At 39.5% G+C, this 102,744-nt stretch overlaps 1 protein-coding gene and 1 pseudogene across 1 annotated transcript; one reads left to right on the plus strand and one right to left on the minus strand.

Moving 5' to 3' along the window:
• Nucleotides 1-351: 351 nt before the first annotated feature.
• Nucleotides 352-92,998, minus strand: ZYG11B (zyg-11 family member B, cell cycle regulator). The gene is made up of 14 exons (XM_032303641.1): nucleotides 92,763-92,998; nucleotides 67,709-67,874; nucleotides 54,850-55,604; nucleotides 44,252-44,392; nucleotides 41,513-41,689; nucleotides 40,115-40,179; nucleotides 36,151-36,250; nucleotides 35,840-35,890; nucleotides 33,238-33,399; nucleotides 33,084-33,131; nucleotides 26,732-26,929; nucleotides 26,554-26,606; nucleotides 25,103-25,200; nucleotides 352-564 (listed from the first exon to the last, which is right to left on the minus strand). Exons 1-14 carry the CDS (start codon nucleotides 92,763-92,765, stop codon nucleotides 542-544), a joined length of 2,040 nt encoding a protein of 679 aa, XP_032159532.1. The 5' UTR covers nucleotides 92,766-92,998; the 3' UTR covers nucleotides 352-541.
• LOC116568123 lies at nucleotides 64,287-65,666 on the plus strand (annotated as a pseudogene).
• Nucleotides 92,999-102,744: the final 9,746 nt, after the last annotated feature.

Here is a 102,744-nt window from a genome sequence, read left to right on the forward strand (position 1 = left end):
GTTAACAGCTCATCCGAAGCTGCAAATTGACTGGAAGAGACTTTAAGATCAGAAAAGTCTGGCCTAAGGGTTCGTGCAAACTTGATCATAAAACCGTAGAATTTCAAGCACAGGTAACTTCAAACACAGAAAGATGTGGAAAATTTCCTAAAAGGCAATGATGAAGGAAGAGACCCTTCATGCCTCAGAAGTTAAAAATCACAAGACAAATTAGAGACTGTTCACATGGGCAGTACTGTACACCATCAAACCCAAACTGATCTTATGACTCTTGTCATAGAAACCCCTAAAACAGCACAGAGGATAAGATATTCCAAATGAACCTATCATGAAAAGGATTCCTGTGATTCAGTTATCCAACTACCTATGGCTATCAATTTAGTCTAGCCTGGGGCTGCTTTTTACAGGGAGGTGGTCTGCATGGCGCACAATGTGTTTTTTCTAAGCTGTCCAGAATGGCCACAGCGATCTGTTTGAACATGGGGATCAGTCTGTTCATGTTCTTTGATGTTGTATAAATGCTGCAATCCTCCTTCCTCAATCAGCATGCTGCAATACCTTGAGCTGAAAAAGAAAGAGCTTTTCTTACAACACTTAAAAATTATCCCACACACAAAAAGTTCTTTTTTCACTTAAATCTTAACTGTTTTGTTATAGACCACTAACATATGCTACAGCTTGATAAATACCTCTGTAGTGATGTTATGTCTACACTGCAAGTCCCCACACAATGATTCTCTCATATATATATATATAATATAGATATATCTATATAGAATGGTCTCATATATAGATTATATATATTTCTTAAAAAATCTTATAAAATCTTTATTTTTTTTAAAGATTTTATTTATTTATTGGACAGACAGAGATCACAAGTAAGCAAAGAGGCATGCAGAGAGAAAGGGAGGGAAGCAGGCTCCCTGACGAGCAGAGAGCCCAATGCAGGGCTTGATCCCAGGACCCTGAGCCGAAGGCAGAGGCTTTTTTTTTTTTTTTAAAGAATTTTTTATTTATTTGACAGAGAGAGATCACAAGTAGGCAGAGAGGCAGGCAGAGAGAGAGGAAGGGAAGCAGGCCCCTGCTGAGCAGAGAGCCCGATATGGGACTCGATCCCAGGACCCTGAGATCATGACCCGAGCTGAAGGCAGCGGCTTAACCCACTGAGCCACCCAGGCGCCCCCGAAGGCAGAGGCTTTAACCCACTGAGTCACCCAGGCACCCCAGATCGTATAAAATCTTAAAAACATTTTTTATCAAATAATAAAATCTTTTTTTTTTAAGATTTTATTTATTTGACAGACAAAGATCACAAGTAGGCAGAGAAGCAGGCAGAGAGAGAGGAGGAAGCAGGCTCCCTGCTGAGCAGCGAGCCAGATGAGGGGCTTGATCCCAGGACCCTGGGATCATGACCTGAACAGAAGGCAAAGGCTTTAACCCACTGAGCCACCCAGGCGCCCCTCAAATAATAAAATCTTAAAAAACATTTTTTAGGGGTGCCTGGGTAGCTCAATCATTGGGCATCTGCTTTTCGCTCAGGTCATGACTTCCAAGGTCCTGGGACCAAGTGTTAGATCAGGTTCCCTGCTAGGCCAGGAGCCTGGTTCTCCCTCTCTTGCTCCCCCTGCTTGTGTTCCCTCTCTCTGTCAAATAAATAAAATCTTTAAAAAAAAGTTTTTTTAGTTTTAGTCATATTTATTAAAGTATAATTTATACACACAAAAATATACCCAAATTTAATTTATAATTTGATGGGTTTTGGCAAATGTATACACTTGTGTAACCACCATCATAATTAGAATATGAAGTATTATTTATTATTTATTTATTTTATTTTAAAGATTTTATTTATTTATTTGACAGACAGAGATCACAAGTAGACAGAGAGGCAGGCAGAGAGAGAGGAGGAAGCAGGCTCCCTGCTGAGCAGAGAGCCCGATGCAGGGCTCGATCCCAGGACCCTGGGATCATGACCTGAGCCGAAGGCAGAGGCTTTAACCCACTGAGCCACCCAGGCGCCCCAAGAATATGAAGTATTTTTTAAAAAGTCTCCTTGTGCACCACTGTAGTCATTCTCCTCTGTATCCTAACCCAGGCAAACACTCTTCTAATTTCTTTTTTTTTTTTTTTAAGATTTTATTTATATGACAGAGAGAGATATAGGGAGAGAGGGAATATAATCAGGGGAGTGAGAGAAGGAGAAGCAGGCTGCCTTTGACCAGGGAGCCCGATGCAGAGCTCGATCCCAGAATCCTGGGACCATGGCCTGAGCCGAAGGCAGACACTTAATGACTGAGCCACCCGGCTGCCCCACTTTTCTAATTTCATGATATAGACTACCCCTGGCTGCTCTAGAACTTCATGTAAATAAAATCATACAGTAGGTATTCTTTTGAGTCTGTCTACTTTTGCTGAACATGATGTTTCTGAGAGGGCATCCATATTGTTACACACATATGTATGTAGCAGTTTTAGGGTTTTTTAAAAAGTATTTAGGGTTTTTTAAAAAGTATTTCTAAGGGCACCTGGGTGGCTCAGTAGGTTAAGCCTCTGCCTCCGGCTCGGGTCATGATCTCAGGGTCCTGTGATGGAGCCCTGTGTTGGGCCCTCTGCTTAACCCTCTCTCTCTCTGCCTCCTTTCTGCTGTGATCTCTGTCTGTTAAATAAATAAATGAAATCTTTAAGAAAAAAAAATAGTATTTTTAAAAATTTCAGTATTAAGTACAAGTATTTTAAGTTAGCATTCCATTGCATTGAATATACTACGTATTTTTAACGTTATTGTGCTAATGGGCATCTGTTGGATTCTTTTCTCCCAGTGTTTTGTTACAATGACTAAAAATACTATAATCATTCCTGCAAAAGTTTTGAGGAAATACTTAGAAAGCCGGACAAATGCTAAACGTATGCTTAACTTTGTAAGAAATCACCAAACTGTTTCCAGAACTGGTTGTATAATTTTTCAGTCCCATCAGTAATGAATGAGAAAGCTGTTTCACATCCTTGCCAACACCTGTCATCATCCAAATTTTTGTTTATAGGCAGCCTTCTTAGTAGGTGTGAAGTAGTGTCTCATTGTGGTTTTAATTTCTTTCTTTTTTTTTTTTTTAAGATTTTATTCATTTATTTGACAGACAGGGATCACAAGTAGGCAGAGACACAGGCAGAGAGGAGGAAGCAGGCCCCCTGCTGAGCAGAGAGCCCGATGTGGGGCTCGATCCCAGGATCCTGAGACCATGACCTGAGCCGAAGGCAGAGGATTAACCCACTGAGCCACCCAGGCGCCCCAATAATAATCTTTTTTTTTTTTTTTTTTTAAGATTTTATTTATTTGTCAGAGAGAGAGGAGCAAGACTGAGCACAGGCAGACAGAGAGGCAGGCAGAGGCAGAGGGTGAAGCAGGCTCCCTGCCAAGCAAGGAGCCTGATGTGGGACTCGATCCCAGGACGCTGGGATCATGACCTGAGCTGAAGGCAGCTGCTTAGCCAACTGAGCCACCAGGCGTCCCTGTGGTTTTAATTTCTATTTCTCCATGACTAATGATGTTGAGCTTCTTTTCATTTGCTTTTTGGCCATTCGTATGCAGTCTTTGTAGAAAGACTATTTGGATCCTTTGCCTACTTTAAACTGGGTTTTTTATTGAGCTGTAAGAGCTCTTTATATGTTCTGAAAACATGCCCCTCATCAGATATATAATTTGCAAATCTATCCAACCATTCTGTAACTTGTCTTTTCACTTTCTTGGTGGTATCCTTTGAAGCACATAAGTTTTTTTTTTTTTTTTTTTGGACAGAGAGAGATCACAAGTAGGCAGAGAGGCAGGCAGAGAGAGAGAGAGGAGGAAGCAGGTTCCCTGCTGAGCAGAGAGCCCGATGTGGGACTCGATCCCAGGACCCTGAGATCATGACCTGAGCCGAAGGCAGCGGCTTAACCCACTGAGCCACCCAGGCGCCCTGAAGCACATAAGTTTTAAATGTTTTATTAAACCCAATTAAATTAGTCACTTATGCTTTTGGTTGTCCTAGGAAGCTATTGCTTTAATCTAAGGTTATGGTGATTTACGTCTATGTTCCCTCCTAAAAATTTTATATGCTTATATATATGTAGATGTGGTTCTTACATTTAGGTCTAGGCCTCATTTGGAGTTAATTTTATTTTGAGTTATTTTTATATATGGTATGTGGTAAGCAATCAAGTTGCGCTCACATGTGCCTATTCAGTTTTCCCAGCACCATTTGTTGAAAAAACAATTCCTTCCCCATTGAATTGTCTTGGCATCCTTGTGAAAATCAATTGACCATAAATACATGGATTTATTTCTGGACTTCCAATTCTACTGCACTGATATGTTTATCCTAATGCTGTTCAATACCTTTTATGGGTTATTTGCTTCATTAATCTTCTTGGTAAAGGGTCTATTCAACTCTTTTGCCCATTTTCTTTTTACTTGTTTTGTTTTTCTTATTATTAAGTTTTGAGAGTTCTTTTTTTTATTTTTTTAAGATTTTATTTATTTATTTGACAGACAGAGATCACAAGCAGGCAGAGAGGCAGAGAGAGAGGGAGGAGGAAGGAGGCTCCCTGCTGAGCAGAGAGCCAGCCGCGGGCCCAATCCCAGGACCCTGGGACCACGACCCGAGCTGAAGGCAAAGGCTTTAACCCACTGAGCCACCTGGGCGCCCCTGTTTTTTAAAGATTTTATTTATTTGAGAGAGAAAGAGAGAGCACACAAGTGGGGGTAGTGGCAGGCAGAGGGAGAAGGAGAAGCAAGCTTCCCGCAGAGCAAAGAGCCCAATGTGGGGCTCAATCCAGGACCCTGAGCCCAAGTCAGATCCTGACCCCAGGAGCATGACCTGAGCCGAAGTCAGATGCCTTAACTGACTGAGCCACCAGGCACCCCTAAGTTTTGAGAGTTATTTTTCTTTCTTTTTTTTCTTTAAGGATTTTTTTTTTTAAAGATTTTATTTATTTATTTGACAGGCAGAGATCACAAGTAGGCAGAGAGGCAGGCACAGAGAGAGAGAGAGGGAAGCAGGCTCCCTGCTGAGCAGAGAGCCGGATGTGGGACTCGATCCCAGGACCCTGAGATCATGACCTGAGCCGAAGGCAGCAGCACCCAGGCACCCTAAGGATTTTTTTTTTTTTTTTTTTGAAAGAGAGAGAGAGAGCACAAGTAGGCAAAGAGGCAGGCAGGGAGAGAGGGGGAAGCAAGCTCCCTGCTGAGCAGAGAGCCCGATGCGGGGCTCCATCCCAGGACCCTGAGATCATGACCTGAGCCGAGGGCAGAGGCTTAACCCACTGAGCCACCCAGGCATCCTTAAGGATTTTTATTTATTTATTTCTTTGACAGAGAGAGACAGAGAGAGGTCAAGCAGGGGGAGTGGAAGAGGAAGAAGCAAGCTCCCCATCTGCTTCTGGATCCCAGGGCCCTGGGATCATAGCCTGAGCTGAAGGCAGATGCTTCACTGACTGGGCTACTCAGGCTCCCTGAAAGTTCTTGGTTTCTTTTTGAGATTTTACTTATTTATTTTGTTTTATTTTATTTTTTTAAAAAGATTTTATTATTTATTTATTTATATATTTGACACAGAGAGAGAGAGAGAGAGATATCACAAGTAGGCAGAGAGGCAGGCAGAGAGAGAGAAAGGGAAGCAGGCTCCCTGCTGAGCAGAGAGCCCAATGTGGGGCTCGATCCCAGGACCCTGGGATCATGACCTGAGCCGAAGGCAAAGGCTTTAACCCACTGAGTCACCCCAGCGCCCTTTACTTATTTATTTTAAAGATTTTATTTATGTATTTATGTGTCAGAGAGAGAGATCGAGAGAGTGAGCACACACAAACAGGAGTGGCAGGCAGAGGCGGAGAGAGAAGCAGGCTCCCTGAAGAGCAAGGAGCCAGGTGCGGGACTTGATCCCAGGACCCCAGGAACATGGCCTGAGCCAAAGGCAATGGCTTAACTGACTGAGTCACCCAGGTGTCCTGAGATTTTATTTATTTGAGAGAGCGTGAGACAGTACAAGTGGGGTGAAGGGCAGAGGGAGAAACAAACTCCCTGCTGAGCAGGAAGCCCGATGTGGGCTCCATCCTGGGACTCCAGGATCATAACTGAGCCAAAGGCAGACACTTAACCAATTGAGCCACCCAGGATCCCCGAGAGTTCTTTGTAAAAATTTTGAGGGGTGTCTGGGTGGCTCAGTGGGTTAAAGCCTCTGCCTTCAGCTCCGGTCATGATCCCAGAGTTCTGGGATCGAGCCCCACATCGGGCTCTCTGCTCAGCAGGAAGCCTGCTTCCTCCTCTCTCCCTGCCTGCCTCTCTGCCTACTTGTGATCTCTGTCAAATAAATAAACAAAATCTTTAAAAAAATAAAAATAAAAAATAAAAATTTGAATACAAGCACTTTATCAGACATGTGATTTGTAAATATTTTGATCCAGTATGTGTACTGGCTTTTTATTTTCTCTAACAGTATCTTTCAAAGAACAGAAGCCCTTAAGTTTGATCAATGTGCAATTTAGCAATTTTTTCCTTTTGTAGATCATGCTTTTGTGCATTGTTAAGAAATATGTGGGGCACTTGGTTGGCTCAGCTAGGAGAGCATGCAGCTCTTGAAATCGGAGTTGTAAAGTTCGAGTCCATGTTGGATGTAGAGATTAACTCTCTTTCTCTCAAATAAATGAAGTCTTTAAATAAGATCTTTAAAAAAATTTGCCTAACACAAGATCACGATGATTTTCTCCTGTTTTCTTCTAGAACTATTAATTGATTTTTGGTTTATATGTAGGCCTCTGATCAATTACAAACTAATTTTGGGGGGTGCTCGGCTGGTTCAATTGGAAGAGCATATAACTCTTGATCATGGGGTCATGAGTTCAAGTCCCATGTTGGGTGTAGAGATCACAATCAACCAATCAATAAGTAAATAAGGGTTAATTTTTATATGTTGTCCAAGGCAAGAAAAAGGTCACTTTTTTTAAGTAGACTTTTTTCTTTTTTTCCAGTTAATTTTTTTAGTAATCTGCATACCCAATGTGGAGCTTGGACTCACGACTCCAAGATCAAGAGTTGGTCTTTGGACTGAGCCACCAGGCACCTTGCACTTTTTTTTTGCATATAGAGATCCAAATGTTGTGGCACCATTTGTTCAAAGATTACCATTTCTTTATTGCATTTGTTTTGAACTTATGTCAAAAATTAATCAGCCATGGGGCGCATGGGTGGTTCAGTGGGTTAAAGCCTCTGCCTTTGGCTCAGGTCATGGTGCCAAGGTCCTGGGATCAAGCCTCGCATCCGGCTCTCTGCTCAGTGGGGAGCCTTCTTCCCCCTCTCTCTGCCTGCCTCTCTGCGTACTTGTGATCTCTGTCAAATAAATAAACAAAATCTTAAAAAAAAAATTAGTCAACCATATATGTACAGGTCTATTTTTGTATTTTTCTATCCTGCTCTATTGAACCACATTTGTCTATTTCTATGCCTGGATTTGTAACTGAAGTCTAAAGTGACAGTAGTCTTGAGGAACTGGCCCTTAACCTAGGGGATCTCCAGGTAAATAATGTCAGAATTGAATTCAATTTGTAGAACACTCAATCAGTGTCTGCTAAGAACTGGTGTGTGGAAAAACAGATTAGAATTGGTGTTGAAAGTGGAATTTGTTATAATGGCCCCTGCTCATAAAAACATGTAATTTTGGGGCACCTGGGTGGCTCAGTGGGTTAAGCCTCTGCCTTTGGCTCAGGTCAAGGATCTCAGGGTCCTGGGATCGAGCCCCGCATGGGGCTCTCTGCTCAGTGGGGAGCCTTCTCTCACCCCCCGGTCTGCCTCTCTATCTACTTGTGATCTCTCTCTCTCCCTGTCAAATAAATAAAAATCTTTGAGAAAACAAAAAAGCGTGTGTAGTTTGGGAAGAGAAAAGATGAAAGATGGGATGAAAACCCTCTGATTCCCAGGTGGCCAGGTATTCACCACGGTATGGAGTAGTAGCTGTGTGTTGTAATCGGTTACTAAAGGTAACAGTTGCAAAGGGAATTTAGAAATGGATCTAAACCTGACCAGCACTTGCTTGTGGCAGTGGTTAAGCCAAATTATCAAGATAAAGATTGACAAAAGGGCCAGGGTTCCTTGGCATGACCCACCAGTGGGGACGCAAGTCTTTTAGATAATAAAGCCGGGTAAATTGTTACAAAACCTACAGGTGAAGCCCTATAATTAGATTGAGAGAAAATAAAATGTAAGGGTTGACGGAATTATGAAAGTTGGAATGTTTTAAACAGGTTTTATGTAAAGAAGTTGTGTTTCCTTTACCTGAATGTTTTATGGGAATGAGTCTGGCTGGGGCACACTTCACCTACCTAGGTATAAAATCAAAATTTGTGGATGAAGTCCTAATGGAGGTTACGGTTAAGAACAGAGGCATTAAAAAAGGGGGGGGGTAAACATTGATGGAATTAAACTAAAAGTCTGTAGGAGAACTGGTATGATTAAATAGGCTTTATGTAAAGTTGTTGCATTTCTTTTACCTGATTGTATTATAAGGATGGACAGTTTATTTGTATAGGGAATGTTTCTCCTACCTAACGCTGTAAGACAGAAAGCACCCAAATCTACCCTCAGGCAATGTTAATTAGACATGTTACATAGGTACCAGAAGATTAAGAAATTTCTCTGTGCCCTACATGAAGGACAGACTGGGGGTTCTGGCAAAAGCCTGTAAGTGCCTCCCAGAGATGACTATTGGGACCCTGGACTAGAGAACTTCCATTTGAGGGGCAATTACTACTGTGCTATTTGATATTATCTGAAACTACCCTTATGACTGAAAAACAAAAAATGATCTTAAGACCTGAAATATGCCTGGTGTTCTGGGCAATGTCAGAGAAATACTCTAATGGGGATGGCAGTGCTGGGAGAGTTCTACAGTAATATGGAAATGGTTTATATAGGATCATGCTACTTGGGGGAGGCAGGTGAGGATATGATCATGAGCAGGGAGCCTCTTTTTCCCCAGGACCAACTTTGAAAGTGCACAAAGAGTTGCCAGATTCTTTTATTTTTTTTTAACTGATTTTTTTTTTTTTAAGATTTTATTTATTTGACAGAGATCACAAGTAGGCAGAGAGGCAGGTAGAGAGAGAGAAAGGGAAGCAGGCTCCCTGCTGAGCAGAGAGCCCGATGTGGGGCTCGATCCCAGGACCCTGGGCAGAAGGCAGAGGCTTTAACCCACTGAGCCACCCAGGCGCCCGAGAGCTGCTAGATTCTATCATCATTTGGATAGTGCCCTATAGACAGCTTTCTACTAATCAACAAGAGCTACCCAGCTTGTGGACAGTAGTTTCAAGGTGAACAGACAATATCCTGCTTGAAAGGCCAGCACTGACTGAAAAAAGGTAAAAACAAATCAGCTCTGTGGGCTGAACTGCATGGTGCTTTCCCAACAGTGATTAAAAAACTGAAAAAAGTGGGGGGTGCTTGGGTGGCTCAGTCAGTTAAGTGGCTGCCTTTCAACTCAGGTCATGGTCCAGGATCTTGGAATCGAGCCCCGCATCAGGCTCCCTGCTCAGCAGAGAGCCTGCTTCTCCCTCTCCTTGCTGCTCTGCCTACTTGTGCTATTTCTCTGTCAAACAACTAAATAAAATATTTTTAAAAGAAATAAATAAAAAATTGAAAAATAATAAAAAGCCTGTTTGGGTTTAACTGACTCAAGGGCAGTGGCCAATAGCCCTGGCCATATGGTTGGGCACAGGACCATTAAAGGGATGCTCATATTGGGACATGGCTATATGGAAATCACTGTGGGAATCTAAGAAGTATATTAAAATAGGACATTTCCATGCCCATCAGAAGAACTCTCTTCCAGGTTCAGAAGATAATTGAGATAGACAAGCAGATATTCCTGTGAACTTGTTCGGGGTGGCCATGTGGGTCCATGAAGTAAGTGGGTATGGTGGTACGACAGCAATGCAGTTATGGGCTGAATCTAGAAATATTCCCCTTGGCAATCTTGAGGTACACATGCCAGTGAGAATGAAAGATCAAAAGAAACCCCCCTGGCGAGAAGTGCATTTTTATCCTGTTAACCAGCTAGTTTCACTTCTGTACGACGCTTGCTTTTTCGTGAGCGCGGGCTAACCGGCCAGTTCTGCCTTCTGTAAGATTGCTTTGTCTGCTTTCGCACGGAACCTTTGTCTGCTTTCTCGCGCGGACCCCTGCTTTCGCCGGCGGGTCCCCTGACCCAATCCACTGACGCCAAGTATACCTGTTCAAACTGTCAACCAATCAGCTCAGCCCGACCCGAAACTTGTTCGTATCTGTCTATAAAAATCCTGCACCCACCCAGCTCCGGACCTCTTGGCGTTATCAGCAACGAGCCGCGCAGAGGTCCAGGTTCGAACCTGCAATAAACGACCCTTGCTGCTTGGCTTTGACTCACGTCTCTGGTGGTCTTTTAAGGTGGGAGTAATACTCAGTTGGTATTTCAAGAACTGTTCTATCTGCCAGCAAAATAGAGACTGCAGTTGGCTACGTGGTAAAGTGGGGAGAAGGCCCTGATCATAGCTGGCAAGTCAGAACAATGCTCATAGCCCTGGGGAGGCAGGGAGCTATAAATGGATCTTGACAGAAACTGACGTTGACCCTGGACTGGGCTTTGCTCAGTCAGTGATAGACGTTAACACTTAGAATGCTATAAAGGAACCAAAACATAAGATATTTCTCCAATATGGACAGCCAACTGCCATTTCTTCAGATCAAGGAACATACTTTACAGTGTATAATGCTGATGGAGTTAAGACACACTGCCCCAAAATACATGCTCTTGGCATATTGACTACCTTAAGCTAAAATAGTTTGAGGGGGCGCCTGGGTGGCTCAGTGGGTTAAAGCCTCTGCCTTCAGCTCAGGTCATGATCCCAGGGTCCTGGGATCGAGCCCTGCATCAGGCTCTCTGCTCAGTGGGGAGCCTGTTTCCCCTTCTCTCTCTCTCTGCCTGCCTCTCTGCCTACTTGTGATCTCTGTCGAATAAATAAATAAAATCTTAAAAATAAATAAATAAATAAAATAGTTTGAGAAAACAGCAGAAGCAGGAAGGTCAGTCTGACTTCCCCCCATCATCCTTCTTCCTTGAAACAGATCAAAAAACTCCCATGTGAGAAGTACCCTCCCTAGGTGCCTGGGTGGTGCATTTGGTTGAGTGTCGACTTCTTGGTTTCAGCTCAAGTTGTGATCTCAGGGTCGTGGGATTGAGCCCCAAGCTGTGCACTGCATGGAGTTTGCTTGTGATTCTTTCTCCCTCTCCCTCTGCCCCCTGCTTGTGCTCTCTAACTTTCTTTAAAATAAATAAATAAATAAATCTTAAAACAAGAAAAAGAAAAAGTATCCTTTCTGTACTAGGAAGAAGGAAGATATTCTTATCTTCAGAGACTATGAATCTGGGAGCTGGGGAATCTGTATAAACCTTATTTAACTAACCCTTCTTCTTCTAGTCACTCTTCACCATTCACTACCACTAGCCCAAACATCTATGTCCTGTCAATTTTTCAAAAATGTCTTTCTTTATCTAAAAGGTATAAAATCTTCCTGTTCTGGTCACTTAAGGGCTTCATTCTTTTTTGAAGATTCCCACATATAATTAAAGTTTTAATGAAGTTGGGGTGCCTGGGTAGCTCAGTCAGTTAAGCATCTGCCATTGGCTGGAGGTCGTGACCCGAGGGTCGTGAGATCAAGCCCTGTGTGGGACTCCCTCCTCAGTGGGGAGTCTGCTTCTCCCTCTGCCCCTTCCCCTCATGTGCTCTCTGTCTCTTTCTCTCAAATAAATAAATAAAATCTAAAATAAGAATAATAATAAAGTTTTAATAAAATGTGTATGCTAGGGGCACCTGGGTGGCTCAGTGGGTTAAGCCTCTGCCTTCGGCTCAGGTCATGGTCTCAGGGTCCTGCGGTTGAGCGGGGAGCCTGCTTCCCCCTCTCTCTCTGCCTACTTGTGATCTCAATCTCTCTGTTAAATAAATAAATAAAATATTAAAAAAAAAAAAGTATATGCTAGGGGCACCTGGGTGGCTCAGTCAGTTGAGCACCCCACTCTTTTTTTTTTTTTTTAAAGATTTTATTTATTTATTTGACAGACAGAGATCACAAGCAGGTAGAGAGGCAGGCAGAGAGAGAGAGAGGAGGAAGCAGGCTCCCTGCTGAGCAGAGAGCCCGATGCGGGACTCGATCCCAGGACCCTGAGATCATGACCCGAGCCGAAGGCAGAGGCTTAACCCTCTGAGCCACCCAGGCACCCCAAGCACCCCACTCTTGATTTCAGCTCAGGTCATGGTCTCAGGGTCCTGGGATCTAGCCCCACCTGGGTGCCGCAATCAGTGGGGAGTCTGCTTAAGCTTCTTTCTCTTCCTCTGCCCCTCCTCCTGCTGACACACTCTCTAAAATAAGTAATCTTAAAACATTTTTTAAATGTGTATGGTTTTCTTTGTAAATCTGTTTTTGTCAGTTTAATTTTCAGACCCATGTGCTCCCTTGAGGTAGCCACCTGGGTCCACAGAATGCGTGGATCTGGGGTACTGCAGCATTGCAGAGACAGGCTGAATCTAGAGAGATTCTTTTTGTAACTCTGAGGCACAAATTGCCAGAGAGTTGAGTAAACTTTTTCCTCCCTTCCAAGGTCCAGCAATTGGCAGAGAGAGAGATCTTCCTCAGGGTAACAGTTTCCATTTCAAAGGATTAGATTGGGCAATTCATATACTGGTTATTTTAAAAAGTAGGGTAGAGGTGAGATACAGGCCTGAGGAGCTGGATTTCATGCCCTTTTTTTTTTTTTTGAAGAGTTTATGTATTTGACAGACAGAGATCATAAGTAGGCAGAGAGGCAGGCAGAGAGAGAGAGGGGGAAGCAGACTCCCTGCTTAGCAGAGAGCCCAATGCGGGGCTCGATCCCAGGACCCCAAGACCATGACCTGAGCCAAAAACAGAGGCTCTAAACCGCTGAGCCACCGAGGCACCCCGGATTTCATGTCTTTGTGAGAGTATGTTCATGTCCAAAATGAGTGGGGCTAAAGGAGTGTCCCCAGGAGATATTCTTCTGTTTTTCTCATAGAGCTAGAGAAGAGGCAGTAGGAAAGGATGCTGTGATGACTATGTAATTCTTGCCAAGGGAGGATACTGTTAAAATGACTATATACATTTCTCCTTCTCCTTCTTCCCATTTCCCATACTACTTAAACTTTAAAAAAATTCCCAACCTGACACAGTGGTCACAGGACCAGGGCTGCAATTCCAAATGGTGAAAGCAGGAATGATTTTTTTTTTTTTTTAAAGATTTTATTTATTTGAGGGGTGCCTGGGCGGCTCAGTGGGTTAAAGCCTCTGCCTTCGGCTCAGGTCATGATCCCAGGGTCCTGGGATCGAGCCCCGCATCGGGCTCTCTGCTCCGTTGGGAGCCTGCTTCCTCCTCTCTCTGTCTGCCTGCCTCTCCGCCTACTTGTGATCTCTGTCTGTTAAATAAATAAAATCTTAAAAAAAAAAATTAAAAAGATTTTATTTATTTGAGAGAGAGAGAGTGAGAGAGCAGGAGAGGGGAGGTCAGAGGTAGAAGGAGACTCCCCATGGAGTTGGGAGCTGGATATGGGACTCTATCCCAAGACTCTGGGATCATGACCTGAGCTGAATAAGGCAGTCGCTTAACCAACTGAGCCACCCAGGCACCCAGCAGGGATAATTCTTAAGCAAGAAACTGTAACTATGTTGTAAAATGTTTTTGTCAGAATTCCCCAGGGCATAATGCGGATGGGCTGTGCCTTCATTCCACCTGATAGAACTGGGATTAACAGTGAATGCAGTTATACTGCCTGGAGGTAAAACAGCCCACAAGTTCTGTGACTTACCTACCCTTACCTCTCTGAATGAGAGCTGACTGAGTGGGAGTCTTACTGCCTGCAAGCTAGACCAACACAGAAGTCAGAACTTACATCCCTTCTGAAGATGGAAAAGTTTGGGTATAAATGAAAAGAAAGAGAAATAGTAGCTAAGGACTGAAATGAACAAATGGGTCATGTCATGAGAGAAATCCAATACAACACTACACTTTGAAAGAAGCTCAGAGCCAACAGATAACTCTTGGCTAAATTTTACCAGCTTCCTGATAACAAATATATGCCTTCACCTTAAGATTACTTCTGCCTTTGGAGTATCTAATATCTAATGGAAGCATGCAAAGCTCAGTGGCCTTGCCCTGGCAGAAATTTTCATATGATGTATTAATGACTGAATGGGACTCTCATAATGTACTACTATCTGTTAACTGTTACGATCCTTTTGTTGTAAAGAATCTGTAAAGAATCAGACTGGGGTGGCCTGTGGTAGAATAAGAAATATATTCGGTCTTTGTCTCAGGTTCATGGCAGAGCTCCTCAAACCGTTGGAATTTCCCAACAGGAGTATCTTGTCATTACTGGGAGTCCCTTTTGAGTACATGCTAATAAGGTGACAGAGTCGAGTCCCTAGCCAGCTTCAGAATGGAGCTGGTCACCAGAAAGACCAAATGATTAGAAGGTTGGACCTTTCAGCCCCACTCTTGGATCCTAGTAAAGGTAAGTGGGGAGGGCACAGGTTAAGTTCTATAAAAACTTTTTAAAGATTTTATTTATTTATGTGACACAGAGAGAGATCACAAGTAGCCCGAGAGGCAGGCAGAGAGAGAGGGGTAAGGAGGCTCCCTGCTGAGCAGAGAGCCTGATGTGGGGCTTGATCCCAGGACCCTAAGATCATGACCTGAGCCGAAGGCAAGGCAGAGGCTTAACCCACTGAGTCACCCAGGCACCCCCTATAAAAACTCTTGAACAAGAAGATATGATGGGGCGCCTGGGTGGCTCAGTGGGTTAAGCCGCTGCCTTCAGCTCAGGTCATAATCTCAGGGTCCTGGGATCGAGTCCCACATCGGGCTCTCTGCTCGGCAGGGAGCCTGCTTCCTCCTCTCTCTGCCTGCCTCTCTGCCTACTTGTGATCTCTCTCTGTCAAATAAATAAATAAAATCTTTAAAAAAAAAAAGAAGATATGATGAACTTTCATGTTGGTGAATACATCCACACGCCTGGAGGATGGTACACCCCAGTTCTCTAGGGACAGAAGCTCCTGTACTCAGGACACATTTGGAACCCACCCTATGTACCTCTTAATCTGGCTATCCATCTATATCCTTTATGATAAACTGTTAAGTAACTGTTTCTCTGCATTGTGAACTGCTCTAGCAAATTAATCAAACAGAGGAGGGGGTTGTGCAAACCTCCAATTTTTATAACCAGTCAGAAGCACATGTAAAAACCTACACTTGGTCCTGGCGTCTGAAGTGGGGACAGCAGCCCTGTGGCACTGTGAGATATGATGCCATCTCCAGGTAAATATTGTCAGAAATGAATTAAATTTGTAAGTCACCTTTTCAGACTTGCTGATAATTAGAGAACTGCTTGGTAAGATGTGGAAAACACACATCTTAGAGCCACAAAACACTGTCTTGGTTACTGTAGTTTACAGTATACCTTGAAGTCAGGCAGTGTAAGTCCTCCAATTTTGTTCATTTTCCTAAGTTTTTGTTCTGTTTTGTTTTGAGAGAGCAAGTAAGTGAGCAGGGGAAGGGTGGGGAGAAAGAGAATCTTTTTTTTTTTTTTAAACAGATAAAGGAGGCTAAATTTTATTTCCAGTTTGCAAGAAAAAGAAGTTGCATACATAAGCTGCAGTACAAAGGATTTGGCTTCAACATAATGAAGGTCTCTTCCTCTCTCTTTTTCTTTCTTTTTTGACATACAGGAATAATACTGGTTTAACAAAGATGAGAAAACATTTTCATGAGAGAGAGAATCTTTTTTTTTTAAAGATTGTATTTATTTATTTGACAGAGAGAGAGTAGTCAGAGAGGCAGGAGGAGAGAGATGGGGAAGCAGGCTCCCTGCTGAGCAGAGAGCCGGATATGGGCTCCATCCCAGGACCTGAGCCGAAGGCAGAGGCTTTAACCCACTGAGCCACCCAGGCAACCCTCTTTCTTTCTTTCTTTTTAAATAAAGATTTTATTTTTTTATTTGACAGAGAGAGAGATCACAAGTAGGCAAAGAGGCGGGGGGTAGGGGGGGAGCAGGCTCCCTGCTGAGCAAAGAGCCTGATGTCGGGCTCGATCCCAGGACCCTGAGATCATGGCTTGAGCTGAAGGCAGAGGCTTAACCCATTGAGCTTCCCAGGTGCCCCACTTCTGGGTCTATTTCAATCGTCTATTTTTTTTCCTCATTATGGGTAATTTTTTTTCCTACTTCTCCCCTCATCTAGTTGTAAAGGCCTATTTAGCCAGGGCGGCCCCACCCTGGTTGAACAGCAATTTTGTTGTTTATGCAGTAAAGCTTAAATTGACCCTGCCCGCCCAGGGGAACTTACTTAAAAGCAAGTCCGGGAAACCAGTCCCAGGTAACAAAGCCCAAATACAAGGGTGGGTCAGGTCAGGTGGAGATAATGGCCCAAATGCCCGGGATGAGTCGGGTCAGGTGGAGACATCCAATCAGTAAAGCGCACACACTGTATCCCTAGCTACCAAGGAGTGTGGGCGCTGCCTTTTGGGTGCCAATTCTGACTAAGGTGATAGGCTAGTTCAAATAGCTACTATGGGGTGAACTGTAATTCAATTGGCCACCCGTGTGTGATCTAGCATGACTGTGCAGCTTTCTCTGTGTGTTACAATCTCATTCGCCACCTGTGTGTGGCCAGGCCCAACCACATGGCCTTTGCTCTATAAAAGTTGGTCTGTGAGGCAGGGAGGGGTCACCCTCTGTAAGGGGCAGCCCCGACGGGTCTGTTTGACTGTCGGTTTGATTCTTTTTTTTTTAAAGATTTTATTTATTTATTTGACAGAGATCACAAGTAGGCAGAGAGGCAGGCAGAGAGAGTGAGAGGGAAGCAGGCTGCCTGCTGAGCAGAGAGCCCGATGCGGGACTCAATCCCAGGACCCTGAGATCATGACCTGAGCCAAAGGCAGCGGCTTAACCCACTGAGCCACCCAGGCGCCCCGGTCAGTTTGATTCTTTTTTTTTTTTTTAAATATTTATTTATTTATTTGACAGACAGAGATCACAAGTAGGCAGAGAGGCGGACAGAGAGAGAGGAGGAAGCAGGCTCCCTGCTGAGCAGAGAGCCCGATGCGGGGCTCGATCCGAGAACCCTGAGACCATGACCTGAGGCGAAGGCAGAGGCTTAACCCACTGAGCCACCCAGGCGCCCCGTCAGTTTGATTCTTGATGCTTGGCGTGAAATAAAGCTTTGCTTGACCTTCACTTTGTATCAGTCTCGCTCCTTTGACCATGGACCCATTACTGGGGGACCTAACACTAGCAACTTTTAAAAAAAGATTCTTTATTTGAGAGAGAGAGACAGAGAAAGTATGTGTGCACATGAGCAGGGGAAGGGCAGAGGAAGAGGGAGAGAAAATCTCAGATCTATGTCCCGCTGAGCATGGAGCCTAACATGGGACTTGACACCCAGGCGCCCCCTCACCTAGCTCTTTTTATCAGATACCAAATATGTTGTTGAGTGTCTACAGATTTTGTTGTCTTTTAAAAAAGAGTACTTAGCTTTTCTCTAGCAGAAAGTTAGTTCCCCACAACTAAATGATCAACTAAATTTCGACAAAGCAGGAAAGAATACCCAAGGGAAAAAAGACAGTCTCTTCAACAAATGGTGTTGATGAGGGAACAGAAACAAGCTGAGGACAAAGCAGAACTGACACCCCACTACCCTCCACCCCTATGGGATACATGTGACATTCCTCATGCACTCAGGGCTGCCCTAAAGCTAAGGAAAGGAAAAACAAATAGTTAACTAATAGAGATCACTTCCCGCAAGACCTAAGTCTCCCTCAGTTTACAAATGTCTTAGCAATTTACAAGAACAAAGCATTTCTATCAATGGTCTAACTTCCAGAAGGAAATTCAATATAATTAAATGTCCTTATAATCTGCAGCCCATTGAGAGATACTTGAAGCAGACAAAGTGTAATGTTCCTCAAGGAAGCTCCCAACTATTTTACTGTTAATGACTTACTAGAGGGGTAAACTACCTTAACCTGACAAAGGCAAGTCCTCCAGTATCCTGTGAGTCTTCTTTAACATATGAAAGTTCTTTCTTGAAACCTCTTTTCCTTACCTCCCCCAACCCCATAGTATATAATCAGCCACCCCTCAGAACCCTGGGGCAGCAGCTCTTTCTGCCCACAGGTCCAGTCCCATGCTTTAATAAACCACCATTCTGCACCAAAGACGGCTCTAGCTTCTTTCTTGGTCAATGGCTCTGGACCTCATGGCACCAAACCTCACCTATATTCTAAAACCACATCAATGTTGGGAAAACTGGACTATTCCTTATACCATACAGAAAAATAAATTCAAAATGGATGAAAGACCTAACTGTGAAGCAGGAAACTATCAGAATCCTAGAGAAGAATACAAGCAACAACCTCTTTGACCTTGGCTGTAGCAACTTCTTACTAGATGTCACTGGAGGCAAGGGAAACAAAGGCAAAAATGAACTGGTGGGACTTAATCAAGGTAAAAGTTTCTGCAAAGTGAAGGAAAAAATCAAGAAAACTGAAAGGCAGCCTATGGACTGGGAAAAGATACTTACAAATGGCATATCTGATAAAGAGTTAGTATCCAGGGGTGCCTGGGTGACTAAGTCATTTAGAGTCTACCTCTGGCTTGGGTCATGATCCCAGGGTCCTGGGATGGAGCCCTGCTCCGGACTCCCTGCTCTGGGAGAAGCCTGCTTCTCCCTCTCCTACTCACCCTGCTTGTGTTCCCTCTCTCGTGGTGTCTCTGTCTGTCAAGTAAATCAATAAAAATTTTTAAAAAGATTTTTATTGATTTATTTGACAGAGAGAGACAATGAGAGAGGGAACACAAGCGGAGGAAATGGGAGAGGGAGAAGCAGGCTTCCCGCTAAGCAGGGAGCCCGATGGAGGGCTCCATCCCAGGACCCTGGGATCATGACCCGAGCCAAAGGCAGGCGCTTAATGACTGAGCCACCCAGGTGCCCCAATAAGTAAAATCTTAAAAAAAAAAAAAAAGAAAAAAGAAAAAAGAAAAAAGAGTTAATATCCAAAATCTATAAAGAACTTATCAAACTCAATACCCAAAAAACAAATAATCCAGTTAAGAAATAGGCAGAAGACATGAATAGGCATTAGGGAAATACAAATCAAAACCACGATGAGGTACCACCTCACATCTATCAGAATGGCTAAAATTAAACACACAGGAATTAAGAGATGTTGGCGAAAATATGGAGAAAGAGGAGCCCTCTTATGCTTTTGATGGGAACGTAAATTGGTGCAGCTACTCTTGAAACAGTATTGAGGTTCCTCAGAAAGTTAAAAATAGAACTACCCTATGACCAGCAATTGCACTATACTAGCTATTTACCCAAAGGATACAAAAATACATTTTAAATGGGTTTACATATATCCGGTCACGTTTGTAGCAGCATTATTAACAGTAGCCAAACTATGGAAAGAGCCCAGGTGTCCACTGACTAATGAATGGATAAAGAAGATGTGATATATACATACAATGGACTATCACTCAGCCATCAAAAGAATGAAATCTTGCCATTTGCAATGATGGGGATGGAGCTAGAATGTGTTACGCTAGGCAAACTAAGTCAGAGAAATACAAGTACTACCGGATTTCACTCATAAGTGGAATTTAGGAAACAAAACAGATGAATGCATGAAAGGGGGAAAAAAAAGGAAGAGAGAAAAGCACCCCATAAGAGATTCTTAAGGATAGAGAACAGGGGCGCCTGGATGGCTCAGTGGGTTAAGCCGCTGCCTTTGGCTCAGGTCATGATCTCAGGGTCCTGGGATCGAGCCCCACATCGGGCTCTCTGCTCAGCAGGGAGCCTGCTTCCCTCTCTCTCTCTCTGCCTGCCTCTCCATCTACTTGTGATTTCTCTCTGTCAAATAAATACATAAAATCTTAAAAAAAAAAAAAAAGATAGAGAACATACTGAGGGTTGATGGAGGGAGGTTAAGTGGGGGTTGGTTGGGTTAAATGGGTAATGGGTATTAAGGAGGGTACTTGTGATGAGCATTGTTTGGGTTTATACGTGAGTGATGAATCACTAAATTCTACTCCTAAAACCAGTATTACACTATATGTTAACTAACAAGAATTTAAATAAAAAATTGGGGAAAAATAAGTTAATTTATTTTCAGAGCAACTAACTTAACCATTTCAAGACTTGTTTTTAAGCTTTGTTAGGATTGCCCTAGAGAAGTCTTTATTTCAGGGCTCATTTAATCTTTTCTAGCACCTGTACTGAATGCCCCAGGTATTAAGTTCTTTCTACTGTTTGGAACTCTAGTATTTCCAAACCCTGTGTGAGGTCCAAGTGTTATTCGGTTAATAGATCCTTGGTATTCTTTCTCAAGCCCAAAGGAGTCTCACCCTAGGCATTTACCACTCACTAATTAGCAAAAGACTCAAGATATCCTTAGAAAGATTTCTGAAGTCCCTTCTAGATTTAGCAGTCACCTATGCATTATTCTGCCTCATAAATCCCATAAATTTTGTCTCATATCTCAATCTCTTTTTTTTAAAGATTTCACTATTTGACAGAGAGAGAGAGAAAGCACAAGTGGGGTGGGGGGCAGCAGAGGGAGAGGGAAGAGTAGGCTCCCCCTGAGTAAAGAACCTGATGTAAGGCTCCATCCCAGGACTCTAGGATCATGACCTAAACTGAAGGCAGCCACTTAACCAACTGAGGCCCCCGGGTATCCCTCCAATACCTCAATCTTACCAAACTCTTGATTTTTGTCTCCTCAGTTCAATAAAATTGCTGTGCTGTACTTGGTTCTCTTTCAGGGATGGGGATCTTTGCTGCCTTCTCCCTAATGTCTATAAAGATTTGTTTCAAATCTTCCCCACCCTGCATTTTCTATTATTAATGGCTAGAAGGCTAGTCTGGTATAAGTTATTATGTCATGGCCCCCAGAGTATGTTTCTGCTTATATAATTTTCTATCATGTCTTCTTCACTTACAATAACATGCAAATATACTTTTCTTTTTTTTTGGTATTTCAACATTATTTAATGTTTGTCTATTGCTGGACCTCTAGGTTAGAGTTATTTGCTATTATAAATAATGGTGTGATTAATATCTCTCGCTCAAACAAGTGTTTGTAATTTTAAAATTAAAAAGTAGGGGCACCTGGGTGGCTCAGTGGGGTAAGATAAGCCTCTGCCTTTGGCTCAGGTCACAGTCTCGGGGTCCTGGGATCGAGCCCCGCGTTGGGCTGTCTGCTCAGGGGGGAGCCTGCTTCCCCCTCTCTCTGCCTGCCTCTCTGCCTACTTGTGATTTCTCTGTCAAATAAATAAATAAAATCTTAAAGAAATTAAAAGGTACTTAAACATTCATCAATAGGAAAGTGACTATATAAATTACTGCTAAGTTCATTTATTATTAAGTATAGAGGCATATGTTAAGGGTTGAGCTATGACCCCCCAAAAGATAGGTTAAAGTCCTAATCCTCAGTACTTCAGAATGTGATCTTATTTGGGAACAAAGTTGTTCGTAATGTAGTTAAGATGAACTTACTAGGGTGGACCTTAATCCAGTATGACTGGTATTCTCTGATGAAAAGGAGAGATGTGGACACAGAAATGGATACACACAGAAAACAGTGTGAAGACACATAAGGAGAAGATGATCATCTGACAGGAGTGATGCATCTATAAGCCAATGACTGCCACGGATTGGCAGCACATACCTGTAGCAAGAAGCAAGGCCAGTTCTCCCCTAGAACTGTCAAAGAAAAGACAGCCCCAATGACACCTTGATTTTAGACTTCTAGTCTCCAGAATTGAAAGAAAAACATTCCTGTTTTTTTTTTAAAAAAGATTTTATTTATTTTATTTGAGAGAGAGCAAGAAAGAGCACACACAAGAAGAGGGAGTGGGAGAAGGAGAAGCGGACTCCCTGTTGAGCAGGGAGCCTGATGTGGGGCTCGATCCCAAGACCCTGCCTGGGATCAGGACCTGAGCTGAGGGCAGACAGTTAACCAACTGAACCACCCAGGCGCCCCAAACCTTCCTGTTGTTTTAAGACACCCACATATGGAACTTTGTTATTAGTACTAGGAAACTAACATGTCATACGATAAAGGTTATGCGATTATTAAAAATCATGTTGTTAAACTTTCTAAAATATGGGAAAATGCTCATTATAATATGTGAAATAGGTACCATTATTATTCCCATTTAACAAACATGGAAACTGAGATCCTAGGCTTAATAAACTGCTCAAGCTGGCATACACAGTAAGTGCTATAACATAATTTGAAATCCAGGTAGATTCCTGTGTGCCCTTAACTACCAAGCCATACTACCTCTTAATTATTAAAAGCTGTAAGCAGCATTAGAACTTTTAATGCAAACTGAGAAGCAAATTCCATTTAAATAAAGTAAGCCTGGGAAGCAAGAATGCAGAAATCTGAATTACCCAAGTTGGAGATAAAATACTTCAACATTCCCCAATTATAGTGCATTTTATTTATTGTCTTTTTTTTTTTTTAAAGTAATCTTTATACCCATTATGGGGCTCTCAATCCCCAGATCAAGAGTCTCATGCTCTACTGATTGAGCCAGCCGGGTGTCCCTCCAGTCCATTTTATTTCATTTTTTATTTTATTCTAGATTTTATTTTTAAGTAATCTCTATACCCAGTGTGGGGCTTGACCTTACAACCCCAAGATTAAGAGTTGCGTGTTCTACTGACTAAGACAGCCAGGCATCCCCCCTACAGTGGATTTTACAATAAAATTTTCAGGGTGGTTACTCCACAGAATAAACCTAAATGAACACCTACACCTAAAAGTAATCATTAAAAAAGAAAAAAACACATATGAATATATACTATTCCTTGTTATGTTTTGTTTTCTCTCACAAAACTGTAAAAAGCCCATTCCTTGAGTAATGAAGAAAGAAACCTAGAGATTAGAAGCTAGATATAACATGGGGGTAGGCTGTTAAGAAACTAGGGAGTTCTCAGAACCTGTAGGGATAATAAAAGGAGGAAATTTTTAGATCAGAGTTAGATTGTTCGTTTGTTTGTTTTTTAAATTTTTTAAATTTTTTTTAAAAGATTTTTATTTATTTGTTTATTTGACAGACAGAGATAACAAGCAGGCAGAGAGGCAGGCAGAGGGAGAGGGGGAGGCAAGCTCCCTGCTGAGCAGAGAGCCAGATGCGAGGCTCGATCCCAGGACCCTGGGATCATGAACTGAGCTGAAGGCAGAGGCTTTAACCACCTGAGCCACCCAGGCGAGAGGCAGATTATGTTTATGAATAAACTGGGAATTTGGTAGGAAAGGTCAGAAAAGCTTCCAGGTAGAAGTTTAGTTGGATACAAAGCAGTTTTGTCTGTCACATCCCATTCCCTAAACCCTCCTCCTCTGTATATCCAACATAAGACACCTTTTTGCAGTATGCACTGAATTTTCATCAAAGAATAAGAAAGTATCTAATAAAATATTATTGCTATTTCCTACAAGACGCTCATGTTTCTTATATGAGGCCATTTATAATATCACCCCTATTGAGATCCTATAAAAGAAATTTAATTCGTAGTTAATTGCTCAGAAAAGCTTTAGATTCCCATGAGGATATGGAATAGTTTTTCCTCCTTACACAGAAAGAGAATCATGTAGCTGATTTGCAGCCCAGTCACAAAAAGAACCTGAATCACCATGGATGGTCTACATATTTACATTCTATTATTTTCCCTATAGTTTTTAATTTCTTTTCAAAATTATTTTTCCTTGATCCTGATTTTTATTTATTTTTTTATTTTTTTTTATTAAAGATTTTATTTATTTATTTGACAGAGAGAGATCACAAGTAGGCAGAGAGGCAGGCAGAGAGAGAGAGGAGAAAGCAGGCTCCCTGCTGAGCAGAGAGCCCGATGCGGGACTCGATCCCAAAACCCTGAGATCATGACCTGAGCCGAAGGCAGCGGCTTAACCCACTGAGCCACCCAGGCGCCCTTGATCCTGATTTTTAATTTCAAATATTTTATACCCAAAGTATTTCTACTATTAAAGTGTTTCTTATGTAATGTTTCAATTCATTTATGGAATGAGTTTTTATTAATAAATAAATAATGAAGAGTTATTATCACAACCCTCAAAAAAGTGTAATACAGAATCTGATCTAAATTCTTGCTTCTCCAGAGACCATGGGTGGTGAGAGCAATATCTTATTAAACAATGGCATTTTGTGAGGATAAGGAGTGGAAACTGGAATGAACCATAAACACTGCTTACCTTAAAGCTTTTGCTTTTGCATATGGAGTCACTGTAGACGCCTAATCTTCATACTCCATGAGGTCAGAACAGTGCCTCATCTACCACTGTCATTTAGTATCTAGTATTACTAAGCTAATTCTGAAAGAATATATTTAGTTTATAACCTAAGATATTCTCTCTCTCTCATTTATTTATTTATTTATTTATTTATTTGGCAGACAGAGAACTCAAGTAGGCAGAGAGGCAGAGAGGAAAAGGGGGAAGCAGGCTCCCTGCTGAATAGAGAGCCTGATGTAGAGCTCGATCCTAGGACCCTGGGATCATGACCTGAGCTGAAGGCAGACACTTAACTGACTGAGCCATCCAGGCACCCCTCTCTTTTTTAAAAATGATTTTATTTATTTATTTGAGAGAGAAAGAGTATAAGCAGGGGGAGGGGCAAAGAGAGGGAGAAGCAGACTCCCTGCTAAGCAGGGAGCCCAGTGCGGGACTCGGCCCTGAGGGAAAGGCAGACACTTAACAGACTGAGCCACCCAACGTCCCTCTCTCTCTCTCTCTCTCTGTTTAAAGACAACGTGGGGCTTGAACTCACGATCCTGAGATCAAGAGTCATATGCTTTACCAACTGAGCCAGCCAGGTACCTCTAAAGATTCTCTTATACTGTATCTTTTAAAATCTGTGTTCTTAAAAAAATTCAACTCAATTTACCATGTAGAAATGGTATTCCTGTCTAAAGAGAATTTCACTGAAAAAAGAAAAACAGAGGTTTTTTTGTACATACGATTCTTGCTGCAGACATGTTGCATGGCCCAAACTGCCCACAGCTGGACTCCTGGTGTTGTAAAACAGCCAAGTAATGGGAAAAATGGATTAAAGGACCTAAAATTTCAAAAGAAAAAAGTTATATACTATACTTAGTATCATTTTCTCCCCCCCATACTTAGTGTCATTTTCTAAAGCAATAATTCCTGAGCTTCCATTCTAGAAATTTCATCTACTATTTTCAAACTAATATAAGTGAACTATAATATATTTTTTCTTTGTGTTAGCCATTTGAGAAAGGATCGTATTTGGATAAAAGTTTTGGTATAAAAGATGGAAGGTGATCAGAATAAGGTACTAACGGAGAGAAATATTTTTTTCAAAAGTACTCTTTTGGTCTTGAAAATAAACATTTGGAGAATAGCAGACTTTGATTTGGAAACTTAGAAAAGGAGGAGTCAGTTGATAACTAACTTGTAGAATATCATGAGGGTCTAGAATTAGCCTTTCTGTTTCTCAAGGTCTTCTGCCCCAACACAAGCAGAACATTAAGTTGGGGGAATCAAAAATGTTGCCAGTATCAGCATTTATGAAGTAGAGAATAAAAGTAAGATGCAATAGTATTACTTATGTAGCAATATGAAGTATATCTGGTAATCAGTAACTTAACTATCAAGATACCTAATTGTCATAAACAGTTAGGCATCCAGTATGCAATTTAAGAAATTATTAGTTTCACAAACTAACCTGGTGCTACTTCTTTTAATGTGTCATCTTGTCTTGGACCTCTCTGCATTAATACATTATTTCTTCTTCCTAAAATCTTCTGCCCATACTTAGTTTTCTCTCAAAACTCAGCTCATACTCTACTTCCTCTGGAAGCATTTTACCACTTCCCAGTGCATTTAAGTACTCTCATCTTTAATTTCATAGAACCCTATCCATATAACTAGCTTAAGAGTGAACTATATTTGATTCACATTTTGTTTTTCCTCAGTAGACTCTAAGGTTCTTTTTTTTCCTTTCTTTTTCTATGATTTATTTATTTTTGAGACAGAGAGAGCACTAATAGGAGGAGCAGGGGGAGAGGGAGAGAGAATCTCAAGCAGACTCCATGCTGGCTCTGCGCAGCTCAGACTCACAACCCTGAGCTGAACCCAACCCAACCAACTGTGCCACTCGGGCACCCCAGCTGTAAGGTTCTTGTATGTGGGCAGAATGTCTTACTCATCTTTGAATTTCAGAAAAAGTCCTTGGCACTTGTCTTCAATAAATGTGGAATGAAGGAAGGACTACTGAATGACATGTAGCAGAAAAAAGTAAAAACACTTTTATCTTTTAAAAAACCAGTAAAAAGATAGATGCCTGAGGGAAAATACATTATACACCTAGTAGGAATGATCTCTAAGCAAGCAAAATGACTAGGTTACTAGCTTTTACTAGCTTAATACTAATTATCTTGCTAATTACCTGTATGCCACCATCTCACACTCTGGAGTTGGCCATTTCAAAATAGCTGAATGCTGCAAGACACACAAGAAAGAGCACAATATTTATTTAGCGCTGCATTACTGTAATATGAGCCTCTGAAAGTTTAACTATAATGAATGTTGTTTGTATGCTTCTAAAAAATACCAAACGACCCTACCAGATCATCCAGAAGAGAATTCCTCTGGCTACGGCTCAATGTCCAAGCTTGTTCACCTCTAGATATTAAATGGGCAATGATTCCAGCTGCGAAGTAACTGACTTCAACTTCAACACTATGTAAGAGGCTACTGATGTGGTCTATAAAATCCTTCCACATTAATTCAGAATGCAATTCTTGTACTTCGGCTATATTATTCTGGAAAAAAAGAGGATATAAAAATTAAAGTATTATGAACAATAAATGGCTAACTGGCCCTTTGCATTCCAAGAAGGAACTCACTGGGCTTAATAACAGTCTTCACCTTTTGTACGTATGCCAATACATGTTTAAATCATTACACTCTCTGTCCCTTTTTTAAAAAAAGGTTTTATTTATTTATTTGACACAGAGAGAAAGACAGTGAGAGAGGCAATACAAGCAGGGGGAATGGGAAAGGGAGAAGCAGGTTTTCCCACTGAGCAGGGAGCCTGATTTGGGGCTCAATTCTAGGACCCTGGGATCAAGACCTGAGCTGAAGGCAGACACTTTAACAACTGAGCCATCCAGCTTGCCCCTCTGTTTCTTCTTAGGCTTCCATAGGCAGTACAAAAGAAGACCTCTGTTCACATGGGAAACAACTGATGGGTTTCCAGTTTGTTTGTTTTTTTTAAAATGAGTTCTTGATTCTTTTTTTTTTTTAAAGATTTTATTTATTTATTTGATAGAGAAATCACAAGCAGGCAGAGCAGTAGGCAGAGAGGGGGAAGCAGGCTCCCTGCTGAGCAGAGAGCCCGATGCGGGGTTCGATCTCAGGACCCTGGGATCATGACATAAGCTGAAAGCAGAGGCTTAACGCACTGAGCCACCCAGGTGCCTCAGGTTTCCAGTTTAGACTAGTTGATCTTCCAAAAGATCTAAGATCCAACTTACTACTCTGAAGATTAATCCTAATTCTTAAAACTTCATTTGACATTTGATCTATATGAAATAGTAATTTTCTTCCTAATATGTTGATTCCATTTCTTAGGAACCAAGACTTAAACTTTTGATTGTCAGTTAAGAGACTATTCACTCCCTAGCTTAAGTCATTCTATAATAAATGAAAGCGAAAGGCATCATGTCCATATACCTTGTAAGGATTAACAAGTTTTCTTCTTCAATAAGAAAAAGAGTGAGGATAGAAGAGACAAGCTTAACTTTAGAATGTGTACAATCTACTTTTCACCAGCATGAATAATTAATCATCACCCCTCTCTAATCTCACACATTCAAATAAGAAAAGACATTTCAGGTGGCTCAGTTGGTAAGTGTTTGCTTTCAGGTCAAGTCATGATCCTGGGGTCCTGGGATTAGGCCCTGAGTCAGTCAGGGACCCTGCTTCTTCCTCTCCCTCTGCCCCTCACCATTGCTCATGCTTTCTCTGTCTCAATGAATAAATAAAATTTTTTAAAAAGTAAAGGCATTTTACTTTTTTTTTTTTTGGCATTTTACTTTTGTTTTTCATATTCTTCCCTATTTACATTTTTTACATAGCATTTTTTTTAAAGATTTTATTTATTTGATAGAGAGAGATCACAAGTAGGCAGAGAGGCAGGCAGAGAGAGAGAGGAGGAAGCAGGCTCCCCGCTGAGCAGAGAGCCCGATGCGGGACTCGATCCCAGGACCCTGAGATCATGACCTGAGCCGAAGGCAGCGGCTTAACCCACTGAGCCACCCAGGCGCCCTTACATAGCATTTCTATAGTGACAAAAGTAAGAAAAGAAAGAAAAAAAAGAAGGAAACAAAGACCCTCTGAGGACATACTTTGAACTTAAAGCCCCAGAGAAGATGATACATCACAGTGCTAAACTACAATGGACAATGAAAACAATCCATAATAAGAATAACAACAGTAGATAGCTCTGAACCTCATACTGTGAGACAGTAACTGATAAAAAAAGTAAAACAAACAAACAAATGCCCCCCCCCCCCAACAAAGACACCACTACTAAAACAAAAAACAAAGGAAAGAGCAAAACAGAACATCAAAAGAACGATGTCCATTCTTTGGGACACCTGTCTGCCTCAACAGTAGAGCATGCAACTCTTGATGTTGGGGTTGTAAGTTCAAATTCCATGTTGGGGGTAGAGATTACTTAAAACAAAAATAAAGTTCTTAAAAAAAAAAAAAAGAATTATGGCCATTCTTTCCTGCCATAAAGAAGTTATTAGAAAACCAGACAAACTATATGAGAGAACTGTTTTTTGATAGTGGACAACAGGTATACAAGAATGTCTATACCTGAGAGAAAGTATTCAAATGGGGCAGTTTCCAGGATTGCTGTGCAGGTATGGGGAGCCTAAAGAGAATCCAGCAGTTTTTGCTGAATTGAGGAGACAGAGATCGGTGATCAAGATGGCCAAGGAAGCAAAAATGTGCAGAACAGAGTACTAGAAAAGATAAAGCTCCAGAGAGGAAGAGAGAAAGATACCTGCAGAAGAATCCCCTGAAATGCTTGGCTGAGTATGATGCAAAGTGAAGCTCCATGAGGCTAGGAAAAGAACTACCAGAAAGCAATACATGAACACATCCCCATATCACAGAGGGTTAGGACAAGTACACGTTCCCACCAGGCAGAGTGAAGACATCACATAATAGAGTATTGCACAGGAGTGGAGCTAAATTATGTATCAGTCCTTGGATAAAGTCTAATCTGAAGCCACTATAACAAAGCAAATAAATAATCTTTGAAAGGAACAACTTGATCTGTGAGTAGCTCAACTATAAAAACAAAATCTAAAACTCTTTAAAGAAAAACAATAATATCCAGCAAAAATCAATGTAAATTCCACAATGACTGGCATCTAGCCAAAAATTACCTGGCATACAAAGACTCATGAAAATATGATCTAAAACCAAGAGAAAAAAATCTGTTACTAAAATGGACTCAGAAATGACAGGGATAATAGAACTAGCATACAAAGACTTAAAATAGCTACTATGAATATTATAAATATGACTCAGGATGAAACGAAAACATAAACCTGAAGAGAGAAAATGAAGCTATACAAAGATTTAAATGTAACTTCTAGAAATAAAAAGTATTTATATATACATATACACACACACATATATATCTCTGAAATGAACAATATACCAGGTGAAATTAGCAGCAGATGAGATGTTGGAGGGAAAAAACCCCTTGTGAACTAAAAAACAGAGCCAGAGGAAACATCCAAGCAAAAGCAGATAAAGAAAAAACAACAACAAATTTTGGGAGAAAAGCCAATAGATTACTTTGTGACCTATGAGATAATAGTAAGCAATCTCACATACTTATAATTGGAATCCCAGAAAGAGAGAGGAGAGAAGGTACCAAAAAAAAAAAAAAAAAGTGTGTGTGTGTATATATGGGGGTGTGTGTGTGTATTTAAAGATACAAAGTAAAGATATAAAGGCCAAAATTTTTCCAAATTTAATGAAAATTATAAACCCAAAAATCGAACAGAAAAAATATCCATTTTAACTTAATAATCAGCAGAAATTTAAATTTTTTTAAGAAATGTAACTTTTGAAAGTAAAAGCAAGATTCTTTTTCATACAAACAAAACCTGAGTGAAAATTCACTGCTACCATACCTACACTAAAAGATATGTAAAGAGTAGTATAAATAAAAGACACATTTCTCATTTTTAATTCTATTTGATGGAAGATTGATGAGGACAAATACTTCTGGACAAAATGAAGTAAAAGGTGTCAGAGTTACTCTCCTACCTGAAATAACTGAAACTGTTTAAGGGCAGGAAATGATAAAAAAAAATTTTTTTAAAGGTTTTATTTATTTATTTGACAGACCGAGAGAGATCACAAGTAGTCAGAGAAGCATGCAGAGAGAGAGGGGGAAGCAGGCTCCCTGCTGAGCAGAGAGCCCCATGCGGGGTTCGATTCCAGGACGCTGAGATCATGACTTGAGCCGAAGGCAGAGGCTTAACCTACTGAGATACCCAGGCACCCAAAGAAAGTCATTTTATAATGAGAAGGGGTCAAATGGAAGGCATAACAATTTTAACAGCTTATGAACCTAATAACAGAGCTCCAAAATACATGAAGCAAAAATTGATATAACTGTGAGAAGAAATAGATAAATCAACAATTATAGTTGAAGATTTCAAAACTGCTATCAGTAATTGCTGGAACAAGCAGTCAGAAAATCAGTAAGAATACTTGAACAATAACAACCAATTAGACTGACTGACATTTATAGGACATTATACCAAGAACAGCAAAATACACATTCTTCTCAAGTGCACATGAAACATTTACCAAAACAGAACATATTGTGGGCCATACACAGGTCTCAATAAATTCCAAAGGACTTAAATCAAGGTATGTTCTCTCCCCACAAAAAAATTGCTAGAAAAGCATTTTATAAGCATTTATTTATTTATTTATTTATTTATTTGTTAGAGAGAGAGATACAGAGCACAAGCACAGGCAGATAGAGTGGCAGGCTAGAGGCAGAGGGAGAAGCAGGCTCCCTGCCGAGCAAGGAGCCCGATGTGGGACTCGATCCCAGAACGCTGGGATCATGACCTGAGCCGAAGGCAGCCGCTTAACCAACTGAGCCACCCAGGCGTCCCAACTTTCTTTTTTTTTCTTTTTTTTTTTTTTTTTTTTAAAGATTTTATTTATTTATTTATTTGACAGAGAGAAATCACAAGTAGATGGAGAGGCAGGCAGAGAGAGAGAGAGGGAAGCAGGCTCCCTGCTGAGCAGAGAGCCCGATGCGGGACTTGATCCCAGGAACCCGAGATCATGACCTGAGCCGAAGGCAGTGGCCCAACCCACTGAGCCACCCAGGTGCCCACGTCCCAACTTTCTAAGTATTTAAAATAAGTTCTACTTTTCTTCTTATGGTGATGTGAACCAACTTCTGTATCTAATAATCCTATGAACCCTGAATAGAACAATCAAAAACTATGATCTGCTTAATACTTCCCTATTTCTGGATTTTTGGGTCCTTTTACATTTTCTACTTCATAAAAAACTAAAACAATAGTGAACAGATAGGTCTTCTTTAAATGTCACCTTTCCCAATAATCCATATCTCATTGTTTATTATCTCATACTCATGCATCTGTAAAACAAACACTAATCTATAACTTTTTTAACTCACTCATCTATGCCTCCTATTATCTAATTTCTTAAGAGCAGAGGTCTGCTCTAAAATAGCTTTCACCATATAGGCACTTCTCCTGTTGCAGTGATTAAACATAATAAACATTTGCTCCTTCAACATTGCCTCAAAATCCTAGGGGGCTCACTTTAATCTATATCTAATAAATTTAGTAAATGTCTAATTTGTTAAGCAGTCTTTTAAGTACTGATTATTAATTACCAAACATAGCATGTAAGGACACTTACAGGTTAGTGACATTTCAAAAAAGATTTATTTATTTATTTATTTATTTAGATGGCGTGTGAGTGGGATAAGGGCCAGAAGGAGAGGGAGAGAGAGAATCCCAAGCAGACTCCTTGCCAAGTGTAGAGCCAGAAACGGAGCTTGATCCCAAAACCCCGAGATCATAACCTGAGCCAAAATCAAGAATCTGATGCCTAACCACCTGAGGTACTCAGGTGCCCCAGTTAGTGATATTTTTTCATGAGACTTTTTTTCTGATTATAAAAGTAAAATTGCTCACAGTGAAGCGCTATACTAGACCAAACCATATATAATAAAGTATGTAACTTGTATTTTTCCTTTTAATGTGGTGAAAATCCTTTTATTTTTAAAGATTTTATTTATTTATTTGACAGAGAAAGACAGAGTGAGAAAGGGAACACAAGCAGGGAGAGTGGAGAGGGAGAAGCTCTTCCTGCTCAGCAGGAAGCCTTATGCAGGGCTCAACCTGAGCCCAAGGCAGATGTGTAACAACTGAACCACCCAGGTACCCCTAATGTGGTGAAAATCTAGTATGTATATGTTGTTTATAGCCTGCTTTTCTCATTTTATTATATTGTATATATTTTCTAATGTCATTAGGTGTTTACAAATAGAGAAAAATTCTCCCCCCCCGCTTTTTTTGAGATTTATTTATTTGAGAGAGAGAGTGTGCCAGGGCAGGATGGTAGAGAACACAAGGGGCAAAGGGAGAGGGAGAAAAGAAACCTAAGCAGACTCTGTGCTGAGCATGGAAATCCACCTGAGGTTCAATCTTGCAACCCTGAGATCATAACCTGAGTGGAAACCAAGAAATCAAGAGTCAGTCACTTAACCAGCCGTGCCACCCACACACCCTGAGAAGCATTTTTCAATGTACTACCTCAGAAGGAAAATAACTGATTACAGCTTGGAATTTAGCAGGAAATGTTTATATGTTTTTATCTTACCAAAAGTCCTAGGACTTTCTGTTGAATGGATGACTCAGTTGGGAAAGACTGTAAAAAGAAAGAGAAACCTGTAACTACCTAAATAACCAAATATAATAAATGAATACTTAAAATCAATCAATGTCAAAACTATAGGCTAAATTCCCATTCTAACCTCTAGAACCCGCATGAAGAGTTCTAACCCTTGGTTTTCAATAAAATGTCTGCAAGTGGTTGGAGATTCATCTGTGAGGTTCCAAAGTGCACTCAAAGTAAACTTCAAAGTAGTGTCCACTGAATTTTGATTGGTTTTTTGCTTCACTATTTGCAGAAGTTGCTGAAAGAAATAGAATGAATTTCTCATCACAAACTGTTATTGTAATTAGTCGTGGTAATCACAAGTCATGAAGATTGGTCTCATGGCTTAAAACATTTCCTATAAAAGTTTTTAAAAGTACAACAAACATCTTCTTTGGTCAGGCTTTTTCCTTCAACAAAAAAAAGTATAGGATCTTCAAAAATACTTTATTATTCTGATGATACCTATAATCTAGTATCCTGTAAATAAAATAAAAAGCAAACCATTTAGAGCTGACGAAAACTATCTTACCCAATTAGTCACAACATATATTCATTTAGATCCTGGACAAAAAAAGTAGAGGTGGAGAAAGGGAAAGGAATTTACATTTATTAAGTATCAGCAAATTATATCCTATATTATAGTACTGTTACGTTCATTTTTCAGGAGAGGAAATGTAGACTGAGAAATATGAAGTAATTTGATCATAGTCAACTTAGTAAGAGAAAATAAGAATTGGAAGACCTAATTCTATCGAATTCCAAGTCTTCCTTAAGGAAAAAAAAAGAACAAACAAATTATATACAATAGTAAGAGAATCAAAGTCTATATTGGAATTGAATAAGATAATAGCTTTGAAATTCCATTTGTAAATTATTTCTGTCATTGCCATAACCCAAGAAATTTAAGTCTGAACGATAAATGTTTTGAAACCTAGATAAGGCATCCATAATTCCATTTTTTGATTATACTTTTGGGGGTAAAAGGGAGCTCTGCTCAAACAGATACAAGAAAACATCAATGAACACTATTACGTAAAGTTACACGCAGTTCAGGAAAAAATTTTTTTAGAAATAAAAACACCTCAGGGGAATTAATAATCATTAAGTGGCTAAGAACGTGGCACTAGAATCTGCATCTGTGTAACCTTGTTTGGCAATTTATTCCTTTGTTTCCTCATCTGTAAACTGTGGGTGATGATCAAGAGATTAAATAAAGGCTAGTGATAATCACTACTACCACTACTACTGCTACTAATTCCTGCTAAACTAAGTTTAATTTTCCCCTAAAGCATATAAGTTAATTACTTCCTTAAAATCTTTGCATATATCTCCAACCAAAACTACTGAAACACATGTATAACAATGAAAAGCCATATTTAAAACTAAAGTGTCATCCCTGAAAATAGTAAAAAATAAATAAAATCAGCATCCCTTCTTATCTAACATGTATTTATTTTGTGCAAAGCACTTAGCATATATTACTTCAAATAAATTTTTTTTTTTTCAAAGTAAGCTCCATGCCCAATGTGGGGCTTGAACTCACAACCTGAGATCAAGCGTTGCATGCTCTACCAAATGAGCCAGCCAGGTGCCTCCCCTTCAATTAATCTTATTTTCCTTTTCATTTAATCTTCATAGTAACTGTACAAAGTAGTTCATAACCTCTAAGTAAATTTTTGTGACGGCCCAAGCTAGTTAAGTGCCGGAACTGGGAATAAACCCAGATGTGTCAGTTCCAGAATTCCTACTCTATTATACCATCACAGCTTTCTCCTTTCTTTATATTACTCTTTTCATTCCTATTGCTATTATTATATGTATTAGACTGTATTACAACCACATCTACATAGCTATTTTCTCTAGTACTTCTTATGGACAGAAATTATAGATATAATTCAATGTGAATCCCTAACATCTAGCAAGGAGCTAGCTACATATATTTATCAAAGGAATGACTTTCTCATTACATACATAATATGTAAATCACAGAAAAAGGGAGTCTTTTGGGGTACCTGGCTGGCTCAGTCGGTGGAAAGTGCGACTTTTGATCTCAGGGTTGTGGGTTGTGGGTTCGAGCCCCGTGCTGGGTGTAGAGATTACTTAAAAATAAAATCTTAAAAAGAAAAAAAAAGGAGAGTCTTTCATTTGACTTTTCCATCTACCATTATTGTTTAAACACCTCAAGCCAGGATTGTAGCAAGAAAAGGAAAGAGTAGACTTTTCCTCCAGTCCTCCCTAGGACACTGTTTATATTTACTCTCTTTAAAGATTTTTAACTTTTCGCTGTTCATTGTATCATCTCCTTAACTGAGAAATCAAAATTATTTGTCTGTTATTTAAATTATCTTTTCCCCCAAAGCATCTAGCACAATTTCATGCCTACAACGGTCTCTACATTTTCTTTATAAATAACAAAATAACAGAATTTTAGGTCTAGATACGATCTTAAGGATTATTTAGGCTCCAATGATTCACAAAATTTGTCTAAGTTCACAAACTGAGTTTACAGTTAGATCCTAGGTCATCTGACTCCTAGTTCAGGGCTCTTTCCATTTCTGTTGAGGAATAAAGCTGCTTCTATAAAAATAAATGAATATATCCAGTTAGAAGTAACAAAAATAATGTTTTGAAATACACAACACTGCCTGAAAATGAAGACTATCTAGTGGTCTGCACAGAGGAGATACTAGACTTACCCTGACAATGAAGAGCTCAGCACCAAGCTGCGCAGTTTGTTCTGTTGAAAGCTGCAAACAAGCAGAAGACAAGGTAATTAAGTCCCAAAACTCACCAGTGTGAGTTTAATATCACTCACGGCAACAGGCTCCAAAGGTCAGACTAAAATCTCTGATCAACATGGAATTCTGCAATACTGAATGTAGCCTGAAAAAAGAGGCTGGCAAAGAGGCTTACTAACTTTTCTGGCACATAGGTTTTGGAGAAAATAGTAACTGCAACGGGAGACAGCTTCCTACAGAAAATTGTTCAATTATGGGAGTTCAGATACCTTGGCAGCCAGGATGGAAATGATAGCAACAGCCATTCTTTGCATGTTTTGATCCTCATGGTTGCACAGCCACTGCATGACAAGCTTGGCTGCTTCAAACCTGAAAACACACAAAGGGTTTTCCATGAATGAATCTTGGAGATGGAGGCAGTTTCAGAGTTCTAGCTGGGAAATGATGCTACAATTTAGGTAGGTGAGAAAGAATGGGAAAATTCCTCTTAACTGATAACGGAATAATTATACTTGAGTGTTTTGGAAACGGTGCCTAGCTGTTAATTTTTTTTTTTTTTTAATTTTTTTCTAGCTGTTAATTCTAACAACACTTTGTAAAGAAACAAGAGTTTGGGAAATATGACCAAAACCATCTGATATTTATCTTCTAGAATTATAACATATATCTATCCTATAGTAATTTCTACACTGTACTATTTTCTGGGTCCTTACAGCATCTAGCACAACAGAAATATTCATTTATTCATTCATAAGCATTTACTGAGCCCCTGGTTTGTGCCAGATACTGTTCCTGGTGCTGGAGACAGAGTAGTAAACAAAATAGAAAAATATTTCTACTCTCATAGAGCTTACACTGTAGTATGGAAGATAGATGATAAATAGGTAAGTAAAATATGTGACATGTGCTATAGAGGAAAAAAAATTAAGCAGGTAAAGAGAGGATATGAAATGTTGAATTTAGGTAAGGCTATCAGGAAAGGCCTCACTGAAAACTTTTGAGGAAGTAAGAAAGCTGGCTGTGTGGTTGTCTAGGGGAAAAGCATCCTAGGCAGAGGGAAGAAGACACAACGACCTTGCATTGGGAATATGTCTGGAGGTTTTGAGAGATACCACGGAAGCCAGTGAGAGCTAGAGCAGTGAGAACAAGAGTAGTACTGAGACAAGAGGTCAGAGGTAACAGGAGTGCCATATCATAAGGTCTTTGAAAGAATTAGCTTTTACTCCAGAGTGAGACAGGAAGCCACAGAAAGATTCTGAGGAGAGATATGACATGAACTGACTTATGTTTTTAATAGGATTATTCTATTAGCTGAGTTTAAAATAAACTTCAACAGGCAAATAAAGAAGCAAAGAGAACAGTTCAGAGGCTACCATAATAATTTTGGAGAGAAATCGCTTTTAGTCTAGTCCAAGAGATAGAAATGAAAGTGATGAGAAATGGCTGAATTCATGATATATTTGGAAAATAGCTGGATTTGTCAAAGGACTTGAATGTGGGGTGTGACATAAGGAGAGAAATCAGGATGACACCAAGGAATATACCTATAATTTCACCTTTCAAGACCTGGCTCAAATGTCACTTGTGCTGAGAAGTTTTCCTTGATACGTTTATCACTGCTTTATCACTGCTCCTTAGCATCTGTTTGTAATTCTATCAGAGTTGTAACAAACAACCATTTGTTTATAACTCTGTCAGAGTGATTATCTGCAGCTTCACATGAATCCTCCATTGGCCCATGATTAGTTCCTTGAGGTAAAGGACTGTAAACTATTCAGCCCTTTATACCAAGAACCCAATACAGAGCTTCACACATGGATGTTTAATACATGTTGTCTGAATTATATAGATAAAATTACTCCTCTGCGAATTCCTTCAAATTTACTATTACCTCCTTTCTATTCCCAAGGCCATCTTGGATTCTTTTACAGTAGATTTCTAATGGGCCATTATGCCTCCATTGTTTTCCCTTCAATTTGTGCCTACATATTGGTAATACATAAATCTGTCAGAGAACTTAGGTATGATGTAATTCCTGTACTCAACAATATTTCTGGACTCTAACAATGGGCCCGAACTTTCAAATCTTTTTTCCTGCCTACCCAAAGCTTATTGTAAAATGGACTGCTCATTAGTCCCCAAACATGCCCAGAATTATGATTAAGATAGCCTTATAGTTAAGAGCACAGATTCTGATGCTTCTTGTATTTTGGAGTTTAAATTCTAGTTCTACCTAATGTTACTGATAATAATAAAATATGTTATTTTATCACATGAAGCAATGCAGGAAAGTTGTTAAGAAAATCACACATTCTGGAGTCAGCCCGGTTTCAAATATTACTTCTACCACTTACTAACTTTGGGAACCTGGGGCAATTTCCTTAATCTTTCTGAACTTCAATTTTCTCATCTGTAAAATAATAAGATCTATTCAATAGGATTGTTGTGAGGATTAAATAATATTACACATAAAACTTAAGACTTAGTACAGAACTTAGCACACACCAAGCTTTTGATAAAGGTTATTTTTTCTAATATTATTACTAACTTCCTCTGTACCTGTATTTGTGCAGTTCCCATGACATAAAACAATCAATCCAACCTTCTCTCATCTTCAAAGCAATATAGCATGGATGTAAAAAGTAGAGGTTCTGGAGTCATTCTGGATTTAAATCTAAATTCTGCTACTTGCTATCTTATCACCTTGAGAAAATTACTAAACCTCTCTGTGTCTCTGTTTCTTCATCTATAAAATGAAAATTATAAGAATAACAATTTCACAGGACTTTTTTATGGGCTGAATAAGCATATGTAAAACACTCAGCACAGTGCTTGGCAACAGGAAGTGATTTATACAGGTTAGTCATTATCTTTTTATCTCAAATGCCATCAATTATCTTTAATATCTCAAATGCCATCACTAACATGAAATCTTTAATGATCACCAATCAGATGAAATCTTTCCCTCCTCGTTGGGGGGCCCAATGCATTCTGTCATCTTCTTCTATGAAAAATTCTGTCTTCTGTCATACTCATTTTTCATTCATTCATCCATCAAACATCCACTTAAGCACTAGAGACAAAGAGATTAACCAATCACAGTCTCTGACCACAAAGAAGCTCAAATCTAGCAGTGTATTGGCTAGATCAGAGGTAAGTAAACGATAGCCTACATATAGTGATTTTATAGCCGTGGGTCCAGCTGGTTATTTTCGGAAGTTTTATTGGAACATAGTAAAACCATTTGTTTATGTATCATCTTCAACTGCTTTAGGAAGTACAATGGCAGAGTTAAGTAGCTGCAACAGAGACCCTATGGCTAATGAGCCCAAAATATTATTGGCTAGCCCTTTAAAAGAGGTTTCTCAACCCCAGGGTTAGTTGACAATTTTCTTTAGGAAAGTGATTATGTTTTTAAGAAAAAAAAAAGGAAAGTGACTATGTCTTTCCTACATATGACTTCATGTAATCAGTACAGATGCTCAGTATTTATAAAATAAAAATTAGTAACCTACATGAGATATATGTAGTTCTAGGTTTGTCCAAACGATTTGAAATAGTAAATGGAACATCTCATTCCTCAGCTGTGCCAGTACTTTACACAAATAAATCACAGTAAAATTGCTGCTTGAGAAATATACTTCTCATTAAATCATAAGTATATTTTCTTTTTCAATATCATCTTTAAAAATTATATTTAAAATAGATGACAAAAAATCCTTTTTAGCTCTCAAATCACATCTTAGAAAACAAGGGAAAACACTTTTTAAGTTACTTGAATCCAGCTATATAACCTCCCTTAACCTCTATTTAAAAAGTTTCTTCTTTAATTCAGTATCAAATAATAATAAGAGGTATGATACAGAGAAAAGATCATGACCTAAAACTAGAAGACTTGAGTCTTTCTAGCCTTGCAGTTACTAGACACAAAATCATGGGCAAGACACTGAGTCCATATGCCTCAGTTTCTTCAGCCTACAATATTGTATGAATATTCTAAAAACCATAATATAAATTTTTAAGCAAAGGACTATGAAAACAGAGGCCAATCTGCTAACAGGAATGTCAAAGTACCAAATCAGAGAAAGTAGAGTTAGCATTCTATAGGATAATGCAGAATCCCATTCACTTATTAACTATACACGAAGGATATGCCAACTGGCAAGAAATGGCCCAAGACAGAGTTCTAAAATTCCGTTTTGGCCCATTTTAAGTTCTAGGGCTAACACTTGCCTGTTGAATGGAACATCTTGAAGGATCCGGTCACTGCAAAGTGAAAGGAGGCAATTCTTCTGTAACTAAAGAACCAAAGGGAGAAAGAAATTCCTGAATAAAATATTGCTTTGTTATTTTTTAACTAGGTGTAGCCTCTATAAAAAAAGGAAGATCACTGATGAAACACCAATGATTTCTTACAACTTTTGTTCTGCCTCCCTGCTTTTGAAAGACTGACTTCCAAAGAACCCATGTGAGTTTACTTGTGCATATTCTTTGTCTTTTCCATGAGACAAGGTAGGATAATAAATAGAATTAATATCAGCTAATCCCCCTTCCTTCTGGTGGACTTTGGGTGGATTCTGCTTTGTCCTCTAACTACCTGGCTTCCAGAAGCCATAAAAACCAAAGCCTAGGGGTGCCTGGGTGGCCTAGTTGGTTAAGTGGCCAGCTCTTGATTTCAGCTCAGGTCAAAATCTCAGGGTCCAGGGACTGAGCCCCACAATGGGCTTGTCAGTGGGGAGTCTGCTTGAGGATTCTCTCCTTCTCCCTCTGTTCCTCCCCATGCTTGCACGCATGTGTGCTCATTCTCTAAAATAAATAAATAAATCTGGAAAAAAACAAAAACCAAAAAACCAAAGCTTAAAGCTTATCCAATTTGGTAACTGCCCTCAATGAGGCTTTACTGATCCAATCACCTATCTGGATTGCCATTTTTTAAAAGATTTTATTTATTTGAAAGAGAGAGAGAAAGCATAAGCAGGGGGAGGGACAGAGGGAGAAGAGGCTCCCGGCTGAGCAGGGAGCCCGATGCAGGGCTGATCCCTGGACTCCAGGATCATGACCTGAGCTGAAAGCAGATAGATGCTCAACTGACTGAGCCATCCCGGCACCCCTGGATTGACATTTTTACTTGATTTTTGGCTTATGAGTATTTTTTACTAAGTTGCCAACTAGCTGCTACATTTTAAGAATGAAAAATATAATTTTTATATTTTCAGTTTTCATCCTGACAATAGGAGAGGTTATATACATACCATATGGCTCGAAGTAGAAAACCCATGTCTTACTCATTTCTGTATGTGAGTACTTGATAGTGCCTGGCCCAGAATAGATGTGTTATGGGATATTTGCTGAAATTATCCAAAGTCAAGATTGAGGTGGAAGATGAGTTTTTTATGGTTTGCACTATTTCCCTCAATATTTGGATTTAAATACTTTCAGGCAGGGAATGTACTCTTTAGTTTTCTACTTCTCTGCTTTCCTATACTCAGTCATACCATAAATTTATTACTTTGCAGGCTGCAAAGGCATTTGAATTTCCAGATCTGGTCTACTAAATTGAACTCTATGGAGGTAGGAGATGGGTGGGAAACACTAAAAGGACTATTTGAATAGGAATTCCCACACGCTTACCTGCTGGTGATTGGGAAAATGTTCCATGGCTTTGAGCAGCAAATGAGTCACATCAGCCAGGAGTCGAACAGGCATTCCTGCAGCAAGATCCTGCTTAGTTAAGTTAAACACACAGGCGCTTGCTGCAAGTTGTACTGGCAAATTCATAGGGTGGTTTCTCATCCCAGTAACCACAAGCTAGAAAAAAAATTAGTTCTCTTTATTCATGCTATTAATATAAGCCCTCTTAATATAGCAACATTACTTTGTTGATCTCTAACAATTTCTAAGCAGGCTTAAATTATCTTTTTTATCCTCATGTGCAAAGAGCCTAGGGCATAGCAATCACTTATCAACACATAGTTCTCACCTACCTGGTCCAGGAAGGTATCAAGTTGTTCATGTCCAGGAATTTTTCCGTAGGGCTAATGATGTTTTCTATTCACGTAACTCATCCAGACCTAGTACAGTGCCTCTTATATTCTAAGCACTAAATAAATTCTTACTGAGTTTAGAGTAAACCAGAGGCAAACTTTTCACTTTCAAATTCCGACATTCAGTTTCTTACGAACACGGCTAAAGTCATAGTACGATAAAATCCATTTGCTTCCCTCTGGCCTACGTAACTATTTCTCATCTTTTCCTCTCTCCTCAATCCCCAACAAATCCTCCCAATCCTCACTATCAGCTAAAGAACCTTGCTTCCAATTATATGGAGAAAAAGGAAACATTCAGAAAAGAATTTCAGATTCTCACTACCACGTGTATCCCCCTTGCCAGTACATAAACATGCACATTCTGTGTTCCTATTACCATAAATGATCTTTTTGGGTTCTTCTCTGAAGGTAATCCCTCCACTTACATGTTACATCTTTTGCTTTTTGTCTACTCAAGGACATTGCTTCAGCTGTTCTTCTATTTCCTATATCAAGTTTTTATTCTGTACTGGATCATTCATATCAGCATATAAAAAGCTGGTTTTTTTCTCCCATCTTAAAAAAGAAAAAAAAGAAAAAAAGTTCCTGGGGCGCCCAAGTGGCTCAGTGGGTTAAAGCCTCTGCTCTCAGCTCAGGTCATGATCCCGGAATCCTGGGATCGAGCCCCACATCGGGCTCTCTGCTTGGCAGGAAGCCTGCTTCCCCCTCTCTCCTCTGCCTGCCTCTCCACCTACTTGTGATCTCTGTCCGTCAAAAATAAATAAATAAATAAATAAAAATTAAAAAAATAGTTCCTCAGCCAACTACCATCTTTTTCCTTTGCTTTCCTTTAGAACTGAATCCCTTAAAAGAATTTTCTATATTCATTTCTCTCTGTACCATTCTCTGAATGAATGAATGAGTAAATATTTCAGATCAGGACTAGAGGTTCTTTGCTGCTCAGGTTCACAGTAACCAAAACCAAAACGGGTAATTCATATATCAAGTGCCAATATCCTCTGGTATATGGAGGGGTGGCTGTGTTGGGGGTAACATCTCAGGGACTGAAATGTTATTGGTTCCTATCCAAGCGCACCCTATTCTGAAAATTTAAGATAATGGGGTGGTTAGGTCATTTCTCTCTGCTACTAACTTACTGTTACTTAACCTCATAGATCTGTAGTTACACAATCTGTAAGACTGTTGTACCCACTAAATGAGGCATCAAATATAATACAGTCCTACACTCACTGATTTCAAATGTGTATTAGGATTATCTTGGGGAATTATTAAAATGCAGATTCTTTTATTTTTTTTTAAAGATTTTATTTATTTATTTGACAGAGAGAGATCACAAGTAGGCAGAGAGGCAGGCAGAGAGAGAGAAAGGAGGAAGCAGGCTCCCTGCTGAGCAGAGAGCCCGACGTGGGACTCGATCCCAGGACCCTGAGATCATGACCCGAGCTGAAGGCAGCAGCTTAACCCACTAAGCCACCCAGGCGCCCCTAAAATGCAGGTTCTTGTACCTCATCCAGCCCTATTGAATCTAAATTTCCTAGAGTGGGCTTCACAAATATGCTTTTAAAAATAATATTCCAGGGACGCCTGGGTGGCTCAGTTGGTTAAGCAGCTGCCTTCGGCTCAGGTCATGATCCCAGCGTCCTGGGATCGAGTCCTGCATCGGGCTCCTTGCTTGGCAGGGAGTCTGCTTCTCCCTCTGCCTCTGCCTGCCATTCTGTCTGCCTGTGTTCACTCTCTCTCTCTCTCTCTGACAAAAAAAAAAAAAAATCTTAAAAATAATATTCCAGACTTCTGGTGGACAAAGGACACAATCTGATAAACATGGCCCTAAACAATCAACAAAAATTAAGAATCTTCCTTTCTTGCTCTTCAAAAGCTGTCTTGGTTAAAAGATTTTAATTGGGAAATATCATGAATTAATTATGAAAGCACAGGTGCTTAAAAGTGCATGGGAAGGTGCCTTATGGAATACCAATATTATATATCTTTAAAAAGTCTATATGGAAGCAATACAATGCAGTGTTGTGATTCCAGTCATATACTTTCATTTTCTACTGCAGATGGTGAAAAAAATATCACAGTGGTCACTGGTTTTAGGTAGTTAAATATGAAGTAGAAGGTATTTAACTTCAATAACACTATGCAACTATCTTCTCTCTCATTTATGGCTAACAACTGAAATCATTTATCATCAAACCCATTACAAAAAAAAAAAAAAAAATCAAAGACTAAATGCAAATTTTCACCGATTTTCTTCACAAAGCCATCATCTGTATCCAGGAAGATAATTTCAAAGTTTTCATATCCAGTTTCTTATTCTTACCTTTAAAATTTCTGGCTTTGTTTTTTCCATCACATGAGTCAGGCTAAAAAGGTGAAATAGAGCTTCCCGGACAAAGAATGCCCGTTCGCTGTACCGCTTCAATGCTTCTGCAATCTGAGTTTCATTGGCTTCTCCAGACACCTTTGAACATAGCCATAAGATTAGCTTTTAGGATTTCTTCAACCCTCTAACTTTCTCTAGCCAAACATCATTTGTATAGATGGAATCTGGTATAGCCATGTAAGTCTTGAAACAAATGCGAATGATTACTTTCCAACCCACTCAGAAGAGTCATCCTATGAAGGTGTACATATGCTAAAGAGATATACGTTAGATAGGCTTAGACCCTATGATAAGCCTATGGGTAACATTCTCTATGCTGCACCTAAAGTAAATCTTAAGTAAATCTGTCTCTTAAGATAATTCCTTAATTTCCCTTAACTCATGTTAAAGCTACACTGGTCTTTTTCCCCTGATCCTTCAATCACCCAAGCTCTTTCCCAGCAAAAGGCCATTATATATATAACTTGCTTATTGAAATCTTTCTTTCTTTGACTAATTTCTACTCATCTTTCCCTATTCAAGTTAAATGACACTTCTTTAGAGAGCCCTTCCCTGACCCATCAATCTAAATCAGGTCCCCATGAAACATCTCCTTCATAACCATTACCATAATCCCTCCATTCAACTGACCCATTCACCACTATATCCCAATAATTAGCATTATGTATGGTTCAGAATAAGTGCTCAATAAGTATTCATCAAATAACTGTGTTAATTATTTCCCCCAGATTTATCTAGCTCTCATTCAGCTCCAAGAGATTCTGTTCAAGGGCACCTGGTTGGCTCAGTTAATAGAGCATGAGCCTCGGGGCACCTGGGTCACTCAGTGGGTTAAAGCCTCTGTCTTCAGCACAGGTAATGATCCCAGGGTCCTGGGTTGAGCCCCACATTGAGCCCCGCATTGGGCTCTCTGCTCAGCGGGAAGTCTGCTTCTCCCATCTCTTTCTCTGCCTGCCTCTCAGCCCACTTGTGATCTCTGTCAAATAAATAAATAAAATCTTTAAAAAAAGAAAAAAAAATAGAGCACGAGACTCTTGAGGTTGTGAGTTTAAGCCCCATATTGGGTGTAGTATTTAATTTTTTTTGAAGATTTTATTTATTTATTTGAGAGAGAGAGAAAGAGAGTGTGCGCTCCTACACGAGCACAAGTTGGGAGGGGAGGGGCAGAGGGAGATGGAGAAGGAGACTTCCCTTTGAGCTGGAAGACTGATGTGAGGCTGGATCCTAGGACACTGGGTTATGACCTGAGCCAAAAGCAGCCGCTTAACCACCAAATGATCCACCCAGGCACCGCTGGGTGTAGTGTTTACTTAAAAATAAATAAATAAATAGATACAGATTCTGTTCAAAATTAGGTCTAAGGAATGCCCCATTTATATAGATTCATACATATATCTTAAACTGTGGTTCACACAGTATTGAGTAACCGAATGTATATAATGGAAAGTGACTTTATATAAAAGTAATCCAACTGAAAAGTGAAAAATAAATGATGGTAATATCACCACTGATCCCCAATGAATTAATGGAACTAGTGTCAACAACCACTAACATCACAGAAAAAAAAACCAACCAAACAAACTCATATATTATATACTTCCTTACTGAAAGAGCACAATACCTAAGACTCCTGCCCAAGGGATCAAACTTGAGTCTGATTAAGCCTCCGAATCTAGCTACTAATTTGCAAAAAAATACAACAACACAGAAATAGGCACCATGAGTATATAATCAGGAATATCCAGGGGGCCCTGGCTGGCTCAGCTGGTAGAGCATGCCACTCTTGGTCTTGGGATTGTAAGTTCAAGCTCCACACTGGATGTAGAGATGACTTTAATAATAATGATAATGATGATGTTAATTAATATAATTATTATTATTAATTAAGAATATCCAGACTGAGACAAAGTCTACAAGTCCAAAAGGTTGGATCTTTTAATAGACAAATTGTAAGGAAAAGAAAGGAAGGGAGAAGGAATCTGTAAAATAAAGGTATTCAAAAGACATATAATTTGTTTTTTTAGTTCTTTTTTTTTAAGATTTTATTTATTTGTCAGGGTGGAGGTGGGGAGGGCGAGTCAGCGAGCACACACATAGGGAGAGCAGCAGGCAGAAGGAGAAGCAGGCTCCCTTCTGAGCAAGGAGCCCAATACAGAACCCAATCCCAGGACACTGGGATCATGACCTGAGCCAAAGGCAGACTCTTAACTGATTGAGCCACCCAGGTATCCCTCAAAGACATATAAGTTTTAAAAATGAGCAAGATTAACTAAAAGCCTAGAGATAAAAAGATCATAAAACTATTAAAAAATAAGGACATTATTATTATTATATTATTTTTTGAAGATTTTATTTATTTATTTGACAGAGAAAGACACAGCGAGAGAGGGAACAGAGCCGGGGCAGTGGGAAAGGGAGAAGCAAGCTTTCCACCGAGCAGGGAGCCGGAGGTGGGACTCGATCCTAGGACCCTGGGATCATGACCCATGCCAAAGTCAGATGCCCAATGACTGAGCCACCCAGGTGCCCCGACATTATTATTATTAAAGATAGAATAGAGGTTAATTTTATGGAGAAGGAGAGAGCTATGATCAAGATGGGGCACAGAGAAACTTCAGGGTAGCTGAAAGTTCTATTTATTAACCTGAGTAATGGCTTCAAGTGTGTTCACTTTATTTGCATTTCTTTTTTTTTTTTTTGCAGGAGCGGGTGCGGGGGAGACTAAGGGAGAGGGAGAAAGTCTTAAGCAGGCTCCACACCTGGACAGAGCCCAACATAGGACTCGATCTCACAACCCTGAGATCATGACCTGAGCAGAAATCAAGTCAGATGTTTAACCAACTGAGCCACCAAGGTGCCCCCCTTATTTGCACTTTTTCTTCCTTCCTTCCTTCCTTCCTTCCTTCCTTCCTTCCTTCCTTCCTCCTTTTCTTTCTCTCTCTCTTCCTTCCTTCCTTCCTTTATGGGGAGAGAGAGAGTGTGTGTGTGCAAGAACAAGCAGCAGAGACAGAAGAAGAAGCAGACTCCCTGCTGAGCAGGGAGCCTGATGCAGGGCTCCATCCCAGGACCCTGAGACCATGACCCAAGTCAAAGGCAGATGCCCAAATGACTGAGTCACCCAGGCACCCCCGCACTTCTTAAGCTACACATTGGTTGTTTATGATCCTGGCATCTGTCTTATCTATAAGAAGGTTAAAAACAAAACAAAACAAAAAAAAAACCCCAATCTGTCCTTCAGAGTTATAATCTCTTTAAATTGGAAGACTCAGACTACAGTACACATCATGCCAAATGGACACAAGAGCACATATTAAGTAAACATTTGTAAAACTGTAGAAACAACAATGGAAGTTTCTTTTTTTTTAAATAAATATGTATTTTTAACGAATCTGTGACCATTCTTGTGTTTCTCCTCACTCAAACAGCAAACCCACACCATTCCTGTAATAGCTGAAAGAGCTGAGTGGGGCAAAGGCACCTGGTAGTGCTAGCTGTACGACTGTCCAAGGACCAGTTCTGTCCATCTACTATGAAGACAACTCTATGCTCAGAGAAGCCAGCCCTGAAATGCTGTGCTCTCAAGCAGACACCCCACAACCTAGACTAGATGGCAGTCATTTTTATGTTCACACATCACACTAACTGGGTGCTGCCTGGTTGTCAGAAAAACAATAGTTGTCAGTTGGATTGTAAAGCTCCTTCTCTCCCTGAGGGCAGAACAATGGAAGTTTCTTTACAAATGCTTTTTAAACTATATGAAGTAGGGGCACATGGGTGGCTTAGTCAGTTAAGGGTCTGACTTTTCATTTTGGCCAGGTCATGATCTCAGGGTCCTGAGATCGAGCCCCATGTGGGGCTCCTTGCTCAGGGCAGAGTCTGCTTGAGATTCCCCTTTCCTCCCCCTCTGCTCCTCCATCTGCTCTCACGCTCTCTAATAAAGGTAAATAAGCAAAATCTTAAAAAAAAAAAAAAAAGAAAAAAAAAAGAACTGTGATATATACTACATGCATATTGGTCTTGATTATGTATTCATATATATAAGTGGTTACTGAATAATAAAAATTTTCCAGATGTTCAATTCTTTTTGAATTATCCTGAACTTTTTCTTAGATTTTTCTTAGATTTGTAAAGACAATGAAATACTACGTGAAATAAAAAAGGTTGTAAGAGGGAATATGTTTAACGATTTTATCAGTAAGACTTCATTTACCTGTACTTGGTTGATTCAATTGCTTTATAGCATCTATATGAAATACAGCCTCAAGTTATCTCTGAATGTAACTTTAAAGAACTTTTGTTACTGGAATGTTAAATATTTTAAACTAATTTCATTGCATGTATGTTTTATTCAGTGATCAATACTTATCTAGCCAGTGATAAACCCTCAAGTCAAGTAGTCTGACTCCTCAAACTACAAGCATCTTCAGTTCAACCAATTTCATATGCTAGACGCTAAAAAATCAAGTTATCTATATGTAACAATTTAAAACAGAGATGGGGCGCCTGGGTGGCCCAGTCAGTTAAGAATCCAACTCATGGTTTTGGCTTAGGTCATGATCTCGGGGTTATGAGATCATGCCCTGTGTCAGGCTCCATGCTCAGGGTGGAGTCTGCTTAAGACTCTCTCTCCCAAGGGCCCCTGGGTGGTTCAGTGGGTAAAGCCTCTGCTTTGGCTCAGGTCATGATCCCAGAGTCCTGGGATCAAGCCCCCCATTGGGCTCTCTGCTTGGCAGGAAGCCTGCCTTGCCTCACCCCCCAACCCCTGTCTGCCTCTCTGCCTACTTGTGATTTCTGTCAAATAAATAAATAAAATCTTAAAAAAAAAAAAAGACTCTCTCTCCCGGGCTCCTGAGTGGCTCAGTCGTTAAGTGTCTACCTTTGGTTCAGATCATGATACCAGGGTCCTGGGATCAAGCCCAGCATTGTGTTCCCTGCTTGGCGGGAAGTCTGCTTCTCCCTCTCCCACTGCTTGTGTTTCCTCTCTTGCAGTCTTTTTCTCTATCAAATAAATAAATAAAATCTTAAAAAAAAAAAAGAAAAAAGACTCTGTCTCCCTCTCCTTCCGCCCCCCCCTTTCTCTTTCTCTCAAATAAATAAAATCCGTAGAAAATTTAAAAAGATAAAATAGAGGGGCGCTTGGGTGGCTCACTCAGTTAAGTGCCTGCCTTCAGCTCAGGTCATGATCTCAGAGTCCTGGGATTGAACCCTGCATTGGGCTCCCTGCTCTGTGGGGAGCCTGCTTCTCCCTCACCTTCTGCCTGTGCTCTGCCTGCTTGTGCTCTCTCGCTCGCTCTCTCTCTCTCTCTCTCAATCTGTGTCAAATAAATAAATAAATAAAATCTTTGAAAATGCCCATAACCACTAAATTAAGCCTTGTAATATTTAATATACAGAGTAAAGCTAAAATTTATATTCTAAGGAAAACTTTTCTTACAGCACTCTGTATATAACTCTATTAAAGCATCTCTCACACTGAATTAAACCTATTTTTAAATTTATCTGTCTCCTCTCCATAGACTAGAATTCCTTGATTTCAAGGGCACGAATTCAGGTGTCTTTAAAAAGTACTTAGTAGGGACGCCTGGGTGGCTCAGTTGGTTAAGCCAGCTGCCTTCGGCTCAGGTCATGATCCCAGCGTCCTGGGATCGAGTCCCACATCGGGCTCCTTGCTCCGCAGGAAGCCTGCTTCTCCCTCTGACTCTGCCTTCCACTCTGTCTGCCTGTGCTCGCTCTCACTCTCTCTCTCTTACAAATAAATAAATAAAATCTTTAAAAAAAAAAAAAAAGTACTTAGTAAATGTTCTTTGAAATGGATCAACTCTTCTGCCTTTGAAAACTTTATATGGATCTTCACTGGGTATTGACTATTGCCGTTCAATATAGGAGTCTTAGTTCAAGGGAGAAGTACAGCATATAGATTTAAAGACCAAGAAATGGGGGCGCCTGGGTGGCTCAGTGGGTTAAGCTGCTGCTTTCGGCTCAGGTCATGATCTCAGGGTCCTGGGATCGAGTCCCGCATCGGGCTCTCTGCTCAGCAGGGAGCCTGCTTCCCTCTCTATCTCTCTGCCTGCCTCTCCGTCCGTCTACTTGTGATTTCTCTCTGTCAAATAAATAAATAAAATCTTTAAAAAAATAAAATAAAATAAAGACCAAGAAATGGAACTCTCCAATATTTAGAAACCTGGGAGATGAGAAAGAACGAATAAAGGAAATTAACCACAGTAGTAAGAAAAGTTTGAAAAAAAGACAAGAGTGATACCTAGGAAGCTAAGTAAATATGAGAACTAATATTGGGTTTAGCACATTTCTAGTGATTCTGAGGAACTAGGAACCACAGCTTACTATATAACGCCAAAGTCCGGGAATGAAATGGCCAACAAATCCTAGATGCAATAAAATGGATGGTTCAGAAAACTGATGGTGAGAGAAGAGCAAATTGGATGAGGAAACAATGACAGAAATTCTATAGTAAGAAAACCCTCTGTGTTGGGACTAGAAATTGAGGGGAAAGTAAAGAACTAAGATTCTCAGAGACAATGAGATGTAGTGGAAAGGACACATGCTTTGGAATCAAAATAGTCCAAGATACAAAAGCAGACTCCAATATCAGCCAGCTGTCACCCTTAAAGACATTCCCTCTCACTAAGGACAATAATACCTCTCTTGCAGAGTCAAGAGATTAAACTAAGTAATACACATGAAAGCGCAAAAAACAAACTAGTTCTTATAACCACCCCTTCAGAGCACCATATAGTGCCTTATAAGGAATACTGGGGAGTCACAGGGTCTCTATTTCTTACATTCCTTAGTGTGGCCTAAAAAAACAAAGTATGTAACGCCAAAAAGTCAACCTCAACTAGTTTACTTTTTAAAGATTGATTGATTGATTGATTGATTGATTGATTTGGACCAGGGGTGGGAGATGGGCAGGGCAGAGGGAGAGCAAAGAGAAACTTAAGCAGACTGCACTGACCACAGAGCCCGACACCGAGGTTGGAGTCACGGGGTTGATCTCACAACCCTGAGATCACAACCTGAACCCAAACCAAGAGTCAGATGCTTAACTGTGCCACCCAGGTGTCCCCTCAACTAATTTAAAGCATCACAACACTAAGACAATCATTTCAGACAAGTTTTTCAACAACTTGGCTGAACTAGATTTTTAAAAAGGAGGGAGATGTGGCAATCTCAGCTCTCTTCCCTTAACATGACTTATTACCAGATCTCAAATCAGTGAATAATTTTAAAAAAACATTAATTTTTCTATATAGGTGAACAAAGGGGAAAGTTCCAATGATCTCTTTTTGAGTCTGCATTTTGTTCTGAGTAATCTCTATACCTAACATGGGGCTTGACCTCATACCCCAAGATCGAATCCCATGCTCCTCCAACTGAGCCAGTAAGGTGCCCCCCAACGATCTTTTTCTAAAAAAAATAAATAAGGGCGCCTGGGTGACTCAGTGGGTTAAAGCCTCTGCCTTCAGCTCAGGTCATGGTCCTGGGATAGAGCCCCGCATGGGTCTCTCTGCTCAGCAGGGAGCCTGCTTCCGCCTCTCTCTCTCTGCCTGCCTCTCTGCTTACTTGTGATCTCTGCCTGTCAAATGAATAAATAAAATCTTTAAAAAAATAAATTAAAATAAATAAATAAATAAAATTACTTTAAAACAATGATTCTCAATATTGACTGAATACTGTAATCACCTAAGGAGCTTTAGAAAATACTGATTCCTGAGTCCTACCTCCCTGTGGCTCTGATTTAGTTGTTCAAGCTCCACAAGTGATTTCTTTTAATTAAAAATTTTTTTCCAGGGGTGTGTGTCTGGCTCAGTTTGTACAGAATGTAATTTTTTTTTTTTTTTTTTGGTGGGGCAGGGAGAAAAAGAAGGGCAGGGGAAAGAGGGTTAGAGAGAGAATCCTGACCACACTCCACGCCCAGTGGAGAACCCCACATGAGGCTCGATCCTACAACCCAGAGATCATGACCTGAGCTGAAATCAAGAGTTGGAGGTTTAACCTACTGAGCCACCCAGGTGCCCTTAGAGCATGTGACTCTTGATTTAGGGGTGGTGAGTTTGAGCCCCAAGTTGGGTACAGAGATTACCTAAAATAAAATCTTTAAAGTAAGTAAGTAAATAAATCATTTCCCCCAGCTTTATCAAAGATATTACTGACAAATATCATTGTGTAAGTTTAAGATATCCAACATGATGATATGATACATGTATATATTGGGAAATGATACCATGATAAGGTTGATTAACATAAACATCATTTCACATAATTACATTCTAGGTGATTTTAACTGTAGTGCAGGGTAAGAATCACTACTTTAATGTTTATGTAGGAGGAAAATAGATAATGATACCAAATAAAGTAGGTGTTTCATATGGTCAAGATTTCAAAGTAATAACAGCTCTGTTTGTGAAATCAAACTTGTTTCACAGAGGCATTGTGAAATACAGATGTCCTACTAGCCTCAATTTCGTAAGTCAGGCTAATTCACTGGAGGGTTGTCTGTTGGTCTTAAGAAGAAACCAGCAAAAACTATACTGCTCTGGGATCATACCTATTACATCTTTGCCTTGAAAATATTATTTAGCTTAACATATCAGGGACACATTCCTTTCATCCTTTAGGATGCTCACCTCTTCTGGGAAATTCTCCCTCAACTCCCAGACCACGGGGGATTTCGTCCCCTTTTAATTTTTAGAATCCTTTACTATTAGACCAATTTGTTTGGCAGTTAAGTAACATTAGAATAGTAATTTACATTTTTACATTTCCTTCATCAAAAAACCCTGTGCTAAAAATCTGTCTTGCTCCATAACAAATTGTTAAGTCAGTTCCTCACACTTCTTATTGCCCTGCACCTGGCTTATGTGACCTTTCCAAGTCTGACCCTGGTGTCTACCTACTTTTCCAGCCTCATCTCATTGCTCTGTGAATTTCTACTTTTGAGGTCTAGCCACAGTGGCCTTTCTTTCAGTTCCTTGGATGTATCATGCTCCATTCTACCACACATATTCTGCATTAATTCTTCTCATTGCCTGGAATGTTCTCTACCAAGTTATTCACCCTTAAGATCTCCACTCATTCATTAATTCTTCAGAGAAGCCTTATATTAAGTCAAGTCTCTCTGTTAAACATTTTCATATATAATACTGCATTATCTTCTAGATTTTAGCACAGTATAAAGCATATATACAGCATGTATATATAATATACATAAATACATACATATTTAAATGTATATGTGTGTACGTATATTTAAAGCACACATATACTGTTGGCACATGGCATTTGATTACTTGATTCCCTCACTAAATTACAAGCTCCATGAGGGCAAAATCATGCCTTTTTGCCCTCACCATCAAATCCCCATGCCCCGTACGGTGACCACTTGGTAAAATATTGAATGAATAAAAAAGAATAATTCAAAATCATTTTCTACATCCTATTTTTTAAGGCCTAAATTTACAAATACCTAAGAACTGAGATGTTTATATTTACAACTAAACTTTCCTTCTCCTTTTTTGAGTCTGTCATGATTACTCAAAAAAGGTACCTTGCCTTTTGGGTCACAATATCCACTTTCAGGCCATCCCTGACTCTGCTCCAGGTAGGATCAAAGGATGCTTCTGCTTAAGTAGTAGGTAGTAGGGGGAAAAAATGGGGCTCTGGAATTAGAGATAAAAATCCAAATGTTGGTTCTTACTAACTGTAAATCATATAATTTCTGAGTCTATGATTCTCATCTATAAAATGGGGCTAATACCTATCAATGTAAGGCATCTAGAGGATACAGTGTACATTAGGAAAATATTAGCTTAAACTTGCCACAATTCTATCCTTCAAGGTATGACTCAGCTACCATCTTTTCCATCAAGCCCCCAATTCTCCAGCTGGAAGAAATTTCTTCTACTCTTTTACAGCGATTACACTGATCTTTGGCTTTATAGTTATTTATGACTGTATCATCACCAAGACTAAGTTCCTTAGAAGCAGATCCTATATCTTTTTTATCTCTGAATCCCAAGTACCAAGCAGATGAATTTAAATCATTAGGCATGAAAATTACACCATTTCTATGGTAAAGATCTCCTTGGAGAACTTAACTTCCCAATGAATATCAATTCAAGAAGGAGTAGTGACTAATTAGAAATGGTATGTTACAGTGGTTCAAAATATCTAAATATTACCATCATAAGAACTATCACTTATCCAAGGCCCACTACACGACTAGCACTTTACATATATAATTACTAACCTTTGGAAGAATTTGTTAGATAGAATATCTGTTTTGTAAATAAAGAAATGGAAACCCAAAAAGTTACATCATCTCTTGGTCTGGGTCATGAAGCAAGCAGGCTAGGATTTTAACTGGGACTCTCTGACTTGAAAGCAAGGCCTTTCCACTATACAATGCCATCTTTCACAGACATGTTCCATATATTGTTAGACATTCATCTTAATGGAACCTTATGCAGCTAAGACATTGGTCAGCCTGACAAAATAATACATTTTAAAAGTCTAACCTTTAAATGTCCTTCACCGGTGAGGAATTCAGAGTAACCTGCATCAGTGGCCAGCAAACCTACAAACTGCATGCTGGGCCGTTGTTGTATAAAGGCTTCAACAGCTTTATCTGTCACATGCTTTCTCCCAGAAACATCCAGGGAGACAAGGTTGGGTAGGATGTCTTTTTGTTCTAGTAGGCGAAGAGCTATGTCTGATGTAAACTGTTTATCATCTGAAATGTCAAGATGATTCAGATGTTTTAGTTCCCGCACAACATCCAGTATCTGGGTAGTTGTCATTTTTAAACACTTCAAGTGGTGCATGGTTAGAGACTTGAGTCGGTCTTTGCAGGCCAGCAAAGCTGTGATGTCTGTGATTGAGGTGTTAGAAATATCCAGGCTCTCTAATCTTGGCAATGAGGCAACTTCAGCGAGGTCTTCATTGTAAAAGAGAACATTGGTGATGCTTAACGCTCGAAGGCCAGAAAGCCGGCTGAAGCACCGCTCGTAAGGATCTTCGAGGGAAAGAGTTAACGAGTTCAGCACTAGGCACTGGAGATTTTGCTGGATCCATTTGTTACTGCCAAGCCCAGTGATTATGTCTGTAATCGTGATGTCTGCATTCACACCTGTAGCATCAAGTTCCACTAACTTGTGATGGCAGAAGGCTTTCCGGAAAGCAACAGCAGAGATCTTGGCTTTGCGAATGCAAGCACGCTTTAAGCGCATCTGATTGCCCCTGAAAATACCTACAGTTCCATCATTCAGTAGACCTGGAAAAAAAACAAGTAACACCTCAATTTCAAAAAATAATTAAAGAATAGCTAAAATTTCCAGGGGCACCTGGGTGGCTCAGTGGGTTAAGCCGCTGCCTTCGGCTCAGGTCATGATCTCAGAGTCCTGGGATCGAGTCCCACATCGGGCTCTCTGCTCAGCAGGGAGCCTGCTTCCCTCTCTCTCTCTCTCTGCCAGCCTCTCTACCTACCTGTGATCTCTCTCTATCAAATAAATAAATAAAATCTTTAAAAAAAAAAAAAGAATAGCTAAAATTTCCAGCATACTTACATTTCCAAAGCACACCCATGTAACAATATTTCATTTAATATACATAACAATTCCATGGGGTAAGAATATTATGATTACAACTTAGAGATGAATACACTAGGGTGAGAAAAGTGGCTTTCCAAGGTCACAGAGCTAGCAAGTGACTGTGGTAGATCTTATAGATATTCGCTAACATCTGGTTCATGCCTTCCCGGACCTGTAGACAGCTACATTTCCCATCCTACCCTTGGAATTAGATGGGGCTATGTGCCTAGTTTTGACCAATGGCCTATAGGCTGAAGCACCTGAGAGCCAGTACACAATTTCCCATGCTATCTTTTCCCGCTATGACAAATGAGGAGTCTTCAAGTTCTAGACAGAATAGATTTCTGAAAGTGGAGCCTCCATCAGCTTGGATCCAAGAGTGACCATGGAGAACAACCCTCCACGGATTTGCAGCATTTATGTACCATGGGTGAGGTAAAACAAACTTTATGTTAAGCTACTGAATCTGGGGAATTAACTGTTACCAATTAATGTTACCATTACTAGTCTATCCTTCAATTTCACTATAATACATTATTATACACACAAACATACATACATACATATATATATGATCTTTGAATGAATAAAAAGGTGTAATATATGTGTGTGTGTGTGCGTGTATATATATATACACACATATATTTAGCACATGCATATCTGCAAATTATTCAGATCACTGGCTAGATCTGAAATCTTATTAAAAGGATCTAGAGGTTAGGGGCACCTGGGTGGCTCAGCCCTTAAGAGTCTGCCTTTGGGGGCGCCTGGGTGGCTCAGTGGGTTAAGCCGCTGCCTTCAGCTCAGGTCATGATCTCAGGGTGCTGGCATCGAGTCCCGCATCAGGCTCTCTTCTCAGCAGGGAGCCTGCTTCCTCCTCTCTCTCTCTGCCTGCCTCTCGGCCTACTTGTGATCTCTCTCTGTCAAATAAATAAATAAAATCTTTAAAAAAAAAAAAAAAAAAAAGAGTCTGCCTTTGGCTCAGGTCATGATCCCGGGGTCCTGGGACAGAGCCCCGCGTCCAGCTCCTTGCTCAGCAGGAAGCCTGCTTCTCCCTCTCCCACTCCCCCTGCTTATATTTCCTCTCTCTCTGCCAAATAAATACAAAATAAAATCTTAAAAAAAAAGGACCTAGGTTATAGTCAACTTTCTGTCAGATTAAATTCAAATAAAGTGGATACAGGAACCTCTTAAAGTCCCTTAGAGATCTACCTGACTAGCAACTAACAGTGCCAGAAGTATATGATGTCTTGGAACCACATCAATCTCAACCATATCACCTATCAATTAAACAACATTTCCTGTGAAAGTAACAGGCATGCCAATAAAAGATAGCCTAAGAACAGTCCAGGGTGAGTGTACAATTGGGACCAGGTAAATAAATAGCCTGGAGTCAAGGGAAGAACTCTAAGTGGCACTTCAGCAGACTCATACTAAACAGATTCATACAGCTTGGGCTAAAGATACAGCTAAGGGTCACCTCTGTATTAGAACTAAAGTATTTTTTAATTTTTTAATTAATTATTTATTTATTTAAAAAACATTCTGTAAAAAAAAAAAAAAACATCCTGTAGGCTTTCTTTTTTTTTAAGATTTTATTTATTTATTTGACAGAGAGAGAGATCACAAGTAGGCAGAGAGGCAGGCAGAGAGAGAGGAGGAAGCAGGCTCCCCGCTGAGCAGAGAGCATGATTCGGGGCTCGATCCCAGGACCCTGGGATCATGACCCGAGCCGAAGGCAGAGGCTTAACCTACTGAGCCACCCAGGCACCCCAGAACTAAAGTATTTTTTTAAAGGGAACACTGCTTTCCAGTGCATTTTGCAGACTTATTTATGGTTAAAAAGTTAAAATCAAGAAAAACCTTTACCTGTCACAGTGGACAAAAATGACTACATATGAAGAACTCCATTATTCTAGAACTATACTGTCCAAACCAGTAGCCACCAGCTACACACAGCTATTGAGCACTTGAAATGCAGACAGCCCAAACTGAGGTTTGCTGTAAGTGTAAAATATACATCAGATCTTGAAGATTTAGTTAAAAAAAAAAAAAATATATATATATATATATATACATATATATATATAATATCTCATTAATAACTTTCATATTGACTACATGTTAAAATGGTATTTTGGATGTACTGGCTTAATAAAATTATGAATTAGTTTCACCTTTTTCTACTTTTAAAATGTGGCCACTAGTAAATTTAAAATTATCTACGTGGGGGTGCCTGGGTGACTCAGCTCTGCCTTCAGCTCAGATCATGATCCCTGGGTCCTGGGATTGAGCCCTGTGTCGGGCTCCCTGCTCAGTGGGGGGCCTGCTTCTCCCTCACCTACTCCCCCTGCTTGTGTTCTCCCTCCCTCTCTCTCTGTCAAATAAATAAAATTAAAAAATAAAATAAAATAAAATAAAATAAATTACATATGTGCCTCACAGTTGCGGCTCATGTTTTATTTCTCTTAGGCAGTGCAGTTCTAGAGATAGTGTTTTAAACTACCGGAATTCTATTTCAGGGGTGTAAATTTCATAGTAAGGTTCCAGCCACTGAGCAGTTATTAAACAATTACTATATGTCAAACACTACCAAATGTGTATACAAAGAATATTAAGCTATGCCCCTATACTCAAAGAATTCACAATTCCATGGAGTGAAAGTGTTAATGTAACAAAATGAGATCTATGGTATATCAGAGTCAAGTACAAAGTACCATGGAAACAAAGAAAAGGAAGCAACCCATCATTCCTGAAGACCTAGAAAGATTCAACAGAAGAGGTAATCTTTGAGTAAGTCCTTCAAAGATGAAGGAAAAATTCAAGGAGGGAGAAAGAAGATGAAGGGTATTAAAGGAAGACTAAATAAAGCTTTAGCGCATACATATATCAAATCAATTATGTTGTACACTTGAAACTAATATATTGTATGTCAATTTTATCTCAATTTTTAAAATGCCCCCCAAAAGGCCTCAGACATGGAAAAGCACAACACATAATTAGAAAATGGCAAGTAGTTCTACATTGCTTGAGTGTAAGAAACAGGTAGAGCTATAAGATGTTTCCCTGATAAAGAGAGGAAGAACACTGGTAAAAACCAAGATATGACTGAGAACCTGGTGTAATCCCAGAGATTTAAGCATGCAAGTGGGGAGAGGCAAGAAATGAGGCGGGTAGAAGATAGGGTAGGTAACACTGAAAGATAAACAGAAGAAAAGCAGAGCAGCTAGGGACCTTGGGACCCAAAAAATGGTATGGTGAGGTTCCTGAATTTTTTTCTTGCTCCATATATCTCAGACTTAAAGTTGAAGAAATTGGTAACCCAGAAATGCTGACAGAGCACCACCCCCCCGCAAAAGGCTCCAAAATAATCTTCTCATTCTAGCTAAAGAACCAGGAAGAAAGCAGTTTAACAAGACAGAAACTTTCAGAAAAGAACTACTTACCTTCAGCCAAACACCACAGAAAAGACTGTGGTTCCAGCACCCCCAACACCAGCATATGCCACAAGGGGATCTTAGACTTTTACCCTTGCTAGCTGTAACTAGTTGTTCCAATCTCTCCACAGGGAGGTGTTAGAAAAGGCTGAGTAGGGAGCCAGGACTTTCATCCATGTTAGGTGGTAAGAACCACTCTTTCCCCAGTGATGGTGATGGATATTATGTGGGGAGCCTGTACTTTCACATTCATTTGGCAGTAATGAGGTGCTCCTCCCCTCCCTGCTGGGGTGATCTCAAAAAAGGCCTGAAGAAGAGTCAAAACTTTCACTACTGCCCAACAGTAATGAGGCCACCACCCCAACATGGTGTCAGTGGAGGCCAACTGGGGAGAGAAATAAAGTACTCACACTCCTCTCAGCTAGGGAGGTACCAGTAGAATCCTAGTGGGGAACAAAATGCCATTCCCTGCAGAACAGTAATGAGAAGCCCCATATCTTGGGTGTCAACAGAAGTCACATGGAAACCAGAACATTTACCCCAATCTGGCAATAACAAAGCAGTGCCTCTACCTTCCCCTGCTGGAGTAGTGTCAGAAATACAAACTAAAACAGAAAAGTCTCCTAATACCCTAAATGTCCAGATTTCAATAAAAAATCACTCATCATACCAAGGACCAAAAGATCTCAAAATAAAAAAAAGAAAATCTATAGATGTCAACACTGAGATAATACAAATGTTAAATTTGACAGATTTTAAAGAAGCCATCATAAAAATGCATGTGAGCAATTATAAACATGCTCAAAAAGAAATAATAGAAAGCCAAAGCAAAGAAACAGAAAATATAAAGAACCAAATGGGGCGCCTGGGTGGCTCAGTCAGTTAAGTGTCTGCCTTCAGCTCAAGTCATGATCTTGGGGTCCTGGGATTTGAGACCTGTGTTGGGCTCCCTGCTCAACAGTAAGTCGGCCTGTCCCTTGCCCTCTGCCCCTCCCCCACAACCACTCATGCTCTCTCTCTCTCAAGTAAATAAAGAAAATCTTTAAAAAAGAAGAACCACCACCACCACCACCACCACCACCAAATGGAAATCTTAGAACTAAAAAACAAAACAATGGTTTTGCTCTCAAATTTTGATATCATATACATATATATAGCAAAACAGGTTATTCCTGGCCCCTGTGGGTCAACAATCTACATTAAGTAAATTTTTCTTTCTTTTTTTTTTTCTTTTTAAAGATTTTATTTATTTATTTGTCAGAGTGAGTGAGCACAGGCAGACAGAGTGGCAGGCAGAGGCAGAGGGAGAAGCAGGCTCCCTGCTGAGCAGGGAGCCCATGTGGGACTCGATCCTAGGACGCTGGGATCATGACCCGAGCCGAAGGCAGCTGCTTAACCAACTGAGCCACCCAGGCGTCCCAACATTAAGTAAATTTTTCTAAAAACTAAATTTAAGTCTCTACATTTAAGAGTAATAGAATTAAAAGAGCAAAGAATTTTTAAAAGAGCATGAGATCTTAGAAATCAATCCTATGTTTAAATCCTGGTTCCAACATTCATTTGCTCTTTTTTTTTTTTTTTTTTAAGATTTTATTTATTTATCAGAGAGAGAGAGGGGGAGACAGCAAGCACAGGCAGACAGAATGGCAGGCAGAGGCAGAGGGAGAAGCAGGCTCCCCGCCGAGCAAGGAGCCCAATGTGGGACTCAATCCCAGGACGCTGGGATCATGACCTGAGCTGAAGGCAGCTGCTCAACCAACTGAGCCACCCAGGCATCCTTGACACTAGACAAATTATTCCACAAGTCTAAGATTCCTTATCTGAGAAAGGAAGACTCTTTATCTATAAAAGATAAGATTCTTCATCTGTTGTATGCTTGGCACTATGTTAAGTATTGAATAATTATATTTCCCTCACAGGGACTGCTGAAGATTAAATAAGAAAATACATATAAAAATCATTCTGTAAACTGAAAGCACTACACAAATGTCATTACTATATCTGAAGGAAATCTTTCTAGATTATCTTCCCCTTCTTTCAAATATAAACATACTGAAGAATCACCAATCTTTTTTCCATGACCAAATAACTGTACTTGCTACAATGTATTTAAGCCAAATCTCCCTTTACTGTCATGCTATCCACTTGGGTTGTTAGTTGTTCCCTTCAGATTATTAATTCCTAATTTGTTATGGTAATTAAGACCATGTACATTTAAGAATATGCTGTAGGTTATCTGCACTGATGTGGGTGTTATCTAGATGTGTCTGTGCAATGAGGGAAGCTTAGGATCCTCCTACTCTGCCATCTCAGTACTCCCATTTAAGAATATGCTCTAAATGAGGGTTCCTAAAGGGCTTCTTCTTCATTTTTTAAATTTATTTGAGAGAGAAAAAGACAGAGACAGAGTATGAACAGGGGATAGAGGGAGAGGGAGACTCCCTGCTGAGCAAGTAGCCAGATGTGGGGCTCAATCCCAGCACCCTGGGATCATGACCTGAGCAGAAGGCAGACACTTAACCAACTGAGCCACCCAGGGACCTCAAAGGGCTTCTTTCAAGGACTGAAGTACAGAAGCCTAAATGCAAGGATTTCGCCCCAAAGCATTCTTTTCTTTCTTTCTGTTTTAGGCTATAAAGAGTTGAGGTGACCAGCAATGTAACCTCCAGGGAAGTGGGGTACTATTCAGGGAATATAAGCCCTCAGTCACCTAGGAAGTCTAGGTGACTATTCAAGGATGCAATCCATAATGTTTCAAAAGGTATTACTCTTCCCCCCCCGCCAAAAGGCATTATTCTTTTCAATTTAATCCCAAAACAGATATGGCTGACCATGTCAAGGTATAAAAATTTAGATTAGGTCATAATATAACACAGAAGCATTAGATGGCAAATATTCTGATTCCTGGCTCTTAAACACAAATTTCCTAGAAAACTTTTAGCACCATGACACAGAATAAGCAACGATTATGACAAAGGAATCAAAGATCCCAGTAAGTAAAATCTTTAACATCAGGCTTATTTTAATAAAAACTGCTACCAATATCATTTTTCTTTTGAATTGGGCAAATAGAAAAATCTGAATGTAAATAAGTTAAGATTTTCTAAAATCATTATGCTATTAGAAAAAATATTATAAATTCTAAAAGTATTCATAGAACTTTTTTCCATTTTTTATGAAAATGTTCAGATAAAGAAAAACTGATGAAACTTTTAAAAATTGTGACAAAATTGGCATTATGTTCTTTTGTGTATTGTCAGTAGTATCCACTCTTTGTTTTTCAATTTTTTATATTTTAATTATTACCTATCTTAATCTACATCTGACAAATTCATAAGTTGAATTTCAAGCTTGTTGTATAATATACAACACAGCCTGGAAATACTGTAAGGTTTTTTTTTCCACAGATTGCTTCTTCAATTTTTATTTTTACTACTGAAATATAGTTGACATACAATATTATGTTAGTTTTAGGTTAGTACTATCTACTCTTGTTTCTTTTGCAAAGAGATTAATTCAGAACACTTTCTGGTGAATGAGGCCAGAAATAACATTGAGGTAACACAAATGAGGACATTAAGTTATTTCTCTGATCTGAAGGCAGCTTCATATATATATATATGTGTGTTTGTGTGTGTGTGTGTATATATATATATATACCTTCTCTCATATGAAGGCAGCTTGAAAAGAAGAGGTAGAAAACACATTCTGATGATACTACTCTGGGGGTAATTATTTAGTTACACTTATTTGAAAACTGCTTCCATTATTTTACCCATATAAAGCATTTGCCACAGAGCTAGTACACAATAACAAGTATTCAATAAATGTTAGCTGCTAATATTAGCTATCAGTAGTTATATTTCAAAAAGTTTCTGGCAAATTAAGACTCTACTTAACATTTATTCCTTTGATTTACAAGATTAGTTATATGTATATATATTTAAATTGAATATGTTAAGCATAGTCATTAAATTGAGACCAAAAAGAAAGAAAGCACTGACATAATCTTTTAAATTGTTGTGCAGCGTTGTAAGGAGCCTTTAACTTTACCATATATAGTATCTATCTACTGGTATCATCCCAGTTCCTTTGGCAGGCTGAATTCAAAGAGACTACAGACTTGAGCAACTCAGTGAAAACCAAGGAGTTCAAACATCTTCTTTCTAAAATTATTCTAAAATGCCACAATTATACCATTATTTCTCCCACCCCTCCTTGGAATACATTATCTGGATTCATAATTCATATATATAAAGCCAAAGCAAAGTGCACAGTATTCTCTGGCATATAGAACAGGAATATCTCTAATGTAGTTGTAGGAAGATTGTGTGGCAGTGAAAACAGCACAGATTTGGAATCAGACTTCGATCTGAACTAGGACTCTACCATTTACTAGCATTATGACCTCTAACAAGTTACTTTTCTGAATCAGTTTCCTTATCTGTATATAAATGGGATTATAAAAGTTATCTTTTTTTTTAAGATTTTATTTATTTATTTGACAGACAGAGATCACAAGTAGGCAGAGAGGCAGGGAGAGAGATCCCCACTGAGCAGAGAGCCCAATGTAGGGCTCTATCCCAGGACCCTGGGACCATGACCTGAGCCAAAGGCAGAGGCTTTAACCCACTGAGCCACCCAGGCGTCCAAAGTTATCTTTTTTTAATAGTGGTTATTTTATAAGGTTTTAGAGAAAATTCAAGGAAAACATAAAATTCCTAGCACGAAACAGGTAATAGGTAAATGATAGTAATTATTATTGCCACATTGTTATTCTATTTTATAGTTTTGGACAAATTATATTTCCTCCTTGAAAAGAGTTTATAAACCGAAATTAAAAATGGCATTATCTATTTCAACTTAAAACTTAATCAGAAATAGGTGGAACTTTCCAGAACGCTCGGTGAGACGTGGAAGAGCGGCGGCTACCCGAGCTGCGCCCAGCAACGCGCTCCTTCCTGCTCCCCCACATCGGCCTCGGCCCTCTCACCGGCTGTAGAAAATGGTGAAAGAAACCACTTATTATGATGTTTTGGGGGTCAAACCCAATGCCACCCAAGAAGAACTGAAAAAGGCCTATAGGAAACTGGCTTTGAAGTACCACCCTGATAAGAATCCAAATGAAGGAGAGAAGTTTAAACAGATTTCTCAAGCTTATGAAGTACTCTCTGATGCAAAGAAAAGGGAATTATATGACAAAGGAGGTGAACAGGCAATTAAAGAAGATGGAGCTGGTGGTGGTTTTGGCTCCCCCATGGACATCTTTGATATGTTTTTTGGAGGAGGAGGAAGAATGCAGAGAGAAAGGAGAGGTAAAAATGTTGTGCATCAGCTCTCAGTAACCTTAGAAGATTTATATAATGGTGCAACAAGATAACTAGCTCTGCAAAAGAATGCGATTTGCGATAAATGTGAAGGCCGGGTGGTAAGAAAGGAGCAGTTGAGTGTTGTCCCAATTGCCGAGGTACTGGAATGCAAATAAGAATTCATCAGATAGGACCTGGAATGGTTCAGCAAATTCAATCTGTGTGCATGGAGTGCCAGGGTCATGGAGAACGGATCAGTCCTAAAGATAGATGTAAAAGCTGCAATGGAAGGAAGATAGTTTGAGAGAAGAAGATTCTAGAAGTTCATATTGACAAAGGCATGAAAGATGGCCAGAAGATAACATTCCATGGTGAGAGAGACCAAGAACCAGGACTGGAACCAGGAGATATTATCATTGTTTTAGATCAGAAGGACCATGCTGTTTTTACTCAACGAGGAGAAGACCTTTTCATGTGTATGGACATACAGCTGGCTGAAGCACTGTGCGGTTTTCAAAAGCCTATATCTACTCTTGACAGCCAAACCACTGTCATCACCTCTCATCCAGGTCAAATTGTCAAGCATGGAGATATCAAGTGTGTGCTAAATGAAGGCATGCCAATTTATTGTAGGCCATATGAGAAGGGTCGCCTCATCATCCAACTGAAGGTAAATTTTCCTGAGAATGGCTTTCTGTCTCCTGATAAACTCTCTTTGCTGGAAAAACTCCTACCTGAGAGAAAGGAAGTAGAAGAGACTGATGAAATGGACCAGGTAGAACTGGTGGACTTTGATCCAAATCAGGAAAGACGGCGCCATTACAATGGGGAAGCATATGAGAATGATGAACATCATCCCAGGGGTGGTGTTCAGTGTCAGACCTCTTAATGGGGCCAGTGAATAACACTGCTGGCATTTTATGTGCAGTAGTGAATGAGTGAAGGACTATAATCATAGCTCACTACTTGCTATTGTTTTTGTTTTAATATTCAGCTATAGTAGTGACAAGTTAAATGAAGAATAAACTCAAATATAAAAGCTCCAACTTTGCCCCGTATGTATGATGATTTCAGTGTGGAAGATAAGTTTAATATTTGTAAAAACTGGGCGCCTGGGTGGCTCGGTGGGGTAAGCCGCTGCCTTCGGCTCAGGTCATGATCTCAGGGTCCTGGGATCGAGTCCCACATCAGGCTCTCTGCTCAGCGGGGAGCCTGCTTCCTTCTCTCACTCTCCATCTGCCTGCCTCTCTGCCTACTTGTGATCTCTGTCTGTCAAATAAATAAAATCTTTTAAAAAAAAAAAATTTGTAAAAACTGCTTTCAAAAAAAATCTCCCCTAGCATTTGTTAGGCCATACCTTGTAATTAATTTCAGTTCTATGTATATGAAACAGCTCAGACTGAAATGCTGGGTGTATGTATTGACGTCAGTGTATGACCCTTAATTGTTAAGCTATGAAGTTAAAACTTGTATTTAATTGGCAATCAGACAAAGAATTTGTAGAGAAGTGTTGGTCTATAGTTATGTTAAGTGGGATTCATTGTGATGCCTCTGCATCTATTGCCTCAACTGTTACTTGAAGATGGCATGCTATGTAATTTGGCCTGTGTTATCAGTGATAGAAAGGATACCTCTTTAAAGAAGGGGTTTGTCATATTCTGCTGCTTGAGGGCTTGCACTTGTAGAATTGCATTCCCTTCTGTGCCATCTTTTTCTTCCCCTTTTTTTTAATATATATATACATATATATGTATCAGTCCTGGTTATACTTTTTTGCCTTCTCTTTGGACCATGATAAGCTTCAGAGTAGTGGCTTCGGGAGAAGGGTAACTTACAGTGAAGAGACATTTATGTGGAGAAGTTTGCATGTATGAGATAGGAAGGTTTTTTTTTTTTATTTAAGGTATGCTACAGGCTTACCTTAAATTAACTCTCCAAAGTAACTGTAATTTAATGTTGGTAGTATAGCAAATTATGATGAATAGCTTTAATTGTATGTTTAAAAAGTCATGTTCACAAGCTTAAATCTGGTTATCAGAATTAAGCAATTGGAATGTATGAATGTCTCCTTAATATAATGATTACAAAGCAAAAAAAAAAAAAAAAAACTTAATCAGAAATAATAAAAATCCTCTACATAAACAGAATACCACAGATAAGACTCTCCCAACTTATTTTCAAAATTCGTTTTTGAAAACAGAAGTACTAAATTAGCTATGCTTTCCCAATTCAAAGGTCAAAAGCAGAAACTCATTTTTCTGTAAGTGTTTATTTTTCCCACTGCCAAATGAAGACATAAGGTACTTTACACCAGAAAACTTCTAAAGGGATATTTTGAAAGATAAGTTATTTTGGGGGCACCTGGGTTGCTCAGTGGGTTAAAGCCTCTGCCTTCGGCTCAGGTCATGATCTCAGGGTCCTGGGACCGAGCCCCACATGGGGCTCTCTGCTCAGCGGGGAGACTGCTCCCCACCCCGCCCCCCGCCTGCCTCTCTGCCTACTTGTGATTTCTCTCTGTCAAATAAATAAATAAAATCTTTTTATTTATTTATTTTTTTTAAAGATTTTATTTATTTGACAGAGAGAGCAAGCGGGGGCGGGGGGCGGGGAGGAGTAGGCTCCCTGCTGAGCAGAGAGCCGGATGTGGGGCTTGATCCCAGGTCCATGAGATCATGACCTGAGCCGAAGGCAGAGGCTTAACCCACTGAGCCACCCAGGCGCTCCACAAATAAAATCTTTTTTTAAAAAAAGTTATTTTTGCCATGGGAAAAGCAGAAAAAGAAGAAGAAAGAAAGAAAGAAAGGAAGGAAGGAAGGAAAGAAAAGAAAAGAAAGAGGAAGCAATTTTCCTAGATTAGAAAAGAAAAATGCTTATTCCAAATTACACAGTAAGTGGCAGGAAAGGAAAAAATAAATGAATTCCTTTTCCTGGAATCAGACTCATCTGGCCTTTTCTAAGAAAATAATTAAATGCCACAGCAGCACTCAAAATCCAATGCCAATTAACAGCACATAATTCTTATTTCCTCTGTGTATTTTTTACCATGAAAAGCCATAGTCTGAAGCAGTCGATCAGCCACCTCCTGTGGGAATACTCCAGGTTCCTGCAGACACAATGTTCCATCTTGTCTTGCTGAACAGAACTTCTCAAGATGAGTAGTCAGGAAATTCAAGCAGATATCAAGTAAGGAATAGGGAGATGCCTCCTCCTTGGAGCCCAGGAAAAAACATAAAGGGAAGACAAAAGCCAACAAGTTAGTTTCCAGAAAAATAGAAAACAAAACTTTCATGAACTCATTCAAGAAGTATTTTTACTCAGTGTCTACCATACGTTAGATACTGTGTTAGGTGCTCGGACTACAATAGGTAACCCATGTTCTCAAGAGGCAGAAGAGAAACGTTTAAACAAATATTTACATAAAATATATTACATATTATATTAGAAGACATATTGAGTAGTACGTAAGTACAAGCAGGGTGTCCTAATCAGACAAGGATGGTCGGAGAAGACCTCAAGGTATAGCAGATTAATCTTCCTAAATTACTATCCATGACCATCCTCTGGTCAACTCTTCCACAAATTTCCAAGGGCCTGAAGACAAAAAATAAAATTCTTAGATTGTTAGACTGATGCCTGAGTCCTTCTAAAATCTAGACCAAATTTACTCTCAAACTTGATATCCCACAAAATCCCCATCCCAATCTGATAATTCAAATATGATTAATTTATTTGGGTAAAAGAATTTGCTATAGGTGTTAACATCCTCAAAATAGAAAAAGGTTAACCCTGTTATTCCAGTCTGAGGAATAAAGAACTAATCAAATAAGCACAAAAATTTAAGTGTAAGGGTTTTTGTTTTTTTTTTTTAATATTTTATTTATTTATTTGACAGAGAGAGATCTCAAGTAGGCAGAGAGGCAGGCAGAGAGAGAGAGGAGGAAGCAGGCTCCTTACTGAGCAGAGAGCCCGATGCGGGACTCGATCCCAGTACCCGGAGATCATGACCTGAGCCGAAGGCAGCGGCTTAACCCACTGAGCCAGCCAGGAGCCCCAAGTATAAGGGTTTTAACTATAGAAATAAACACTGTAAATGTCCCCAGTAGTACAATATAATTAAAATATAATTATAGTAGCTATCATCCATTAGATGCTTTTATGACTGTGCTGAGTATCATACATGAATTATCCATTATTTCACTTATTCCTTCATCCCATTTTATTTTTATTTTTTTTAGTAATTTTTAAAAAGATTTTATTTATTTATTTAACAGAGAGAGGGAGAAATCACAAATAGGCAGAGAGGCAGGCAGAGGGGGAAAGCGAAGTAGGCTCCCCACTGAGCAGAGAGCCCGACGTGGGGCTCGATCCCAGGACCCTAAGATCATGACCTGAGCAGAAGGCAGAGGGTTAACCCACTGAGTCACCCAGGCACCCCCCTTCATCCCATTTTAAAAGTAGTCAAACATTATCTTCATTTCTAAAGTTTTGTGGGGTTTTTTGTTTTTTTGTTTTTGTTTTTTAATCTGATTAGAGAGAGAGCACAAGCAGGGGAACTGGGAGGAGAAGCAGACTCACTACCAAGCTGGGAGCCTGATGTGGGGCCTTGATCACAGGACTCTCAGGCCATGCCTTTCTCTCAGACCATGACCTGAGCCAAAGGCAGACGCCCAACCAATTGAGCCACCTAGGCATTCCCATCTTTAAAGTTTTAATTGAAAACTGGCTCAGAAAAGTAACATCTTTCTCAGCATTCCGCATAGTCAGTGATAAAGTATAGTGTCAAATTAAAAACTGACTCAGGAGCACAACTCTTAGCCACATTATACTATACATATGACATTTTAATGGGAGCTATTAAACATTACATTTCAAAAATATAGGGGCACCTGGGTGGCTCAGTAGATTAAGCTTCTGCCTTCAGTTCAGGTCATGGTCCCGGGGTTCTCAGGATTGAGCCCCACGTCATACTCCCTGCTCAGTGAGGAGCCTGCTTCTCTCTCTCTCCCTCTGCCCCTCTGCTCCTGCTCTCTTTCTCACTCCCGGTCGTTCACTCTCTCTCTCAAATAAATAAATAAAATCTTAAAAAAAAAAATGCCAAGGAATTGACAACAATGAAAAATTACTAGAACATTAAAAAGAAAAAAAGTTCAGCAAGGCTGTAGGATATAAGTTCTACTTTATTTACAATACATCATATCAATTATATCTATACGATTATACTGAACAATCTGAAAGTGAAAATAAGAAAACAATTCCATTTATAATAACATCAAAGAGAGTAACATATTTAGAAATAAATTTTAGGGAAAAAGTATAAATAAAAAATTAAAGCCAACTCAAATAGAAAAACATCAATATTCACAGAGCAGAAGATATAATATTGTTAATTGTTCTATAGTTTCAATACAATCCTTATCAAAGTCCAACTTACTTTTTCACAGAAATTAACAAGCTCATCCTAAAATTCATATGGAAATACAATGGACCTAGAATAACTGAAATAATACTGAGAAAAAAAACCAATCTGGAGGACTCACACTTGTCAATTTTAAAACTCACTACAAAGCTATAGTAACCAAAACACTGTGGTACTGGCATAAGAATATATATATATAAATGAAACAGAACTGTGAATCCAAAAGTAAACTGTAATATTTATGATCAATGTTTTTTTTTTCCCCTATGGTCAATATTTTTGACAAGGATACCTGCACAATTCAATGGGCAAAAGAATAGGTTTTTAAACAAATGGTGCTGGACATGCAAAAGGATGAACTGGACATGCAAAAGGATGAAGACAGTGTTCTACCTCATGTCATATACAAAAATTAACTAAAGATGGATCAAGACCATAAATGTAAGAGCTAAAATTATAAAGCTCTTGGAAGAAAACACAGGTATAAATTTTGGTTTTGTGTTAGTAAACAGTTTCTTAGATATAGTACCAAAAGAACAAACAACTAAAGAAAAGTAGAACATAAGTTGAACCTCATCAAAATAAGAAAATTTGGGGGTCACCTGGCTGGCTCAGTTGGTTAAGCATCCACCTTCAGCTTAGGCCACGATCCCATGATCCTGGGATGGAGCCCCACATTGGTCTCCCTGCTCGGTGGGGAGTCTGCTTTTCCCTCTGTCCCTCCCCCAGCTCATGCAAGCACATGCTCTCTTTCTCGCTCTCAAATAAAATCTTAAAAAAAGAGAAATTTTTGTCCTTCAAAGATCATCATCAAGACAATGAAAAGAAAGACCACAGAATGGGAGAAACTATTTGCAAATCATATATCTAACAAGAGATTTGAATCTAGAATATAAAAGTAACTAGATGGGAGGATGGGGTAACTTGGTGAGGGGAATTAATGAGGGCACATAATGTCGTGAGCTCTGGATGTATATGCAACTGGTAAGTTATTGAACACTACATCTGAAACTAATGATGTACTATAAGTTGGCTAATTGAATTTAAATTAAAAAGGAAAAAAACTTGAATTTTAAAACAAAAAAATATATATATAGGTAACTCTTATGACTCAACAAAAAAAAGCCAACTCAATTAAAGACAGGCAAAGGTGGGGTGCCCGGGTAGCTCAGTGAGTTAAAGCCTCTGCCTTTGGCTCAGGTCATGATCCCAGGGTCCTGGGATTGAGCCCCGCATTGGGCTCTCTGCTCAGCAGGGAGCCTGCTTCCCTTCCTCTCTCTCTGCCTCTCTCTCTGCCTGCTTGTGATCTCTGTCTGTCAAATTAAAAAATAAAATCTTTAAAAAAAAAAAAAACAAAAACAGGCAAAGGTCTGAATAGACATTTCTCCAAAGAAATACAAATGACCAAAAATCAAATGAAAAAGAAAAAAAAAAGGAAAAAAAAAATCAAAAGAAAATATGCTCGAGGCTCCTGGGTGGCTCAGTGGGTTAAAGCCTCTGCCTTCTGCTCAGGTCATGATCCCATGGTCCTGGAATCGAGGCCCACATTGAGCCCCACATCAGGCTTCCTGCTCAGCAGGGAGCCTGCTTCCCCCGCTCTCTCTGCCTTCCTCTCTGCCTACTTGTGATCTCTGTCTGTCAAATAAATAAATAAAGTCTTAAAAAAAAAAAAAAGAAGAAAGAAGAAAAAATGCTCAAAATCATTAATGACCAGGGAAACGCAAATCAAAATCATAATGAAATAACACCTCACATCCATTAGGGTGGTTAAAAGCAGCGAGTCACTAAGTGTTGGTGAAGATGTACAGAAACTGCAACTCTCATACATTGCTGGTAGGAATATTAAATGATGCAGACACTTTGGGGAAAAGTCTACCAATTACCATATAACCTAGTAATTTGACCCCTGGATATTTACCCAAGAGAAATGGAAAACTTGTACATGAAATGTTTATAGAAGCATTATTCATAATAGTTAAAAGGTAGAAACACCACAAATATCCATCAACTGATGAATGGATAAATAAAATATGGCTTATCTACATAATGGAATACTATTTATTTAGCAAAAAAAGGAATCCTGATATACCGCACAGCATGGATGGACCCTGAAAATAGTATGCTAAGTGGGGGACCTAGCAGGCTCATAGAGAAGAGCATGCAACTCTTGGACATGAGTTGAAGCTCCATGTTGGATATAGAGATTACTTAAAATAAATAAACAACTTTTTAAAGATTTTATTTATTTGAGAGAGAGAGAAAGGGAGAGTGCATGCATGAGACTGAGAGAGCACAAGCAGGGGGTACAGCAGAGGGAGAGGGAGAAGCAAGCTTCTAGCTGAGCAGGGAGCCTGATGTAGGGCTCCATCCCAGGACCCTGGGAATGACCAGAGCCGAAGGCAGATGCTTAGCTGATTGAGCCAGCTAGGTGCCCCAATAAATATATATAACTTAAAAAAATAGTATGCTAAGTGAAAAAAGGCAGTGACAAAAGATCATATATTGTATGATTCCATTTACATAAAATATCCAAAATAGGCAAATCTATAGAGACAGAAAGTAGAATACTGGATGCCAGGGCTGAGAGGAGGAGGAGTTGGAAGGAAAATGGGAAGTAAATGCTAATGGCTACAGGGCTTCTTTTTGGGGTGATGAAAATGTTCTAAAATTCATTGTGGTTACAGTTAGACAACTCTATGAATATATTAAAAAACCACTGAATTGGGACACATTTTAAATGGGTGAACTACATGGCATATGAATTATGTCTCAATTAAGTTGTCATAAAAAATATTTATAGGGGCGCCTGACGGGCTCAGTTGGTAGAGCATGTGACTCTTTATCTCAGGGTCGTAAGTTCAGGCCCAATGTTGGGCATGGAGCTTACGTAAAAAAAGTAATTGATAAAACTGTAAATAAATATAAGACTAGAAATAAATAAATCAAAATATTAAAGTTAACTTTTGGTCATATGCTATCAGTTTCTTCGAAAAAAAAAATCAAACTTTCTATGCAGCACAGATTTCTATAATCAAAAAACATTATTAAAATATTTACATATTATTTTACAGTTTACAAAGTGCTTTCACATTCACATATTTGACATTATAATAACTGAGTAAAGTGGGTAGCAAACACATTATTTTATAAATAAGGAAATAGCCTTCATAAAAGTTAAATGGCTGACCCAGTGTGACATAGACTACTTGGAAGCCCAACCCTATTATTTCTCTTTTTCTACATTAATAAAGTCTTTTATTATCTGAACACACAACCACCTGTAATAAAGACTACATATCCCAGGTTCCTCTGCAGCTAGATGTAGCAAGGACACATTAGAAAAATTTCAAAGGAAATAATTCATCAAATTCAACTTCTGCCACACAGAACTTTGCTTATTCTCTCTTATTTCCTGAGTTGTAACAATGAATTCTTCCTGCTTTTTCTATTCTTTATTGTACCATCATCCTAAATATTAAAAATTCATTAGTCAGATGAAACAAGCTACACTTTCACCTCATTTGGTAAATTTCAAAATAATCTATTTATTTTGCAGAAGAGAAAATGGATGTAGTTGTATAATTGTCAGAGGGAAGATATATAAACCTTTTTTTTTTTTTTAAAGATTTTATTTATTTATTTGACAGACAGAGATCACAAGTAGGCAGAGAGGCAGGCAGAGAGAGAGAGGAAGGGAAGCAGGCTCCCTGCTGAGCAGATGAGCAGAGAGCCCGATGCGGGGCTCGATCCCAGGACGCTGAGACCATGACCTGAGCCGAAGGCAGAGGCTTAACCCACTGAGCCACCCAGGCGCCCCTAAACCTTTTTTTTTTTTTTTTTTTAATTTTATTTATTTATTTGACAGAGAGAGATCACAAGTAGGCAGAGAGAGAGAGGGAAGCAGGCTTCCTGCTGAGCAGAGAGTCCGATGCGGGACTTGATCCCAGGACCCTGAGATCATGACCTGAGCAGAAGGCAGCGGCTTAACCCACACTGAGCCACCCAGGCACCCAAAATATAAACCTTTCTGAGAACATACTTTTAGCAAGACACTTAGCAGAACAAACCCAGGAAGTAATGAACACTTAGAATATTTAAGTAATCATTCTTTTTTTATTTTTAAGAGATTTTTTTTTTTTTTTAATTTATTTGACAGAGAGAGCACACACAGACGGGGGAGTGGCAGGGAGAGGGAGAAGCAGGCTCCTTGGAGAATAGGAGACAGATGCAGGGCTCTATCCCAGGACCCTGGGATCATGACCTGAGCCAAAGGCAGGCACTTAACTGAGCAACCCAGATGCCCCAATACACTACCTTTTCAAATTTACATACCAGTTTTTTTTGTTTTGTTTTGTTTTGTTTTGTTTTGTTGACAGACAGATCACAAGCAGGCAGAGAGGCAGGCAGAGAGAGAGAGAGAGAGGAGGAGGAGGCAGGCTCCCCGCTGAGCAGAGAGCCCGATGTGAGGCTCGATCCCAGAACCCTGGGATCATGACCCGAGCCGAAGGCAGAGGCTTTAACCACTGAGCCACCCAAGCGCCCCTACATACCAGTTTTGAATATAATATCTCAGCTGATACTCAAAGTGGGCCTGTGATGTGAACAAGGATAATCACCCCCATTTAAAGATGAAGAACAGAGAGGTTATGTATCAAGCCAGTGACAGAACTAGAACTGTAATTAGGTTATCTAAGATCTACTCCAAAACCTAAACTGTCATGATTCCCCAAATCCTAGTAATTAAAGCTAACACAGAAGTATTGAAAGATCAGTGCTCCTACCTTATTTTTAAACAAACAGCAGCACAGGAAGACTAAAAAAAGAAACGATAAAGCAGAAGCTAGAACTCAGTGTCTAAACAATTCATCTCTTGGAAATTCCTACTCAGATTTTCCCCCTTAACAACTAGGTACACCACTGCCAGAGGAACACAGCTCCTACTAAAATACCAGGAGAGAGAGGAAGGAGGTCAAATCTGACTTCATTTGGATCACAAAGTAATCTACACAGTTCTAAAGATAAAAGAATTTCTAGGATGAACAAACAGGAAAGTTCTTTTTAATTAACTGAAATGGATTCTCAATCTGACCTAACCCGGGTCTTTAATCCGCAGCTCCTATTGGTACACTAAAGTATTACTGAATGCAACCTACTGTTTATTTAACACGGTTCCTTAAGCAACGTAACAGGCACTTTGACAACTCTAAGCCTTTTTTTTAGATTAGTACTTTTACGTGGGAACATCTCACATGTCCTTCAAATTCAGTCACACATCCCTAGTTCGGGGATGCCTTTGTTAATTTCCAAGGCAGAATTTTACTCTCAGCACCTGACAAATTAAATTGCACGTAACAACAGCTTTTAGGTACTGAATGACAGCTATGTGGTACTAGGCACTAATCTAGCTTCTTCATATATGCTTGCAATCTTCAAAAGTTTGTTTTGAACAAGGTAGATAAACAGGCTCAGAGGGGCGCCTGGGTGGCTCAGTCAGTTAAGCATCTGCCTTCAGTTCGGGTGATCCCAGGGTCCTGGGATGGAGCCCTGCATTGTCAGGATCCCTGCTCAGTGGGGAGCCTGCTTCTGCTTCTCCCTCTTCCTCTGCTGCTCGCACTGCGTGTGCTCTCTCACTTTACCAAATAAATAAAATCTTTAAAACAAAACAAAACAAAAAAACTGAGGTTCAGAAAAATTAATTTAGGGGCACCTGGGTGGCTCAGTGGGTTGGGCCTCTGCCTTTCACTCAGGTCATGATCTCAGGGTCCTGGGACCGAGCCCCACATCAGGCTCTCTGCTCGGCGGGGAGCCTTCTCCCCCGCCCCCTCTGTCTGCCTCTCTTCCTACTTGTGATCTCTCTTTCTCTCTGTCAAATATATAAATAAAATCTATTTTAAAAATTTAATTTACATGTCAAAGACAAACAGCCAGCAGATGGCAGAAAAGAATAAAAATTAAAAGTTATTTTTCATGAAACACTAAGCCTCAGGTTCTGGTTCAGACTTCTGTAGATACAAGAGTTCTCTTAATTTCTATATCCTATGAATCAAGCACCATTACAATCTGCATTTTAAAAATGGGGAAACTGAAGTTTAGGTTAAATATCTTCCTTATATTTACATGGCCAACATGTTGCTAAACTGGGACTCCCAAAACAAGAATGAGACCACCATAGTCTATATTTTTAAGCTCTTAACCACTATGCAAATTATAATCATAATTATTGAGTTCATACTACTTGTTAATATATGCTGTATGCTATAAACTATGTTAAGCACTTTACATACATAATTTCATTTACTTTTCATAAAAAATCCTTAAGTTAAATTCTTTCAGTATCCCCATTCTACAAAGATGAGGATACTGAAGTTTTGAGAGGTTTATTTATCTATGATGATACAGCTAAGAAGTGGCAGAGCCAGAATTAGACTCCAGGCAATCTGACTATAGAGTTCAGTTTGTGCTTTAATAAATCATTACATAGGCAGGGACCCTGGGTGGCTCAGTGGGGGCTAAAGCCTCTGCCTTCCCAGGGTCCTGGGATGGAGCCCCACTTCCTGCTCTCTGCTCAGCAGGGAACCTGCTTTCCCCCTCTCTCTCTGCCTGCCTCTCTGCATACTTGTGATCTCTGTCTGTCAAATAAATAAATAAAATCTTAAAAAAAAAATCATTACATAAGCTGCCATTTATATTTGATTCCAAATCTAGGTTTCTTTTACAATCCCATATTAATCAGTTTTTATGACTGTATGTCTCCCCAGCAAGACCATGATGTTTTTCAAGTTCAAGGAACCTTTTAATGGCTTCTTCATATCCACAGCACCCAGCATAGTCCCTGACATTTGCTGATTTAAAAAAAAAAAAAAGAAAAGAAAAAGGAGTTCAAATTAGAAGACTAGTAAAGGGACTTGCCCTGTGTCACAATATTTCTAAGAAGTGGGGCTAAGGGGTGCCCGGGTGGTTCACTTAGTTAAGCGCCTGCCCTTCAGCTCATGGCATGATCTTGGGGTCCTGGCACTGAGCCCTGTGGCAGGGTCACTGCTCAGCAGGGAGTCTGCTTCTCCCTCCCCCCTCTTCCTGCTTATGTTCTCTCTCTCTCTCAAATAAATAAATAAAATCTTTAAAAAAACAAAACAAAACTGGGGCTAAGACCCTACCCAGATCTGTTAATGATAATGAAGTCCATACCTTTCCACTATACCATACTATCTCTCAGAACAATTATTACTTTGGCACTGATATAAATTCCAAAAAACAATTTGAGGGCCATGGCTCAGACATGAGGTGATGATGCTGTGGATTAGGGAACAGGCAATGAAAATGGAAAAAAAAAATCAAAAGTGAAAAATAATTTGAGGGAAGAATTAACAACATGAAGTAAGCATTTCTGAACCCCCAGTATCTAGCACGATGCTTGGCACTCTACTAAACAGGCAACTATTATTTGAAGGATTGACCAACATTCATATAGCATACTTTTGACATATTATTATCTCATTTAGAACTCACAACAGTCTTGTGGAGCTGGTATAGTAGACACTATTTTGTATAGGAGAATACCAGAGCTCAGAAAGAATAACAAACCCAAATTCATCCAGTTAGAATGTGGCAGAATCGAGCCAAGGTATCAAGGTATTTAATATCAAACATCTCACCATTTTTTTCATTTCATGTAGCACCCTCTGGTGAGAGAGGAAGGGAGGTGGAGGAAGGGAAGTTGGGATATTAAAAAAAATAATAACTCCAAGATTTAATGTAGGAGTTAACCAGGGTAACCAGGGAGGAAAAAAAAGTTGTTGGGGCGGTGGGGGGGCAAGAGAGAAGCATGATAAATCACAGGAGATAAAATGCTAAAAGTCTGGGCAATTTTGGTGAGTGCTATGTGAGAATTCCTTGTATTATTTTTGCAACATTTTTAAGTCTGAAATTGTCAAAAAGTTAGAAAATAAAAATAAAAAACAAAATAGTGGATATGGAATACTTCCATAACCTCACTGACAAAACTAGTAAGAAGACTAGGCAAAGCATTCTTTCTTCAGGGGAATTTGTTGTAGTCATGGAGAGTCTGTTCTGCTCAGGCAAGGACAGAAAAGGAACTAAGGCTCCAGTGAAAGAACTGAGCTGAATATGCAGATTTAAATAGCATCCCCTAGTAGTGACAGCTGAATTGTAAGAATAGATAAATTCTCAGAGGGAGTGATCAGGAGAGATAACTAAGCCCTGTAATTAACTACCACAAGTACAGCAAGTGGAGAATGACTTGGTCCCTGAACAATCCCTGAAAAAAATACCCTACAGCAAATAGCTAAAACAACAATTCCAGTACAAAACAAGAGTGCAGTTCTTTTTATTTATTTTTTTAGTTAATGTGGTGTTTTCTAGAACAGGATATAATCCTGACATAGTGACTTATTCAAATAAAATTTGCCCAGATTGGTCCTCTCAAATACTGCTAGTAAGAGTGTAAACTGGGACAATTTGTCTGGAAATGAAAAAGATTCAATATTCATAAAAACACCCACATTCAAAAAATAAAATATAAAAAACAAAACAAAACAAAAACCACCAACACTCTTGGTCCAGTACTTCATTAGGTAGAATTTACCTAAAAATAGTAAATAATCAGAGATAATAACAAAGGTTTTTACATAAAGGGACTGATCACAGTTTTTCTGACCAAAAAAAAAAAACCCAAACAACAACAACAAAAAACCCACACATTCAAATGGCTAAAATAGAAAGAAATGGTAAGCAAATCATAGTATGTCAATTCTATATAATACTACACAGCAATATGTATGTTTCTGAATAACTTTTAATGACATGGCAAAATGCTAGGAGTAGAATATTACTAAGCTAAATAAAAACTATACGAAGCAGGATTTCAATTAAACATCTATACAGCCATAGGAAATTATATTGCCTGAAAAACATTTCAGAAGCTTAAAAAGTCACCTCTAAATTAAATATGTTTTTTTTTTAAGATTTTATTTATTTATTTGACAGAGAGAGAGAGATCACAAGTAGGCAGAGAGGCAGAAAGACAGGCAGAGAGAGGGGGAAGCAGGCTCACTGCCGAGCAGAGAGCCCAATGCGGGGCTCGATCCCAGGACCCTGAGACCATGACCCGAGCCCAAGGCAGAGGCTTAACCCTCTGAGCCACCCAGGCGCCCCTAAATTAAATATGTTGTAGTGTATCTATACAGAAGAACAAGGGAGAGATGAAATAAAAAAGGACAGAGGATACCTCAAGGGTAGGGGGTTATGGCATAGAGAAACACACGGGGTAAAACTGCAGTGGTCAAGTTCTATTTTTTAAGTTGGGATGCCAGGTTTTTAGCTATTTGTTTATTATGTTTCATGACTTACACAAATGTATTATATGGCTTTCTGAACATATCAAATTATTAAAAATGGAAAAATACTAAAATAAAAATTAGTGGAAATGAAGAAAAGCTGTTTCTGTGCCTTTTTTTTTTTTTTTAAGATTTTATTTATTTATTTGAGGTGGGGCAGGGGAGCAAGCACAAGCAGTGGGGAGTGGCAAGCAGAGGGAGAAGCAGGCTCCCAGCTGAGCAAGGAGCCTGATGTGGGGCTTGATCCCAGAACCCTGGGATCATGACCAGAGCCCAAGGCAGCCACTTAAGAGACTGCCTCTGTTTTTGCTTTCCAAATATTGTAAGATAACCAAGAAACTGTCATTTTATCAAAGATATTTTTCAATACGTGTATTCAAACTAAAAGACATTTTTATTAGACTCAGTAACATTTTAATTTTGAATGAAAACATTTATGTATATATACACATATAAATATGTAACTTCTCATCACTGCTCTTATACCTTTTTCTTACATAGTCTTACATTCCCCAGAGGTTTAAATATCTGGTAATGATGGACTGGGTTGCAAAGGAGTCTTGGGAGAATTTGCAGAGGAAAAGCAGAGGAGCAGCTATGATATAAAAGGGAAACAGAGAAGAAATAAAATGAGATTTTTGAGAAGCATATCTGTGAACTCTGTTCTACTTTACAATGTTCTAAAATTTGCAAATAAAGACTTAAAGAGTTATTTTGAAATGACTTTTTGGCTCCAAGGGATTGTGTTGCATGGATTATGACATTCTAGATACATAGACTAGATACATAGGACACAACCTAAACAGTTATACATAAGCAATTAAAGAATGTATCCTACTATTATGCATATAATTTATACACCTATCTTCTCGTCTGCACCTGCCTTTAGATATCATAGAGCAGGGCCCTTCTTGAAGGAACAAAACAGAGGAAAAGGATGACTAGAATGAAAGGAAATCAGAAAAGGTTTTGACATGACATTACCTAGGGGAGGCACAAAAGGCTCCCAGATGTTGGGAAAAAAAAAATAGGAATTTTCATCAATATACATCTGTCTGGCATTTCAATTTATAAAGCTTTTTCAAAACAATCATGACGACTCTGTGAGTTATGAAGAATAGAAATTATTTCTGTTAGGAACCTGAGGTTTACCAAAGTAATGTTCACCAGTGGTAGCCATGTTCCCTTTATATATGCTGTTCCCTCTTTCTAGAATGCCCTTCTGCACCTTTCCATCTATCAAGTTCCTATTCATACTACAAGAGCCAGTATCTATGTCCACTTCTCCATAATGTCCCTCATATACCAAAACATAGGCAGATATAATCACACTACTTTGTATATAGCTCTATTACAGTCACCTACTTTTGCTTACATGGCTGTCTCCCCCTTTAGACTGTGATTCAAGAAAAACAGTTCTCAAATTTTTTTTTTCCTGTGGCCCAATTAGTGGGGCAGAAAAACTTCACAGCCTACCCACTTTGGTTCCCAAATTCCAGATGGAAAGAGTGTTAACAATGAAGTATCATTATAAGGAAATTTTATAAATACCTGGTTTAACAATAAGAAAATGAATGTTTCCTATTTGATTAACAATACATTGTCAAAGTCTAAATTTGGAAATTTTTATGTCAAAAATGTTATTAACGCAAATATACATCAACACACATGAGATTAACCAAATAAAACACAACAAATGACACCAATAATGAAGTTAAATTAATGACAATTCATAATTAAGATTCAAACCTAGCAACCATACAAAAACTACCAACTCAAGAACACTGCTGACGCACTGATTACAAAGCTCTCTTCCAAGAAATTACAGGAATTCCAAAAAGCTCCATTTGTGCATATGCAGTAGGAGCTTTGTAACACTTGCAAGTGTCAGATTTCTTCATAAAAGACTAGAGTCTTTCAGTAAACTCCTAATCCACTAACTTTAGCTTTATGATTACTAAACTGCAGTAACACTTACTAAGTAAGTAGTCCTCTACTATGGGGCCTTTAGTACATAAAAATTAATGTCTGAGGAACTACATCATTTATAAGCCCCTAGGAGTCAGGAAAGGATTTTTAGAACAGTTCATCATCTATCAGAGGAACTCAATGTCTCACATACTGAAACAACTAGGGTTAAGACCTGAGCCTTGGGGCCCCTGGGTGGCTCAGTGGGTTAAAGCCTCTGCCTTTGGCTCAGGTCATGATCCCAGGGTCCTGGGATTGAGCCCCGGAGAGCCTGTTTCCTCCTCTCTCTCTCTCTCTCTGCCTGCCTCTCTGCCTACTTGTGATCTCTGTCTGTCAAATAAATAAATAAAATCTTAAAAAAAAAAAAAAAAAAAGACCTGAGCTTTATCCATTTTTGTGTCCCCTCCTCTGGTACAGAGCAAATGATCAGTGTCTACTGAGTATGTGAATAAATGAACTACCTATAAACAGATTCCCTACTTTTGAAACACTGCTTTTTATAAGAACATGGTACAGCGAGGGGTATGAGATAATGGAGAGAGGGCAAAAAAAAGAAGAGCTCCTCAAAACAGCTTTTTCCACTTGACTACTTCCTAATAGCAAGAAAATGTCTGAGATATTAGCTCTCTTTCCCTCTCTTCAGAAAAGACACACTGTATAAGCAGTACATCTTTTTGAACTGCTTTCCTTTCTTCAGAACCCAGTTCCACACCTTCCACACAACAGGATCCCTTCCTTCACAAAAAAGATCCCTCCTTATCTATCACGCATTAAAATCCTAGGTCCAGAATTCCTTCTAACTACAATGTCTCTGTAAAAGCCATTTCATTTTTGTGCCTCAGCTTCCTTATACATAAAATGATATTTGTAATAGTTTTCCTTTCACTTCATAAGGTTATTGTATCAAATAAACGACAAGAATATGCTCTGTTTGCTCTAAGACACTGTTACAAGGGACATCCATAAAGTGTATTCTTCCTGGTAATTAACTGAAAGAGAAACCTCATTACAGAGAGATTCTGGAGGCCACAGGGTCTGTCTTTGAGGAAATCTCATATGGACTCATTAGCTCTTTCTAAACCTTCTCGTGGCTTTCTTTTAATCATCCTTAATCTTTTTTTTTTTTTTTTTTTGCTTTCTTATATGCTCTTTCCTTAAAGTATTTAGTCATCTATACAACACTCAAGCTAGAAGCATTCTCAGTCACTCCCCCATGACTTAGTTATCTATTTTATAGGTTGGATTGTTTTATAGTTTTAAAAGCTTCATCGGTTACTGCCAGGGTCATGGTAAAGCAGCATTTCAATTATCTAAGCAGTAGCCCATCCATTTCTACCAAGTAGGGAGGTGGGGGACACTAGGAATTGTCTATATATCACAACTGTAGTCTACTATTGGAAGGGACTAGGGCTTCCACTGCTGCTGGTATGACCAAAAAAAAAAGGAGATCAGGCATCTTTTACACTTAGAACTGAAGCCCCCAAAAATGTACCTAATAAATTATTTCTTGAATGAACTAGTAAATTACTAGATTATAACTTGTCTGAAAATTGATTTCACTTCTTCTATTGATACTACTTCAGGAAAAATCTGGTATAAAAATATTAAAATTGCCTTAATTCCTCAAGATAGACCTTGTAGGTTTCAGGATCACTGAATATTGAGGTCTTCTGGTTAATTATAAGGAAAAAATACACTTTATGGATGACGCTGGTAACAGTGTCTTACAATAAACAAAGCAACATCACATCCTTTATTTCATTGATAAAATAATCTTGTGAAAGGAGAAATATTACAAATTTCATTTTACAGATAAGGAACTAAGTTACAAAAATGAAGTGCCTTTTCCAGAGGCACTGCGGTTAGTAGGAAGAATACTGGACCTAGATTTGAATTCTAGGTGGTGTTACACTGCGAATTACCTAGCTTCTCTGACCCTCAGTTCTGTCCTTGGTAGAATGGGGATAATATTGGCACTTACCTCATGATGCTATTGTTAGGATGAAGTGAGAAAGTGTTTAAAACCTGTAGCACAATGCCTGATAATTATTCAGTAAATATTCCCTTCCTACTAGCAATGATCTCACACTAGTAATATAAATTTAACAGACACATAGGACAGCAGGTTTATGACTGTAAATTCTCAGAAGAGTCCATATCAAAACAAATAAGCTTCTTTGTCTCCCTATACCATCGGGCAGACATTTTTTAGTCTACCTTTTCAGAAAGGGTGTAGACATTTTAGGATCCTGGCTTTTTATAGATGTCTCAGTTCTAACTCATGTGAATCAGGCTCAAAATCTCATTTCCTACCTGAAATGCTCCAGAACCTGACAAATTCTCCAAGAGAAGACAAATGGCTCTGATAGTGCTCCTCCTCTTCTTCTTCTTCTTCTTCTTCTTTTTTTTTTGTATAGCTGGATGATTTTTTTCCTTAAGATTGGGCCAGAAACCAGTGACTACAAAGATTACAAAGTTGATCATTTTATGTTTGAAAACAGTTCATTGACATCTCTCTGAAGGATTGTGTAATATTGCTCTGAAAAGTGATGATTTGGGAGTCAGCCTGCCTAGTTTAAAGTGCCAGCTCTCCTACTTACAAAATGATGTAATCTTGGGCAAAGTACCTATCTCTCTGCACCTCAGTTTTATGGTCTGTAAAATGCAGACAATGACAGTATTTACATCATAGGGTCATTATCAGAATTAAATACATTCTAAGCACAAGATACATAGAACACTGACTGATATATTAACTGCTCAGTAAATACTACCCATTATTATAGAATATAAACTGTATAGAACAAAACTGTATTTTGTTCACTGCTATATTCCCAGAGCCTAAAATAATGCCTTCTACACAGTGGGCACTAAATGTTTATTGCCTGAACAAATGAAGAATCAGGCACAAATCTATTGTTAGGTGTATTTAAAATATTTTTGCCCCTAGATAAAAAGACTATGTGTCCATAGGGAAATATCAAGTCATATGTCTAACCCTGAAATTAAAGCATGGGAATGAAAGGCAGACAAGTGTCATGAGTTCACAGGAATAAGAAACTTCAGACACTGGACAATCTTTGACCACTCATTTTAGTAGTACTCCATGGGAAACCTCTTCTTAGTTTATTAGTTTTGGATTTGGGGGGTTTTTGGTGTTTTGTTTTGCTTTTTGTATTTTCTACTACTGATTCAACCAAGTCAGACTTCTAGCAATAAACATCTAAGATAACCATAGATATGCTATAAACCCTTCATCTTCTCCTTCCCCAAATACAATCATTTTACAAATGAGGAAGAAGGTGAAGAAGGTATACCAAGCGCACAGATATATTGTGTTCAAGGGTACAGATATATCAAACCATTTGAAATGGACTATGGGGATTTATTTTTCTTTTTTAAAAATCATCAACTATTCCTTAAAATTCCCTAGATGCCAGACAAAAACATAGATAAGGTGAGCTTGCGTGTATCACTTCAAGGCCTGGTCAGTGTGGCCAACAGCTATATGCTAAAGGGCAAGAAGTTAGAATTCTATCTAAAAAAAGATAAAGGCCTGGAAAGGTAAATAAATCCCCTTCCTTTCCACCTTAATTCATGTAATAAAAAATCTAAGAAACAAAACAAAAATTCAGGTCAGTAATCACTAAGCATATGAGCAGATATAGGATTCATGAACTCAAGGAGGTATCTCAACATTATTTTTCTCTTAACTACTAGCATGAGTTTTGAAATACAATATGGTAAACAGAGAAGCCAGGTTAATAATGGAAAGAACACCGGGCCTGCAGTCAGTGCTGGCTCTGCCACTTACTAACTGTGTGATCTTAGGAAAATAAATTAACTTCTCAGTTTTCTTATTTGTAAAACTGATGCTAAACTTCTATCTTGACTACTTCACAAAATGGTGATGAAAAATAAATGGGATGTGTACACAAAAAATGACTTTAAAATATTAAAGTACTATGCAAATATTAACAAAACCAAAATTTTTTGGTATGAAAAGTTGGGTAATATACTCACGGAGGTAAGAGCTCAAGTGCCCTGATCCCACAGTGCTAGAGCTAATAGAATGTATCTACTATAATAATTTAGTTTTGACTTGCTAGAATCTTAAGAGGTCAAAGGGATCACAGAGAAGACTTAATATAACTTTTTCATTTTAGAGATGCTTAAATGGAGGCATAGAGAGGTGAACTGATTGGCTAAAAGGTTACAAGTTCTATGAAAAGAAAAAAAACTGATATTATATAACCAAGAACATTCAAACTTTAAAAATGTCCTTAGAAAAGGAGAATATGACATTGCATAGGCATTAAAATGCTGGAGAGCTAAGAAAAATGTTCGTACAAGGGAGAACTATATAGGAAAAAAGAAAAAAACAGAAGATCTTTATACAGAGCCAACAAAATGTTTAAATAATTAACCACCCCTCTAGATTTACGAATAAATTATTCTCTTTACTACCTGTGTTTAAATATTCTATTCTCTGGAAGGACATCCGCACAAATTATAGACAAATAATTTGGAAGTGTTTATACAATGACATTGCTTAGCAATTCATCCGGAAATCATTTGGCTTCCTCCCCCAACTGTTCCTGCTGAACTTTTCTAGACAGAAACATACATATATCCCAGGTCTAAAGTATCACTTGGGCTAGTAAGAGAAAAATTATCTGATCCAACATTTCTTGCCCACCAAACCTCCTTTTCCCCTCAGGGGACCTGCAGAGAGTATTCATCTTTCTTTCCATCTTTCATGATTCACATCTCAGTCAACATTACCTGATCAGATTCTCTACAAAGTGCACACACTCTTCTACTGAACAAATATTTACCTACTTACTATGTCTTAGGCATTATGCTAAGTGTTTAAAAAACAAAGTTGAAAAAACTGTCCTTGTTCTCAGAGAACTCACAATCTGGAGAGCCATCCATCTTCCTTAACTAACAAAACCAAGTACAGGAGAGGCATATAGAAAGGAGTAATCCAAGGCTGCCTGGAGGTTAACTGAAGGCTCTGCAAAGGAGATAGGCCTTAAAGGGACACTGAAGGTTTAATAGTCAAAAAGTTAAGAAGGGAGAGAGCATTCTAGATAGAAGGAACAGTAGAAGCAAAACTTAGAGGCACAAAAAAGTAATAATGTGTGCTCAGTATTACTGAACATAAAATGCAAAGACTTCTCGCATAAACTGATTAGATTATTAGATTAAAAGACTAGATAAGGGTCCTAGTATACTGTGCAAAACACCTTCATTTAGCAACTATTTGCTGAGCCCCTACTATGTGCTAGACACTGCCAAGTACATAGGATACAGACCTTTGTAGATCCATTGCTGTCTACATACATGGCTGCCACCTGAGTTGTGCAGTACAACCTGTGTGGCCCTAGCAACCCTGTAAGACCACTATAAACTAACTGGACCCAAACTGCAGGCTCCAGTATGGTAGAGTCCACTAATTCACACACACGCCCAAGTATGCTCTATATACAATAAAATTTTGAAACATACACTATTTTCAATGCCGTTAAAATTGAGAGTGCAGTATCATTTTAAAAGTTAAGAACAGAACTACTCTGTGATCCAGCTAACACACTACTGGGTATTTATCCAAAGAACACAAAAACATTAATTCAAAGGGATACATGCACCCCCTACATTTACAGTATCATTATTTACAATAGTCAAGACATGGCAGCAGCCCAAGTGTCCATCAACTGATGAATGGATAAAGATGATGTGATATAGATACATGTGTGCGTGCGTACACATGTGCCCGTGAGCGCACACACACGCACGCGCGCGCACACACACACACACACACTGGAATACTATTCAGCCATAAAAAAAGAATGAAATCTTGCCATTTACAATGATGTGGATGGAAGTACAGAACATAATGCTAAATAAAGTAAGTTGGACAGAGAAAGAGGAGTATCAAATTTCACTCGTGGAATTTAAGAAACAAAACAAAAAAGCAAAGTAAAAAAAACAGAGTGTCAAAGCAAGAAACAGACTTTTAATTGCAGAGAACATTCTGATGGCTACCAGAGGGGATGGGGTAGGAGTTAAACAGGTGATGTATCACACTTGGCGTGATGAGTGTCAGGTGATACACGGGAACTGCTGCATCACTCCATTGTACACCTAAAACTAGCCTAACACTGTATGTTAACTAACTGGAATTAAAATAAAAAGTTAAAAACAAAACAAAACAAAACCCACTGGGTGGCTCAGTGGGTTAAGCCTCTGCCTTAGGCTCAGGTCATGATCTCAGGGTCCTGGGATCGAGCCCTGCATTGGGCTCTCTGCTCAGCGGGGGGGAGCCTGCTTCCCCACCCGCCCCATTTCTCTGCCTACTTGTGAGCTCTGTCAAATAAATTAAATATTAAAAAAAAAGAAGAAATGCGGTGATAATTATATCCAATTTGACTTTTCATTTATTGGAAATGAACTACATATACTTCCAATATTTTATTTGTTGTGGACATAGGCTTGCAAGTAGCAGCATGAAACCATTCCTTTTGTCATTTAGAAATAAAAAAGAACAATTATAAAAACCTTCTGATTCTTTTAAGTACAAAAAGGCAAGAGTTCCAAATTTAAAGTTAAAAAGTCAATTCTTATTTATTTTGATGCCATAAACATAATTTCAATCTACATTGTAACATATACTCATTTGAAAATATGACAAATAATGCTTTCTCTTACATTAATGTGTCATTTGTTAAACAGGAAAAGGCTGAAACTTCTTTTAATATATTTTGTTCAATATATTATTAGTGAACTATGTAAGTAATTTAAAAACTAAGTACATTTTACTTAAAATTATTCCTTATACCACACAAAATCTATTAAAAAAAAAAAAAAAAAGTTGGGAAGCACTGACTCTTTTTACAGGACCTAATATATGATATCTTTGGGAGACCTACTATTTGTAAATAAAGGACTTTGGTATAGTAAATTTACTTTAATATTTTCATAAATCCCTAACAGCAACATATATGAGAACTAAAGCCCAGCGAGCAAAACTGCAAAGCTGTTAGTGATTCTGTGCTTCCACAACTCCATAGTAATGCCTCTATGGAAAATACACTTTGCCAAAAAGTAGTTTACTCTGGCACCACTCTAACTTTGTATTTTATTTCCTTTTATTCTTCCTCCTCTAGTTTAAATCACCACTACCATAATAAGCCTAGGGTGAACGTTCACACACACTTATCTTCAGCTAGAGTACTGCAATAGCTCTTCGCATACCAAAACAGGTTCCATACTGATTTAGAGTGATAACCTTCAAAATCTCTTAATTATGATATTCCTTCACACAAGAAGGTAGTCTGGGTCTTTCCAATGAGGCCAAACTCATAAGCCTATAACTCAAGGTCCTCCCATGATCTGACCCTAGGCTCACCTAGTCTCATCTTTTCCTGTACCCTCGATCCTAGAGCACATCATGCCTGCTTTGGTCCCAGTTTTTATGCTCAAGCTGGTCCCTTTGCCTAGAATGGTCTTCTTTCCCAAACTCTTAACCAATAAAACTCCACTTGCTACAACCTCCAATTCAGATGTCCCTTTTTTAACAATGCCTCCCTGACTTTCTGATCATCCCCAAAGTCATTTAACAAATATTTATTGAGCATTTATAATGCACCAGGTATTATGTAAGTGTTAAGATAAAATGGTGAGCCAAACAAACATGGTCTCTACTTCACAGAGCTAGTATTTTTTCTCACTGGGTTGCTATGAGCATTAAAATATATAAAGCACTTAAAACAGCTCTGAAAATACACAACCATCTTCAATAAATATTAGCCTAACCATACTATCTAAAATAGTTGCCACACACTCATATACCTTTGATCCTTAAACAGGACAGGTCTGAAATGTGTGGGTCCACTTCTACACAGATTTTTTACAGTAAAGTACTGTAAATGTATTTTCTCTTCCTTATGTTTTTTTAGTAACATTTTTTCTCTATCTTATAAGAATACAGTTTATAATACATACAACATACAAAGTAAGCATTAACTGACTATTTATTATTGGTAAGGCTTCCAGTCGACAGTAGGCTATCAGTAGTTAAGTTTCTGAGGAGGTAAAAGTTATACTGGGACAGGGGTTGATGCTCCTAACCCTGGCAATGTTCAAGGGTTAACTATACAATGTCACTTTATATTCTACCCTGATTTCTTTCTTTTTAGCACATGTGGCTGCTTCTCGTTATAATTACAATTGATATATATTCTATGAAAGAGGGATACATAATAGACAGGGTGTAACTTAGGGGTTTTTTTGAGGGGTATGCAAGGCAGATGAGGTTTCCCTGAGTTCCTTGAGAACTCCAGGATACAGAGAGTTAAGCAGGCTAAAGACAGGTACCACCACAGATCATTCACTGTGCCATTCTATTATCTGGTTTTCTACAATCCAACTCCTATAATTTAATCTTTCAGTTTTCTTCCTAAAAGTAAAATCCTGAGAAGCCAGCTGTGACTATCCCATACCATGATCCCACAACTTTTCCTTTCTTAGCACACTTTGCATTTTTTTAAATTATTTTTTAAGATTTTATTTATTTATTTGACAGAGAGGGACACAGTGAGAGAGGGAACACAAGCAGGGGGAGGGAGAAGCAGGCTTCCTGCTGAGCAGGGAGCCCAACGTGGAGCTTGATCCTAGGACCTGGGGATCATAACCTGAGCTAAAGGCTAAACAACTGAACCATGCACAGGCCCATGTACACTTTGCATTTAAAATTACTCTTTTTGCTTAATGTTTAGATTGTCCACAAATACAATATATAAAAAGGCAAGGATCATATCTATTATTATTTGTAATATCCCCAGTGCCAACAGTCAATGGCACTCAAAAAATAAAATAAAATAAAATAAAATAAAATAAAATAAAATAAAAAGTAAGAACTACATCTTAAAGCTGTGGTTCTCATAGTGTTCGTCACAGAACAGGAACATCAAAATAACATGAGTACTTGTTAGAAACACAAAAATGCAAACTATGAGGCCTTACTCTAACCTAATCAAACTCAGGAAGTGGTGGCACAAACCTCCAGCTGATTCTGACTTATGGTAAAGTCTGAGAATCCTTGTTTTAGATATCTTAAGTATTCAAAACACAACATAACAATGAAAATTTTGAAAACTAAAATACAAAGCTTTATAATAATGTTTAACTCTATTTACTGAGTGCCTACTACATATATTGCAGATGGAAGTAGAAAACAAGTAGCCTCTATGTAATTCTCAACTCATAATAAGCTAATACTTTGCATTCTCTTCACTTCTCCCAGACATACACTCTTACTCTGCAGGTATGTGTTTTAACAAGTGAAGAAAATCAAGTTAGCTGCAGGCAAAGTCGAAGTTATAGTCATACGTAATGTATCTTTCTAGTCACATTTCCTACTATACATTCTCTTTTCCTCATCTCTCCATGCTAAATAAAGGTAATCTGTTACCTACAATACATCTCAATTACTTTCTACTCATATTCACAACAAAGCAGTCTTTGCCTTTCCAAAATGATCTATATAAATCATATTCATCTTTCTGGCCCAGCTCAAATGACACCTTTGGATCCTAAATACCCGGAAAGAGTTTAAATTTTCTCCCTCTCTACTCATACATTTATTCTCAGTGAGATAGCCAATGCTTCCAAAAACCTAGAAATTTGGTGTCTTAGGCAGAACAGCTTACTTTATTCTAAAGAAATCATCATATCTTACTAAATTTACTTTTTGTACCAAAAATAAAATTCTCCAACTCACTCTTTCCATGTAGTTCCCTAACTGTCTCAAATTTCAGTTTAAGATCATATGAGAATACAAAATGAATCATTCAAGCATGTACATGGCCTGGGCACTGGGAATAACAGGAATAAGTAGGCACAATTGCTGCCTAGAAAAACCCCACATTTCAGGAGGATAAGCAGGTTACCACACAAAGGCAGTGTGATAGACTCTGTATGTGAAGGGTTGTTGTGGAGGCAGACACAGAACCACCTAACAATACAGTCAGTTAGACAAAGTTCACAGATTAAAAGATTCTACAACAAACCTCTTTCCTAAAAAAATGAATGGGGTAAAAACAAAAACTGACTAACCTCCTAGAACATGATTACCAGGACTTGGTCTTAACCAGAATATCTTTCTCCTCCCAGAGACCAAAATTTAGATTGCTGATATGATCAGCAATGTGTTTATTAAATATACTGCAAACCATGTGTAACCCCACTCTGAAAAACCAACTGAAGCTTCAACTTATTTTGAAACAAGGAGAAAATTTGCAAATATAAGGGTCTCTCAACTAAAGGCAGGGAGAGCAAAACAAACGATGGTATTAGTAGGTATTAAAGAAGACTGGCACAATCTGACCGCCAACCTGATTTTCAGTCATCAGATGCCCTGGTCTCTGTCTCCAAACAAAAACAAACCGTTTGTTCTAAGTAATGGTTAAGCCTGCAAGTACAGATTTTTAAAAAATTTCCCTAGCTGTATGTACCTCCACATTAAAAGGCGCTCAAAATAAAAATACGTTTCAAAGCACGTTTAATTATTTGTCAAAGACTAGATATCTCAAAAGGTCATAGGACGGATGCTGGCCGTCACCCCATGCTTCAGTTCAAAACACACTATCACCCAGGTTTTGCAATAACACTAGGCAATACGGAGTCCAGGCTTTCACCAATACTTCCCATCTCCCTTTCCGTCTATAAAAAAGATAAAGAAGAAAGCTTACAAATCCCTATCTGCCCGCCCCACTGTTCCTGGGAAGCAATCGCCCTCAAATTGTTCCTGCATAGACCCCTGAAGCCTTAGAAGGAAATGGGGACAGCTGTGAGAGCGGGGGAGAAAGGACATCCGATTAAGGGGGAGAGGAAATGTGGCTCGTAGAGGACGAAGGGGAGAAAGGATACGGAGAGGAGGGGGCAGTGGAGATAAAATAATGAAAGGGTGTAAGAAGCGAGAGCAAAGAGCAGGACGAAAATTGGGAAGAAGAGAGGTACAGAGATCCCAAATGAGATAAAAGCAGCAAAATGGCAGAGGAGAAAAGGAAGGTCGGGTTAAAGGACGAGGAGGGGGCGGCAAAGGGGAACGCGAAAGAAGCTGTCACTGGGGGTGATTAAAAAAAAAGGGTGTCACCGAGGAGAGGGGATGTCACCCCAGCAGGTGGACGGGGAACAGGGGAAAGGAGAAGCGGGGCGCCGAGGGGGACAGTAACAAGCGGATGAGGTAAAGGCAGAGGGCAGAGGGGGCACCAGAGCTAGGGAGGGGCAGGCCGCGGGGGCTAGGGCGGCGTGCGGCGTGCGGCTGCCGCTCCGGCAGGCCTCGTTCCCTCACCATGGCTGCGCCGGCCTGGTCCTCGGACGTGCAGCCTCTGTCCTGGGTTCGGCGGCGGGCCGGGCCTGAGCCCGCCCCCAGGCTGAGCCGGCGCGGGGGCTCCAGGAGGCTCCGGGAAGCGGCGGCTCCGGGCTTGGCCCAGGCCTCGGCCTCCTTCTCTCAGAAGCTGGACGTGCAGCCGCCGCAGCCGCAGCCGCAGCCCGACCCGGAGCGCAGACTCCACCCCGTGAGACCCGCCCCCACCGGCGAGCGCGTTTGGTCCCGCCCCCTCCTCACTGCGCAGACTCCAGGAGTAGCCTCACGGCGCCTGGCCTTTAAAGGAGCCACACCCCCTCAAATCGTAGCTTAACCTCTAAAAATAAGAGCTTCAGGTATTACGTCATAGCAGGAGATTGGAGCCTTTACTCCTTTCAGTAATCTATAGACACTTGCTTTTCCTGTCCATTGTCATTCGTTACCATTGTCATAATTCTTGGTGATTTCCGTTCTCTTAGATAATTCTTTCAATGCCTTCATATCTCGGGTTCCTCTCCACTAGGAATCACCTTTGCCTCAGCTTCTCATTTCCATGCTCTTTCTTTAGATCTCATTACCAATAATTGTAACCCCTGTATAATCTCAATTTTAATCATCCCACTCTCTCCCATCACTACACACTTCATTTCTAGGTCTCTTCCTCTAATACCCAAATCCAAAACTTCACCTTCTGCAAGACTCAAAATCCACTGATCCTACTAGCTTTGCACTATTCCTTACATGGCCCTTATATCCTCACTTCGCCCTTGAACGTCCTTGAGTTTACATTCTGTCATCCATCATGAAAATCATTACTAGCTATTAGCCTTCATTTCTCCAATCCTGCTCTCCTTTCCTTGTGCTCATCTGATGAAACTCTAATCCTAAACCTGCAGCAAAACCGAGGAGAGTGGAGAAAAATCCAGAATCATACTGACTTGGCTCTCTTTAAATCTGATAACCTACTATTCTCAAATAGGCCCTTAATGCTTATCTACATTGCTCCAGTTCCCCATACCGTCCCACCGTACTAGCTATTTCATATCTCTTTTCAAACCTTCCTCCCTCATCCTCACTTAACTGATGATTTTGCTACTAATTCACTGAGAAAATGAAGCCGAGAAAGAGAGAGAGATTGAGAGAGAACATCCACAGCCACCATGATTTCCAGCCTATCTCTAACCGCTCTTCCTGTAATTCTGTTGCTATATTCTGCCTTCCTTTCCTTAGTAGGCATGAACACTTGACTTTTAACTGAGGTCAAACTCTTCTTAGCACTTTTCAAACTACCTGTGCTAAAAGACTTTTTTTCCTCTGATCTCAAACCTAATTTTTGTAAAATGCAATAAAAACTAATTACTAAAACAAGTTAAATTTTAAAACAGACATACCAAATGCAAGCCCAGATCATTTTTTTACCATCTTCACCATTTTTAAAAGTACAGCTCAAGGGCATTAATCACATTGTTGTGCTGCCACCAACCACCAACCAGCTCCTGCACTATTTTCATTTTGCAAAACTGAAACTCTGTACCCATTAAACAATCACCTTATTCTTTCCTCCTCCAACCCCGACAGCCATCACTCTACTTCCCATATCTATGAATCTGACAACTCTATGCCAAACTTTTTGTTATTAAATTCCACAGATAGGGGTGCCTGAGTGGCTCAGTCATTAAGCGTCTGGGATTGAGCCCAAGGTCACTCCCTGTTCCACAGGAAGCCTGCTTCTCTCTTTCCCACTTCCCCTGCTTGTGTTTCCTCTCTCACTGTCTCTCTTTGTCAAATAAATAAATAAAATATTTAAAATTAATAAATAAATTCACAGACAAAATTTTTCTAGGGCCACCTGGGTGGCTCATTCAGTTAAGTGTCCGACTCTTCGTTTTGGGTCAGGTATTGATATCAGGGTCATGAGATCAAGCTCCACGTTGGGCTCCATGGTCAGCAAGGAGTTTTCTTGAGATTCTCTCTCTCTCTCATCTCCTGCCTCTCCCCGAACTCACACTCTCTATTTTTCTCTAAAATAAATAAAACCTTTTTTTAAAAAAGCTTCTAAATATTTACTCTCAATTTCTACCATAAATTGGTAATAAGCTTTTCAGAGACCATCTGTAGACCACAAATCACACTTTCAGTAACACAGTGTTAAGCCCCACATGGTTTCATTTCCTCAAAAACATCTATCCAGCAATTCTTCTTATCTTCTGCATCATTATTCTGTTTTTCTCTCCTAATGACATACCAGCATAGACTTATTTCTTTCATCTCAGAAAAAAACAAAAAAATGGAAATACCTCTCTTGACTCAGCTCGACTCTGCAGCTCTCAGCCTCTCTCTCCAGCCTGCCTCATTTCTTTGCTCTTCTTTACAGCAAAACATCTCATAAAGGTGGCCTGTACTGTGCTCCTTGATGTCTTGACTTCCTTTCCCCCGTAGTTTGTGGACCCATCCTCTTACTATTCTACCAAAATGCTCTTATCAAGGCCACCAGTGACAAAATTTAAAAACATCAGTTTTCACTCTTACTTGACCTACTACCATGAGCACTAGACACAGCTGATCATTTCTTCCTCTTTGGCTCTCATGGCATTAGACTCCCCTGGATCTTCTTCTATCTCATTGGCTGCTCTGGCTTCTCCACATTTCTCTGACCTCTAAACACTTCCACAGCCAGTGGGGCCCCTGAGTGGCTCAGTCAGTTGGGCATCTGCCTTTGGCTCAAGACATGATCCCAGGGTCCTGGGACTGAGTCCCACATGGGGCTCCCTGCTCAGCGGGGAGCCTGCTTCTCCCTCTGCCCTGCTGCTCCCCCTGCCTATTCGTACTCTCTCTCTGTGTGTCTGTGTCTTTGGCAACAAATAAATAAAATCTTAAAAAAAAAAAACAGTATTTTTGGTGTTAGAATAACTGCATAGCCATCTAGAAAAAATTAACTTGGATCTACACCTCACACTATTTATCAAGATAAATTTCAGATATATCAAAGATTTAAATGTAAAAAAAATGAAACTAAAAAATACTTGATGGAACCAGGGAGAAATTTTTAAAATCTCGAAATGAGGAAGGTCTTTTAAAATACATATTTTTAAAAAAGTGGTTGCTATAAGAGATTGACAAAACTAACTATGTAGAAATAAAAAATGTTTATAGGGCAAAACCACCTGAAAAAGAGTAAAATGACAAATGACTATAAGCATGCTTGCATTTCATTTCATAGGAAATTGATAATTTTCATATTTATATACAGCATGAAATCATGAAGAACAAAAATACAAAGGGAGATGGGTAGGGGACGGGCTAGATGGGTGACAGGTATGAAAGAGGGTACTCGGGGCACCTGGGTGGCTCAGTTCGTTAGGCGTCTGCATTCGACCTGGGGTCATGGTCTCAGGGTCCTGGGATCGAGCCCCACTTTGGGCTTCCTGTTCAGCAAGGAGCCTGCTTCTCCCTTTCTCTGCCTGCCACTCTGCCTACTTGTGCTCTTTCTCCCCCTGTCAAATAAATAAATTAAATCTTTAAAAAAGTAAAAAGTTGGGGTGCCTGGGTGGCTCAGTCAGTTGAGTGTCTGCCTTCGGCTCTGGTCATGATCTCAGGGTCCTGGGATCGAGCCCCACATCGGGCTCTCTGCACGGCAGGGAGCCTGCTTCCCCATCCCTCTCTCTGCGTCTCTGCTACTTGTGATCTCCGTCTCTCTCTCTTTCTCATTCTCTGTCAAACAAACAAATAAATAAATAAATAAAATATTAAAAAAAAAAAAAGGTAAAAAGTTAGGGTGCCTGGGTGGCTCAGTTGGTTAAGCATCTCCCTTCCGCTCAGGTCCAGAGTCCTGGGATTGAGCCCATGCCAGACTCTGCTCACTGGGGAGTCCGCTTGTGTCTCTGCAACTCCCCCCGTTCATGCTCTTTCCCTCTCTCACTCACTCTCTCAAATAAATAAGTAAAACCTTTAAAAGAAAAAAAAATAAAAATAAAAAATAAAAAAGCTAAAAAATAAAAAAAAATAAAGAGGGCACTTGTGATGACATTGGACATTGTATGTAAATGATAAACCCCTGAACTTTATTCCAGAAACCAATATTGCACTAAATGTTATATAACAAAATTTAAAAAAGAATCCAAGGGAAAAAATATGGAAAAGACATAAATTGATAGTTCATAGAAAAAGAGATAGAATGGCTCTTAAATGCTTACTCTTACTTGTAATAAGAGAAATGCAAATTAGAAGTTGTTTGAAATGATATTTTTCATCTATCAAATTGGTCAATATCTACAACACTGATAAGATGCTCTGGTGGCAGGAGCGGTTTGACATGAACTCTTCTATTTTGTTTGTGGGCATATAAACTGGAAGAGCTATGGAAGACAATTTGAAGGTGGTATTTATCAATTTTTTATTTTTCTTTTTCAAAGATTTGTTTACTTGGGAGAGAAAGAGCAAGAGAACATGTGCTGGAGTGGAGGGAGGGGCAGCTGGAGAGAATCTTCAAGCAGATTCCCTACTGAGCCCTTGGGTCCTCCATCCCAGGACCCTGAGATGCTGATCTAAGCTGAAACCAAGAGTTGGATGCTCAACCGACAGTGACACCTAGGTGTCCCTCTCACATTTTTAAAAGCACGTTCCCTTTGACTCAGAAATTCCACTTCTAACAAGCTCTGTTTATAATAACAAACGATTGGAAAAACATAATTGTTTATTATGATTAAATAGCAGTGTATTCCTATAATACATACTCTGCTTCCACAAAAAAAGAACAAGCAAGTTCTTTATGTAGTGATATCAAATGATTTTCAAGATCTATTAAGTGAAAAAGCAAGGTCTTAATGTATATTGCTTATTGTCATTACTGTAAGAAGTTATGGTATTAATACATACACATCATTGCTTATATACACAGAAAATATCCCTGGAAGAATTTAAAAGAAGCTAATATTATCAACTGTCCACTTGCTCCTGGAAAGGACAACTGGATGGCAGGATACAGGTAGGAAGGAGAGTTTTCATAATATAACCTTTTATATCTTTTGGTTTTTTAATCATGAGGCTATATTATCTATTCTACAAGTAAGATTTCGAAGATAATAATTTGGAAGGACTTATTCATTTTACAAGTAAAATAATTTTTTACAATGAGGAATAACTTTATTGCCGTTCCCAATTTTAGAAGATTCCAACAGTCTTTTATTCTTGTTGAGTTAATGAGAACTAGATTAGTAGTTACTCATCATACGTTTGATGAATCAACCTCCTTTGGAAAACAGTTAAATGAACAAATATCATTTTCTACAACAAGCATCCTAACAAATGTAGTTTTCTATTGCAATTTATGATCTCAAGGTCATAAATTGAGATTCTTTGAAATTATTAAAATAAACCTTTTGAGTTTGAGGAGTTCTTTACAGATCTTGGATATTAGCCCTTTGTCTGTAGCATCATTTGCAAATATCTTCTCCCATTCTGTGGGTTCTCAACACACACAAAACAGATAATCATGTCAAAAAATGGGCAGAAGACATGAACAGACACTGCTCGGAAGAAGACATACAAATGGCTAAAAGACACATGAAAAAATTTAATCATCATTAGCCATCAGGGAGATTGAAATCAAAACCACATTGAGATGCCACCTTACACCAGTTAGAATGGCCAAAATTAACGAGACAGTAAACAACAAGTGTTGGAGAGGATGTGGAGAAAGGGGAACCCTCTTACACTGTTGGTGGGAATGCAAGTTGGTGCAGCCACTTTGGAAAACAGTGTGGAGATTCCTTAACAAATTAAAAAGAGAACTACCCTGTGACCCTGCAATTGCACTACTGGGTATTTACCCCAAAGATACAGATGTAGTGAAAAGAAGGGTCATCTGCACCCCAATGTTCATAGCAGCAATGGCCACAGTCGCCCAACTGTGGAAAGAACCAAGATGCCCTTCAACAGACAAATGGATAAAGAAGATATGGTCCATATATACAATGGAATATTATGCCTCCATCAGAAAGGATGAATACCCAACTTTTGTACCAACATGGGTGGGACTGGAGGAGATTATGCTGAAGTGAAATAAGTCAAGCAGAGAGACTCAATTATCATATGGTTTCACTTACTTGTGGAGCATAAGGGATAACATGGAAGACATTGGGAGATGGAGGGGAGAAGTGAGTGGCGGGAAATCAGAGGCAGAGACAAATCATGAGAGACTGTGGACTCTGGGAAACAAACTGAGGGTTTTGGAGAGTGGTTTGGGGGGGTGGGGTGAGCCTGGTGGTGGGTATTATGGAAGGCACGTATTGCATGGAGCACTGGGTGTGGTGCATAATCAATGAATTTCGAAACACTGAAAAAAATTAAATTAAAAAATAAATAAATCCTTTGATACTATTGTGAAGCTCTGCTCCTTTTTGATAAGCATAGAAACTCTACTTTATGAGGAAAGATTAAGTATAGCTTTAAATTAAATTCAAAGACAAATGGTATATAATTGTACACTATTCTTTCTTCTTTTTTTTAATATTTTATTTATTTATTTGACAGACAGAGAGAGAGATCACAAGTAGGCAGAGAGGCAGGCAGAGAGAGAGGGAGGAAGCAGGCTCCCTGCTGAGCAGAGAGCCCCAAGCGGGGCTCTATCCCAGGACCCTGAGATCATGACCTGAGCCAAAGGCAGAGGATTAACCCACTAAGCCACCCAGGTGCCCCCTATTCTTTCCTCTTATCGGTGTAACCAGAAGTTAATGGTTAATGCAGTGTTTTCCCTTCTCAAAAACACGTGTACCCTTTCAAAATTCCTGTCGTGAGCTTGTGGCCTTTTTTTTTTTTTTTTTTTTTTAAGATTTTATTTTTACTTGAGACAGAGAGAAAGAGAGAGACAGGGAGACAGAGCACAAGCAGAGGGAGTGGCAGGCAGAGAGAGAAGCAGGCTCTTCATCTTGAACAAGGAGCTCAATGCAGTACTCCTTCCCAGGATCCTGAGATCATGACCTGATTCAAAGTCAGATGCTTAACCCACTGAGCCACCCAGGCATCCCAACTTGGTTTTACTCTAAGTATTGCCAAAGCTGAATCTAAGGTCTTGTGATTATTTATTTATCCAGAAAGTCAACTGTTTACAGAATAAGGAAGATTCCTTCATATTCTTGAATGATAGCTATTATTATTATTATTATTATTACAAAGAGAATATCAATTGTTCCATTTTGCTTCAGAAGGTAGAGCTAGCAGCAAAGGGAATGGGAAGCTATAGAAAGGTAGATTTCAGTTCAACAATGGGAAGAACATTCCAAGAGCAAGAACTGTCCCACATGGAATGGGCTACGTGTGAGGTAATAAGCTCCTAGTCACTAAAGATGTGAAAAAAGGGGCCGATTGACAGAATGTTAGGGATGGATAGACAGGAGTGCCGTGATTAATTTAAAAATGGACTTGATGCTTGCTCAGATTCCTTCTAATTCTAAAAGTGATTCTAGAAAGTTAAATGGGAAAAGGCAAAAGCAAAGGATTTGGAATTTCAACACAACTCCCTGATTTCAGAGGCAGGATATCCTGTTATTTTTAATATTCAGTGCCTCAATCTTTAAGGGAGGGGACCATTCTAAAGGCCTTCTGTCTTTTGTGTTACTCTAATGAAAAAGACTCCCAGTTGAAAATAAACAAGTTTCTCCTTAACAATTTAATAAGGAGGAAAACAAACCCAGAGTATGAAGAAATTTCAACAGGTTACTCCTGAGTATGAGGTGCCAAACTGCATTCCAACCACTCAGAACCCAAGATTCAGGGTAGAAGTTCCCAATAAGCATCTACCCTGGTTGGGGGCTGGCTACTCTCTGTGTAGAGTTAAGCAGTATCAAGGGGGTGTTTTCAGGGCTGAATGTAACAATCCAGATACTAACTCTATCAGTCCCTCACAAAATCGTAGAAGACAGTTTTTTAAAAAGCAAGCTTATCAGTCAGCCTCACATTTAATCCTCAGAACAATCCCCTGGAGCTGAGAGAAAGGGTTATTATCTCATTTGCTAGATGGGAAAACACAGGCTCAGAGATGGGAAACCCCACAAGTCAGCCATGAAAGAGCTACGTCTGAGCCAGGAGCCTGTTCCACAATCTCACAGCGTTGGAGAGGACTGGAATTTCTCTCTAGGATCAAAAGGATCAGGGGAACAGGAGGTCTTTCTAATGAGGAATTAAGTTGTTACTATAATGTTTCTGAAACTTTAGTGTCTATTACAGTCATCTAGAGCACTTATTAAAGCAGATGGCTAGGTCCCTCCCCAGAGTTTTTTATCCATAATGTCTGGGTTGGGGCTCAAGGGTTTGCCTTACTAGCACAATCCCAGGAGATGCTGACGAGGGAGACACTGAGAGGGCCACTTTTACTCTATCCTTCCTTTCTACTGTCTTCTGTCCAATGCCAGAAGGCAAATGAGGAGGATCGGAGCAGAAAAACAGAAGAGTTTTACACTTCTCTTGGCTGCAGATAAGACAAATGTGTTATCTCAGGATGAGACTGAGGATCCCTGGGCCAGGAGTCAGAGGGGCTGAGGGCTCACCCCTGGCTATGACATTGGAGAGGTAGGATTTAATGACTCTAAGACCACTTGGATGGGGCGCCTGGATGGCTCAGTTGGGTAAGCATCCAACTCTTGGTTTCGGCTCAGGTCATGATCTCACTCACAGTTGTGGGATCAGGCCCAGTATCGGGCTCCGTACTTAGTGTAGAGTCAGCTTCAGAGTCTCTCTCCCTCTCCCTCACTCTCTCCCTCTCTCTCAAATGTATAAATAAATAAAAAAGACCGCTTGGCCCCCTGAGATGGTGAGGCCTTGGGCAAATCTTCCTTCTCTCTTGGGAGTGGGTTGATCATCTGCAAAATGCCCTCAGGGGATGAATGGCAGGAGGGGTAACCTCCAAGGTCTCTGCCAGTTCTAACATTCTAACATTATTTGACAGACAGAGATCACAAGTAGGCAGAGAGGCAGGCAGAGAGAGAGAGAAGGAGAAGTAGACTTGCCGCCGACAGACAGTCTGATGCAGGGCTCGACCCCAGGATCCCAGGATCAAGCCGAAGGCAGAGACTTTAACCCACTGAGTCACCCAGGCGGCCCAACCAAACTATTCTCTATTCCTAGAGGTTTCACTCTGTGTTGGGGAATGAAGGAAGGAAAAGGAAAGGAAAACATTAGAGAGGTCATTCATAGATTAAGTGAATAATAGGCATAGTTCTCAAACTAACGCTCTTTCTCACAATAAACGTGTTTTGTGCCTTTGTGCAACTCTCTGAAACATATTTTACAAGATTTAGGATTTAACCTTATCTTTTTACATTAAAAGTCAGGAAAATACAGGGGCGCCTGGGTAGCTCAGTTGGTTAAGCATCAGACTCTTGGTTTCTGCTCAGGTCCTGATCTCAGGGTTGTGAGATTGTGAGATCAAACCCCAATTCGGGCTCCATGTTCAGTGTGGAGTCTGCTTAAGAATCTATCTCCCAGGTGCCTGGGTGGCTCAGTCATTTGGGCATCTGCCTTCAGCTCGAGTCGTGATCCAGGGGTCCTAGAATCGAGTCCTACATTGGGCTCCTGGCTCAGTCAGGTGTCTGCTTCTCCCTCTGCCCTTCCCTCCTGCTCGCGATCTCTCTCTCACTCTCTCTCTCAAATAAATAAATAAAATCTTAAAAAAAAAAAAAAAAAGAATCTTTCTCCCTCTCCTTCTGTGCCTCCCCACACATGCTCTCTTTCTCAAATAAATAAATAAAACTTAAAAAAATGTGAGGAAGGAGTGTCTGGGTAGCTCAGTTGGTTAAATGTCTGCCTTTGGCTCAGGTCATGATCCCAGGGTCCTGGGATGGAGTCCTACCTCGGGCTCCTTGCTCAGTGGGGAGGCCTGCTTCTCCCTCTCCTGCTTCTCCTGCTTGGGCTCTCTCTTTCTGTGTCAAATAAATGAATGAAATCTTAAAAAAAAAAAAATAAAGTCTGAGAA

This window comes from Mustela erminea, chromosome 10 (assembly GCF_009829155.1).
Source record: "Mustela erminea isolate mMusErm1 chromosome 10, mMusErm1.Pri, whole genome shotgun sequence".
Lineage (NCBI taxonomy): Eukaryota > Metazoa > Chordata > Mammalia > Carnivora > Mustelidae > Mustela > Mustela erminea.

Excerpts from the sequence above, each read along its gene's own strand:
- ZYG11B (XM_032303641.1), bottom strand. Across the intron at positions 40,180-41,512 it reads ATTTTCCCAATCACCAGCAG|TTACAGAAGAATTGCCTCCT; the intron begins GTAAGCGTGTGG and ends TTGGTTCTTTAG. Across the intron at positions 33,132-33,237 it reads TCTTCATGCGGGTTCTAGAG|TCTTTCCCAACTGAGTCATC; the intron begins GTTAGAATGGGA and ends TTCTTTTTACAG.